This window comes from Myxocyprinus asiaticus, chromosome 19 (genome assembly GCF_019703515.2).
Source record: "Myxocyprinus asiaticus isolate MX2 ecotype Aquarium Trade chromosome 19, UBuf_Myxa_2, whole genome shotgun sequence".
Classification (NCBI taxonomy): domain Eukaryota; kingdom Metazoa; phylum Chordata; class Actinopteri; order Cypriniformes; family Catostomidae; genus Myxocyprinus; species Myxocyprinus asiaticus.
This window is the reverse complement of record NC_059362.1, coordinates 15,533,894-15,662,196: the sequence shown is the minus strand read 5'-3', so window position 1 is coordinate 15,662,196 and position 128,303 is coordinate 15,533,894. Positions and strand designations below refer to the sequence as shown.

The following is a 128,303-nucleotide window of genomic DNA, read 5'->3' as shown; positions in this document are numbered from 1 at the left end:
AAATACATCATTTATATGTAAAAAATTAATTGTTTCTATTATTTGTCTTTTTTATCTTATTTATGTATACATTTTGGATGGTTTATACATATTTTTTAATTTTTATATCATTTTTATTTATTTTATTTGTTTATTTTTTTCCTTCAACTGTACTTGTCTTTATGATTGTATTCATACATTGTTTGATCTTATTGAACATTTATATTGAAAAAAAACCCTCCAGTTTTACCACCATTTGTGGACATGTCAGACGGTCCCTTACTCACCGCAGGCAAATTTTCCAATTTATATTGGCGATCTGGAACGATTTCATTGTGACGCCATCTGACCAGCTTAAATACGGGACAAATCGCATATTGATTCAAATATCCTCTGAAATAATTATGTCCTATTTAGATGTTTACAGACCGACAAATGTACTTCAATGAGTAACAAGTAACATTTATTTATATGGCGCAGTAGTTGACGTGATGATACTTGTTATGAGCTTTCCCACATGTTGGGCACTTTCCACCCGGATTGATTTTACGGAAGGACAACGTTGAACGGATAGCGATTGGTCAGTGTGTGAGGGGGCGTGTCTAGATTGTGGCGTAAACGCTCGCTGATTGGTAAAAGTTTGGGTCGATGAATACGATTGGTTGTTGGCTTGACAAGCGTTGAAAAGTGGAAACAGTAAAACAAGTATGGCAGTACAGACTGGGAGAGCTGTGGTATTTGTGACCGGCAACGTGAAAAAATTGGAAGAGGTGAGAATATTGAGTGTTTCGATGTAATGCTCATTCTCAAATAGCAAAACGTTTGTTTGTCTTGGAGTGAGTGAATGAATTGCATTGTTCAAGTCTCTTTCCTCACTTGTAGTGCAGCACTGTAAATATGCGGAATATTTATTATAGGCAGCTTTAGAGATTCTGAAATACCTAAACATACTGTTTCAAGTCCAGTCATATATTAGTTGATTATATTTACGTTTTAGATGCAAGTCTACTAAATGCTCACATTGGAGATTTTTTTAAAATCATTTATCAGTGTAATTGTTTTGTGTTCAAACAGGTAGTTCAGATCCTTGGTGACAAATTTCCCTACAATCTCATTTCCAAGAAGATTGATTGTGAGTATGTGGCTACTCTTCTCATCTTTTACTTACTCCAGGCATGCTGTATTTGTAATATGGTTGGCTTCTCTTGCAGTGCCTGAATATCAGGGGGAACCAGATGAAATTTCCATACAGAAATGTCAAGAAGCAGCGAGGCAGGTTTGTAAAATGCACTCTCTTTTGTTCTGTAACCTTGACTGTTGTCTCACACGTTGTCTTTTGTGGTGTCTGTGTTCAGGTGGATGGGCCAGTGCTGGTAGAAGACACCTGTCTGTGTTTCAAGGCACTAGAAGGACTACCCGGACCTTACATGTGAGACTTTCTAGTTCCTTTTTGTGCTGTAGATCTAAAATAATTAAATACTTAAGGGATAGTTAATCCAAAATGAAAATTGTTATCATTTTTCACCCTCATGTTGTTCCAAACCTGTATGACTTTCTTTTGTGTGTGGAACACAAAAGGCACCATTTCTAGTCAGAGCCTCAGTCACCATTTAATTCCATTGTATGCAAATAAATTGCACTGAAAGTGAATGGTGACTGAGGCTGTCATTCTGCCTAACATCTCCTTTCATGTTCCTAGGAAGAAAAATCATACAAATTGATGAACTATCCCTTTAATAAATAAATTACGGATAAATGATGGAAGAGTTCACCCAAAAATGAAAATTCTCTCATCATTTACGCATTGTCATCTCATCCCAGATGTGTATGACCCTCTTTCTTCTGCACAACACAAACAAATATTTTTAGAAGTATATCTCTGCTTTGTAGGTCCATGCAAATGCATGGAGCTCTGAAAAGCACATAAAGGCAGCATAAAAGTAATCCGTATGACTCCAGTTTAATCCATGTCTTCAGAAGTGATATGATATGTGTGGGTGAGAAACAGATCAATATTTCAGTCCTTTTTTCCTATAAATTTTCCACTCTGCGCAGTAGGTGGCAATATGCACAAAGAAGGCGAATTGCAAAAAATAAAAGAAGTGAAAGAGATTCATAGTAAAAAAGGACTTAAATATTGATCTGTTTCTCACCCACACCTATTATATCGCTTCAGAAGACATAGATTTAACCACTGAAGTCATATCGATTACTTTTATGCTGCCTTTATGTGCTTTTTGGACCTTTAAAGTTTTGGTCACCATTCACTTGCATTGTATGGACCTACACAGCTGAGATATTCTTCTAAAAATCTTTGTGTTCAGTAGAAGAAAGAAAGTCATACACATCTGGGATGGCATGCGGGTGAGTAAATGATGAGAGAATTTTCATTTTTGGGTGAACTATCCCTTTAAAAATGATTAAATTTGAGTTAGTTTTTTTCTCTGCACAGAAAATGGTTCCTGGATAAACTGAAGCCAGAGGGTAAGACATTTTGACAAAAACTAAGGCTACATCCATTAAATCTAATAAAACATATGAGGACCTTCAGAGACCAAGATTAAAGCAGTCAAATTTATAAGCATTGAAACTGAACTGGGTTATCATTACTACTCTGCCTGCAGGACTGTATAAATTATTGGCAGGTTTTGAGGATAAATCAGCCTGGGCGCTGTGTACATTTGCATTCTGTGCTGGAAAAGAGGAGCCAGTTCAGCTGTTCAGAGGAATTACTGAGGTGAGGACACATATTGGACCATAATACATAATTCACTCTCCTGTGTAGCCGCTGTGTAGCAGTTAGCAGCACACGTTAAGTTCTGGTGTTCATGTAGGTAATGTAAGTCCAGCTTGCATCATTTCTTGGTCATGTTTCCCCACCTGTCTTGTCTCCAATATCACTATCAAGAGAAGTAGCAAAATGGATAATGAATCACTCTCCCTTCAAATACATTCCCTCATGACATACTATATTCAAGACTGTACAGTGAAGAACAGTACATGTATGAAATACTGCATCCATAATAAAGCGTATAAGCGCCGAAGATTCTTGTTTCACTGTGATCCCAACATAATGCAGGTTTTGATTCTTTCCTCCAACCATCCTGCTAATGTTTTTCAGGGCTGTATTGTTGAACCAAGGGGCCCAAGAGATTTTGGGTGGGATCCCTGTTTTCAGCCTGATGGTTATGAAAAAACGTGAGTGAAAACATCTTCAAAGAGGTGTTTCTCAGATTTACCAGTAGGTGACAGTATTGGTCAAATATTTCTGAATGAATCCTCTTATAGTTCAGGTGTTAACACTGTGTGAAGAAATTGTTGCAAAATGCCTTATAAAAATGGGTTCACCCCTCCTCAAAATGAACCCTTAGCTTTAAACATTGATGAGGAAATACAATAACTATGCCTTAAGTAAATCTGTGGCAAGTACGTTTTCAGTTGGGTTCACAATTTAAACCTGTTGCAGTAATTTTCTCATTCTATGCTGTGTTTCTGGGGGCAGGTATGCTGAGCTCCCTAAAGAAGTGAAAAACAGCATCTCCCATCGGTACCGCGCCTTGGCAGCCTTGTCAGAACACTTCTCCAAGCTTAACGAAGCACCAGAGACCAAGCGCACAAAACACGACTGAGTAGTTCTTTTTCCAAGCCGAATCGGCCAATCAGAATTCATTTGGGCTCTTCAACATGAAATAGTCCAATAAATGAATGATCAAAAATGTATAGTCCAATGGAGCTGTTCAGGTTGTAGTCCAAAAATCCAGAAGATAATTCGCCATGGGTTCCCTCTGGATTTTCCTGTGTGTTTTTATAATGGGGTTTTAAACTTATGAGTAAAATGAGATCTGTGGTAAACATTACTTGATGATACGTGGACGTAACTCTGTATAACAATAATATCATCCACTGTTTGTGTTTCTCATTATTAATGGTACGCAGTCAGTGTTTTCACTGCTGTTTCTCGCATTCTCTCTCTCATTCACTCCTTTTTCTCTTCCTGTCCCTATATCCCCAGTGACAAAGAAAACTTTTTTTTTTTTGCCATGTGCACATGGATGCATCTGATTTAGAAAGAAGTATTGCAACCACCCAACACTCCACTAAAAAAAGGTTAAAGGGTAAACTTATTTAGGAATAAAAAAAGGATCTTCTAATTCTAATGCTCATATTTGGGGTTAAGGATTTAAAAAAAAAAAAAAAGGTTAAACTTTGGTGTGTGACTCATTCTGCACAGTTTGTGCTATGGATGTGAATATTATACTTGTTGAGAGTGTTCTATTACTTTTCTAAGTGATCAGATGTACAATATTTGCCTGGCAGACAATACTGAAAAAAACAAGGACAAATCTCCCATTTCTTTACATCACCTAAGATCCAGAATTTCATAGAGACCTGGGGGTTGGCCCTATTGACTAAGCAAACAACCAAAACACCCTAGCAATGCTATAGCATTCACCTAGCACTGTGATAAAAGCACTGAGAATGCCCTAGAAACACCATGGCATTGTACTGGTGATTTCTGGTTGGACAAGAGCTACCAATATAAAACTCTACTTTAATTATTGCATCTGTATCGTGTACATGATCTTTACCAAATAACAGGATTTCCACATCTACATGGAATAAAGACATTAAAATATGTGTATTGCATGTAACAATAACAATATGCGTTACACACACCACTTTGCATATACTGTAACATTAATCTTTGTATAAGAATAGGAGCAATAAATTGCTTTGGTTTGCAGGACCTTTCTTATTGAAGCCAGTAGTAGAGGCCTGAAATCAATAGATGAGCTCTGATGATTTCAACATCTCTATATGAATCTGTTAGATGCATCAGAAATATAAATATAGTCACTAAGCTGCATTAGTTTATAGGGCTGTAAAGCAAACATATTAAAAGTTAATATCCTTTGCGGGATCATAAATATATGCTTGCTTAGCTCAAATTTCAGACTGAAGAATAGTTCTTTGAGTTTGGTTCATGGATTTTACTCTGTTGGTAAAAGCTTTGTGAAGGGAAACAGGTTTTATAAGGGATGATTGGAATGCAAACAACCGCTGAGAGCATGCGACAGAGCGCAGAGGCAAATTGCTAAGGAAAATATCTCCGGTATTCAGGAGCTTGTGCAAACTGTCTATGTCCAAACCACATCAAAACATGGGCTGTGTCAATGTCCCATTTTCTACTGGGCTTACGGGAGTGTGCTCATTAAGATCAAGGAGTGGCATGCATGGAAAAGAAAGAAAGAAAGAACAAGGCACTGTGATGACCCTCAATTATACACAACAACATTCCTCAACTCTTAATCGTGGGGAAATGTCTAATGCTTCAGAAATTCACAGTGTGTAAACATGTTGTTGAATGTCTGTCTGGTTGGTGAAAACAAGTGTTTAAGGTGAAGACACATCCTGTAAATATTAACAAGGATAAACGCTTTCAGACAACCAAAACTACAGTATTTGAGCTGTCTGGCTATTTGCACAAATCTTCAAGAAGCCGTTTAGGTATCGACATTATTATAGGCATTATCATAGGATACAAGTAGGTTGCAAACGTTTTGGTAAAAACTCTGAAGTACCTGTAACATCGCATGCATCTTGTTGAACGCTGATGGAGATGACTCAAAATTATAAAATATATGATGTAACATCCAACAATTCAATCAAACCTAAAGATAATAATAATTAAAAAAAAATACTTGTTGCAATCTCAATGCAGTAGTTCTCAACTACTGGACCTTTGTTCTGATCTGCAAATCACGGGCAGCAGAGGGAAAAATGCTAAATACATGCACTTATACTAAATACACTTACATGCTCAAGCTGACACCCCCGAGAAAGCCCCGAGCCAGGGAGTCGATTTGGTTGGAGAGAGGAGTGAAATTCGGCGAGAGATGTTGAACATGTCGGCAATGCTGACGAAGGTCGTTGCTGACTTGGAGGATCTTGCAGTAATATGTCGATCGATCACGGCCATGGAGGTGAAATTTACTGATGTGGTCACAAGAGTGGGGGATTTCGAGAAAGGGATCGATTATCTGGAGTCATCGGAGAGGGAATTATCTGCTAATCTGCTAGCGACCAAGGTGGATTTGGAGCATGTCTGGGAGAAGTTGGAGGACATAACGTCCGTATTGTCAGAATTCCTGAGACCAAAGAGGGTCAGGATATGGTGAAATTCCTGGACGGGCTCTTTCCGAATCTGCTTGACATAACAGGCCATAAGCTGCAAATCGAGTGAGTTCACAGGGTTCCGGCTCGGCGATCCGCTGAGGGAGACAGGCCCCGATCAATTCTGACCAAATTTCTGAGATCATCCAATAAAGATCTTGTGTTACGCAAGGTGAGGAGTAAAGCATTTTCTTGTTCCCAGACTTTGCAAATTCGACAAGAGAGAAACGTGATCGATTCAAGGAATGCAAGAAAATTTTACATCAACGGAAGGTCGCTTTTGCATTGATATTCCCGGCCAAATTGAGAATAGATGCTAAGGATGGCTGAAAAACATTCACATGCCCACAGCAAGCTATGTCCTTCATAAAGTCAGTGGAGTAAGTTATTTTGTGGTACTCACGTTGCAGCCGAGTGGACCGACTCACTGAACATTCACTTGAATGTTCGAGGAAACTGAGTGCCTTTTTTGTTTCTTTTTGTGCTAGTTCCGCGTAGCGGCTGGAGTTTGTTTTGTGGAGTAACACTCCTTCAGGACAGTTCTTATGCCTCCTATTGGCTGGAGTTTGTTTTGTGGAGTATTTCTTGCAAGACATTGGAGTGATTAGGCCATTTGTTGCATTCATGTAGCAGCCGAGTGGACCGACTCACTGAACATTCACTTGACTGTTCAAGGAAACAGAGCCTTTTTTGTTTCTTTTTGTCCTGGTTCCGCCTAGCGGCTAGAGTTTGTTTTGTGGAGTAACACTCCTTCGGGACAGATTTGTGGATGAATCTGTATGCTCTTTGTGTTTATTCTGCCTATTGGCTGGAGTTTGTTTTATAGATTATCTTTTGTTGTTTAATTCTGTCTCACGAAATTTGTATAGAAACACTGGACTTGAGCAATCCGATGGCAAAGTTGTCGCGGGGGCTCTCATAAGCATACATGGACTGTTTGAGTTTAGAGGGATGGATGCCAGTTGGCGCTGTCGTGTCAGCACGTTTTTCTTTTTTCTGTTTGTTTGGTTCTTGGGGAAGTCCAGGGTTTAATTGTTGCACTAATGTTGGAATGTGGTTTTTATAATTTTGTTTTTGACACACAATCTATTTTTTCTCATATGTCAAAGTGTCAAATGTTAATATGAGTGAATTGTCTCTCCATGTGGAATGTGAATGGGTTGTAGCACCCCATAAAAAGAAGGAAGGTTATTTCTCTTCTTAAGCATAAGAAATATAATATAGTGTTTCTTCAAGAAACGCATCTTTCCCCGCAGGAAGCTGAAAAATTTGGTAAGATATGGGGTGGACACATTTTCTTTAGTACTGGCTCAAGTAAGAGCAGGGGAGTCATTACACTGATAAGTAAACATCTACAATTCAAATGTTTCAAACAGATTAAAGATAAATTAGAAAGAGTCATTATTGTTTTAGCAAAAATTCAGGGACAATGTCTTATTTTGGCTAATATATACACACCTAATGCTGATGATCAGGGCTTTTTTATATGATATAATATTGGGAGGAGACTTTAATCTTTTGATGGACTCAGTCCTTGATCATAGTGAAGCAAAAGTGTGCAAGCCCCCTACAGCAACATTGACGCTTCACAGGATGTGTAAAATCTTGGTCTTACAGATATTTGGAGACTTTTGAACCCATCTGGTAGGGACTATACATTTTTTTCATCAGTCCATAAGATTTACTCTAGAACAGATTTTATATATATATATATATATTTTACTATTATTCTAAAATGTAAAAAAAATTATAATAAAGGAGTAAGTGTTTCAAAACTTTTGACCGGTAGTGTATATCTAAGTCCCTCATTTCATCTGTTGTTGATTGCTCAGTTGGAAACCTTTTAGTCTCAGATCACGCCCTGGTGTGTTTAGAGGTGTTGCCACATATGGAGAAAAGGAAATCATATCGTTGGTGCTATAATGTATCCCTTTTGCAAAATCCTGAATTTCAACAAATGTTAAAGGCTGAAATCAATGTTTATATGGAGACCAACTAGTCCTCAGTATCCTCTATGGGCGTGGCTTGGTAGGCACTTAAGGCGGTTCTTAGGGGTCGGATCATACATTATGCCTCATTCACCAAAAAATCCAAAGCACAAGAACTTGTGGAATTGGAAGGGAATATTAAAAGTGCCAAGGCAGAGCTGAAGCACCGAATGACGTCTAATGGCCTCAGAGAATATTTTGTCACGGAAGGTGGAGTTTTGGCTATTCAGGGCAAGATAGTCATACTTTGAGTCGGGGGACAAGGCAGGAAAATTTCTGGCTAGACATATAAAACAGAGAGAGTCTTTTTCTACCATTACCTCAGTGAAATCTGCTGGTGGTGAAATATTTACCTTAGCCATTGATATTAATAATGCTTTTAAAGAATTCTATCTTGATCTCTATAGTTCCGCGTCTTCGTCTGTTGATGAGGATATTAGAAACTTTGTGGAACCATTAGAACTTCCTAAACTGACATCTGAGCAAAAAATTCTCTTGATTCTGAGATAACCTTGGAGGAGCTTTACGAGGTAATTAAGGCCTTGCCTACAGGCAAGGCACCGGGGCCAGATGGCTTTGCCACTGAGTTTTTTTTTAGATCTTATGCTACAGAATTGGCTCCAATTTTGCTACAAGTTTATATGGAATCATTGAAGAATGGAAAGCTTCCGCCAACCATGACGCAAGCCCAGATCAGTCTGATTCTTAAAAAGGACAAGGATCCAATTGAGTGTAAGAGTTACCGTCCAATTTCCATGATCCAGCTAGACGTTAAAATATTGTCAAAAATTTTGGCTTACCGATTAAGTAAAGTTATGACATCTCTTATACATATAGATCAGGTGGGGTTTATTTGGGGCCATAGCTCTTCTGATAACATTAGGCGTTTCATCAATATCATGTGGTCAGTGGCGAATGATCAGACTCCGGTCGCTGCCATCTCACTTGATGCCGAAAAGGCGTTTGATATGGTAGAATGGGATTATCTTTTTAAGATTTTGGAAATGTACTGGTTTGGGAATAATTTTATTGGTTGGATTAAGTTACTTTATAGACACCCGGTAGTGTTGGTACGAACGAATGGATTAATTTCAGATTATTTTACTCTGGATAGAAGCACCCGGCAGAGTTGTCCTCTTTCCCCATTATTGTTCTGTCTTGCCCTGGAACCATTAGCAGCCGCGATAGGATTTTCCAGGGGTGGTAGCGGTAGGTGTGGCGCATAAGGTTTTGCTTTACGCAGATTATATTTTATTATTCGTCTCCGGCCCCACTAGATCCATGCCTTGGCTCCAGAGAATTATTCATTCCTTTTCTAAATTCTTGGGATACAGAGTGAATTGGTCTAAATCCGAAGCTTTGGCACTGACAGCGTACTGCCCAGTAACAGCTTTTCAGCCTTGTTCTAAGGGGATGGAAGTCGGCTGGTGTGCCTTAATTTCAAGAGTGGTGCACGGAGATGGGGAGGGTGGCGGCATACGAAGAAATGTCATGAAGAAGGCTGGGGAACTTTGATTCCTTTGATAGGAAATGCGGCAGCTATTTGGCCTTCTTGGAGGGCTCTCGGGGAGGGGCAGTGGAGAGAGAAGTATAGTTTTAAATGTGTGTGATTATTATTATATATATATATATATATATTTTTGTGTGTGTGTATACTCATGTGTGACCACGGGGATGTTTGTTGAGGGTCAGGGTGGGGTTGGGGATTAGGAGGGGTAATAGTGGGGGTTAAATGTTGATTCTGTGAATATATGTTTTGCTTTTTCTTTGTTAATTGTATGAATCAATAAAAATTGTTAATCAGAAAAAACAGTTTTCAGTTTCCTAACATCGTAGTTTTCAAAAATGGGGTAATAGAGAGTGCTTTCAAAAGTCTCTGTTTTCATTGGAGGAAAACAGCATTCTAAAAGAGCCATGATTGTACAGTAGCAAAATAATTTTCAAACAAAAATGGATTAGTGTGGACGTGGCAACAGTAATGCTATATACCAGTGGTGGGCTCTGCATTTGCAGTCTAGGCCTTCAGTGTGATTCATGCCATTAAGAAAACACAGTTTCACAATGAATAAGACACCCTATGCCTTTGGGCATCATACATTATGCCGCAGATAACTAATAATACCAATTGACATTTTAAAAACACGTCCACGCATGAAAGCCAGAACTTGAAATGACACTTAATGCTCAAGCAAGCTTAATTTTAACTGCAGCATGACTGTTTTGTGAAATTAACATCTCCCAAACAGACTAATTTTTCGTATGAATCTACCAAGGAGGTCTATAATACCTGGAAAATCTATCTAATAATATTTGCGATTTAAATGTTGCTTGCAATAAATTGTGTTTCGTCAGGGTACATGGTTATGCTGTGTTTCATTCAAGTTGGATTTGGGAGATTCCTACTTGATATCTCCGACCATAAATGCATTCCATTCCCTGATATTCGGAAGATGACATTTAAGGAAACAAAACTGCAATGCTCCCGTTAGCTTAGCAGGGGTTTGACTCTCATTAGAGATGTCTCCTAGCAACCCAACTGATAAACAATGCTGCAGCGCTAGCATTTGTGCTTCAGGTGTACGATTATCAAAAGAGATTATAATTTACCATGTTTTATACACCTGTTTCTGCAGGTGTTTGTTAAACAAGCTTTAATATCATGTAATGTGGAAACGAACTCATTTATTGATATTACTTAATAATGCAAATGTTTATTACTTACTTTGTATATCTCCCTGAGTGTCGACATATTTGTGTGACATCATGCCCCTGCATCTCGGCGAAATCGGAGTTGAACATTTGTGCACAAGCCTACAAGTTGTAATTCTGACTTCAAGATGCATTCCATTGCACGTTTCCTAGTAGGAAGTTGTCAAATCCGACTTTCTGTGTTGGATGGAACGCAGCACTACTTTTCAAAACTTGATCCGACACTGAATTCTCAAGCAGCCTAATTTACACTTAGAAAACTCCTGATGTTGCTATAACAATGCAAAAAGCAATTACCAATTTACTTGATGTGAAAATCAGTCCTGTTTAATTAATCAATCGAACGATCATGCAGAACATCTCAGGTTTTTAAATCCATAAGGATCTCTTTCTCAACGGCAGTAACAGCAGTGATGACAGCCGACTTGTCAGACAGATCTCACGCTCTTCGCTTTCAAATGACGTTACGTAGTGATTGCGTCACTCAAGGCCAGCTAGAAGGCCTAGACCAGGACATATCCTAAAGACCACATCCACCAAGAACAAATAAATCAATCTGATTGGCTGATGAATCAGACAATTTGACTTTAGATGCCTATTCACTTACACTGTTGAGGGATTCTGAAGAAATTCTGAAGGCCTGACGGGGTGGAGCTCAAACTCACGCGCTGCTTCGGGCTTCGGGCATGAGATTTGTGAAACAGTTGTCACAATTTGCTTGTAAGCATCAAGGAAAAATTCTGACTAGATAAACTTTTCGTTTTTCTCTATTTGTTTGTAGATTAATTAAGAGTGGAAAGCGATTAAAAATACATAGGCAAAAAGGTGATTGAGAATGAAAGGATGAAAAATATTTATTATTTGGCATGTTAGGCCAGCAGAGAAGGCTTTGCTGGCCCTGAGAAATCAAATCAAATCAAATCAAATCACTTTATTGTCACACAGCCATATACACAAGTGCAATGGTGTGTGAAATTCTTGGGTGCAGTTCCAATCAACATAGCAGTCGTGACAGTGATGAGACATATACCAATTTACAATAACATCAAATTAACACAACACAATTTAAACGCCTGATATACACATAATTACACTCAACAATATACAAATAATAACATACACTGTACAGTATACAATACGCTGTTTTTGTTTTTGCTTTTTGTTTTGTTTTTTACTACATAGATACACATTATTCAATAAAAATGAAAAATTAAAATATATATAAAAAAAAGTATATATAGAATGTACAGTATTGTACTGTATTGACATTCAGGCTGTCGGTTGATAGTCAGTTGTTAAGAGAGACATAATATAATAATAATAATATAATTTATGACAGTCCAGTGTGAGATAAAAGAGTAATAAAGTGCAGTGCTGATGTATTTTGATCGTGGGAGATCAAAAGTCTGATTGCTTGGGGGAAGAAGCTATCATGGAGTCGGCTGGTGCGGGTCCTGATGCTGCGATACCGCCTACCTGATGGTGGCAGTGAGGACAGCCCATGGCTCGGGTGGCTGGAGTCTCTGATGATCCTCCGAGCTTTTTTCACACACCGCCTTGTATATATTTCCTGGAGGGAGGGAAGCTCACCTCCGATGATGTGTTTGGCAGTTCGCACCACCCTTTGCAGTGCTTTGCGGTTGTGGGCGGTGCTATTGCCGTACCAGGCGGAGATACAGCCAGTCAGGATGCTCTCCACAGTGCAGGTGTAGAACCGTGTGAGGATGTGGCGGTTCATTCCAAACTTCCTCAGCCATCTCGGGAAGAAGAGGCGCTGATGAGCCTTCTTCACAACAACTTCAGTGTGGATGGACCATGTGAGTTCCTCAGTGATGTGGACACCCAGGAACTTGAAGCTGCTGACTCTCTCCACTGGTGCTCCATTGATGGTGATGGGACTGTGTTCTATGTCTTTTCTTCTGAAGTCCACCACAAGCTCCTATTCTAACCACCTGGCGTCTGCTTGACAGGAAGTCCAGGATCCAGCTGCACAGTGAGCTGTTTAAGCCCAGAGCCCGGAGTTTCTCATCTAGCTTGGAAGGCACTATGGTGTTGAATGCTGAGCTGTAGTCTACAAACAGCATTCTCAAATAAGTGTTCTTTTTTTCCAGGTGGGAGAGAGCAGTGTGTATTGTAGATGCAATGGTATCATCAGTGGAGCGGTTGTTGCGGTAAGCAAACTGCAGCGGGTCAAGATTGAGTGGCAAGACAGAGCAGATGTAATCTGTGATTAGTCTCTCAAAGCATTTGCTGATGATGGGGGTCAGAGCAACAGGACGCCAGTCATTTAAACAAGTTATAAATCACCACTGCTGTATACAGAATTTTCTGTTTACACTCTAAACCTGTTGTCCAGCCAAAACAGACCACGCCAGGTTTGTGCTCAAAAGACACATGCAAAATAAATATAATGAACTGTCTCCTTACATGGGAATTAGGTGCTAAAAATGTACATTTGACAAGTGCTTTTTTAGAGACACACAACCAGATTTTTTCACTTAGCAAAGCACTTTCCTTCCTCATGCAAAACATTGCTCAAGGTTGCCTGCTTTACAGATCATGCCTCCTGTAGCTCACGGGACACATTACAGGCCTGCTCATGAAACCATTTCTGCTTTCCTCTGAAGAGATGCATCACTCTGCACTATGTTTTCTTGTTCATGTGACAGGATGTTCAGAATTTATAGCTTCAAATGCTTCATGAATCTTCTCAAGTTCTTGGCTTTTATTTATTTATTTTAATGCTTGTTTAAACAGTTTCCAAACTCAGGGAATCTCATAAACTAAACTTTTTATAAAAAGTCTAGTCGGAGCCATAGTCTAGCAGGCTGCGCTCATATCATGTGGTGCTGATGCATCGCGGGTGACCCGAGTTTGAGTCCTGGCTCGTGAGTTCCTTTTCCAATCCCATTCCCACTCTTCTCCCTCCCATTTCTTGTCACATCTCTACTTTCCCTATCACATTAAAAAGGCCATAAAAAAATAATAATTTAAAATAACGTGTTTCAAATGCTTGAAATATTTCACACATTTTTGGAAACATGCTTGAAATGAGGAATATCAAGATATTTTAACCCCTGAAATCTGCAGTTTTTCACATACTGTGGACTAATTGCAACAACAACAAAAAATTGTCTACTTTTTGTAGAAAGATGCTATTGAACAGACTGACTTACTACAGGTGAAATGATTACAGTATGCCATATCATATGAGTCCAGTAATTAGTGTTGGGTTCGAGTCCACCTTAGTCGAGTCCGAGTCCAAAATGGGCCGAGTCGGACTCAAGACTGAGTCCGAGTCCAAATGAATCTGTTCATGAATCTTAATTAAAATTGTAACTATACAAGTCAATATAAATGTTACAAATACCCCTCTGTTGCCTTTATATACATATATATATATATATATATATATATATATATATATATATATATATTATGATTAGTATCCTGCTGAACAGACTTCAAATTGGTTTCAGAGTGAAAGCATATGCTTTAGGTGTATGAAGACAAAACTGTCCTTCAACACAATTCTTATTACGTTCTGTTGAGATTTCAATTATTTGTTGATTTCCCCCCTCAACATAGACTAAAGAAAGTGAAAGCTGTGTTAGTCATTACAACCAGAGTTATTATGTTTCGAATTTTAATTTAGTTTTTATTTCTACTTCATTTTCAATTTGTCATTTTTCACGATAGAACATTCAAGTTAATTGAATGAATGCTCAGACGCCCGTGACGTTTTAGTTCAGTGTGTGGAGTTTTCAGACGGTCCCTTAAACACTACAGGCGAATATCGAACTTGCAACCAACTTTACCTCGCTATCAGAATGAATGTCCCACCACATTAGTAATCACACTCAGTGCGTGACTGGGCAGCTACTGTGATGATGCTGCTGATGATTTGTCCACAGGAAACTGGATCAGTCCAGCTGTGTTGACTTCCGCTTTAGAGCTGAGAGAGACGTCAGGACACGTCAGTGTGATCAGGAACAGACACATTCAGCGGGATTAGAAACATACTGCCGCTTTTATTCATACACGGATCGATTCCATCGCTACAAACAACAGCATTCAGGTAGATTGTGTAGAGATGTGACCTTTGTGAGGCCTGTGCGTGTGTTTATGTGCGTTTTACTGATGCTAGCCAGAGGTGTTAGCTGTGATGTCATCTGTTTCCATCCACATCAGTGTATTCATCTTTTCACAAATCCCTTCTCTTACAAACACATTGTGTTTGATTCCTTGCTTGTTCGTTTCCCCATATATGTGACTAATAACTCGTCTTGGTTTGTTATTATCATATAGGGTCTGTTTGTTTACATGCTCGCGTGCTGACTAGCAAACAGCTCTGTCAAACAGGTTCTGTTCAGGATCACCGATTTTATGAGAAATCCACTAAATTATGTTGTCCTTTGTATGTTTGAATAAAATACTTGTAAGTTTAGGAGATGTTTGATTTTATACCCATAATAGAGAGCTATATAGACACTAAAGCACAGGTTGATAGGATTTAAGTCACTTTTTGATAATTGGTAAGTAAATGATGACATTACTGGTGATTTCATTGTCTTCTGTTCAGTGACTGTGTGGATAGACTCAGTTTATATGAACTTAAGCAGTCTCTGCTCTTCCATGTTTTTCGCTTGTGCGTCAGTTCTTGTGTCTCTCACGTGCCGCTGCCGACCGGAATCGATGCTTTATAGCTAAAAAAAAGTACTTAAATATTAATCTTTTCGCACCAAAAGTGATTATGTCGCTTTAGAAGACATTAGTAGCAGCTGGAGTCGAATGGATGACATTTACGCTGACTCAGATTTTTGGAGCTTCAAAAGTCACATCACCATTCGCTTGCATTTTAAGGACCTACTGATCTAAGATTGTGGGTGGGTAAAAAATGTTTTTTTCCGATTAATCGCGATCTTCATTTGAATGATCTCGATATCGATTATTAAATTCCAATATTCATTTTTCACTCAATGCGCAACCCTCCACTACAATGAGGAAATCACTCACATTTACAACCAAATTTCATGCTGTGCAACTAAAGTGAATATATTTGGTAACTAACTAGCTGGTAAATTATTACATTTCACTTACCAGTAATTGTGTAGTTAAGTTGTGAAGTGTTCAGCAGCGAGATCTTTTCACAGTGTGTTGAGAGTGAAAGTTGTTCTGTGTAATGTTTGTTCACAGACCTTTCTCTTTTAATTCCTTTTCTGTTCTTTACAGTCAGTTGTTGATCAAAAAACATTTAATTGTAATCATGCATCAGACAGGTGAGGTAAAGCCATTGGAGTCCTCTCTAGTTAACATGTGCCATCCATCCAATCACTGTTTTCATCCATCCATCCAATCACTGTTTTCATCCATCCATCCAATCACTATTTCCATCCATCCAGTCACTATTTTCATCCATCCATCCAGTCACCATTTCCATCCATCCAATCACTATTTTCATCCATCCATCCATCCAATCACTATTTTCATCCATCCATCCATCCATCCAATCACTTTTCATCCATCCATCCATCCATCCAGTCACGATTTTCATCCAGTCACTATTTTCATCCATCCACCCATCCAATCACTATTTCCATCCATCCATCCAATCACTATTTCCATCCATCCATCCAATCACTATTTTCATCCATCCAATCACTATTTCCATCCATCCATCCAATCACTATTTTCATACATCCAATCACTATTTTCATACATCCATCCATCCAATCACTATTTCCATCCATCCAATCACTATTTTCATACATCCAATCACTATTTTCATACATCCATCCATCCAATCACTATTTTCATACATCCATCCAATCACTATTTCCATCCATCCAATCACTATTTCCATACATCCATCCATCCAATCACTATTTCCATCCATCCATCCAATCACTATTTTCATCCATCCAATCACTATTTTTATCCATCCATCCATCCAGTCACTATTTCCGTCCATCCATGCAATCACTATTTCCGTCCATCCATCCAATCACTATTTCCGTCCATCCCTCCATCCATCCAATCACTCATCCAATCACTATTTCCATCCATCCATCCAGTCACTATTTCCATCCATCCATCCAGTCACTATTTCCATCCATCCATCCAATCACTATTTCCATCCATCCTTCCATCCATCCAATCACTATTTCCATCCATCCATCCAATCACCATTTTCATCCAATCACTCATCCAATCACTATTTCCATCCATCCATCCAATCACCATTTACATCCATCCAATCACTCATCCAATCACTATTTCCATCCATCCATCCAATCACCATTTCCATCCATCCAATCACTCATCCAATCGCTATTTCCATCCATCCATCCAATCACCATTTCCATCCATCCAATCACTCATCCAATCGCTATTTCCATCCATCCATCCAATCACCATTTCCATCCATCCAATCACTCATCCAATCACTATTTCCATCCATCCATCCAATCACTATTTCCATCCATCCAATCACCATTTTCATCCAGTCACTCATCCAATCACTATTTCCATCCATCCATCCAATCACCATTTCCATCCATCCAGTCACTCATCCAATCACTATTTCCATCCATCCATCCAATCACTCATCCAATCACTATTTCCATCCATCCATCCAATCACTATTTCCATCCATCCAGTCACTATTTCCATCCATCCCTCCATCCATCCAATCACTATTTCCATCCATCCATCCATCCGATCACTATTTCCATCCATCCACCCAATCACTATTTTCATCCATCCATCCATCCATCCATCCAATCGCTGTTACTGACCAACCGACCGTACAATGCTGCAAAAAATACACTTTTCACAGTTAGTTAATCACGGTGGCTGTAATTGTAATCTCTTTCGATTAATTGACCTAATTAATAGACCTATTCTTCTTTCTCTGAAATATTGAACTTAAATGTTAGTAAATATTAAAATATATGCATGGATGAATGTTAGATACTTTATCCTTTTCTTTCTGTCGCTTTGGTGTTATTTATTTAACTTTTCATGCTCTGCTGTCTCTCAACCTTCCCATCTCTCCTTCCCTATCCCCAGTCTCTCTTTCCCCTCCCCCTGCTCCTGTTTACTGGAATGCTCTGCTGTGCTCCTGGATAAAGGAGAAGCCATTTTCCATCATCTCTTCCAGCAAGAGAAGCAGTGAGCAGTCTTAAAGAGACGACAGTGGACTCAATGGTACCAGACATAAGAGTTTGGGTTGAGCATGTTGTCTAGAGGGTGGAAGAAGGAAGCAGATAATGTTTTATCTGTTAGAAGAAGAGAATAACCCCCATTTATCAAAAAATACTTTTGCCTGATACCCTCTAATTTCCTGAAACCTTTAAGAATATGATTTAGTTAGCATAGATTTAGTCTGGATGGATGGCATTGTTGATTATTATTATGGAAACTATTATTATTATTGTACGTAGTCTTACATAAATTCACACTTTACATATTCTTACAACTGACAATGGTGTTGGGTAGTAAAGTAGTGACACTACACTGCTATATGACATCTTTTTATAATCAGATTCATCAGGACATGACTGATCCCAGATCTACACTCTCTTATATTGAGTTTGAGAAACTGGTAGGGCCATCAGGGGTCCATATGAGAACCAGTCACTTATTTAGCATATACTTGAATTAAATAAGTCTGGTCGTTGTTTGATGAAAGCCTGCTGTGACATCAAAGCCATCGGCTACAAGTTTGTAAAAGAGAGGCTTTCACAAAGCCTGGAAATCCCTCTTTAACTGCTCTGTTTGATGTTTGTAAGCAGCACATTACAATTGATATGGCTAGATTTATGCCCATGATCAAAGTAGTTATATATAACTGGGTGGTCTCTCAAGGCTGGATTACAGCTGGATTTACTTTAAAGTAGCACAACTTTTATGGCTTAAAGTTCACTATAATAAACGGACTTACAGTGTTGTGCTCGGCTATTCTGTAAGTATAGGTGTGCTTTTTTCAGGTCACAGTGTGGTTAAAATTAGGGATTATAGAATGGATAGTTTCAGCTATAAAATCGTATTGTATGTGCCATGTTTGGATGCACACCTATGACCGTATTTATATGAATTTATTATTAGAGTAATTAAGTTCCTATGTTGCATGTCAATAGTTAGCCAACACTTTCACTTCAATCAGGTGTACATTATGCAAGTTTAAATAAATGATCTTTTGAAAAAAATTATATAAAATGTGTTGTGTTTCCTGTGTTTCCCTACAGAGGGAGTCAGAGAGGGAGGAGCAGCTTGATCCCAGCATGCCTCCCAAATTCAAACGGCATCTGAATGATGAAGAAGTCACTGGCTCTGTTCGCAGTGAGAGGGTAAGTCACGGCATCTCCAGAATGGGAGTTCTGGAAGATTCATCGCTAATAGTTCTTACCACATAGATGAATAATATTGCATTAGATAAATATGTCTTGACAGTAATCAGTCTTCAGGCATAGTTTACCCAGAAATGAAATTGCTGTCATTATTTACTCACCCTCATGTCATTCCAAACCTGTAAATCAAAAGTAGAAATTTTTAAAGAAATCTTACACAGCACTTTTCTATGCAATGACAGTTCATTGTAAACAGGGGCTGTCAAGCTCCATTAAGGGAGGGGAAAAAACCCGAAACAAAACATTTTTTAATTCTGGACCAAAACACGGGTAGATGGAAGCTTTGGGGGAATGTTAATATTATCATTTAATAACGACCCACATTTTAGTCTTCAGATGATGTGAAATAAAGCACACTGGTCATATGGACTACTTTATGATTCTTTCTATTTATTTTTTTGTGGTCTTTTGTTTGTTTTTTGTATTTTTGCTTCACAGACATGGTCACTATAAACTGTCAATTTATGGCAAGAGTTTTGTAAAGATTTGTAAAAAAATGATAATAACAGCAGTGTTTCCCACAGGATTTTGTGAGACTGTGGTGGGTGGACCTCAGGCCCTCTAGGGGGGTCCTGGGGCATGCTCCCCTGGAAGAAAATGTTGTAAATTTTTAAAGTTAAATGCATCTATCTGGTTGAGTGCAAAATTAAGAGGCTAGATCTAAGAAGAACTTTGTGCTCTTGTAAACAATTTTGTGCTCTAGTAGTAATTTAATCATAAACACATTGATTGTATAGATATGAGTGGTGATGACACGGCAAAAAAGTCACACCCACAAAGCATGGTAAACGAGATGGAGTTTTTCTTTTTTCTTTTTTTTTTTTTTTACCCAATTTGGAATGCCCAATTCCTAAGCGCTTTTAAGTCCTCATGGTCACTTAGTGATTCGCCTCAATCCGGGTGGCGGAGAATGAATCCCAATTGCCTCCGCGTCTGAGACCGTCAACCCACGCATCTTATCACGTGGCTTGTGGAGCGCGTTGTCACGGAGACATAGCGCGTATGGAGGCTTCACACCATCCACCGCGGCATCCACGCTCAACTCACCACGCGCCCCACTGAGAACGAGACACATTATAGTGACCACAAGGAGGTTACCCCATATGAATCTACCCTTCCTAGCAACCGGGCCAATTTGTTTGCTTAGGAGACCTGGCTGGAGTCATTCAGCACACCCTGGGATTCGAACTAGCGAACTCCAGGGGTGGTAGCCAGCGTCTTTACCACTGAGCTACCCAGGCCCATACAAACGAGATGGAGTTTAACGCAGTTCACAAATGGTAAAAACACAAATTCAACTAGAGCATACATTTGAGCCAAGGCTCGATATTAAGCATTGTCATGTGCTTGTCCTCCGGACAAGTCAATTGGTCATTCACTTGTCTGAGTAAAAAAGTTACATGCTCAAGTAACATGTCAAAGTTTATGTTGTATATTTTTGTAAAATTATGACCGATGCCCAAACTAATAGTGACCTATGCAATAAACTCAATTCTCTGCGACAGAAATGTAAACTGCACTGGGTAGGGGAGGAGGCTATTGTCATATGATAATTATTTATAGTCAAATTAAGAAAAGCCTCCATCTCCACCATTAACAGCAGGGATGCTCATAGTTCTATGGAATGAGATTTACTTTTTCATCATGTTATTGCAGCAAGATCTACCATGGAGTGAGAGATGCTTTGCCGAAGCAATGGCGCAAAACACAACGTTAAAAATCTTTTATGAAATTATGAGAAGTATACGAATATTTTCGGTTCATTATGCCACCGCAGTCTAGGTAATTAATGGTAAACACTGTAACAGGTTGTCCTATGAACAACTAGTCAGTAGTCAGTAATTACACCTATTACACTGGATAGTTTACCTTAAAAATAGATGTTAAACAAAATGTTCAAGACTGACAGCCTCAGTCCCCATTCATGTTCATACAGCTTTTTTCCATAAAATGAAAGTGAATTGTGACTGAGTCAAACATTCTGCCTAACATCTCCTTTTGTGTTCTACAGAATAAAGAAAGGTTTTGGTATAGATGCTGACTACCACACCTGGAGTCGCAAGTTTGAATCCAGGGCGTGCTGAGAGAATCCAGTCAGGCTTCCTAAGCAACCAATTGGCCCGGTTGCTAGGGTGGGTAGAGTCACGTTGGGTTAACCTCCTCATGGTCGCTATAATGTGGTTCTCGCTCTCGGTGGGGTGCGTGGTGAGTTGTGCGTGAAGCCTCCATACATGCTAGGTCTCCACGATAACGCGCTCAACAAGCCACATGATAAGATGCGTGGATTGACGGTCTCAGACGAGGAGGCAACTGAGATTCGTCCTCCGCCACCCGGATTGAGGCGAGGCACTACGCCACCACGAGGACTTAGAGCGCATTGGAAATTGGGCATGCCAAATTGGGGAGAAAAGGGGAGAAAATCCCCCCCCCCCCCCCCCCCGGCATTAGGGTAAGTAAATAATGACAGAATTTTTATTTTTGGCTGAACTATTCCTTTAAATGTACAGCAGGCGATGACAACCTGGAGATGAAAGGTTTAAAGATGCTCTTAGCTGACCAGAGCCAGGCCTGCATGTCTCTGCAATTTTAAATACCCCAGAAGACCCCTGTGCACTGTAATCTGCTTGTGTTGTTTACAGGAAGAATAAACAGCTCTCGCCTCATGTTCCTCATCGTCTTCACCTCAGGAGAACACAACAGCTCTTACATAACAAATTAATCTAAAACAGAAGTGTATATGTACTCTTTTATACTTTTGTGTTGTACAACACTTTAGAGAGCAATTTGCTCTCGACAACAAGCAGTTACCACATGTCTTGATAGCTCTGGACAAACTGAGGTGTAGGAGAAATAAAACAGATGGAGATAATAAAAGTCAGGGGGATATTAAAGACTAAAAGAGTGTGATTTTGCAAGGGTGAATGTTCAGAAATAATAATATATGTAAACTAGATTTGTATGTTTCTGAAGAAAATGCAAGTCACCACTCCAATGAAAATTCTGTCATAACGGCAGTGGATACTTTAAAGCTTAAATGACACAAAAGTATCATAAAAGTAGTCTGTGTCTCCATGTGTCATATTCAAAGTCTTTAGAAGAAAAAAGAAAGTCATAAGGGTTTGGAACAACATTGGGGTGAACAAATTATGACAAAATGTTAAGAGTATGCCGGAGTATAATGATAGCCTTGTTATGGTATTTCACTTGGATACAACTCCTGTCTGATGTATGATTGATTGAGAGAAACTTTTGGATGGTAAAAACATCAACACATCCAAAGAAAAGTCTCCTCCAGATTGTCACACGCAGAAATGAGTAGATGTAATAGAGCTACGAAGAATGTGGCTTTCCACGTGCTGGTTATGTAATTGCCATTGACTGTGACTGGTGAGAAGACTCCGTCCTTTTTTTTATTTTTTTTTATATATATATCCCGTAGGAAAGGTTTGACTATCTGGAAATGAGCAATTCCAGCACTACAGTTTTGCAGGCAAATGTAACTTTTAAGAGAAAGTGGTAATTACCAGTATATGGAATCATTTATATGTCTTTTCCTAAACCCCTGCAGACACAGTCTAGACATCAGAAAAGTATCAGTCTATTGAAGTTTTTTCCAGTTTAGATGGGGAAATTAATATGTGTTACAGACTTGACTATGGATATATTACTTTTAAGGAGACGATACTCTTTTTAGAATCCCTGTGAATTTAATTGCATAATTCAGAAACGATAATACCCACAGAATGGAGAAGGTTTGTCTCTATACAGAATGAGTAATTAAGGTTTTTAAAGCAATAAAAGGATGGTGTCTTAAGCAGCTGACAGCTTTCCAGCAATTAACAGAGAAACATGTCCAGTTGACTAGAATAATCTACATATCTACTACAACATTCTACTATGGAATGGGTTTTGTTCCTTTGGTAAGCACTTTATTTTTTCCATGGTAAGGTTGACATTTGCACGGAATTGCCCAGATGGATTTTTAGGGGAGTGTCACAGGACTGGATGCAGTTATAGAGTCTTACATAACATTAGTCACTGGGATGTTGAAATGATCTTGAATTCACTGGTGAGGTATTTGTTGAATGTGATCATTCATGGGCATTACAACAAAATTAATGGAAGACTAGACTAGATGCATCCTGATCTGTGATTCATTGCAGACAATAAATTCGATCAGATGGGGCAAATGTAGGCCATATGGATTTGGTCGGTTTTGATGACTTTAGATGGGTTTCTATCTCTTGAACTTTAGAAATGTCTCCATGTAAAAGTTCTGGGCGACTATGTCCTTGAATACTCCGTCATATATGTTGTTACCACATTGTGTTCTTTACAGTGTTCTGGTGTCAGTGATGGATTGCAGACACAAAAAGATCTTCTTGTATCTTAGATTGCTCACTGTCATGTCAAACACCTCAATTCTGATAAATACAATAAACCCACCCTCCACCAATTTTGACATCATGATCTTCTAAACTTCCAGAGAAACCTACTGGAGGAAGACTCTGATGAAGAGGAAGACTTTTTCCTGTAAGTCTTCTTTTCCTCTATGCTAGACCTCATGACATCATATGCAGAACATTGACATTAATTATTGTTTGCATACTGCATAGGGCTGGGCAATATGCAAGAAATATTTTCACGATATTTTTATATGCCCACACTGCCAAGGGATCTGAGATTGTTTTTGCATGCGCTACCCTTCCACCAGTTGATTTTGCTTTAAAAATAAAATTGATTTATTGAAACACGAAAAACTTAAAACAAAGATATTTCTAAAGTCAAAATGCACTTTTAAATGAAACAAAAAAGCAATTAATATATAACGAAGTGGTCAAAAAATTGTATATAACCACCTTCCCGAATCCAAATAATCTCCAACTTCTTTAAACGGCACCATTTGCCATCACGCAAGTGTTAGTCTATGACAACAGGTGGAAAATTACTAACATTAAGATCTAAAGACATGTAAACATAATAATAATAATAAAAATTATAATAATAATAATTGAAATATAAATAAACCATACACCTAGAAAGGTCAACACAACCTACATAATTTCTGCTTTCATATAATGGCTGCAACAGACCAGTTTGTTTACTACACTTGAATAATAAATGAATAGAAAAAAACAGTTTTCCTATTAAGTGTAAGCCTAATAAATAACTGTGTGTTCCCAAATTAATGCTGCCTAGTAATTTCCACTTTGTTCTTATTGAAATCAATACTGCCTAAATGAAAATGAAATAGAACCCAATTTTAGGTTCAAGGTGAACTTCATTTTGCATTATTTTATGTTTGAATCACTTAGCGTATTTGTTACAAGCCATGTCTGAGTCTAGAGAGTTGGTTATAATTGGAAAATTATTTCATGCTGTTCAGAGAACATGTCGGCATTGAAAATGGACACAACCGACCTCTCAACTGGCCTGTAATGCTTTTAATGTTTTTTATTTTGATTTGTATCTAAAAGCGTAAGTGGGCTACTATAGGGCTACTATTTAATATACAGTATTTGACGACTTTCTAGTTCCATGGTTTTGTCATTTCCCTGATATTGTCTATCATCGTCTGTAAATTACTGTTGCAACTGGCATCAGAATATTTGTCAGATATCATCGAAATTCGATAACATCGTTCTGTCGCCCAGCCCTAATACAGCCTTCTGGGCAATGCTCTGTTTATGGTTGTTGGTTTGGTTTATAACGTGGAATTTATGTTTTCTTTCAGGAGAGGACCGACAGGACCAAGATTTGGTGTTCAAAATGACAAAATTAGACAGTACGTATGTGTGTGTGTCTGTCTGGCAGTGTGTATAGCATTGCATGCATACATTTACATACCCCATTTCTGATAAACCTGTCAAGAAAATGTCTTGGTCAGATGTAACCTAAAATCAGTGAGGAAAAAATATATGACATTTTGGACCATTATTTTAAGGCACATTTTACCCCCCAATTCTCATTACTTTTTGCTATTCCCATTGTTTTCAATGATGATTGTCATTACCATACACTTAAAGAAATATTTAAGCCTATTTTTAAGATTTATGCATTTCAGTTTCATAACAAATTTCCATCCAATTTAATTATGTAAGTTAAAAAAAAACAACTAAATTAATTAAATTAATTTTTCACAGTATTATAGGAAAGACTATGCTGTTGTACAATTATTTTTAATTAAAAATGAAAGGCTGTACCAAGAGAGGAGTGCTATGATGTATTAATCCTTAACAGTTTAAACAATATGTCTTTTCTTTCACATTGCGGTAAAGAGAATTGGGAGTAAAATGTGTGTAACTGTCATGAAAGTAATGTCACAATGTAAAAATCATAATGGCCCTAAAAATAGGTTTAATTTTTTTCTGTGCAACATATAATATCTTATTAGTTTCCTTTGATTTTAGAGTAAAATAGGACCAGGACATTGCAGGTTTCATAAGAATCACCCTCACATAAGCCTTGCACAATCTATAAGATTTTTAAAATAAAAAAATAAGAGATATAATTTTTTTTTTTATTTAGCTATGCACTGAAGAAGCTGCATAACATTTAAGTATATTCCAGAAGACTAAATAATCATTTAAATGATTCCAATTATCCTGTTTAGTAATATACATACCCTTGATTCCTAATAGTATGTTGCCTTCTTGAGCAAAAATGAGTGGTTGTAGCTTTTTTTGATAGTTGTCAATTGTCCTGAGTGGCAAAGCTTCACCTCAACATCATATAATTACTGTGGATTAAAAACTATGCAGAGCATGTAAGTAAATTTGCAAGGAAACCATTTTTAAAAAAAATAATAAACATCTTGCAGATTCTGCAAGGTGTATGTAAAATCATGAATAGAACTGTATATCCCCCATTGAGGAAGGTAGGTGAAATGAACAGATGTCAGATGAATAGGACAAATGAAGAAGAGATTCAGGCAGCCGGAGCAAAGCTGAAATAGCTGGATGAGCTCAGGTGAGGAATTTAGACACGTCTAATAACGTCCATTGGCACAGTGTTGTGGACAGCACAATCGCTGACTGTTCCACCCAGTGTTGCCTATGTTGCTCTGTCTTTCAGAGTTTATGTAACTTCTTATAATGACCTCTGTGAAAACACCCGCTCACAAACACACCTCCATTCTGAAAAGAAGGGAGTCACTGTAACCATCTAGGTTTCTATAACACAACATAATATTTGCAGGCAAAAGTAAACAGCAACTGCTAGAATTTACAAATCTCCATCCTTGGGTGCTGACGTAGCTGTCATAGCCAGAGTGTGAACCTTTCTTTGTTTCGAGTTTTGGTACATACTCATATGCTTCAGTAATTCTCCCAAAGGAAACCCAGGAGAGTTTCGCCCAGTGTGAGCAGCCACGCCACATGCTGGTTTATGTAACCACACGTTGCATGGCCAGTTATTGGTGGAGTAACGCATAAAAGTTTTTTTTTTTTGCCTCTCCACAAACATCTCAGATTCTTGCAATTACCTCAGTCGTGTCTGTGGGTTGTTGACGTTCCGAAGGATAACTGGATAGGGTTATGCAAAACTTAAAAATTGACTTGTCAGGGTCAAATAATTGGTCGTAAGCAAGCCCTTTAATTAGGGTGGTTTCAGGTTTACCTGACTCCAATTGGACACATTTCTTAGGGGGTGTTTATAAAGTACTCTGCGTATGTTTGTGTGTTCAAAAACAGCTAGGCGGTGTGCAACAGAATGGAGCAAAATGCAGTAGTCTGGAGAAATTTTTTAATAGGGCTGTGAATCTATTCAAATTTTGTAACTAATTAATCACAGTTTTCTGTGATTATTGGCTGTTAGTCATGGTACATGGTACATTAAAACAAACATTAAAATATAATAATAAATATATTTATACGTTGTCTCGAACTTGCAAGAAATTGGTTAGTCATAATTTTTTACATTTTTACAGGTATAAATCTTTGATACAAGTAAATGTCTACATGCCATAAAATCAGTGGACATGCTGTAATTAAAAGTTGGGAAAAAAATTCAGCAGTTTTCCAGTGGACTTTTTTTAATAAGTGGATCAAATCGGCAGATTAAATTTATATCAAACTTTATTGGTGAGATAGACGTAAGTGTACATTGCCAATACATTATTAGACACTAAACATACAGATATAAAACTAATTGAATGCTGAAGTTTAATTTGCTGACATTTAAAATCTCAAAACTATTATTTTGTCTGGCTGCTGTTCAGTCTCTATTGCGCACATGATGGGGTCGCTCTCGTGCGTTTTCGTTTTTGACACTGGTTCAGATGACAGTTAGTGAGCGTTTTCGGGCAATGCAAAGTGATAAGGCAGCTTGCTCGTATCTCTCCTACTCCTGGCTCACCACTTGTGGGTGAAGTCTCCATTCTCTGTACAGTAAATGCACTCCCGTGTTTATTATGCCTGGGAATTCGAATGTAATATATAAGCATGCTCTGCTCCACAAAATCAGTTTCTGTGCTAGAATGTGCAGTCGAGTCGAGCATGTACCTCCTGGACATGTGTGTGTGTGTGTGTATATATATATATATATATGTATGTATATACACTGTGTAGCCACAGGAAGTGGGGAAAAACATTAGTGAAGTTTTAAAAAGTGAAGAAAAATAAATGGATACTGCATTAATTGCGTTAATTTTTTTTCTTTAATTTAATTTTTTTTAATGCGTTAAACAGTCAACTATTAATCCCAGAAATGAAGGTGTTAAATCTCAGACCTAATATAGAGTATATATAAATTCAGCAAAAAAAGAAACGTCCTCTCACTTTCAACTGCTTTTATTTTCAGCAAACTTAACATGTGTAAATATTTGTATGAACACAAAAAGATTCAACAACTAAGACATAAACTGAACAAGTTTAACAGACATGTGACTAACAGAAATGGAATAATGTGTCCCTGAACAAAGGGGGAGGTCTTTTTAAATTGCAATTAGTGTATGTGTATAAATAGTCAGTGAGTTTGTTAGCTCTCACATGGATGCACTGAGCAGGCTAGATACTGAGTCATGGGGAGCAGAAAAGAACTGTCAAAAGACCTGCGTAACAAGGTAATGGAACTTTATAAAGATGGAAAAGGATATAAAAAGATATCCAAAGCCTTGAAAATGCCAGTCAGTACTGTTCAGTCACTTATTAAGAAGTGGAAAATTCAGGGATCTCTTGATACCAAGCCAAGGTCAGGTAGACCAAGAAAGATTTCAGCCACAACTGCCAGAAGAATTGTTCAGGATACAAAGAAAAACCCACAGGTAACCTCAGGAGAAATACAGGCTGCTCTGGAAAAAGACGGTGTGGTTGTATCAAGGAGCACAATACGACGATACTTAAACAAAAATGAGCTGCATGGTCGAGTTGCCAGAAAGAAGCCAATGCCACAAAAAAACCCGGTTACAGTATGCCCGACAACACCTTGAAATGCCTCACAGCTTCTGGCACACTGTGATTTAGAGTGACGAGACCAAAATAGAGCTTTATGGTCACAACCGTAAGTGCTATGTTTGGAGAGGGGTCAACAAGTATTGTGCTCCTTGAAACAACCACACCGTCTTTTTCCAGAGTGTGTGTGTGTGTGTGTGTGTGTGTATATATATATATATATATATATATATATATAGCTGTCACTGTGGGAAGACGACAAACAGGTGGAGGGACTGTGATGCTCTGGGCAACGTTCTGCATGGAAACCCTGGGTCCGGCCATTCATATGGACGTCAATTTGAGACGTGCCACCTACCTAAACATTGTTGGAAACCAGGTAAACCCCTTCTTGTCAATGGTATTCCCTGATGGCAGTGGCTGCTTTCAGCAGGATAATGTACCCTGCCACACTGCACACATTGTTCGGGAATTGATTGAGGAACATGATGAAGAGTTCAAGGTGTTGCCCTGGCCTCTCAGTCCGAATGAGCATCTGTGGGATGTGTTGGACCAACAAGTCCGATCCACAGCAGCTCCACCTTGCAACTTACAGGACTTAAAGGATCTGCTGCTAATGTCTTGGCGCCAGATACCACAGGACACCTTCAGGTGTCTTGTAGAGTCCATGCCTTGGTGGGTCGGCGCTCTTTTGGCATCAGGCGGAGGACCAACAACATATTAGGCAGGTGGTCATAATGTTATGGCTCATCAGTGTATATATGTATTGCAATTAATTGCATTTATCAATACTTGCTGAAAAGGCCCCAAATAAACATAATTCAATTTATAATTATCAAAATAATTTTAAATATAATAATTCACATCAAAGCATTGATTAGAAGTCACTATATTGTCTGGTTAATTTCCATATCATTGAACATAAGCCTATCACTGGCCTACTGTGCACAGCCATCAATTTTGCAATTTAGTTCGACAATCTGTCCTTGGTAAACAGGCTGGTTTCCAGTGTTTGGTATGATCCAATTACAAAGTAATTAGTTACTGTAATCTAATTACCGTAAAAAAGTTGTGTAATACATTACATTTTAAATTTTTGTAATCATATTAGAGTTACTGGCTTTCAGTTAAATTACTTTTAAGTAAAATATAGTGTTATGCTTATTTCTAATATATTATTTATTATGAATTATGGCCCCGTAAACGAGTAATTGTGAAGGAGAAATGTGAGATGATGAGTGTATGACTTGTGTGTAACAATGAACAAAGAAATATAGACATTATTTTGAATTTGTTGAGCAGAAAAGTGTTTTAGAAAGTAACTTAAAAGTAAAGCAATTTGTAATGTGATTACTTTTTCAATGAAGTAATTAGTAATGTAATCTGATTACAATTTAAGAGAAATAATTAGTAATTTCTAGTGGATTACTGTTTTTAAGTAACATACTCAACACTGCTGGTTTCACAGGACACATTCTTGCATTCTGTCTGTATACATACATCAGACAAATGCTTTTGGAGCATCTGCCTGTTCTTGTCACATTTCCCTGGTTCTCAGCATCTCTATCCATAAATGGCTAAATGTTAAATGTAGTTTGAAACTTTAAAAAATGTGTCTCGAGACCCCTGCACTCTTCTCCGTCCAGCTGTCTTCGAACAGCTGTCGGTTTGTTGCCTGTACAGCTGGAGTTGTGCTTACTGCCTCCTGCTGACTGAGACTCGCAAAAATGTGGAGGTGGTTTTTCAAGCTTAAATTGTTCCTTCGGTAGGAAAATTCCTTATTACAAAATGTACACTTGGTCAGGGGGCATTTTTATATTGTTAATCATGCTGAATTAGCATGTTAAAGCGACTGCATTAATTCATATAGAAAAAAACTAGTTGACCTCACTAATTAGTTGATTATTTGACTATTATGACACATCCCTATTCAAAAGCATAGGCACACAAGGCAGTTACCCTGGATGATTGGGATTTTGGCGCTGATCATTGGACCGGGCAGTGGGTACTAGGCAGGTGTCCACGCACGGAAACGTTGAGAAAAACATGTTGTTTGCAGTTCATTCAAGGGTAACTTGTGTCTTCATGCCAACCCTCTTGCCAGGTATATGCGAGCAGCTAAATACCTCACAAGCTGTTTAGTGCATCTTTGTGTCACGTGTACGAAATCAAATATTTCAAACTATTTTATTGTGTCCAGGCCACATCTAGCAAACTGTTCTCACCTTCTCTCAACACTGCAGGGTCAACAGATCATAGTCATAATGATATCTTGTTTAATCTTGAGGTGTTTACATAAGAAGAATGGATTCTGCCTAAATTCTCTTCAAAATATTGGAGTCACGGACTAGAACATGTGCACCCAAGCTGTTAAAATGTTCTGTTGAATGAAATTGAAGAAACAGATTGTTCCCTCTCTCATGTTGTCTTCTCTGTCTTGGTGGCCATCAGAGTGCAGTCTCAGGTTGATGAAGTCATTGATGTCATGCAGGAGAACATCTCAAAAGTGATTGAGCGAGGAGAACGTCTGGAGGACCTGCAGGACAAATCTGGTGAGACATATGCAAACAGATCACTATGTAGAAAGTAGAGGCGGGAGTCTTTAGGCACCTCGTGATTCAAATGGAATTCAGGGAGTCGCAGTAGGATTCCAAATCATGCTCAATACATCTCAGTTTTTCAAAATCAGACTGGCTGTAGATCAACTTAGTGATTTGCTTAGCTCTTTCGGAAGTTTGCACTTGCTTGAGGGTTCTCTATTTTGAATTTACAGCAAAAAATGGGTGGAAATGTTGAGTTGAGTTTTGAATGTAAGCCATTTTCCTGCATTTTTAAATGTTACATTTGGCTTTTATCCAAAGTAACTTGCAGTACAGTACACTTATTACAGGGACAATACCCCCAGAGCAACCTAGTGTTAAGAGCCTTGCTCAAGGACACAATGGTGGTGGCTGTGGGGATCGAACCGGCAACATTCTGCTTATGCCTCCTACACACTACACAACTTTCAAAGACGTCGGATTGTGGTACCGTTCAAATTACACAACTGTCTGTCTTGTCATGGAAGTCATAGGGTTTTCAAATTACACGAGGAATCGGCGACAGGGGTGAACACATTACAAAACATTTCACTATTGACGAATCCCCGACGACTCTGCCTAGACTCCAAATTACGTTTCACAACAGAGTACACGTGAGAAGTGATACGAGATACGAAAATAAATGCATGATCATATGTTATGCATTTCAGAATATGATGTGTATGTTTTTAATCGCCTAAAGGCATCATATATTTTATTGGTTACAATATGAAAAAGTACCTCCTACTGAAAAATCGACCTATTTTCTTACCTGACTGTCTAAGAGAATTGGCAATTTCTCTCCAACTCTTCTCTTTCTCCACCCGGTTGTGGTACAGTTCAGAGGAAACATCAAATAGGCACTGGTGCTCCTGCCAATGTTCCACTAATGTTTCCTCCATTTCTTCGGTCCAATGAGACTTTCTTGATACTGCAGCCATGCTAGTTGATGTTCTGTTGCAGATACATCAGGACTCCTCCCACTGAAACTTCCCGTGCCCCGTTTCTTGCTCTCTCATTGGCTGTAGGTCAACGCTGCAGTTGTATTCAGTCAAAACACATTGCACGATTTGGAATCGCAGACAGGTCCAGATATTTAACATGCTAGATATATCGCTGACATTGTCGACGCATCGGCGCTTCTCTTAGATCGCGTCTTTGGTAATTCATACATTGCGTTCGTCGCTCACAGGAGCGAGCTCTGATTTGCCTATGATTTCGTGCTTTTGTTGGCGATCTCCACAAAACTGTCAGCGAGTGAAAATCGGGCCTAAAATAGTGTAGTGTAAACTCGGCATTACTCGTTCTGTGTTTTAGTCCACTACGCCACACCAAATTTAAATATAAAATTCAGATTTTTGTGCATTGCTGCTGAAACAGTTGAGATAGAATTGCAATGAATCTGTCAACCATAATTTCCCAGCACTATGAGGTAGTTAAATAGAAAGCCAGGTGTAAACAAGCTCAATTATCCCAACTGAGTCAAATTAAAAAGACTTAAGCAAACTTGATCTAGGTAACTGTGCTCTCTACTGGCAAAGTGTTTTGAATTCCCAGTTTCAAATGAGCAATCCTTTTTATTAGTTTTAAACATTTCTGCTCATATTTCATTGTACCTTAACCTCCAGTGAGTCATGTCCCATTGCTGTTATTCTGTTTGGGAACAGCCTGGAACACATAGCCAGGAGACATTTTTGGGTAAAATGTCCCATGTCTCAACAATAAAGTGGACTTTTCTAGTTTTAGACCTACATGTGAAAAATAAACTACCAGTGTGTGAAAGATGTGCCAATCTAAACATAGTTACTAGTCTTACAACATTAAAGGAATCAACAAAAAGTTTTATCATCATACTCACTCTCATAATAATTTTTTTACACAATGGTTTTGGCTGCTTTTTTCCATACAACTGAAGTGAATGGGGAAGGATGCTTTTTAGCTCCAAAAATGAACATAACATCATAAAAGTAACAAACAAACAAAAGACACCATAAAAGTTGTCCAAACACATAGTTTGCTATATTTCATTATATATCATTTCAAGACATTTCAGGCTAGGTTTGATGTTGTCATTGGTTCCATGACAGATCGTCATTGATATCAAACATGTCTTGATGCACCGTTTTTGAATGTATGCAAATGTGAATGAGAGAAGCAGTGAGATCCAAAAACCATTGATGTTTGATGTTACTGATGTCCAGCCTGCGCGGTAGTCACCGTATTTAATTTGGGTGCTGCATACGTAACTCATCAATGATTTGATTTGAGACTGAATTATATCTTTCAGTCTACTTTTACTATAGTTTTATGGTGTTTTATGTCCTTTTTTGGAGCTTGAAATTAGGGATGTGCACAAGTAATCGATTAATTGAGCACTCGTTCAGCTTTAAATATACAACTAGTAAAAACACTAATATTGCAATTTGATTTTCCTCTGTGCCTTTGCCTGCCGTAGGCAACATTGAAACTGCTTCTCTCACCTAAATCTTGCCATTAGTTCGCCCAAAAAGAACGTTTTGGCTTTATTTAAAATGACTGTATCGCTTCAGAAGACTTTGAATGTATGTTTCAATGTGTGAGTGCAAATGTTTTTTTTTTCTTCTTCATTTTTTAACCTAGATCTTGTTGTTTATGCATAGTGCTTAAAACTTAAAATTTCAAGTAATCAATTAATTACTTGATTAATTGTTAGAGTACCCGACATCAAAACTATTCAAAATGCCAATCCCTACTTGAAAGTCCAGGGTCAGTTTTCACTTCGATTAATGGCAGCATTCTGAAATGTCATGTAAACATGAAGGCCTTAAGAGAAAGCGGTAAACAGAAACGGCGCTTTCGAGTCTTATGCAGCTTTCTTGCAATAAACGGCTTTCTGGTGATCATGTAAACGAGCTCACTATTTCTTTAGTTTGTATAACAAGGCTTCCCCTCTCTTTGCTTGCAAATGAAGAACAAGTAGCTTTATACAGCAACATCTGGAAGACATTGTCACTTGCAAAAGAGAACGTTTGCCTTGTGTTGTCTACAATGCTTCCTGCAGTGCATGCATAATGACAGACATATGATTAAATGAACAATATTGTTTAGGTTTCAATGTTAAGTTCCCTTTACCCTAATGGTGAAAAATAGATTTAATCTAAGGACTGTTATGTAATAATCATCCTTCCTAGAATTTTTTTTTTTTTTTTTAGGCTAATCACAAAGAAACAGTGTGATGCTGGTGTAATCAGTCTACATTAGTAAGACGTCTCTGTTCTCTGTATCTTTCTAGCAGTACACACAGTCAGTCTCTGTGGTATTGTTGAATTGTGGCAACTGAGTATGATTTAAACCATAGAAGACTTTTGTATGTACTCTTGTTCAGTGCACTAATAAACCACTGTGTTTCAGGACCAATCACACATGTTGCAAAGCGGTGACATCTCAATGCAGCTTTATGAAAGTCAACAAGCTTCTCCTTGAGATAATTAGTAATCACACAGTCTGAGATGAATTTTGAGTTGATGTAATTATATAATGTTACACAGGGCCTTGAAGGAAGTGGAACAACACTTGATTTCCTTCACAAGGATCTTGATGTTGCAATCATACATGGAAACCAACATTAGTTCTCATGTTCATCCTCTTTTATGTCGTATGACTTTCAGAAAGCCTATCAGACAATGCGTCGGCATTCAGTAGTAGAGCCAAGCAGATCCACAGAAGGATGTGGTGGAGAGACAAGAAGGTAAGGCCTCCACTCTAGATGATCTACCACTTCTGAAGTGCTTTTGTTCAGGTTTAAGTGTAAAATCACACCTTTGAGGTTCGCATGTTAAACCTTTAAGCTCTGAGGGTGTTTCCTGTTTCAGTGGCACACCAAAAATTAAAGGCTTATAACTCGGAAAAAGGAGGGTCATGTGTTTGGTATCATTGTAAAAAAAAAAACTAGGCCTAACCCTTATTTTTATTTATTTTTTATGATATAGATTATGATAAATTCTAAGACTTTTTTTGTGAAAAATCACCAAAAAACTTGAGACAAAAATTCATTTTTTTCCATTTTTGTCTGATTTGACATTATATACCTAAGGGTGTAAATAAGGTGGCTCCGAAAACTGCTTTTGTTTTGTTTCGAATCATGTCAACTATAACTGTTAACTAAAGCAATTAAAAGATATAGCATTACAAAAATAATTTATTCTTGTGTCCAAAAGCCTCTCCAAACAAATCGAACATATTAATTGCACAAAAGAACTAATTCCACATGCAAACACAACAATAACTAAAGGTTTGCATAGCATGCAAACATGATTTTATTATTGAGATTTTACAAAATAAGTTCCATTCTGTGCCATTTGAGTCATCATTGAGTCTGTGTCATGTACTTGTCGCCATCTCCTGGTGGCCATATGTAAGTCACCAATCACATGTCTCTCTGCCCAAATATGGATGACTTTTTGCACCGATCTGAACCCAATCCGATTGGTTTAGCGTTCCATGACACAGCATAATTTCTTACGACGTCATCTGATCCAGGAAAGCTAACGTGTTTTCAGCCAGATGCTGTCTGCACATTGTGCTTCGTGTGGGTTATCTAATGATCTATGCAAATGATTACCTTTTGTGTAACCTCGTTTGAAACATAATCCCCTCCTCTAAGTAATGGTGTGTGATATTTTATGTTCTGTTTATTTTTCGTGAAGTTATAAGCAAAAACACGGCATATGAGCTACAACTGTTCACATGAAACATAAATATTAAAGACATATACTAAGCTATTACTCACTGTACTCTTATCTGTGAATAAAACAAATAGGCTGATTGTATTCTACTCTTTGAGAGCTCTCCAACAACATATGACACATGGCTAGTTGATGAGATTGATGTTTTTACTGATTACAATAATATGTACAGTGCATTTTTTTAAATTTTTTTTTTATAAATGATCAAAACAGAACACTTCTGATTTGTCTGCAAATTTCATAGCACTTGTTCAGTTTTGGTCATAATGCCTACGTGCATTGTAAACTACAGCTTCTAAGCTTTCAAACGATACCTATTTTGTATTGGTCAAGACTGTACTTATTAATATTTTGATAATAATTTGTAACTATCGGGCCTATCCGAGCTTAAAGGGCTTAAAAGTTTGATTGGTTGCAGAAATCATTACACTTGCGACAGCAAATATGCATTACTTAGTGGTGTTTGCTAAGGCAAGCATCACTATTACTATTTATCATTCTTGGGGTTAGGGTATTTAAGAAACCTGTAACCCTAAACTTTGACACATAACTCGATTTCACCTGATGTATGATAAAACGGGCAAAAAAATCCATTGAAGGAGGGACATGTATCATCTAGGGACCTAGCTAGAGGTCAACCGATAGTGGATTTTACCGATACCGATAACTAAGTTGGGCAGTACCTGCCGATAACTGATTAATCAACTGATAGTTTTTAAAATTGATACTGTATGAAAAATTAGCACTCGAAGTAAAATACTTTTTTATGAGCTTTTCTTTTTTTTTTATAAAGCTAAACTTTATTTAAAAAAAAAACAGTACTGACTGAACCATGAAAATGTAGTTTACTTTTTTTTTTTTAATAAAATAAATATATATATGAACTAATATTCACATTTTAAAGTCAGCTAATTTTTAAATTGACGTTGTTTCCAGGGGGGCCTGGGTAGCTCAGTGGTCAAATACGCTGGCTACCACCCCTCGCTAGTTCGAATCCCAGGGCGTGCTGAGTGACTCCAGCTAGGTCTCCTAAGCAACCAAATTGGCCGGTTGCTAGGGAGGGTAGAGTCACATGGGGTAACCTCCTCGTGGTCGCTATAATATGGTTCATTCTCAGTGGGGCGCGTGGTGAGTTGAGCATGGTTGCTGCGGTGGATGCCGTGAAGCCTCCACACGCGCTATGTCTCCGTGACAACGTGCTCAACAAGCCACGTGATAAGATGCACGGGTTGAAGGTCTCAGACGCGGAGGCAACTGGGATTCATCCTTCGCCACCCGGAGTGAGGCGAATCACTACACGACCACAAGGACTTTAAAGCACCTGCGTGAAGTTGGCCCCCCACCCAACGCAAAACGTTGGCAAAATAGTCTCAATCATTTGTGCTTGTTTGTGCTGCTTGGGTTTTTTAGATATTAAAATAATATTTATAGGTCATTCTGAGGTCACTTAGCCCCCTCACATGCTCCAAATTCACCCCAAATAATCTCGTTTGTTTGTGCTTCATTTATGCTGGTTTGTGCCGGTAAAATTTTCGTTTGTGCTGCTTGGGTTTTTTAGATATTAAAATAATATTTATAGGTCATTCTGAGGTCACTTAGCCCCCCTACATGCTCCAAATTCACCCAAAATAATCTCGTTTGTTTGTGCTTCATTTATGCTGGTTTGTGCCGGTAAAAGTTTCGTTTGTGCTGCTTTGGTTTTTAAAGTATTAGACATTGAATTATAGACAATGACGTCACCAGCCCCCCCCCCACATGCTCCAAATTCACCCAAAATAAGCTCAATCGTTTGTGCTTCGTTTGTGCTGGTTTGTGCCAGTAAAAGTTTCATTTTTGCGACTGTCTTTTTTTTTAACATTACAGTTGAAGTAACAAGGTAAGATCCAAATGGCAAACCAAATCACATAAATAGTCGCATTCACTTAACTGTTACCTATCCCCTGTGCGTTTTCAACTTTTAACGGACACAGCGGATCACAGGATGTGTGGAATGTAACAAACTCCAAGGTAAGTGTTTTTACTTGTTACTGTATGTAGTTATGTGAATAACAGTAGTAATATTAACATTGTCATAAATACAGGCACAATAATCTGTTTGCTGTAGCTCTGTGTTTATACATACATAGGCTGTGTGTGTGTGTGTGTGTGTGTGTGTGTGTGTGTGTGTGTGTGAGTGAGTGAGTGTGTGAAGGCCTATACAGTACAGGTCAAAAGATTGGAAACATTAAGATTTTTAAATGTTTTTGAAAGAAGTCTCTTAATCTCACCAAGGCTGTATTTATTTGATAAAAAAACACAGTAAAAACAGTAATATTGTGAAATTATTTTAAATTATTTAAAATAGCTGTTTTCTGTTTTAATATAATTTAAAATGTAATTTTATTTCTGTGATGTCAAAGCTGAATTTTCAGCATCATTACTCCAGTCTTCAATGGTTTGTTTTTAATTTTGTTTTTCTTTATTTTACTTGTATTATTTTATAGATTATACTGTATATTCTTTTTTTCTATTTGTAGTCTATATATGCTCTATATTTTTTACTATGTGTTGGAATGACTATTGTCATGTTCATTGTTTGTAATTTGACTGGCATAATAAAAAAAATAAAAATAAAAATAACTCCAGTGTTCAATGTTACATGATCCTTCAGAAATCATAGTAAAATGTTGATTTTGTGCTCAACTATTATCAACTATTATTGGTGCTCAATTATTAAGAATGGTTCTTATTTTTTATCAATGATGAAAACCATTTTTGCATGCTTAATATTTTTGTGGAAACCATGATACATTTTTGTGTGGATTCTTTGATGAATAGAAAGGTAAATAGAACAGCATTTATTTGAAATAGAAATCTTTTTAACAATATAAATGTCTTTACTGTCTCTTTTGATCAATTTAATGCATCCTTGCTGAATAAAAGTATTATATATATATATATATATATATATACACTATATTGCCAAAAGTATTCGCTCATCTGCCTTTAGACGCATATGAACTTAAGTGACATCCCATTCTTAATCCATAGGGTTTAATATGACGTCGGCCCACCCTTTGCAGCTATAACAGCTTCAACTCTTCTGGGAAGGCTTTCCACAAGGTTTAGGAGTGTGTTTATGGGAATTTTTGACCATTCTTCCAGAAGCGCATTTGTGAGGTCAGACACTGATGTTGGACGAGAAGGCCTGGCTCGCAGTCTTCGCTCTAATTCATCCCAAAGGTGCTCTATCGGGTTGAGGTCAGGACTCTGTGCAGGCCAGTCAAGTTCTTCCACACCAAACTCACTCATCCATGTCTTTATGGACCTTGCTTTGTGCACTGGTGCGCAGTCATGTTGGAACAGGAAGGGGCCATCCCCAAACTGTTCCCACAAAGTTGGGAGCATGGAATTGTCCAAAATCTCTTGGTACGCTGAAGCATTCAGAGTTCCTTTCACTGGAACTAAGGGGCCAAGCCCAGCTCCTGAAAAACAACCCCACACCATAATCCCCCTCCACCAAACTTCACAGTTGGCACAATGCAGTCAGACAAGTACCGTTCTCCTGGCAACCGCCAAACCCAGACTCGTCCATCAGATTGCCAGATGGAGAAGCGTGATTCATCACTCCAGAGAACACGTCTCCACTGCTCTAGAGTCCAGTGGCGGCGTGCTTTACACCACTGCATCCGACGCTTTGCATTGCACTTGGTGATGTATGGCTTGGATGCAGCTGCTCGGCCATGGAAACCCATTCCATGAAGCTCTCTACACACTGTTCTTGAGCTAATCTGAAGGCCACATGAACTTTGGAGGTTTGTAGTGATTGACTCAGCAGAAAGTTGGCGACCTCTGCGCACTATGCGCCTCAGCATCCGCTGACCCCGCTCTGTCATTTTACGTGGCCTTGGAGTTGCTGTCATTCCCAATCGCTTCCACTTTGTTATAATACCACTGACATTTGACTGTGGAATATTTAGTAGCGAGGAAATTTCACGACTGGACTTGTTGCACAGGTGGCATCCTATCACAGTACCACGCTGGAATTCACTGAGCTCCTGAGAGCAGCCCATTCTTTCACAAATGTTTGTAGAAGCAGTCTGCATGCCTAGGTGCTTCATTTTATACACCTGAATTCAATTATTTGGATGGGTGAGCGAATACTTTTGGCAATATAGTGTGTATATATATATATATATATAAGCACAACTGTTTTCAACTGATAATAATAATGAATGTTTCTTGAGTAGCAAATCAGCATATTAGAATGATTTCTGAAGGATCGTGTGACACTGAAGACTGAAGTAATGATGCTGAAAATTCAGCTTTGATCACAGGAGTAAATTACAGTTTACTATATATTCAGATAGAAAACAACTGTTTTACATTGGAATAATATTTCACAATATTACTGTTTTACCGTATTTTTGATCAAATAAATGCAGCCTTGGTGAGCAGAAGAGACTTCTTTCAGAAACATTAAAAAATCTTAATGTTTTCAAACTTTTGACTAGTGCTGTGTGTGTGTGTGTGTGTGTGTGTGTGTGTGTGTGTGGAAACTCATGATTCAATGAATTAAGAATTAAGCCAAAATGATTTTACTTTTGAAATTTAATTACTGTGTACTATCGAACATCCATTAACACAATTAATGGACCTTTAAAAACTTAAACTTAAAAACATGTGATGATTTATCACGTGTCCAGATGCCAGGCTTAAAATTGTGTATTCCTTTTTTGTGTTTTAGAGAACTTGTTGTTGTATTTATCCATTTCAGGCATGAATTCAATCCATTTCTGAAATGGAACTTCAAGATCAAAAGTCCAGCAATCTTTTGGTCTGGGTGAAAGGGAACCTGGCTCAAAATCAGTGTCATCACTGCTGCCATTTGTTTCATGATCACATTCATGAGTAAACCCTAAAGCAGTCCAGATGTTGTGTCTATTTAATTTAACAAAAGTGTATAGAGCCTTTGCAGTGATCTTGTTTTCTAGCTGCTTACTAAGCTCTGTCCAGATGCTCTGATTAGGAGTAGCTATGTTGCCATTTTGGACTATGGCCTCTTTTGATGAACACAGGACTGAAAATTGAATCTCTGTCGACTGCTGGTTTCTTGGGCATCTGGCATAAGCAAAACATAATTACCAACTTAAATAATCCTGACTCAAAAAATGTAATGTTCAGTATAAACTTGTTTTCATGTATTACTGTATTGGTCCGAATATAAGGATAATATAATATAGTAATAATATATAAGGATAATATATCTTATATTAGGACCAATATGGTAATGTTGATCCCTAGATGCACAATGTATTCAAAAAACTAACATGGGTCACATGTGCAACTGTAATTAGCATATAGTAGTATTAGCAATGAGTTTTCTGTTCAGTAAACATTGACAATCTTAGCTCTCTTGAATGTTGTACCATTATTCTTGAAGTTAACAAATAATATTGTAACTGACAGTGTTAAAACATTGTACTTACATTGGCCAGAAATTTGATTTAGTAACGACTTTTGTAGTTTGCTTTATATCGACTTTTTCTCTACTAACTCTACACTAATTTCCACGAGAGCATCTTGAACAGAAGTGTCACTTGCGCCTAGTGATAGCAGTGAAGTGTAGCAGATGATACTCCATGTAAATAAATAAAAAGTTAAATCAGGAAAGACCAGTGAAGGAAGTAAAGATAATTGTTTATTGAACAAATGATGTGATGATTAGTCTTGACAGAAAGTCTTCAGCAATTCGACTCTAAAAGTGTGTTCACATCAAGGAGATTTGCGCTTTTGTTCTCGTGCCCAGAGCTGAGCGAAAGTGAGTGACAGAAAAAGAGTCCGACAGACACCAGATGAATATTGAGCTGCTGCTGTCTGAACACCAATACGTTTTTAATAAACACCATAGCGACTACAAAAACATTGATAAGAAGGAGTTGTTGTTGTATTAAAACATCTTCATCCAAAATTATGGTAAGAGATTGAAATGATAAACACAAAATAAAATGCTCACTGCTCATAAATCGTACTGACTACACACAAAACAAGATAGACCTATTTTAGAAATATATAAAATAGTAGCCGAATATATAGTAATCAGAATGGCCGAGACTGCTACTAACCTATATTTGATTTTTGTGACCATTAAGTGATCTATTTTATTCTGTCAGTATTGTATTCAGTAAATATCAGCATTTATAATTCGCCTGTAATTCAGTGTCTAATATTTAAAAAACCGAAGCAGCACAAACAAAACTTTTACCGGCACAAACGAAGCACAAACAAACGAGACTATTTGGGGTGAATTTGGAGCATGTGGGGGGGCTGAGTGACCTCAGAATGACCTATAAATATTCTTTTAATATCTAAAAACCTGAAGCAGCACAAACGGAAATTTTACCGGCACAAACGAAGCACAAACGATTGAGCTTATTTTGGGTGAATTTGGAGCATGTGGGGGGGCTAGTGACGTCATCGCCTATAATTCAATGTCTAATACTTTAAAATCCGAAGCAGCACAAACGAAACTTTTACTGGCACAAAACAGCACAAACGAAGCACAAACAAACGAGACTATTTGGGGTGTATTTGGAGCATGTGGGGGGGCTGAGTGACCTCAGAATGACCTATAAATATTATTTTAATATCTAATAAACCGAAGCAGCACAAACGAAAATTTTTACAGCACAAACGGAGCACAAACGATTGAGACTATTTTGCCGACGTTTTGCATTGGGTGGGGGGCCAACTTCACGCAGGTCTTAAAAGCACATTGGGAATTGGGCATTCCAAATTGGGAGAAAAAAGTAAAATAAAATTGACATTGTTTCCTTAGTCCACAAGAGGGCACAATAAAGACATGAACTATTCAGCACTGTTATATTATTGCACAGAACATTCCTATCCTGGCTGTGAAAAAAGAGCATTTCATTTTCAACTAATGTGCATAAAATAAATAAATAAAAAGTTTTAGTCGGACCATATTCTCAAATGTTAAGTCAAATGTAAAATGAGGGGGGTAAACGCTTCAGTAGGCAGTTCACATGGTGTTACACTTGCACTGATTCCTACTACTCCACACTCAAGCTTCATAATAACAGCGAAATACCACATTTGTATGTAAAGTAGCAATATTCACAGATAGCAGTGGTATTCGGCTGAACTTGGTGGTGAAGCGGCTCAGACTATGAGCCCAGGCCAGGGGCTGTTCAAAAATTACGGAACACAACAGACTGGAACCAGATGCAAGGATCTCGAAACACACATTTCCAAGTTGAACATCTTTCCTGACAATGCATTTAAACAACTCATTGCTTAATCTGAGAAACGCTTATAAGAGAGCAAGACGCAACAGCCAAAGACCTCCACCTACTGTTAGGGGCTGTTCACACCGAACGCTTTTGCAACCATCCATTTGTTTTTCTATGTAAACTCGCGCTAGATGAACATCTTTATTTCCCTTTGTTTTTGTTTATTCAGTGTCTCATGCAGGAGCGCTGTTTTTTAGATGATGTGTCTAATTAAAAAGAACTTTAAAAGCATCTTGAGATGCATGCTTTCTGTTAGACTATTTGTTGCACTGTGTCTAGCCTTTTTTTTTTTGCACAAGAATGTGATCGATCTGAAGTCATCGTATTACAGTGAAGAAATATTTTTTTAAATTGAAATCAGATGCGTTTCTGATTTGTTTATACATTTCTCTCAGCTGCATGAAGATATTAATTTGCTTTCACACGTCATTAGCTTTAAATATGCAACTTAGCTGGTTAACGAATGCATAAGCGTGACCAGCTGGATATAAACTAATGCAAATAGATGGTAATAATCTTGACATTTAAACATTTGGGTAGGACTTGCATGTATTTTTGTCTTATTGTTCTAACCGCTTGAGGTTAGCTTTAATGTTAGCGTCCTCTCAGCCTTATCGGAAAACATACCGCTGTCCTCTACTAATGCAGCATCTAGTCAACAAATTAATTACTTTATAATGAGATGACAACGTGTACTGTAGTGTACTGTATACAGTTGAAGTCAGAAGTTTACATACACTTAGGTTGAAGTCATGAAAACTCATTTTTTTAACCACTCCACAGATTTCATATTAGCAAACTATAGTTTTGGCAAGTCGTTTAGGACATCTACTTTGTGCATGACATGAGTAATTTTTCCAACAATTGTTTACAGACAGATTGTTTCACTTTTAATTGATAATATCACAATTCCAGAAGTTTACATACACTAAGTTAACTGTGCCTTTAAGGAGCTTGGAAAATTCCAGAAAATTATGTCAGGCCTTTAGGCAGTTAGCCAATTAGCTTCTGATAGGCTAATTGGAGTCAATTGGAGGTGTACCTGTGGATGTGTTTTAAGGCCTACCTTCAAACTCAGTGCCTCTTTGCTTGAAATCATGGGGAAAATAGAAAGAAATTAGCCAAGACCTCAGCAAAAAATTGTGGACCTCCACAAGTCTGGTTCATACTTGGGAGCAATTTCCAAATGCCTGAAGTTAACACATTTATCTGTACAAACAATACAAACAATAGTACACAAGTATAAACACCACGCAGCCATCATACCGCTCAGGAAGAATACGCATTCTGTCTCCAGAGATGAACGTAGTTTGGTGCAAAAAGTGCAAATCAATCCCAGAACAACAGCAAATGACCTTGTGAAGATGCTGGAGGAAACAGGTAGACAAGTATCTATATCCACAGTAAAACGAGTCCTATATCGACATAACCTGAAAGGCTGCTCAGCAAGGAAAATGCCACTGCTCCAAAACTGCCATAAACAATCCAGAATACAGTTTGCAAGTGCACATGGGGACAAAGATCTTACTTTTTGGAGAAATTTCCTCTGGTCTGATGAAACAAAAATTGAACTGTTTGGCCATAATGACCATCGTTATGTTTGGAGGAAAAAGGGTGAGGCTTGCAAGCCGAAGAACACCATCTGAACCGTGAAGCATGGGGCATCATGTTGTGGGGTGCTTTGTTGCAGGAGGGACTGGTGCACTACACAAAATAGATGGCATCATGAGGAAGGAAAATGATGTGGATAAATTGAAGCAACATCTCAAGACATCACCCAGGAAGTTAAAGCTCGGTCGCAAATGGATCTTCCAAATGGACAATGACCCCAAGCATACCTCCAAAGTTGTGGCAAAATGGCTTAAGGATAACAAAGGTATTGGAGTGGCCATCACAAAACCCTGACCTCAATCCGATAGAAAATTTGTGGGCAGAACTGAAAAAGCATGTGCGAGCAAGGAGGCCAACAAACCTGACACAGTTACACCAGTTCTGTCTGGAGGAATGGGCCAGAATTCCAGCAACTTATTGTGAGAAGTTTGTGGAAGGCTACCCAAAACATTTTATCCAAGTTAAACAATTTAAATGCAATGCTACCAAATACTAACAAAGTGTATGTAAACTTCTGACCAACTGGAAATGTGATGAAAGAAATAAAAGCTGAAATAAATCATTCTCTCTACTATTATTCTGACATTTCACATTCTTAAAATAAAGTAGTGATCATAACTGACCTAAGACAGGGAATTTCTAAGATAAAATGTCAGGAATTGTGAAAAACTGAGTTTAAATGTATTTGGCTAAGGTGTATGTAAACTTCTGACTTCAACTGTACATACCTTTTCATTGTTAATGTTTTAAATCCGCATCTAAAGTGTTTGGCTCCATGCAGATTGTAGTCTCACGTGCCAAAACAAATGCCACAAGGCATCAGTAAAGTGATTGAGTTTTTATTTCGCCTCTAGAGGCTGCGCTCATACTGTATACCCTTCCCAGCTGCTCCAGCATTGGACGCAACAGGGAAAACAATCGGTGTGGATTTTTGCCAATAACCATTAGTTCCAGAAATCTGTTATCGGTGCCGATTAATCTGCAAAACCGATATATTGGTCGACCTCTAGACCTAGCAACTACCCAGGGCACCCTAGCAACTGCAAAGCGATGCAGTAAAAAACTCGGAACACCTAAGAAATTGTAAATCAACTCTCTGGAAACTACCCACAATCATGGCATCGTGGTGGCAAGTTTTGCATGGGCAAGCACCTCTCACATTTTCTTCTAAAAGTTTACTTATGTGCAATGGCTCATTTGAAATGTTGACACTTTAATTCAGATTATACCGTAACTGTAATTTTCTATTTAAATATATATATATATATATATATATATATATATATATATATATATATATATATATATATATATATATATATAATATATATTATTTTTTTTTTATTTTTTTTTTTTGTCCACAGATGAAAATGATTGTGGCTATTGTGGTGGTCATCCTCCTACTTATCATAATCAGTGAGTACACACATTTTTGCATGCATACTTGTACAAGAAAATAACCTTATAAAATGGGAAATTTAGAACTGTCAGTAGACAGGTCAATGACGTGATGCTCATTTTTTGTTATAACTTTTCTCTAAGGTGCAACTCACACAAAACAATTACTTGAATACACCTTTTATGATGAACGTTTTCCATTTCTAAGTTCAAAGTCATTTTTATATTTCTTTTTCTGGGGATTGAAGTAAAAAATGTGTAACCATGCTGTGACAGTAAAAATAAATAAATAAATAAAAGTCTCATTAAAAGACGAAAGTCTTGAAAACCAAATCTAAGTCAGGTGGTGTAACCAACATGCAGATAGCCATTTTGTTGTCATGTGACAAGAAAACCATAAAAAAAGAGAAGACCCCTTTAGACCATCATGACTGTGTGTGTAAAGTTTTAAAAAAAAATTTACATTTTTATAAAAAGACACATTTTGTTCAGGTGAAATGGGGTAAACACTGAGAAAATGTCTTGGTATAAAACTTTTTTTAAATGATGATAAAGTTCTGTACACTTACAGTACATGTATTTAAAGTGAAAGGAAACAATATTTATACCTTTTATTTGATGGTTACACCACTTTACATTTTTTAAGGTAATAAATTCGCTTTAAATGCTTTAGATGTTATTCAGAAATGTATGACTCTAACACAAACATTATATTTTTACGAACATGATATGTGTCTTTTAAACTAGATTTTTATTAGATTTTGAATTATCATCTCAGACACATGCATAATGTCAGTGCATCTTCTTTTGTGCTTGGAATATCTATTTGGCTTCAAGCTGTTTTTTTCTCGTTTTATATTACTCGTCATCTTTTCCTTCTCTTTTTCACAGTACCTGTGATCATGCGGTATCGCTAGTGTCTGGCGGGGAGGTTAGAGACATGGTGTACTCTTCCTCCCTCCTCTTCCTCATCTTTCTGCTGTATTTCCTGCGTACCAGAGGGGGCGCTGCACAGAGTTGGGCTGCCCACTGTGTTTGCCATGGTTTGGCAGGGTCTGGAAACATAACAAACAGGGGCAGAGTTAATTTGTGTGGGCGTGTGTGTGTGTGTGTGTGCGTGCGTGTGTGCGCGCGTGCATGTATGTATAACTACACAACATATAAGTTATTCACAACGATGGCATAACACTGGTGCAGACCTGTCTCTTGTATGGGCACAAACACAAGCCTGTACCATATTCAAAAGAAAACACAGTGGTTATTTTATTTTATATGCAGTCAATAAGACAAAAGGCAAATATTTAAGGAAACTTTACACAATAAAACATGGGTACAAACTTTTAGCCCTGCATTCTATTGGTTTTTCAATGTCTTTTTTATAGTTTGAAGCTTACACCATGACGCATACATTCACACACTGTTAGAATTATACAGGATTTACTTCCAACATAGATAGGTCTATGGAATAAGGTTTTCTCAGAAGGGTGGGGCCAAACAGTAAATGAAACATAATGAGTCACTCTGCACCATGGATGTGATCTCATCGCCTGCATCTATATCTAACTGTAACTTCTGTGTGTTTTAAAATAGATAAAACATTAGGTATAACTAAAGCTACTCTGAAAGGCAACAAGTAATGTTACTTAATGTTTACTGCTATTACCAGTTTCTCAAAGTATTTTTTCCCTCATATTTGGCAACTATACAAACTTAAATTAATCATGGTTTATAATTAAGTTATTTTGAAAAAAGGGAAGTGCTTTTTTCACAGATTATCATGCTTGTAAAAATGGTTTATGTAAAGATTGTGGTTATCTTCACTGGTGTCATTATAACAGCTTGTTGATTGGTCTGTAATGTGATTGTGAAGATAACCTAAACACACCTGTGAACTTGGTTCAGCCCATATTATTTTACTAACTGTTGTATGTGTAATTTTTTCTTTTATTTATTTGTAAATATCCATTCCCTTAATTAGTCAACATTGGCTTTACATTGGGAGATTGTGAATTACTCTTGAATCTTGAAATAAAGTGATTTTTAAAGATCATCTGATCTGATTCATTGTAGACAGAGGCAAAGAAGAAGAAAAGAAAACTGAATATGCAGAACAATATTCTCTTGAATTTTGATAGTTTCATCGTGGTTTGCACAAACCACATTTATCGTCTCTGATATGACTCTTCTCCTAAATATTTTTAGAAGAATATCTCTGCTCTGTAGGTCAATTCAATGCAAGTGAATGGGTGCCAAAATTTTGAGGCTCCGAAAAGCACATAAATGCACCATAAAGTAATCCATAAGACTCCAGTGGTTAAATCCATGTCTTTTGAAGTTATATTATAGGTGTGAGTGAGAAACAGATAAATATTTAAGTCCTTTTTTGCTATAAATTCTCCTCCCTGCCCAGTAGGTGACGATATACAAGAAGAATGCGAATCACCAAAAACAAAAGAAGAATCGTGAAAGTGGAGATTTATAGTAAAAAAAAGGACATAAATATTGATCTGTTTCTCACCCACACTTATCATACCACTTCTGAAGATACAGATTTAACCACTGGAGTCATATGGATTACCTTTATGTGCTTTGGGAGCTTCAAAGTTCAGGACACCATTCACTTGCATTGTATGGACCAACAGAGCTGAAATATTCTTCTAAAAATCTTTGTGTTCCATCCCCTGAGGATGGCTTTTCTACTCTGACTCTGGATGAGTAGTCTCTACATGACTCTGGCTAGGACCCAACTTTTTAAATATCTGTCCCCAATATTAACAGCTGTCCCATCACCCAGGATACAGAGTCTGGGGCAAAATGAAAATTCACTGTCCAATACCTCACACGTAAAGTTCTGAACCCTCAACCAAAATTCTTGGATCTTTTTTTTTTTTGTGTGTGTGTGTGTGTGTTTTTTTTTGGATATCTGGTCATATATTTTATTAGTGATTAACATTTTTATTAATTTTCAAAACAAAGAAAAACAAAACATATATATATAATGATTCAACATTAACTCCCACTACTTCCCCTCCCCAATCAAGAACCCCACCCGACCCCAAACGAACATCCCAGTGGTCTTCCATCAGTACACACATTTACAGAGAATAAAATAATAAATATATATATATATATATATATATATATATATACACACATACATATATACATACACACATACATATATATAAACACACACACACACACACATATATATATATATATATATATATATATATATAGTATATACATACATACACACATACACCTATAATAAACATACAACTCTAAACTATACCTCTCCACAGACCCACTGCGAAAGCCCCCCAAAAACATCAAATATCTACCCCATTTCCCAATAAAAGATCCCATATCCCCAGCCTTCTACATGTTACCTCCGTGAAGGCTGCCACCCTTCCCATCTCCTCGCACCACTCCCGAATTGAGGGTGCTCCCACCGACTTCCAACCCCTTAAAACAATCTGCCTGCCTATCATCGCACTGGTGAGGACCCAATTTTTTATGTATATATCACCTACGTCGATGACTGCCCCATCACCCAAAACACAGAGTCTGGGGCAAAACGAAATCTGAATACCCAACACGTCACACAGAACACTCTGTACCTTCAACCAAAATTCCTGAATCTCAGCGCACCACCAAAAAAATTATTGGATCTTAACACATCCCCAAAAAACATGTGTTGTGTCCCCGTCTTCTGATTGGCACCGCCAGCAGGTGGGTGTCTTTAAGACCCAACCTATACAATCTAGAGGGGGTCAAGTAGAATCGATGCAAAATCTTAAATTGCATAAGGCACATCCTCGCATCTCTAGATGTAGACTTGATGCTTTTTAGAATCCTAGCACACACTCCCTCCTCCAATACCAAATTGAAATCTTTCTCCCATAATCTCTTGAGAGAAGACGAAGCTCCATCCCCCAGACACTGAATTAGCAAGGAGTAATACACCGATGCCTCATGACCTTTTCCAAAAATAGTAATCACCACTTCCAGAGTATCTGCCGCTTTAGGGGGGTGTATGCTACTCCCAAAAATAGTACAGAGCATGTGGCGTAGTTGTAAATACCTAAAGAATTGAGATCTAGGAATCTTAAAATGTTGAACCAAATTTTCAAAAGATCTCAACACTCCACTCTCATATAGGTCACCGAGTGTATTAACCTCCCTCACAATCCACTCTGACCAACAGAAAGGGGACTTATTAATACGTAATTTAGGGTTCAGCCATATTCTTGAGGCAACATTTAAATAAATGTCAGAATTAAACACACTGGAAACTTTTGTCCAAACCACATGCAAATGTGAAATAACAGGGTGTGACATAACTTGTCCGGTTAGTTTGATAGACTTTGCAATGGCGAAATAGGGGCAAGAACTTCCTGTTCAATACAAAACCAGGGAGGGGCTCTCTCAGGCGGAAGCGACCAATGAGCCAAATGTCTGAGACCGAATGCATAATAATAAAACAAAATCTTGGGTAGGTCTAGCCTACCTTTGTCAATCGGCCTATGCAGTTTACTGAAGTTTAATCTGTGACGTTTACCATTCCAAATGAAGGAATTTGCTATGCTATCAAATTGCTTGAAATAAGAGAGGGGGACATCTACAGGGAGAGACTGTAGCAGGTAGTTGAATATTGGAATACAATTCATTTTAATAACATTAACCTTCCCAATCATTGATAAATGTAATGAAGCCCACCTACTCACGTCACTCGAAAAATGTTTTATTAAAGGGTCGAAAATTAACTAAATCACACAAATTAGCTAGGAATAAAATGCCCAAATACTTAATGCCCTGTTTGGGCCACTGGAAGGCACCCAGTTGAAAAGCCATTACTGGGTAGTATGCTATCAGAGCCAAAGCTTTGGATTTAGACCAACTGAATCTGTAACCTGAGAATTTAGAGAAGGAATTAATAATCCTGTGGAGGCAAGGCATAGATCTAATGGGGTCAGAGACAAATAATAAAATATCATCTGCATAAAGCAAAAGCTTATGCAGCCATACCTCCCGCCACCACCCCTGGAAAATCATCTTCCCTTCTTATCGCAGCAGCTTGGTTCCAGGGCAAGACAGAACAATGATGGGGAAAGAGGGCACCACTGCCGGGTGCCCCTATCCAGAGTAAAATAATCTGAAATTAATCCATTTGTTTGCACCACCGCTACTGGGTGTCTATAAAGTAACTTAATCCATCCAATAAAAGTATTCCCGAACCCGTATATTTCCAAAATCTTAAAAAGATAATCACATTATACCATATCAAACACCTTTTCTGCGTCGAGTGAGATGGCAGTGACCAGAGTCTGATCATTCTCCACTGACCACATGATATTGATGAATTGGGTCAATTCTCTGAGGCCATCAGATGACATTCGGCACTTCAGCTCTGTCTCTGTATTTTTTATATTCTCTTCCAACTCCACGAGTTCCCTTGCTTTGGATTTTTTGGTGAATGAGGCATACTGTGTTATCTGACCCCTAAGAATTGCCTTAAGTGCCTCCCAAGCCACGCCCACAGAGGATACTGAGGACCAGTTGGTCTCCATATACACATTGATTTCAGTCTTTAACATTTGTTGGAAATCAGGATTTTGCAAAAGGGACACATTAAGGTGCCAACTATATGATTTCTTTTTCTCTGTATATGGCAACACCTCTAAACACCAGGGCATGATCTGAGATTAAGATATTTCCAATTGAGCAATCAACAACAGATGAAATGAGGGATTTGTATATAAAAAAAAAAAAATCTATTCTAGAATAAATCTTATGGACTGATGAAAAAAATGTATAGTCCCTACCAGATGGGTTCAAAAGTCTCCAAATATCTGTAAGACCAAGATTTTTACACATCTTGTGAAGTGTCAATGATGCTCTAGTGGGCTTACACACTTTTGCTTCACTGTGATCAAGGACTGAATCCATCAAAAGATTAAAGCCTCCTCCCAATATTATATCATGAGGGGTGACAGCAGTCTGCAACATCCCTTCAAGATCTATAAAAAAGCCCTGATCATCAGCGTTAGGTGCGTAAATATTAGCCAAAATATGACTTTGCCCCTGAATTTTTCCTAAACAACAATGACTCTTCCTAATTTATCTTTACTCTGTTTAAGACATTTGAATTGTAAATGTTTATTTATCAGTATAATGACTCCCCTACTCTTACTTGAGCCAGCACTAAAGAAAACATGTCCACCCATATCTTCCCAAATTTTTCAGCTTCCTGCGAGGAAAGATGTGTTTCTTGAAGAAACACTATATCATATTTCTTACGTTTAAGAAAAGTAATAACCTTCCTTCTTTTTATGGGGTGCCCCAACCCATTTACATTCCATGTGGAGAGAGATAGTATACTCATATTAACATTTGACATTTTGATATAGTAGAAAAAATAAATTGTGTCAAAAACAAAATTATACAGACCATCAATCCCTCTAAACTCAAAAGGTCCATGAACACCCACGAGCCCCCACAACAACTTTGCCATCGGTTTGCTCAATTTTGCCTCACAAATTTGTGATCCCGGTTCCCCAGATGGTCGAGTCAATTCACTCGGAGGCCGCATAAAAGTATATACCATGACTTACACAATCCGTCAACTTTATAAAAGACATCTATTGTGTGAGCATGTAGATATTTTGCGGTCATCCAAAGTGTCCTCTCTCAAACTGGCCGGGAACTTCAATGCAAAAGTAATCTTTCGTCAATGCAAAAGTTTTTTTAAGGAAAAGTGTTATTCACAAAACAAGCTCCAGCTGCTCGGAGGAGCCAACGCAAAAAGAAAAAAGAAACCAAAATGATGCCCAGCTTCCTCAAAAGCCAGAGTAAGTACAGCGAGTTGACCCACTCACATGAGAAACACTCAATGGTTTACTCATCCACTGAGTCTATAAAAGACATTGCCTGATTGGGACATGTAAATACTTTGCGACCGTCCTTCTTTCTATTCTCAGTTTGGCCGGAAACATCAGAGCAAAAGTGATCTTTCACTGATGTAAGAATTTCTTACATTCCTTTAACCGATCGTGTTTCTCTCTTGTCGAACTCGCAAAGTCCGGGAACAAGAAAATTATGGTTCTTCCAAGAAAGCTTCCCTTTGCTCCTCGCCTGGCGCAACACAAGATCTTTATCGGATGATCTCAGAAATCTGGCCAGGATCAATTGGGGCCTGTCTCCCTCAGCAAATTCTGTGAGCTGGGCCTCTGTGAGCTCGCTCGATTTCCAGCTTGTGGCCTGTTATGTCGAGCAGACTCGGGAAAAACTCGTCTAGGAATTTCATAATATCTCTGCCCTCCTCATGCTCAGGAATTCCAAAAATTTGAACGTTATTCCTGCGGCTTCTATTCTCAAGATCTTCAAGCTTTTCAAGGAGATGTTCCAAATTAAGCATTAATTCCTTCTCCAAAGATTCCAAAAAATCGATTCGTCTCTCAACATCAGTCACTCTTGTAACTAGCTCAGAGAATTTTATTTCCATCGCCGTAATCGATCGACGTATTACAGCGAGAACCTCCAAGTAAGCAAGAATCTTCATCAACATCACCGACATGTTGGACAACTGACACTGGATCTCCTCTCCCGCCACGCCATCCAAAACGAGTCCCTGGTCTGTAGGCCTGTCGGGGCTTTCATCCTGAACACGTAAGTGTCTTTTAATGTCTCCAGAGCCCGAGGATTATTAAGCAAATGTGTAACTGGATGTATCAAATTTCACCAGATTATAAAATTATGAAAATGTATTATGAAAATAATTCAAAATTTAGCAAAGTGCGCAGAGCTCGTTGCTCACACGTCTGCTTCTTGCATGGCGTCACGTGACTCCCATAGAGAACCACTGTATTAACATACATGCACCAAGGAAAATGGCCCTCCCTTACAAATAGTTTTCATTTGGCTCGGTCACTCCTCCTATATGGTTTATTATTAGTTCTTTTTAAAGCACTTTGTATTAAATTTCTCGTTAACATTAAAAATCAACTCTCTGGTTGGCGCTCAAAGGTTGGATTCAAACAACAGCTCTTGACTTTTGCTCCTGTAGATCTGTTTTCATCCCATTCTCGTCTTATTACATTCCTCACACTGAATTATTTTGCTTGCAGTCTTTTATCCCTTTTCCAGCATTTTTACGCCTCTCTCTGTTCTTCTCATCTCAGTCATGTGCTCTGGTTCCCATGTGTTGACGGAAAACAGCTTTGCCAATGTATTGACCAAATGCTGGACAGACAGAGCTCAAAGATTGGCTAAAATCAGTCCATTTAGACTGATGTACTTTTCAAATGTCTTAGATGGAATATCGATGAGTGTCCTGTAGCCAAGGCTCTGAATTCCTTGTCATTTTGCATCATTTTCCATCGCATGCAGCTCATCACTTCCAGTCAAGTCTGAATCTATCAGACAGGAATAATCTAGTAAAAGTTGTATTTAGATTTTCTGAAGAAAATATGATTAAAGCGTGCTTGTACAAAACTTAACATTATGATGCTAGGATGTTTTCGGTGATTGCTAAGGTGTATTTAGCACATTGCTATGCGGTTGCTAGAAATTAGATCTTATTTATCAATTATACTCTGTTCATTATACACTGATGAGCCAAAACATCATGACCACCTGCCTAATATGCTGTTGGTCCTTCGCGTACTACCAAAACAGCACCGACCCACCAAGGTATGGACTCTACAAGGCCCCTGAAGGTGTCCTGTGGTATCTAGCACCAAGATATTAGCAGCAGATCCTTCAAGTACTGTATTTTGCGGAATACCATTGCCATGAAAGGGTGTATCTGGTCTGCAATGATGTTTAGGTAGGTGGCACGTGTCAAATTGACATTCACATGAATGGCCGGACCCAGGGTTTCCCAGCAGAACATTGCCCAGAACATTACACTCCCTCCACCGGCTTGTTGTCTTCCCACAGCGCATCCTGGTGCCATCACTTTTCCAGGTAAACGGCACACAGGTGCACGGCCGTCCATGTGATGTAAAAGAAAACAGGGCTCATCGGACCAGGCGACACTCGCTTGCCCATTGTAGGTGCTTTCAACGGTGGACAGGGGTCATCATTGGCACTCTGATTGGTCTGTGGCTATGCAGCCCCATACGCAGCAGGGTGTGATGCAGTGTGTGTTGTGACACATTCCTCCTGTATCCATCATTAAAATTTTCTGTGACTTGTGCCACAGTAAACCTTCTGTCGGTTCGGACCAGACGGGATAGCCTTCGTTGCCCTCATGCATCGATGAGCCTTGGGCGCACAACAACGGTCGCCGGTTTTTGATTTGTCCCTCCTCGGACCACTGTTGGTAGGTACTCACTACTGCTGACCAGGAGCACCCCACAAGCCTTGCCATTTCAGAGATGCTCTGACCCAGTCGTCTGGCCATAACAGTTTGGTCCTTGTCAAAGTCACTCAGGACTTTACATCTGCCCATTTCTCCTGCATTCAACACGTTGATTACGAGAACTGATTGTTCGCTTACCATCTAATCTACCCAGACCTTGACATGTGGCCTTGTTATGATATGATCAACGTTATTCCCTTCAACTGTGATAATGTTTTGGCTCATCGGTGTATATGGCTCAGTTCCTTCTTCAATGAAAGTCTAGGGGATTTCTGTAGAGATCGACCGATATTGATTTTCAGTGTTGGGCAAGCTACTCAAAACATTTAGCAAGCTAAGCTACATACAAACCACTCAACAGAAAAATTAGTTAAGCTAAGCTAAAAGCTACACTTCAGAAAAAGTAGCAAGTTACACTATAAGCTACACGCCAAAAGTAGCTTGCTACATGCAAGGAGAATACCGTCATATACAAAGCATCTAAAAGACGTATTCACATGACGTTTATCAAAGCCATGGTACAGTATATTACAGTTTAGTGCAATACAGTACACAAGTATACAGTATGATGCAATATGTACCAGTATGTGCATGTAAAAAAAAACTAAACATGTAAATTCATTTTTAGACACATTTCATTTTTCATATTTATACTGCTACCTCTACAAACACATTCAATATGAAAAATCACTATTTTGACATTTTATTTTTTATATTTATACTACTACCTCTACAAACCCATACACATTTAAACATAATTTCATTTTCACGTTCCTGTATAAAAACTCTGCGTACATACAGTATACTATTCATCTATACAATACAGAAATACAGCAGCAAGACACAGAATTACAAGATATTAGGCCAAATTTCTTGTGTGTGTGTGTGTGTGTTAGAGCACATCTGGGCAATAACAATGTGATTTCTGATGGTATCCGATGGTAATATCATGGTACTTTGATATACAATTACCATATTTATGTACCAATATGTATTTGTATGGTTCTTCAAAGCATTTCAAAGAATACCATGTTACAACCCTGTTAAAATGATATATGATTACCATATTCACATACAATTTTATTTACATGGTGCTTCAAGGTAATTAAAAAAAAAAGACCATGGTACTTCGCTATATGATTACCATATTCATATGACCTACCATTGTATTAACGTAGTGCATCCAGGTAATGGTACATGTCCAAAAAACATGGTAATGCCATTTTTTTTTTTTATGTCTTTTTGTGTAGGCTAATACGTGTTTTGATATTCTTTTGGTTGGAAAATATATTTACCTACGGAAGTCGTTAACAACTTGCAAATGTGTTGAACTTTAATATAAAGACCTTCTTCATCACTGGCAAATGACAGGACGCTTTTGCAGGTTTGATTTCCATTGATTGTAAATCCACTGCAACAAACGTAATTTTTATTTTCCATGTTATACAATACTCCATGAGTGTGTTGCCAATTGTGATTGGACATCTTTAGTTCTGATTCAAAACTGGCGATAGTAAACACCGGTATGATGTATGATGTAGCGGTGTAGCTTTTCTCAACGCTACACCGCTACCTAGTAAAAAATATGTCTTCACTACTGAAAAGATACTTGATTTAAAAACTAGCGAAGCTACCACCTCGCTGCTCAGAAATGTAATTAAGCCAATAGCTTTGCTGTTGATTTTTAATGACTCATATGATACTGGTTATTTTTGTGTTTAAGTGTCCAATAACGGATATGCTTAACCAATTTATAATTCTTTATTTATTTCTGCTTACAGGCACATCAACAACTTAATCATTTATCACTAACTACTGGTAAATTGCTTTAGAAAACAAATATTGTGCTCAGTCTACAAAGAATTAATTTGACTAGTTTTAACTGCAATATACACTTGTTAAAAGCACCTCACTTAATATTGAAAAATATAAAGTCTTTTATGTCCAACTTTATCGGTAAACACGATATAAAAGAACCGATTAAGTGGAAAGTGTAAATATCGGTTAAAAATATCGGTCAAACCGATTATCGGTCTATCTCTGGATTTTTGTGCCTATTTAATTGTCCATTGGGCGAAAATCCTAAGTCTCTTAGAAAAGTAACAGCACACATTTCATCAACAAGTCACATGATTTGACATATCGTGTCCATTGCACAAATGGTGAAGGATTGGGTTTAATACTTAGGTCAAGGGTTTTGACATTTCCAGTTTATAGATGGAAGTTTTTGGAACAGCTTTTGACATTTTCAGACTCTAAACAGCAAGTTGCTTGAGGGCCATAGTGTTGCATAATCAAATTCCCCAACCAGTCTTTAATCACTGACACAATGAAAGCCGTCTTTCCTTAGTTACATAACTAAAGATGTCTTATTTGCGTATTTGTGTGTCTCCCATTCAAAACAGGATCAGATCCTTTACATAAAACTTGTCAAGTCTGTTCAAAGTCATGTTGTCTCAGACCTTTGCAAGACAGGTACATGTACTTGAATAGAGAGAGCAGAGTCAATAAAAGCAAAACATTTTTGCTAAGAATTTGCAATTCTGAACTTGCTGAAAATACATCTCATACACTATATGTTTGTTCTTATTTGTGACAGATATAATGAAATATAAGTTCAGAGAATCCTTTCTGTAAAAGACATTCAAGAGTTCAGCCTAAACAAATGTGTTTTATTAATAGAATAGACGTTTAAGGATTACACTGATTGAAAGAAGCTAAGCTTTTATTCTATATCTTTTATACATCTTTCACTGTCTACAGACCAAATGATGTATAAGCCACCATTTTGTCACATCCAGACTTCCTTTTGCAAGCATGGTCTTGTAATTAAATAGTGTGTGTTTTAAAAGGGTTTGTGAAAGGTAATTATTCAAACGTATATATTCAGTCAGTAACACTTTACTTGAATGTTCCCTTTATTAAGGGATTATAAAGGGCATTATTAATCACTAATATGTCAATTACAAATGCATTATAAATCATTGATATGTGGTTATAACAGCATGCATAAACTGGATGACCTTCATGCAATATCTTCCAAATAGTGAGATATTTTACCTGACATGTTATAAATGCTTAATAAAGCTTATTCAATATTAGTAATCTATGTGAATTTACCTCAATGTAAAGTGAGCAGCTTTGAAGCATTTATTAAGGAGTTGCCAACATTAGAAAACAGTACAAAGAGTTCTGTATGGTTTCATGATCACCAGATTTTATTATATAATATATGTTGTGAATGAGCATGAAGACCTGAAAAGTGTTTTTTCAGAGGACTTTAAAAGGATAGTTCACCCAGAAATGTAAATTCTCATATACTCACCCTCATGCCATCCCAGATGTGTGACTTTCTTTCTTCTGCTGAACACAAACAAAGATTTTTAGAAGAATATCTCAGCTCTGTAGGTCCATACAATGATTAATGGTGGCCAGAACTTTGAAGAACCAAAAAGCATATACATGCAGCATAAAAGTAATCCATATGACTCAGTAGTTAAATCTATATAATCAGAAACAATATAATAGGTGTGGGTAAAAAACATATATATTTAAGTTCTTTTTTACTATAAATCTTCATTCTCACTTTCACATTCTTCATTTCACCATGATTTCACCATTTACACCTTTATAGTAAAAAAAAAAAAAAAGGACTTAAATATTGATCTGTTTGTCACCCACACCTATCATATAGATTCTGAAGATATGGATTACTTATACTACTGGAGTCATATGGATTACTTTTATGCTGCCTTGAAAGTAACTTCAAAGTTTTGGTCACCATTCACTTGCATTGTATGGATCTACAGATGTTCTTCTTAAAATCATAATTCGTGTTCAGCAGAAGAAAGATATACACATCTGGGATGGCATGAGGGTGAGTAAATGATGAGAGAATTTTTGAGTGAACTGTCCCTTTAAGTAAGTTGTGACAGCACTCAGAGAAGCAACATTTATTTGACCTCAACGTGACGAGACAGGAAACAAAGCAAGTGTGTCAAGACATTACAATAATTAGTATAAACACAAAGCAGAGTGTGGCAAAATGACATAATCCCTCTTTTTACTCTCACTACAAAAGCCTATTTTTGCTACATAGTGACATAATTCATGTATTAGGGCATTTTATGTTTTTGATTATAATAAAGTATTAATAAGTGTATTTATTAAGCATTAATAACATGCAAGTTAAAATGCTCACTATTTGGCAGGTATTGGATGAAAGTTGCCCTTTTTATGCATGTTACTATAACTGCATATAAATGATTTAGAATTAATGAACTTATATAAACCCTCAACATAGGGAGCATCAATGTAAAGTGTTACAATCCAGCATTTATCAGTTCACCTTCACACACACTAATAAAAGCAAGACAAACAGGGAAAGAAGTGGTTCAGAGAGAGCTGAGGGTGATTTTTAAGCAAGTAAGTTCATAACAACTGTGAGAGGCCAGGAAGAGTATGTACCAAAAAGGTGTTTGTATTACAAGAGCAAAGCATTGTCTGACATCATTGTTCATTATGATTACTTGGTTAACAAAGTTGAACCTTATTGTTAAGAGACTTGGAAAGCTGATATAAATTTCACAAGAGATTTAGCGAGCTGGGCAAGAAATTCAGACTTCCCGTGCAAACACAAACAAAACAAATGGCCTCCATGAAGGGTTAGAAATATTCCAGTGCTTAAGTCCAGAGCCATCTGGGCCATATTGAAGATAAAAGAGTGTATAAGCATCCTGAGCCAATGTTTACAGTGCAAACTGAAAAAACAAAAAATGAAAGATCAGAGATTAGAAAGTGAGAGTTAAAGACTGGAGGTGTGAAAAAGAAGGTAGAGTGTTCTCTAAATAGAGAGTAATTGTGAAGGTAACAGAATAAGAAACAAGAAATGGGCAAGGGAGCATTCTAATACCTCATATTGATGCTGTAATTCATGTTATATTAAATTCTATATTAAATTAAAAAATATATTAAATTACAAATGCTATCCATCTTCACTATCCGTAACATCCGAAACACGTATTGATCTCTGGTCCTGTTTGCATCACATTATGAATAAACAATAGCTTACCAAAGGGTATGAAAACTTGATTTACATTCACTCATGGCCGCATTTAATTTCTAGTAATGAAGCAAGGAAGAAATTATAACTGCCCAATTGAACGCGCAAATAGAGCTTGCAATAAATAAAAAATAGACCAGGAATCCTGTTCCATTTAGGCACATGGATGTTGTCAGCGTCACCTCATTTATTATGAATGTTATCCAGAACTTTCCCAATGCCTTGACTCAAGAGATCTGACCATTTGGAAATGTTTAGTCAGATGTTTGCAAATGAACTTTCCCTAAACTCCACACGTAAGACGACACTGTGAAACCCCCATCCAGGGCTGTCCAGCAGTGGTAACTCTATGCAAATTGACCCCCCTCTTAGTAACCTGTGTCTTGGGTACCCTACAGTGGGATCCCCTGGCTGTGAATCTTAAGCAGCAAACTGATAGCACTACATACACTTCAACACCCAAATTAGAAGGCAGCAGAGAGGTATGCACTTTCTCTTTGGTTACATTCTAAAGCACACACACAGGTTTACCTAGCTATATAAATGAGGACATACTATACAATTATTTTGCTTTTTATATAAAGCTAATTATCATTTTTACTGATAACCCCAACCCAAAAGTTGTACAAGCATGAGCATTAGATAAGTCATTACTGCAATACACCGCAGGAAGATACCTGAGCCTTTAAAGCATTAAATAGCACATCTTGGGTATAAACAAACTCTTTGTTCACCTGTGCTCTTCACGGCCTTTCTGCACACATAGCCAAACAAATGGCACATAAACCATCCCACACATGCTCCCATATGCCCTTCCATGAGGTGAAGGAACTCTCTGAAAGGGAAAGCTCTGGAATGGTCTTTTTGTTTGGGGGCAATCCCTAAAGCACACAGCATCCCGCCTCTACCTCCGTCTAACCCTCCCTCCCTCTCCTCCCTGACTGTATAAATAAGTCCCAGCATAGCATTTCCAGACTCAGAGAAACTGACTCCCAACCTGAAGATACAAACTAAGGTGGAATCACAGAGATCCATCACCAATCAAAGCAAGAGGATCTGCTACCAGCCCCTAATAGACACATTTTGTACAGCCAAGAACGAGAAGACAAGAGCAAAAGACTGAAAAGAGTTAGGTGAGAGGTCATTGGTGGAACATCTGAGAACTGAGCAACTCTCTGGTTATGCTTGTAAGATAAAAGGGAAAGAACTGATTAGTGCCGGTTCTCAAGAGGAAAGGATAGACGAGTGATCAGCAGCAACAAGGAGGGACAAGAAGGTATCCTAGAGGAAGAGAATCTGATATAGACAAGAAAGAAGTTTCCAGATCTTTGTGGTCCACCTCAAAATGTTGTTTTTGACAATTTTGTGTGTTTCCTGCCTGTTGTTGGGCACTCAGACTCAGAGCAGCGCTAGTTTTCACCGGGCGAATGATCGCAACGGCCGTTGTCAGTACAGCTTTATGGTGGACAGTCCCACAGAGGTGAGCTGTCCATCACCAGGTTCAAGCTCCGAGGTGGAGGCCCTGAAGTCTCGTCTGGGGCTGCTGGAGGCGCTGGTCACCCGACTGGTAGGAGGAGATGCCATGCCTGAGTTATCACAGGGCTCTGGACCTCAGTCAGGCCTCCAGGAGGCTTACAACCAGATGATGGGGGAGAATGCTCAACTCCAGAGAGAGAAGCAAAGACTGGACAGACAGGTCCAGGACCTTCAGGAGAGGATGGAGGAGCTCCGTCAAGAGGCTGAGAGGCTAAGGAGCAGACCCTGCATGCAGCAACCTCCTCCCAGAGTGCCGCAAAATGACAAAAGCTTCAGACCAGGATCAGGTGAGTACTGACCAACCCATGCAAAAATCATATTGCGATATATGAATATATATATATATATATAAATTTAGAGTTCATATACTTGGGCATATATACTCACCAAGCACTTTATTAGGAACATTATGGTCTATTATGGATTGGCTGATTAGATAATCGCATGAATAAGTAAGTGTACAGGTGTTCCTAATAAAGTGCTAAGTGAGTTAATAGGAAACACAATTTCGGTTTGTGAGCGTCTTTTTGCTGCCCTCCAAACCCCACTGCCGCCAAGCTTATTACTTTATCCACCAGGTTCCACTAAATGTAAAAATACTTTTGTATAATTTCTTGCTTGTACCTGTTGTCTTGTTTGCATAACACTTAAATGTCAGTCAGTGGAATCTAAGGTTATCTGTGAAAAGTTTACAGTTCAAAGCATCTTGTGTCAGTTTTAGTGTGGCATGACTTGTAAATAGGTGTGATGTCTGGGAAAGCAGAGGGTGTGAGCACATGGGTCTTCTGTGAATGACTGACACAGTGGAACAGACACTTAATGTCTCTGTGTGTATTTCCAGAATTCAACCTGCCTGGTAGTTAAATGAATCATACTTACAGTAGAGCAGTGCATATGACTAACAGGTAAGCAGGTATGACTGATCACGTTCTTAAAGCAGCAGGGAACCATATAGATAGATTCAAGTTTAATTAGGAGACATTCTCCTGTCTGTCATGTTGTATAAGGGCAGGAAAAACATGACAAATGGAGCAAGAGATGAAAGAGGTATTGAGGTTGACCCACAGAAGAAGTAAAACATTAGTACTGCTCTAACACTTGGCAGTAAAGTCTCTCTGACAGCTCCCAGCAGACCACTGACTAATACTGCATGAGGAGGAGTGGAGGTCAGGGGTAACTGATCCCTGCTGGGGTTGTAAGTGCTGGTTAAATTCAAGTATTGGTAAGTAAAAACATGTAGTGTTTAAGCATTACTGAAGTTTAAAAATGGTCAAAAATAACCCATTCCCCCCAATTCTGTCATATGCCGTTAACAAAATACATTTGTTACCTGAAGAGACAAACCATAGGAGCATCATAAAATAAATAAATCAGCACTGCTTCTGCACTAAAATATGTAATAAAATAGTTCTGGTCCTGGATGCTGATTGGTCAGTGCAGCATTCCAGTCATGCTACAATACATGTATAGCAACAGCTATGACGCATAATACATTTTCACCTTGCTACTGTGTATATCACCGTGCAGCACCATAGGGGCCAACTATTAAGCTTTGCCTTACATGTCAGGGACTATATCCTCTAGTGCTGTGTTCCTCAACCGGTGGTCTATAGCGTATTTGCAGGGGGACCTCAAAAATAAAAATAAGTCTTGTTCACGTACTACTATCTGTTCTACTTCTAACGCTGACGCCTGTGCTCAGCACCACAGCTCCTCACATCTGCACCATACATGTAGAAAAAACAGGATGAAACCTAAAGATGGAGTTTAAGAAGGCCAAGGAGGCAACGGACTGTGGAAACCCTCCTTGCGAGAGGAAGACGGGCTCTGGGTCTTTAATGGTCTTTAAGATTGACAAGAAAAACAGAACATCTGTCTTGCACGTCTTCACCCTCTTGAATCCAGCGTGGTAGTGTTTTGCTTTGGGATTTACAGTCCCTTAGAACCCAAAACATACTATCATGGAAATGAACACTGGCTCAAAAGGGGCTGAATAAACAATAACTTACCAAAGGGTATGAAAACTTGATTTACATTCACTTATGGCCACAATTAATTTCTAGTAATGAAGCAAGGAAGAAATTAAAGCTGCCCAATTGAACGTGCACACAGAGCTTGCAATAAATAAAATAAAAAATAGACCAGGAATCCTGTTCCATTTAGGCATATGGATGTTGACAGCGTCACCTCATTTATTATGAATGTTATCCAGAACATTCCCAATGCCTTGACTCAAGAGATCTGACCATTTGGAAATGTTTAGTCAAATGTTTGCAAATGAATTAGAATTTTAAGAAGAGTTGGCATCTGCTCCAGAACCTAGTGTTGCAAAACTCAAAACATTTAAACAGTAAAACAAAGACTCCAAAGTATTCAAGAAGTAGGGTCTGAAGACTTGTGAAAAAATAAGCCTGGGACATGCTACGAGCTGTTATAGAGAGTTCTGCCTTATCCATATGATCCATTAGACATGGTATACAGATTCCAACACATGCAAACAAACCATGCTTTAGTTACATTTTAGTGACTGATAGACCTGTCCATGAGCATGTGTAAATAATACGGATAAAGTACGCTGAACTTCAGACCCTCCCTCTGTAGGTCTGAGCGAGCAATCATCATCAGCTCCCCTTTCTAACCCTCGTCAAAGCAACCAATCAAAGTCAGCTTCCAGATGTTCACATCTCAGTGTGTAATCTGGTCCATTATAAAAACCTGTAAACATGTTAACACATGATCATCCATTAATGATAATGTGGCAGCATTGCTTTGTCATAAGCACTAAGAGATGCAATTTAGTCATTGGGCAATAAAATGAGACAGTCTGACAAACAAAGACAGGGAGCGTGGATAATGAGTGAGTCTTTGTATGTGCATGTAGATTTGTTCAGGTTAAAGCTGCACTGTGTAATTTCGATAGCCATTTGTGGAACCAAATAGAATTGCAAAAATTATTGTTTCCAAACAACATAATCACACAGGAAATCGACACGTTGCTTCCGAATGTTCATGTACCCTGAAATCAACCCCATACTGCTGAATTACACAGCAAACACAGACAAGCGCCATCCCCAATGAAACATTTTTGAATAATTCAATCAACCATAGCTGCTTTTCTTTAACATTACTGATAACACATTGCTCAAAAAGCCTCCGAGACAAGGGTTCTGGTCCCATGGGAACCAAGAAGTAATCAGATTCACATTAACAATGGTAAGCATGAATCAGAGGTAGCATTTTTGGTCTAAAATTTTACTCCACTGAAGGTTAGGTTAAGGGTTAGGGTTAATGAAATATGCATTCCTGTTGACTGTATTACATAATTTACAACTAAAAATACAACTCGCTTTTGGCGCCACTCTGTGGACATTTACCCGGAAACTGAAGCCCACAAGTGCCTATACTTTCAACAACACTTCCGGTTTTGGACACTGCGGGGCAGTGATTTGAATTTCATTAAGCACAAACGGAGTTCAGCAGCAGAACCTTCGACCTACTGTCACCAAATTCACATAAGTCTGTGACCACTCTGCTATTGTTTGAAAATCAAGAAGTCCCGCTCCAAAATCACACCATTGGTTGAGCCAGAAGTGGAGCTACACTGTTTACATTTTTCAGGAATTCCTACCTACGCCTTACTAATGCACACTAAGCTGGAAAGGAGAAAGTATTTTAACATCAGTAAATTGACACACATCAGCTTTAAATATGATTTGCTTTGGTTTTATTTGAGATTGTTAACCAGCGTATGTGCACCCTGCTGGAGTGCACGTCTGTGTTTGGGATATGTAATGGGATGTCTGGAGTCTGGCAAGCTCCGGGACAGCTGGGAATCTACTCTGAGCTGTTTATTTCCTTCTGTTAGATTCCTGACTGTCAGTAGAGCTGCCAGTCCCACCCCCAAAACCATGCACCTGACAAACATGCCACTCTCAGGGAAGTGAAGATCAATACCAGGAGGAGAGAACTCAGCACCACTTAACTAGTTTAGACTTCTGTCATGGTACTCTGGGTTATCATTGAGGTCCTCTAACCATTCAGCAGCATTACCGAATTATTATAGTGCCCTTTGGATAGATGTGGTATTATTGCTGCTTCCATGGTCTGTCACGCCTGAGGTGTTTCCCATAGTGAGATACCTCACTTTATCAGAGAACCAGGATTACGCAAGTAACCTAACGTGCTGGTGGTTTTGGTCTATTTTATAAGCAGTCCCAGATCATATCAGTGAGTTGACCATGTGTCCTTGCCTTTTAGGATCTGCCCTCTCTCACCTGGTATCCAGACCTGGGAATACTCAAGGAGACACAAGCAGTTTAACAGGTAACATGTAACACCCTACATATAACCCTACAGTTGCTCATATATGGAACAAACTGAATCCAGATAATCAATGAATTCAGACATCTTTACAAGTGGAGTCTTCCATTTCTGTGCTTATAAGACTAATTTGGAAAACCAGGAATTCTTTGATATCCTTGTTGCTATGTCATGATTCCTGGCTACCTTTAGGATAATGAAGGGTTGATAAGCGTAGACATCAACACCTTCACATACACATCTCAAATTCAGTAGACAATCGTGAATTTCTGTCCTCTTACTCTCTTGCTTTTCCAGATCCTGCATGGCATAATGAGTCTCCGGGATATCAGGAGCTGACAGCCGTGGTAACTGAAGTTTCTGCCCCAAATCTAGATGGTCCAGCAGACATCACAGGTGAGTGCTTCACACCCTAACCTTGACCTTTTACAAAGAGATACAAAGTAGTTGATGTCTTTTTGCCTTCTAAAATATCTCAAATTATCAGTTGGACTGTCAAGTTTGATTTATTTAACAGCCATGCCACACCATCTGACCATCTCAGGTCCCTGAAAAAATGATACTGAGCATGTCATTAATTCCTACTGACAGGACTAACACAAATACAGCTATTTTTACCAATACATTTGTGGCTAAAATAATCTGGTTTATTAAAGGAGTCATATATGTTTAGTGAGGCATCAAAATGGTAATGCGATCACTTGATAGGACCATGTTACTAAACCAAGACAGTTGAGTTTTGGGTTTTTCCAGACAAGGCTTTCAAATTCTGCCAAGTATTCCCTACCCCTGCTACTCCAACACTTCTCCCTTACAGGGTATTTTAGGAAAGGATAAGTTTGCCTCTAACCATTTACACTAACTGGAATGCTAGGACAAGATGTTCTTTCTTCCACCTTTAGCCATATATAGCAGATTTTGGTTTGGTTAAGTCTTATTTCAACCTGTCAAACATTCAACTAATTGAGTCCTTGTGCAATCTGATGTTCAAATTCATGTTTCCTCAAAAATTTTCATAAATGGTCTCCATCAAGTGTCCTATCTCTTGTTTTTTTTAAGGCTGTGGTGACCTGGTGTGGGTAGGAGAACCTAAGATGCACCGTAAGGCTGATAGTATTTCTGGTAAGTACGGTGTCTGGATGCAGGACCCAGAAGCCACGGAACCTTACGGTCCAGAGATGTTATGGCGTATCGACGCCGTGGGATCTGAAGTGCGTCAACTCTTCGGGTATGAAAACATGGACCAGCTGACACGTGGCTTCCCCACCAAAGTCCTCCTCCTGCCAGAAGCTGTGGAGAGCACTGGCGCCACCATGTACCAGGGCTCCTTGTACTACCAGCGAAGGCTCAGCCGCACACTTCTAAGATATGATCTACTATCCGAGAGCATTGCCGCCCGTCGTGATCTTCCACATGCTGGCTTCCATGGTCAGTTCCCCTACTCCTGGGGTGGCTACACAGATATTGACCTGGCAGTAGATGAGAATGGTCTCTGGGCCATCTACAGCACCAACAAAGCCAAGGGCGTCATTGTGATCTCCCAGCTGGACCCTCACAGCTTGGAGGTGAGGGGCACCTGGGAGACTAAAATTCGCAAGACAGCAGTGGCTAATGCTTTTATGATCTGCGGCAAGTTGTACACGGTCGCTAGTTACACCTTGCCGAACACCACCATAAATTACATGTATGACACTGTGACCAGCCAGGGTAAAGCAATCTCAGTGCCCTTCAAAAACCGCTATCGCTACAACAGCATGGTAGACTACAACCCGATGCAGAGAAAGCTATTTGCTTGGGATAACCATTACATCATATCTTATAACGTGAGGCTAGGCAAGCAGGAGTAAAGCGATCAGTGTAAATTCCAAATTATTAAGTGTTTTGTGATGTTTTATCATGTTTTACCAGCCATTGAAATGTAGTTGCATTTACTGATATGCATAGATAATGACAGACTCTCAGTTGGACAAGTATCAATGTTCTATAATCATTCATGATGCTGATGCAATGTTAATACCAAAACAGCAGTGACTATATTGCACATCTTTACATCTTCATCTGAGATGCTCGAGGTATGTTCAAAGACATTCTTTTGACCAACACATTACAAAATGTAAATTCTAAAGCGTCATATTACATATCTAGTCATGTATCATGATAAAATGTTTTTGAGGTCATGTTTTCTTTCTCACTGGATTTGTCTACTCATGTTAGAGAAAATATTTTTCTACCTTTGTAAGTGGTCTCATTTTTTTATGTTTACAGTACTGAATACAGGTTCAAAGAAGGGGAAAAATTATAAATGGCATACAATTATTTAGTTAGCCTGCCACTGAATTGATCTAGTACAAAAAGATGGACAACTTCAAAAACAACAATAAAATCTTGACCTTTTGTGTACACATTCAAATCCCTACATTCTCTTCATACTGTCCTAGCTTTGTATATGATGAACATTTCCCTTCTCTATGAATTTGCCTTTCAAGACAATCACATGCTGCTTGAGATGTTAAGATCTGGGATCTTATGGCTACTTCTCAGAACTGTACTAACTTATGTGCAAATACATATTAAAAAAAAAATAAGACTAAAAAAGTGTGTGGTGTTTTATTGGATTTAAGGATTGAATTGTAGTGTCTCATGCTTGCATTAAAATATTTTTAAAGTTGGACAGATTATGGACTAGAGCTGACCAATGGTTTCAGTACCTAACATCTCCAAAAATGGCACTGCAAAATTTATACACACAAACGCTTGAATGTATTGGGACAGTGGGACAATTCATTTTTGGTGGACACACTCGATGTCATTATTTAATCCATTACACAGCAAACAACCACAGTTCATTTTTAACAGCATATTATTTTATTAGTTTCTTTAACCAAACCAGGATAATGTAAATAAGACCTTACATATTTTAATACAGCGATTTAACCCCTGTACAAGTAAAAAAAAAAAAAAAAAAAAAAAAAATCAATTCCCTCTCCTCCCCTTCTGTTTGTAGCTTCTTATTCCTACTACACAAACAAGAAATGGGGGGCCTTACTGAAACCCTTGTACATTTGCAGTCCCCTTCTTTGTACTAGCAACCAAAGAGGAGTGGTTTGGAGAAAGACCTTGTAAACTCAGGCCTGTGATCACCATAACCAGGAGTCCTTTTTGCTCAAACATTTGAGGGCCTCTGTTCCAAGACTTTCATCACTCCTGCCCCCAACCCCCCACCGAGTCTGGCTGCCTTGCGCTCAACGTTCGTCTTCTAAATTGGCAGCTACGTTCTTTACTATTGAACCTAAATTGCTTGACCACTCGCCCCAACCCAAACCTCGCCCCTCCTCTGCAGTGATTGGTCAGGAGAGTCAGAGCTGTTCAGCAGCATGGTTGGGAGCTTTGTGGAGAGGCTTGAAGGTGAAAGACTGGAGCTAGTTTGAGAAGTGGGCGTGTCTACATCTGTCCTCACATTCACAAAATAAGGGGAGGGTCTTAATCTTAGGACACATCAAACATAAGCCTGGACTGGAGGAACCGTTTACCAAAAAAAAACAAAAAAAAAAACAAAAAGGTAATTCTACTATCTGTTGACCAAGTGGAGCTCACTGTTTTCCAAAATCATATATATTCATCTAAAATGATTCAGGTCTCTCGATGCCTAACATTTGGCTAAAGATTCAAGGGTCTTTTGCGCACACGCAAACACACAATCTTCAATTCTTGCAGGCATAGACTACTGAGAAGGCAGGAGGGAAGGCTCACAGTGTAGACTGTGATCGATGAATTTAATCAAATACATCCGTAACCAATTCCTAATCTGCTGAAATTATGTTCTTTGTATTGTTAAGGCCAATACATGTGGTTGAGGTGAAACTATGAAGAGAAGGTAATTGTAAGTGCAGCCAATGCAGAGATGTACGCGCACACACAGTAGTGATATGCATGTGTGTGTACACAATTATCACATCACTATTGCCACAACTTACAGAGTTGGTTGAGATAGTTAAAGAACCAAAAAACAAAGTTGGGATAAACATCTTCAATCAAAAAATGAAAAATCTGCCTGCTTAAAACATGTTTCTACATGGGGGGGAGGGGGGAATTAAATCATATTGCTATAAAAATGGCATTCTCAGCAGCCAGTGTAATTCGTGTTGATCTCAACCTTCATTGTTCACTGGGGATGTACAGTTCTCTTTTTGGACACACACAATGAAGGGGTAGTTTCACCTCAATGCAAACCACAGCGGAAGAGAGAATGGAGGACTGATAAAAGGATGAGGAAGATGGGCACAGTACATGTGAGAGAAATGCACAGAACCTCATAATAAACCTCTATCACTCTAGATCCCTATACTTCCTTAAACCGCTTTCAGGTGCTGTAGTACATTGCCCTTTTTGCATCAGGCCCCTCCGTCCATCCTTCTATCCATTTTTCCTTTCTGAAGCAGTTCTCACTATTTACTCTCTTCTGGTTTGATGGCCTGTGGTTTGATTGGACCCGTTCGGATGGGTTTGGTTGTTGCTAGAGGTGTAGGTTTGTTAGACTCTTGGCGGTCGGATGGCGCCCCCTGGTGATTTGAAGTGACACTGTCGGTGGGTTTGCCTGTTCCTTCCACGCGGGTGGACTTGCTGACTGGAGCCTTCAGCTGCTGTTGCTCAGAGAAGAACTTGTGGGTAGACTGCAAAACCTCAGCTCTCTGTTTAGCCTGAGAGAGAAAGGTGAATATTTAGACTGAAAGAGAAAACAATAAGTTTTGAGTTCTGTAGATAATGCTTCTTTGGCAGCATTATCTGCTTACTCATTTTCAGAGATTTCACAGATCCCAGGTACCCAGCAGAAGATGTAAACATTTTGAGCTTCAAGGGATGACAATTAGATTAAAATCTTAAATCGTCATTTTTTCAGTCATTTTAGGGTTTGATGACATTACATCATCATAACTTTACACAGAAAAGGTTAGTAACGATTTTATCACACTAAAATCATGTTAACACGCATATTGTTTATGTCTTGAAGCAATACTTCTGAAACGGAGTATTTTAATGTTTACGGATTGGCCACATTAAAAGGAATATTCCGGCTTCAGTACAAGTTAAGCTCAATCGACATCATTTGTGGCATAATTTTGATCACCACATAAATTAATTTAGACTCGGTCCTTTTCTTAAAAAAAAAAAAAAAAAAAAAAAGCAAATATCTGTGTTACAGTGAGGCACTTACACTGGTAGTGAATGGGGCCAATCCGTGAACATTCAAATACTTACTATTTCAAAAGACATAGACAATGTGTGTTAACATTATTTCAGTGTGATAAAATCACTTACTAACCTTTTCTGTGTAACGTTATATCCAGTTTTACAACTTCGTTGCCATGACGATGTAACAAGGGATGTCCCTAAAAACCCTAAAACGACTGTAAAAATGGTTTAAACAACTTTACAGCTCAAATAATACAGGAATTTTAACAGAAGAATTCATGCAAGTGCTTTTTTTTTGTGGTAATCAACATTATGCCACAAATGCTGTTGATTGAGCTTAACCTGTATTGAACCTGGAATATTCCTTTAAAGTTGGTTTCACATATAGTCGGTTTTAAATTAACCAAACACAGTTCAGTTAAAGTGGACCAAAAAGGGAACCAGCTGCAAATGACCTCAGTGCTTTTTGTGTTTACAATGCAAGTGGACTTAAGACCCAGTTTCTTTTTTGGCCCTTTTTGTGTTGATGTGATCTCAGACCCCTTGTTGTTCACACCACAGCTCCTTAAGAACTAAGACCCCATGGCAGTCACAATTATGACAATTATGACATTTGGCATAAATTGTCATACTTAAGGTGTATGTATGTGCTTAATTCACAAACACCTTTAGTAATTTATTAATATTTAACTTGAAATCATAAAATAGGGCAATATTTTCCTATAAGGCTTTAAAAATTAATATTGCACAGGGACAGAATGACATGAAAAATAATATTTTAAATGTTAAAATATTTCCAAATACTTAAAAGTATCCTGTGGTGGTCTGAGTATGGTTTGCTTTCGGGACCTTTTAGGGGGGGTCTGAGAACATTTGGGTTGTTCACATATACACGTTATATCGCTCTGAGACCGTTTGGAGTGCTCAAACGAACTAGGTGAAAAAATGCCCAAAGTGAACTCTCAATTAAAGTGATCTTATAACATTTCACATGATCCAATGCTCACCTTAAGGTCCTGTTCTGCTTTCAAGGAAGCCTGTGTGCCACGGGGTGCTAAAGGAGGACCAGAGGGTCCACGTGGAGGGTGTTGGGGTCTAGGGTGAGGCATCAGACCTCCGCTCAGGTTAGGAGACATGGGTTGACCCATAGCCGAACGTTGCATCCCTCCAGGAAAGGAGTTTGCATGGGGTGGACGTACCAGCGGAGACACCATGTTGGCCTGAGACAACATCTGTATGCATGACAGACATGTAAAACTGTTAATGGCAAAGTTTCAAAAAACAAAACATACACGTGCACACTTAGCAGTTGTTAAATGGCCCAAGTCAAGTTTTCCCCAGAAGTGTAGTTTGATTAGGCACTGGTATCAGAATCAGACAACTACCTACAGATTAAGATTTGAAAGGCACCAGGATAGGGCTGGGCGATAAATTAAATCTCGATTTTTATCAAATTTATGGACGATTCAAATTGTTTGTTCTTTATTAGAATGCAAGGCAACCTGGTTAGAGAAATCCAAGTTCTTTTCATTATAGGAAGCAAAGTGTGCAAGAAAAAATGTACAAATGCATCATAGGGGTATGTAAAATAAATTAAAATCTAATAAACACAGATGTTCAGAAATAATAGAATAATAAAACTTATTAAAAATAAGCTGCAAAATTATTCTTAGCCAATGTAGGTATTCATTTTATCTAAACCAAGTCTATCTAGAAAGTTTTCTAGGAATAAATATCTATAAATTATCAAGTATATCCAGAAAGTACTCATTGTATATCAAACATGTGTGTATATTCATAACCCCTGCAGATAGAGACGCGTCCTTTAGCAGTTCACGCTGAGCAGCGCAGCAATATGAAATAACTTTACAATTCAACTCGCAAAGAGTTTCAAAATGATCGCTTGCCGAATGTTGGCTATAGATGCAGTACACTTGAAACATGTCACAGAACAAAGCAATAATTCTTATTTAGCAATAAATTTATCTGAATCATCATGGCAAAAGGAGCGACGGATGTTTGATTCTCCCATTTATAGCCTCTCCATGATTTGAAATGAAGTGCCTACAACGGTCACTAACTAACACATCTTTTATGGGTAAAAAGAAAAGAAGACCGTTCTTCAACATGTGCAAGCCGAGGCCAGTTATGGGCTTAAGCCGGTGTATATCTGCATGATGGATGAAGCTGAGCTACAATCACACTGTGTACAACTGGGAATATTACCGCTGTGTTTTATAGCAGTCTCCGTGTTGTAAACATGGCACGTTCATTTGGAGCGCCACACACGTGCAGCTGATCACATTGGGAGTGGGATTCTTTTACTCTTCCTTACTCAGACTTTGGTGGATTTGCAACGTATCTAACTTTAGTGTTTGCAATATCTCGATAAAAATAAAAATAAAAAATAAAAAACATTTAAAAAAAAAAACGTGTCAAAACAGAAAAACCGCCCAACCCTACACCAGGACTGGTGTTTTATGTGTGTTCAGGATCTGACCTGTGGGTTGAACTGTCCTGGGAAGTGCTGGGCAATGCGCATTCCTGCAGATGCAGACTGGAACTGTTTGGGATACAGCATACTGTTCATCTTGCTAGACTGACTACTGGGACTCGTGGAACTTGCCCTGAGAACACAAACAAGCAAGACGTCAGTAAAAAAATTCCACACATTTCAATAAAAGAATAAGAATTATGTATCAAGTGAACATAATCCATAAGCTTTGTATTAGTGGAATACCAATATATTGGCCATTTTGAGATGTTATCGGCAATGATAACATGTCTGCTTGGCCAATTAAATGTGTTAACACTACCTTGTGTCAGTTTCAAACATCTATCAACAGCCTTCTCAATGGATATTGCAAATTTTGTTTCCATGCGAGTCATGATTAAAAAATTCCATATGAAGGTGGTATAAATGTCATCTGCTATGATTAAACTGTATTATTCGTAATATATTGCCATTATATCAGCCACCCTGCTCACTATCGTCATCAAACACTGAAAGAATATTGGTCAACCACTACTTGTATGCATGCACCTATACACACCTATAAGGGCTAGAAGTGGGGGTAGTGCTTCTTGCACTGACAGGTGGTGTTCCAGGCTTCATATCCATTCCACCACTGAAGAGCTTCAGATCCATCTCACACATCTATAACAGATAAAGCATGTTCTTTAATAAACATATTGCTGCTTTATATTTTAAAACGGCAAAATATAAATGAATTAAAATACTTAATATTAATTTATATTAAATATAAATATGAATCAAAGCAGCAAAATATAATTCTACACTGCTGCTTTATATTTTGAAGCAGCAATGTGTCCAGAGAACAATCTGGGCTCTGTTAAACTACCGTGCTAACTACAGCCATTACCTTGATCATTGTCAGTAAACTGAACAACAAAGATGGACTGCAATGTTTGCAATTAAAAATTAAATGGAAAATGGAAATCTCAGGCAATGAGTGAATGAGAGTTTTTGTACACAAACCTTATTGGATGGCTGCATCATGCTGTGTGTATTCTGTCCAATAAGGCTGCGGTAGGGCGGATTGTTGGGGGGCTGACGGTTGAGACTGGGAGGTGGAGCTTGGGGAGGGGTTGGAGGCAAAGCCAAGAGCGGCTGACCGCCACCAGAACCGAAGTTGGGCAAAGACAACTGTGAACCTGGCACAGGAACGGTCACCTGCTGTAGGGCAGAACTGGGACTCTGTGTTGAGCTGTAGTAACTGGTCTGCTGCTGGACCTGACCAGAGTACAGGTTTGAGTGCTGACTCATTCCCTGACGCTGTAAAACAACACAGATCATACAATAAACACTTTAAAACAAGGTCATGGCAGGTTAAACAAGGGAAAAGATTAAAATTCAGCTGCTATAACATATTCAAAAACACGTATTTCCAAAGCTAAAAATTAGTTGCTATATGTAACAAACAGAACATAATACCATTCTAAATAATCTTTTCTAAATGATCCATGCACTTGAATAGAGGCTACACAAAGAAAGCCTGAGCAACAGGTGGTTATTTCTCACCTGCAATAAGTGTGTGTCTATCAGTTGTGATCCTCCGATGCCAGAGGGCTGGTTCAGCTGGGGCTCAAACAGGATGGGGATGTGCTGGGTGTTTGATGTTTGCTGGAAGGCCAGGTTAGATTGGGGCTTGCCCAGTTCTGGCGGCTGAACCCCAGGGTAACTGTGCAGCGGTGTGCCAGACAGCATCATGGGAGACGCCTGGGAGAGGCTGCTTTGCATAAACGCCTGCTGAGACCTGTGAAGAGAGAAGTGAAACAAATAGAAAAAGAGTGCACAATTTATAAGCTAACTCACTTTCTAATCAACTAGTAATGGCAAAGATGAGGACTTAGAAAACAGCTATTGATGCAAAATAACTACATGAAGAAAGTTTCATTTTCCAGAAGAGGACCACCAGCTTTTTATGTTCTGCTCAGTTCTGAACATAAAACAATGGCTGGTAAGACAAGCAGCAGTAAGGGCCAATTCAAACCAAGTCCAGATTTTAGGCAAGAAAACCTGGCATCTCTATGTACAGCTTCATAATTAGTATGAAATACTATAGCGAGATGATTTAAAAAAATAAATAAAGGCTGATTTATTTAACTTTTTGGACGTCAAAAGAGGCATTCTTATGTATTTTTTTCAGAGAATGTCAGAAAATTGACAGAGCAAACTGTTTTTTTTTTTTATTTTATTTTTTTACATATTTTACTTTCTCATGTTTCTTGTTGTTAAAGCATTCAGTACATCAGGCAATGGGCTGAATGCTGCAGAAGAGCTCTGAAATTAACAGATGCTCCAGTACCTGTAGGGCTGCATGGATGAGCTGAAGAGGTCTTGAGGTTGAGACACAGGAGGTCCAGTGCTGAGGCCCAGCTGGGCCTGGTGCTGGTGCTGGTGCTGCCCCTGCAGAGGAGCGTAGATGGGAATGGGGATCTGCTGCACTGCCGTAGGCTACAGGAAAACAATCACAACCCATTAATAAGCTTTTCAATCAACCTATAATTAAGCCCTATTTGGATGGGATAAGTTTTCTGGACATATGTTTGTAATTACTGCGGATGTCTGTAACGTTTACCATAGTTTCGCACAGGCTAAGCAAAGTCTGTAGAAATCTCAGAGCTGGGTGTGTCTACTGCATATACACACTGCCGTCAAACATAACCGATCCATCAGAAAATGTATAGCTTTGCACATTCATTATTCAGGAAATATTAATGTCAATATCAATATTTAAGTCCTTTTTTTACTATATATCTCCACTTTCACTTTTTTCTTTTGTTTTTGGTGATTCGCATTGTGCATATTGCCAGCTACTGGGCAGGGAGGAGAATTTATAGTAAAAGAGGATTTAAATATTGATCCGTTTCTAACTCACACCTATCATACCCTTCTGAAGACATATTTAACCACTGGAGTCGTCTGGATTACTTTCATGCTGCCTTTATGTGCTTTTTGGAGCATTAAAGTTTTGGTTATCATACACTTGCATTGTGTGGACCTTAAGAGCTGAGATATTCTCCTAAAAATCTTAATTTCTGTTTAGCAGAAGAAAGTCTTACATTTCTGGAATGGCATAAGGGTGAGTTAGTGATGAGAGAATTGTAATTTTTGGTTGAACAATCCCTTTAAGTCTCTGTATCATCCTGTGCAAGATAATGATTTAATAGGTTGATCCTGGTGGTTGAAGAAGGAACACTGCAGAGAACTTTATACCTGTGAGAGTCCAGGCTGAAATCCTTGTTGCTGGGCTATAGAGGGAGGAGCCAGGCGAGGGTGAGGCGTACCGAACAAGTGGCTGGTATCCATGTAGAAGGCTGGGATTTGGGCTGCAGAACCTACAAAATTAGAAACAAAAGAACTTGACATGTTGTTCAAACGACAAACACAGACACAAAAAATAAGAACTAGAAGTTTGTTAGAAAAAACATCAATGCTTTTTAAAAAGGCATTAAAAAGGTATTGGATTAGCTGCATTCAAAACCATTGAAAAATTGTCCAAGGGGGTAAAAAAAATAAAATGTAATGCCTAAAAACACCACTTAACCATTATGAAATAACTGCAATGCAGGACTCTAATGGCTAATTGCTTTAAACTACATTGAGAGAGAAAAAAAAGCAACCACAAAAAGACTGATTTACTGAGAGCTGCGTGAGAGTGAGATGTACTTTAAACTATTTACCTGCTGCAGACTGGGATACGAACACCTGTGGGGTCTGTTGCTGCTGCTGTAGTAAGAGAGAGGGCACACAACCCAGCTGGGAGAAGTTACTGCTGGACATTCCCGAACTCTGCAACTGCTGGGGCTTTACCTTGCAGATGTTGGGGGGGTCAGATGCCGATGTACTCTTTGTGCTGAGAGAGGACGTTGTGTAGGTCGCAGATCCTTTAGAAAAAAAGCTCAACTTTGAAACTCTACCCATCCATGTCTAGTGCTGGTATGTAAGAGTGTAAAGCTCCAGTCCAGGAGGGTCACTATCATTTAGCTCCAACCATACTCAAACACACCTGAACTAGCTAATCAAGGCAGTTGTGTTTGATCAGGGTTGCAGCTAAACACTGCAGGACAGTGGCTCTTCAGGACCAGAGTTAAATAGCCAAGGGGTAAAGCATGTACTCCTACCGGACAAGGAGGTACTGGGGGTGACGGAGGCCACAGGTATCTGAGGCACTGAAGCACTGGAGAAGGAATTGAAGGAGGCACCGCCGGCTCCTCCTCCACTGGTGATGGGGGAGGCAGAAGAAGTGACAGGCGAGCTCTTCTCTCCAAGGCTGGGGGAGTTCTCCCATGCCTTACGTGCAGACTCCATCTGCAGAACACAGTGAGGAGCATAGATTAAAATATGTTTTTCGATGTAGTGGAAATAAATGATGAACCCTGATTAGGGTTGGGAACCGAGAACCAGTTCTTGTTCAGAACTGGTTCCATTCTTTACAAAATACTGAAATCAGATGATCTTTGTGACTTTCGGTTCCGTTAACGGTTCCCTTGCGTGAATTTTCTGCAGATGCAGCAGGAACACCATACTGAAATACTCAATGTTAAAAATGACTGTTTCCAGCAGCGCATTTCTGCAGCAGCGCTGCCCTCTACTGGGTCAAAAGCGTAAAACAAAAACAAATGACTCTTGATGAGCCAGCTCTGTTGAATCTACAGCACGAAACAGACAGCGCTTCCAGATTGGTCCAATTCCCGAAAGAACAATTTAGATGAGCCGGTTCTTTTGAATCTACAATGCGAAACATACAGCGCTTCCGGAACAGTACGATTCCCGAAAGGATGACTCATATGAGCCTATTCTTTTGAATCTAAAGTGTGAAACATATAGTGTTTCCGGTCTAGTCTGGTATAGTATTAATCTTACACTGATATGCAAGTTATGAATGTCCAACTCGAAATTAAAAAAAAGGAACTGTTGAAGTCTTACAAGCTTGAAGTAAATCGTTAGACAACAGAACACAGTCTAAACTGTCTCTGGAACTGTTACTGTTATGTCATGTGACTTTAGACCTGTGAGACTTTAATCAAGCAGTGCCGTTACTAACTGGTTTTTCATATGACAATGTTTAATAAAAAAATACACAAGTTTTGTAATACAAGGAATTTATATATAAAAATGAATGAATGAAATATGCCATCAAATTTCTTGTTTGTCTAGATACAGTCCAGATATAGCCCAGTTAGGATCAATTATTGCATTGGACATACAGTACTGTGCAAAAGTTTTAGGCACTTGTGAAAAATGTTGCATAGTGAGGATGTCTTTAAAAATAATGCCATAAATAGTATTCATTTATCAGTTAACATCATACAAAGTCCAGCAAACATAAAAAAGTTAAAATCAATATTCGGCGTGGCCACCTTTGCCTTTAAAAAAGCCCCAATTCTCCTAGGTACACCTGGACACAGTTTTTCTTGGTTGTTGGCAGACAGGATGTACAAAGCTTCTTGGAGAATTCGCCACAGTACTTCTATTTAGGCTGTCTCAATTGCTTCTGTCTCTTCATGTAATCCCAGACTGACTCGATGTTCAGTAGGGGGTTTGTGGGGGCCATGCTATCTGTTGCAGAGCGCCCTGTTCTTCTATTCTAATCTTTTCTATTTGCAAAAGTAAAGTTTGGGAGGCTAAAATGTATTTTTCCTATTGACACTAAAGCTGAAGATATAAATAACCATCTTAAGACAAATGCTTTTGTGAAACGTCTTAAGTGCCTACTTTCGCACAGTACTGTATGTCTCTAAAAAGTCAGAAAACACACCTTTTACAATAACTATTAAATTTATTTCTGATTTGTTATAGCTGCTCTGTAGAAATCGTAAAGGTTCTCATCATTTGGCAACAGACTGCAGAGGAGAGTAAAACCAATAAGAATTGCATTTCTCATTTCAAAAAATTCTTCCTCAAAAGTACTAAAAGAACTACTGGAATCGTTAAGGAACCAGAATCGGAACTGGAATTGTTAAGTTCCTAACGATTCTCATCCCTAACCCTGATATGGGTAATAAAGTGTCAAGCAAATTACTGTAATGATGCACAGACAACTACATCTCACGTACACAGCATGGATATCTTAAAGGGGCCATACCACAGAAAACAGGATTTTTTCTTGTTCTTTCAAAACAAAAGTTTGCTGTATTACGCAGACTTACTCTTAACTAAAGATGGGCATTTTAGTCATTTTGTTTACTCGAGAAATCAAGAGTATTTGGGGTGGGTCTATATTGTTGGTATATGTACATATACAGTACTGTGCAAAAATCTTAGGAACTTGTGAAAAATGTTGCATAGTCAGGATGTCTTCAAAAATAATTATATATAAATAAATAGTTTTCATTTATTAATTAATGTCATACAATGTCCATAAACATTAAAAAAAAGCTAAATCAATATTTGGTGTGCCCACCTTTGCCTTTAAAACAGCCCCAATTCTGCAAGGTACACCTGGACACAGTTTTTCTGGATTGTTGGCAGATAGGATGTTCCAAGTTTCTTGGAGAATATCTGTTTAGGCTGTTTCAATTGCTTCTGTCTCTTCATGTAATCCCAGACTGACTCTATGTTCAGTGGGGGGCTCTGTGGGGGTCATGCCATCTGTTGCAGCACTCCCTGTTCTTTTCTATTACAATTGCAAAAGGCATGTTTGGGAGTCTAAAATTTATATTTCCTATTAACTAAAGCTAAAAATATAAACAACCATCTCAAGAATTTTTTTTTTCCTGAAACATCTTTTGCCTAAAACTTTTGCACAGTACTGAATATCAGGTGGATGCCCTTGACCACTGCATTGCAACTCCTTGATGCTTCAGTGTCTTGCATATTCATTATTATAGGGTGTTATGAAGTAGTCAGTATAAAAAAAAAAAATAATAATAATAATAATAAAAAAAAACAGCATAATCAAAATATAAAGCATCATATATTATCACAATGATTCGCTGGCAAACTCAAAAGAATAATCAGAAAGCACGTCTCTTTCTTCGTAAGATGCCATAATCGTTGCATTTTTAATATGCCATGTCAAATTGAAACTATGCTGAAAACCTTGCGTTCTATCCTTAAAGAATAAATAACTGGCCTTGTGTGCGTGCATCTCTGTGTGTTGAGCGCTGGCTTTTGAATTTCGAATGTTGTGAAAAGTCAAGTCACGCATGATCATTACGATCATTATTTTCACGATCAACCGTTGGCGTCACTTCAGAGTAGGGCTGCAACTAACGATTATTTTGATAATCTACTAATCTAACGATTATTAGAACGATAAATCGACTATTCGGGTGATTATTGCATTGATTAATCATTAGCTCTTAACCAACTATTCAGCTTGTGCACTTAAAAGGTGTATTAAAATGTGCTTTCTAACAATAGAGGAAAAAATCATCTTTTAAAAATACCTCTAAAAAGGACATTCACTGAATAAGATTTGTTTTATTTTTATTAAGTTTTAATTAATTTAAAAAAATGAAAATCCTATTGTTGCTATCAAGTGTTTCTTGTTTTCTATTTGAAATGATCCAAAAATCCTTAAGATACATTTACTTGAGAAGCAACATAAGATATTTAGACTTGCTTTTATTTAATGTATCTTGAACAGAAGTGTATTTTTCACATGATCATACTTCCAGTGCAGTAGACAAAATATTCTTATATTCAATATATATTCCCTGAAAGCAAGTCTAAATATCTTATATGTTGCTTCTCAGATAAATGCATAGTTGAGGATTTTTAGATATTTTAAAATATTAAAAAATATTCAATATAATATTCAATATTCTCTGATAAAAAAATAAATTCTTCTGCAGTATAGCTGGGGAAGAGATGGCAGCAGGATGCACCATGTGTATATATATTATTGATTCACTACGTCGTGAGCCAACATGTTATAATCTAGCTGCAGCGAGCGAGCGCATGTGAGCGACAAGAGTCTCTGCGTGAGAGCATTTATCAGCTGGGAGAATTTTAAACTCTCCTGCGCTGTTTTTCACGTGAATCATATACGCGACTCAAACCGCACAGTGAAATGCTCAGTTTCGGAGTTTGTGCTTATTTACACAACCCATTTCCTTATTATTTGAACTTTAATAAAGGATGCATTAAAGATATAACGCTGGGGTGTTTCATTTTTAGACACTCTAACAAGAAAGTTTTGCTTAAGAAGCGTGAGGTACGGCTCCGCTTTAATTCACGTTAGAACGACACTGCTTCTGTATTTACTTCTGTATTTTTGTATTATAATTCCCTCATTGTCATCTATATCACCTTAAGCTGTTTAGAAAGTTTGGAGTGTGTCTGGACTGTGGAGTTGTTTCTTCATCCTCTCCTCAATCAGGCACGAGCTGAAGTACTGCTCTCAGGCATCATCATGAGCGTTTCAAATGATCTCATGTTGTGTTATGAGATCAAACGTCTATTCTTTGACTTAATTTTTTGCCGTTGGCGCTGTCAATAACGCTGACTAATCGTTTAAGCCCTACTTCAGAGTACTCATGCCCATCCCAACTCTTAACTTTCACAATGCAAAGCTGGTCCTTTATGGAACCAAATGGCTTGTTCAGAAATCTTTATGGTTGTGACATCAGTACTAAATTATAATGTACGAAAACCTTAATTTAAAAAGTTTAGGAAAAAATAAATAAACGCTAGAGTTGTAGAATGTCCCCTTTAAGTTGTATTTGACACCGTTTGAATTAGGGGTGTGCAGCCAAGTCATTTTCTGTATCTGTTCACATGACAAAATTATCTGTATCCGTCTCTGTATTCGGATAGAACTGGGTGTGGGCAGGGCTTAAACTGGAAGTGCGTCAAACTAAATGAAACGGCCATTTCTAAGCATTACTCTTAAATTTATAGTTTCTATTAATAAAATATGCCTTGTAAATGCCTTTTCATAATAATAGCCTAATAATAATAATTATTATTATTATTATACAAAATTATAAAAAAAAAAGAAAAAAAGGAATATTCCTAACAGATGAATACTCTATGGAGCATTTAAACTTTTTTTTTTTTTTGGAATGAAAGTCTTAACCAGATAATTTTCTTAATCACTGATGTGGATATACAGTTGAAGTCAGAAGTTTACATACACCTTAGCCAAATACATTTAAACTCAGTTTTTCACAATTCCTGACATTTAACTGTAGAAAACATTCCCCGTCTTAGGTCAGTTAGGATCACTATTTTAAGAATGTGAAATGTCAGAATAATAGTAGAGAGAATTCATTATTTCAGCTTTTATATCTTTCATCACATTCCCAGTGGGTCAGAAGTTTACATACACTTTGTTAGTATTTGGTAGCATTGCATTTAAATTGTTTAACTTGGGTCAAATGTTTGGGTAGCCTTCCACAAGCTTCTCACAATAAGTTGCTGGAATTTTGGCCCATTCCTCTAGACAGAACTGGTGTAACTGAGTCAGGATTGTAGGCCTCCTTGCTCACACACGCTTTTCCAGTTCTGCCCACAAATTTTCTATCGGATTGAGGTCAGGACTTTGTGATGGCCACTCCAATACCTTTGTTGTCCTTAAGCCATTTTGCTACAACTTTGGAGGTATGCTTGGGGTCACTGTCCATTTGAAAGACCCATTTGTGACCAAGCTTTAACTTCCTGGCTGATGTCTTGAGATGTTGCTTCAATATATCCACATAATTTTCCTTCCTCATGATGCCATCTATTTTGTGAAGTGCACCAGTCCCTCCTGCAGCAAAGTACCCCCACAACATGATGCTGCCTCACCATGCTTCACGGTTGGGATGGTGTTCTTCGGCTTGCAAGCCTCACCCTTTTTCCTCCAAACATAACTATGGTCATTATGGCCAAACAGTTCAATTTTTGTTTCATCAGACCAGATGACATTTCTCTAAAAAATAAGATCTTTGTCCCCATGTGCACTTGCAAACTGTAGTCTGGCTTTTTTTATGGCAGTTTTGGAGCAGTGGTTTCTTTCTTGCTGAACAGCCTTTCAGGTTATGTCAATATAGGACTCGTTTTAATGTGGATATAGATAGTTGTCTACCTGTTTCCTCCAGCATCTTCACAAGGTCCTTTGTTGTTGTTCTGGGATTGATTTGCACTTTTCGGACCAAACTACGTTCATCTCTAGGAGGCAGAATGCATCTCCTTCCAGAGTGGTATGATGGCTGCGTGGTCGCATGGTGTTTATACTTGCATACTATTGTTTGTACAGATGAAAGTGGTACCTTCAGGCATTTGGAAATTGCTCCCAAGGATGAAGCAGACTTTAGGAGGTCCACAATTTTTTTTTCTGAGGTCTTGGCAGATTTCTTTGGACTTTCCCATGATGTCAAGCAAAGAGGCACTGAGTTTGAAGGTAGGTCTTAAAATACATCCACAGGTACACCTCCAATTCAGTACACCTCCTATCAGAAGCTAACTGGCTAATTGTCTAAAAGGCTTCATTTTCTGGAATTTTCCAAGCTGCTTAAAGGCACAGTTAACTTAGTGTATGTAAACTTCTGAATGGAATTGTAATAGTCAATTAAAAGTGAAACAATCTGTCTGTAAACAATTGTTGGAAAAATTACTCATGACATGCACAAAGTAGATGTCCTAAACGACTTGCCAAAACTATAGTTTGCTAATATGAAATCTGTGGAGTAGTTGAAAAAAATGAGTTTTAATGACTTCAACCTATATGTAAACTTCTGACTTCAACTGTACAAGTGGTCAAATTTAAGAGATGGATGGACGAGCTCCGACGTGAAATCATCACTTCAAGTCAGGAATTTAATGCGCTTTATAGGCTATAAATACATACATACATGGGAATCACGTGTGAATCATGTGATACATTAACAGACATTTCAAGAAGTGGAAAGTGTATATGATGTCGTATCTTAGTTAATATTACACTTGACAAGCTCCAGACACACACAATGTACAGAGACCAAAAACAGAGTTAAGACTGCGCCCATACAATCTGAAATTGTGCGCATATTCATTCACAAGGTTTACATTTTAGAAATATTGGCTGCACAGATTCATAAATTCGCTGTAATTTTGGATATGTTTATTTAAAATGTTGCTTTATCCTTGGGCTTTTTGGATAATCAGACATACAAATATTTGTTATATTATTCAGATGAATCTGTTATTCATTTTGAAGTCATTATTCGTGCCTTTACGAATAAGGTATTCAGCTTCGGGCACATCCCTAGAGTGAATAAAAGCTGTGTGCATTTCTTACTTTGAGTGTGAGGTCAACAGTAGCGAGGCTGGAGCTCTGCTGGAGGGTTTCTCTTCGTGGAAGAGGCAATGTGTGAGGGAGGACCTGAACCAATACAAACAAGAGAGTGATCAGCACACACACACACACACACACACACACACACACACACACACACACACACACACACAAGCACTTACAGGTGTCACAAGGCTTTCATCCATCTTGGTCCCTGCAGTGGGGACATTGTCAGTCAAGGAGGACGACGGGATTGTGTAGTCAGTCACGGATTCCTGCACAACATACATACGAACAAACAATGCTGTCAGAACTACTCCAACAACAACAACAAACCTATCACTGACACTAGGGATGGGCTTTATTAATTAATTTTGTAGTACTCTAACCCACACTAAAAAAAAAGCAATCAATTACTTGTAAATTAAAATGCAAGTAAAAAAAAAAAAAAAAAAAAAAAAAGTAGAGAAAGCTGGCTCTTTAGAAAATGCCAAAGAGATTTGGGACAAATGGAGGGAAAGGACAGTATAATCAGCGTTGCCTACGGCAGGCAAAAGCGAAAAAGAAAATCAATTTGCAATATTGGAGTACTTTTTTTAATAGTCAACTAGATGGTACATAAACAAGTACTAGATTAGTCACTTACCTGTACATATCCCTAATAGACACTAAACATGAACTGGACATGGACCGATAATTAATTTTTATTCTGTTCCTATACGAACGCTTTGTTTAAAAACAACATGAAATCAAAACAGACCCCATTTACATAAATGTTGCTGGTCTTAATGTTCAGTACTGTGATTGCATCATCAGCACACATAATTCTATAGAAATATTAGTTCTTATAATCATTTATAATGGATTAGCTTGATTAGCCTCTGAAACATTTCTGCTGATGTAACTGCACAAGGCAGGAAAAATACTATTAATCATCAACATCATCGCCAAACATGTTCCACTTTTCACAATCAAATAAAATCCTGATGGATAACTTCAAGTTACAACAATAATTCCCAATGGATATTCTGTTGTCTTCTGGAAAATGGTACATTATAGAAGTTCAGTGTGTTGGAAATGGGGTTTGATGTTATTTAAAAGATCCACAAAATATTAATATGACATCTAAGAATTGTGCTAGGGAAACAGTGTTGTTCACCTTCGAGCTGCTGGAGTACTCTGCTGATGGAGCGGTGATCATGCCCTCAATATCTCCACCCAGGTCAGGAACTTTGTCTTTAGTGGGTGAGCTGGAGTCTCTGTCTCTGTTGCTTCCAGTTACACCTTTATCCAGGTCCTCTCCATCAGACTGACGCACATCTTTGGCAGCCTTACGGTTCTTGAGTGAACGCTCTTTACCGATGGGACCGGGTTTATATTCCTTGGGCTCTGGCGGAGGGATGTCAGGCAACTGTGGTGGAGAAACGATTGAAAGAGCGAGTTATACGTTTTGAAAGGGATTAAAAAACAATAATAAAAAAACAAAACGAAAACAATTAATCACTGTCATCATTTACTCAACCTCATGTTGTTCCAAACACGTATGACCAACTTTCTTCTGTGGAATACAACTTTCTTCTGAGGGATGTTAGGTAGTATGTTAGCCTCCTAACCATTCATTTTCATTGTACGGAAAAAAGATGCAATGAAAGTGCAAAAGTGGTGACCGAGACATTCTCCTCAACATCTCCTTTCATGTTTCACAGGAATCAATCGGGGTATGGTACAGCATAACAGTGTGTAAATGACAGAAACAAGACAAAGACAGTCTATGTAACAGTCTAAAAGTAATACCTTCTGAGGTTTGACAGGTCCAGCGCGGGGCTGTTTCTGTCTCTGCTCTTTGGGTTCGGGTAGTTTATTGTCAGAGGTTTTCTCCAGCAGGACGGGCACTCCGTCACTGTCAGTGCTGCCTGCTGAAGAGGGGGCACCAAACTGGATGTTGTCCATGCCCAGCTCAACCCCACTTTCTGTGCCCACTTTCACACCCTGAAAAAAACATATATGATGAAACTTTTTCACTTGTCAGTTAAGGTAATTTAATTAATTCAATTTTTCCTTCCTACCTCAGGTGTCATGGTCCCTGTAAATGAAGTGAGAGGTTTATTCCAGGCACTGACAGAGGGAGGCTGGGGAGGGCTGATAGGTCCAACTATGAAAGACAAACTCCATTAAACAAAGATGGGGTAGCCTTGGAAACCTTGCCACAGTTTACTCAATCAGAAAGAAAGACAGTAGGACAGAAAGACTTACGTTTCTTGACATCAGGGAGAACAGTGGAACCAGCCACCTTGTTCTCCCACAGTTCTGTACCAAGAGTGTTGTGCATCTGGCTCTTGGGAGGGAAGTCTACGGGTGCAGGGGGTAAAGGTGCTACAGCGCCCTCGAGAGGCTGGGGTGAACTGGTGCTCTGGTTAGAGGCAGGCAGGCTGTGCTGAGACACAGAGATGGCTGGCTGTGGTTGAGGCTGCTGGGGGACAGACTGGCTCTGTGGAGCCGAAGGCTGCTGCTGTCCTGCTGCCATTCCTTGCTGCTGTTGTTGCTTTTTGGCAAACCGTGGGGGCAGTTTTGAGCCGCCACCTCTGCCTTTTTCTCCAGAACCCTTCTTAGACCAGTTCTGCATTACACATGGACAGATGTAAAAGATATCAGATGAGATATTGAATCACCTACAAACCACCAATGTACATGCATCACATTGAATGAGAAGCTATGATTCAAAACCTAGTGAGCTGGCTCACTGCCTACATAGACAGACGCCTTCTAAGTCAGCATTCATGGAAACAAATGACTGATTTACAACGCTTTACATAGGCAGCAATTCTGAGCACCCCACAAACAGCTCTCCACATGGGAGACTTTTTGATGTATATTGCATATCTAATGTCACTATTTTTTAAGCTCCAATAATATGTGAATGATCTAATAATAAAAATATTTCATTCATATAATTCAACACTTCTCTCACTTCGTCCACTATTTTGGATTTATTTTTTGGCTGAGCTAATCTCAATGCTTTCTGGGATTGTTTTCTCCATGAAGAATGCTTGCTATGCTGCCTTTGTATGTGGCTAAAACGAGGTATCTTGGGAGGCAGCATAATTAAGATGTCTACCTTTTAAGACAGCCTCTGCATCAGCAGCAAACCTATGTTGACTTAAAATGCTGCCTCCATAGGCAACTCAATAGGTTTTGGAACAGCTACTGAGTGAGTTTTCTTTCTTCCCCCACCTGTGAAGTCTGCTCTTCTTTCTTCCTTCTTTCCTCATCCTGCAGACGTTTCTGTTGTTTCCTTGAAACAACCTCAGTGAACCCATCATCGTTTAAGTTTGACTGAGAGTCCTCAAGTGTTGTGACTTCTGGGTGGTCATCAATTATCACCACACCTGGAGTAAGGATGAAAGCAGATTAATGAACTTCATGCATGGCATTAATCTTTAAAATTCTGACTTGAGACTTCAGCCACTGGAATACCAGTGCAACGTGAAACTGTAAACTAATACAATGATTAAACAAAAGACAAAACAAATAAACAAAAAACTATAAAGATAAAACAGCAAACTCTTGAACACTCACTGGCATAGTTGTTGAGATCAAACTGAGACAGAGCGTTTTCCTTCTCTTTGGGTTTTTTAACAGCTTGTTTTGCCTCCTCTTTCCGGCGGCTGGGTGGTGGCTCTTTACCCATCTTTTGACCTGTCCCGGGCTGAGCAGTCTCTGCATTCTGCAAAGGAGCACTGCAGGGAGTACAGATGAAATATTAGCGCAACAGTAAAATAGACATGAAAGCAAGCCTGAATCAAATAGTGCTTTAATAAAGCAGTAAGCAATGCAAAACATAATTTACCACGTTTAAGGGGTGTGTTAACAAAAAAACAAATCTAACAAATAAATAAAATGAATAATATAAAAAAAAAAAAAAAAAAAAACCACTGTAAACCATAGCTTTGAAGGGCTTATTGCTTTAAAATAGTGGTAAACGCAACATAAAACCAGTGCTGAATAATTCGATGTGGAGATGTCAAAAGTACCAGTAATTCAGTACCAAGTCGATACTAAAATAAAAAAAGATGTCACGATACCAGTGTTTATACAGTACCGGTAGTACAGAGCAACAATGACTAAATTCGATACGCATGCGCTGTCTGACCGACACAAGACTGCTTTCTGATATTCACACACAGATTTGACATTTAAAAAAAAAAAAAAATTAAAGTGCACAATTAATCCAATTAAAATTGTAATAGGTCCGAGTGTGACTATTAAACCGCAAAATGATGCAAATTAAAATAAATATTCTGTCTGCATGTGCTGTGCACTTTAGGGAATGTGTAAAGCCCCTCAAATGCTAAAGTCACTGCATTAAGAGCATCAGGCACACTGTGCGTGTTGCTGTAGACTGTTTTTATAATTAAATCACAGCAATTTGTGCTTTAATAAACACACAAGTTGTCCCTGTATGTACAGGAAGGGAAGGCAGGCAATTGCGCTGCCACTGAGAAAAGCTACCGTACCCTCACCCTGGAATTGAAAGTACAAATTGCTGCCTACCGCCCAGGATGTCGGGTCGCAATTAGTGGTCAACCGATGTGGGGTTTGTAATGGCCGATGCCGATACATCACACAATTTAATATAGTAAATAACAAACATAAAACTGCTAAAAAAAAAAAAAAAACAAACAAAAAAAAAAGACTTATTTAGCACTATATTCAATTGCACACAAAACTAAAAATGTTTGTATTTTAAACAGTAGATAGCAGTTTATTCAGATTTCTGTTTAGTCATCAATTTTTTTTTGAAGAAACTGCTAATATATTAGGAAGAAAGAAATAACAGTACACACATTAGTCCAGCAACCATGGATGGGATGTCCACGTTATCAAATCGCATTTACTCATGCAAGCAGGTGATTTTTGGTGCCCTCAAGAAAAAAAAAATCATCCAAAAGGGGAAATTTATCGGCCAATTTATCAGCCTCTGCGATATATCGGTCAACCACCGATGTCTCTATGAGGGCTGATGGCGCACCCACTGTTTGCTTACCCAGTCATTTAGGATTAATTGCAGGTCCATTTTTTTAATAAATCACTTTTAAAGGTTTAAAGTAATCCTGAACTGTGATCTAAATCAAAGTTTAAAGTAATGAAGCAACAAGATTGAAGTTGATCTAGATTTGTGTTATATTTAAAACAGGACCAAAATTTTGGTTTAAATGCAACCCTGATCATTTTTAAATAATGTTTAAAGTATGGTGCACCCGAATTATCAGATAAACCTTGATTTAAACTAAATTTAAACTTAATCCTTATTGGTGTAACCCATCCCAAGTCTCTAAACTTTCTGGAATAAGACTCACCCTCTGCGCCCTGATTTGGCTCCAGATCCTCCCCTTCTCTCGCCCTTGCCTCCAGCATAACCCCGCCCTGCTTTAGGACCGCTATTTCCCCGGCGATTCTGTCGATCCACAGGCCGCTGGCTGGAGAAGCTCCTCTTGGCTGCCAAGGCTGACTCTCGTTTCAGGATTGCTACACCTTCTGTGGGTGACTTGCTCTGTACCCTTGAGATATGTGGAGGCGCAGAAGAGGAAACTGTTGCTGTCACAGCTGCGTCAATTTGCTTCTTGTCCTCTCGCTCTCTCCGTTCGTTGAAGTCACTACTCTCAGAGGCCGTCTCCCACTCTTCGTTGGCCTGGTCAGAGGAGTTCTGATTGGACAAGTCAGGTGATTTGCTGCCAGCAGCAACTACTGTGATGGCTCCCATTTCAGGAAGAACTGCCTCTGTAACAGGAAGTTCAGGGGAAGTCACATCAGAAATGAGAGGTGGTGCTGCACTGGCCTTAGCAGCACCCTCAGGCAAAGTGACAAGAGTTCCAGGGGCTTTAGACAGCATTGGGGAGACAGATGTAGGATGTAGATCTTCCCCAGTGTTCCCCACAGCCTCCTGCTCTTTAAGCCTCCGAAATCGTGGGGGCTTGTCCTGTCTGGGAGGGCGGGCTGGCCGTGGTCTACGAGGTCTCTCCCTAATGCTTTGTCCACCTTCTCCAAAGTTCTTGTTTTCATATTTGGTGTACCGTCGTTCGGAGGGTGTGCCATCAGTGCGAGAAAATTCTGCTTCCTCTGGCCGGAAGGTCTCCATGGGCTTTGAGGGCCACTGTGAGCCCTCCTTGCCAGCAGCCCGACGGAAAGGAGCAGACCTGTGGCTGCCCCTCTCCCTGCCACCTCCTCTCGTGCTGTGCAAGCCTCCCCTACCCCGGCGTGCCGCCTCACCCTTTAACAGAAAACCTGGTTTTGGCCTACCATCCTCATCCCTGGACCCAGATTTTTCTGAAAAATGTCCAGCCGAAAATCCTGAGGCCAATTTAGAAGAGCGAGATTCTGGCAGCTCACGACGGAGCGGTCTGCTTGGTTTGGTGCTAGGCTCACGATCCGATGCTCCAGTGTCACTGGCAGATTCTCTGCCTTCACTTTCAGAGTCTGTGTCTGAGCCTCGCCTGCGTCTGCGCTTGGGTAAGACTTCAAAGTCTGAGCTCTCACTACGTGTTTCACTCTCTTCCCGACAGCGAAAAACAGCTGTCCCTGGAGCATTAAATGGCAGGTCAGAGCGTGACCGTGGCTCTCTGTATGTGTACTCCCCTCTACTCCGGCCACGACTACCTCTGCCCCTCCCACCATAGCTGCCTCTGTAACTCCGGCCACGGGAATAGTACTCTCCCCGACCACGGCCTTTAAAATTGGCATCAGAAGGCCAGTCTCTCTCCCTTTCGGTGTCTCTGTTTCTCTCTCTGTCCCGATCTCTGTCTCGCTCTCTCTCCTCTCTCCGGTAAGCTCTTGGAGGGAGGTTGGAGTCTTTGCGAGATGGTAGTTTGGGTTCAGGACGTTTGTCACTTGGTGCAGGCTTGTCTGGCTTTTCATTCACAACAGATGCAGCTGCAGAACCTGCTGCTGCCTGTAGATCTCTGGATTTCACTACAGCAGCGGCTGCTCCAACTTCAGGTTCAACTATTCCTTTCTTCCCATCTCCAGAGGGCTTCTGCCCATCAGATGACACTACAGCAGCTGAAGAAGCACATTTCGAAGCAGCACCCTCTTTTTTCGATCGATCCCCTCGTTCATGTTTCTCTTCTTTCTCTTTTCTCTGTTCCCGCTCTTCCTTCATGTCCCGCAAAACAGGTTTCTTAATAGGTCCAGACCTCCTGATTGGCCGCTCTCCTCCGGGTCCTTCTCTCCTCCCTGCTCCGGACCCACGGGATCCCCAGCGCATCTCTGACTTCTGCTTGCTGGGTGCAGGTAAGAGTGGTTTGTCTGTTTTGTGCATACCATCATTGGCTACAGGAGGGGTAGCACGGTTGTTGATCACAGGCCCCTGACCAAATGAATCCTTTCTGGACTTGTCCTCTGGTCTTTCCCCAGCATCAGCAAAGTCAAGGGGCTTCTGCGCTAAGGTAAGTTCTTCAAATCTTGGCTCTTCCAGTTTCAGAGAGTTACTGGAACCTTGAGAGATGCTCCTTTTCAGTACAGCCTGTCCAATGGCTTCAACCTCCTCTAAAGCTGAGAGGTTGGCCTCCTCGGGCTCAAAGGAAGAGATGACTGGTGCTCTATCAGTCTGCAGGAGACTTGGTACCTCTTCCGAAACACGACTAAAGGCAGACAAGGGCTCAGATGAATCCCTGAAGAAGTCACTCTTGCCCCGAGGCTCAAGAGAGCTATGGTCTTGAGGGTAGACACCTGAAAGACCTCTGTCCAGCTCCAAACCAGTGTCCAGTCTAACATAAGACACATGCACACACACAAAAAAAACATTTTAGGATGTCTGATCAACTAGCAATTTTTTTCACTGTTAAATGTAAATAACTAAAAAAGTTATTTTATTAAACCTCCAAAATACTGTAGCCTCCCACCTTGGCTCCTTGCTATCATCTCGCACTTTAGTAGTCACAGAGGAGGTCAAGCCCTCCGTTTGGGGATAAGGGTCAGAACCCCAGACCATTCGAGACTCACTGGGAACTCCGTGTTCTCTAATTGGACGGGTCAGATGATCAAACGAGTCTGAACCAGAGCTGCTGTTGTCCGTGGGGTCTCGCCGAACCAGTTGCTTTGGAGGCATTCTCCCTGCTAATGAAAAACATTTAAAATGACCTCACATGTGAGAACTGCTGAAATTCTTAAATGTAATGTTTTTAAAGGTCTTATACAATGGAGATGCATTTTTCAAATATTTATTACATAAAGTTTGGATTTGAAAAACAAAATCAATGTGAGATATACCAGGGTGCATAGGAGGCATGTCTATTGGTGGCCGTCCAGACATTATTCGGGGGTCCATATAGGATTGCATCATTATCCATCGTGGGTCAAAACCCATAGAGGCAAGATGTTGATGGTGGGGGCCAAGAGGTTGGTAGAGGGATCTGTGCTGAGGGGGAACAGAACCCCTTGAGGGAGAGACTGGACCTCCTCCACCCTGTTGCTGCTGCTGCTGTTGTTGCTGCTGCTGCTGCCACTGTTGTTGTTTAAGCTGTTCCTGGAGAATTAAAAAAAATTAAGCAGGTATTACAAATATAAAGAAAGGCAGTTCAGAAAAGCAACTCTATATGACAGGTAATCACTAGCTGGGTTTCCATCCAAATGCTTCACATTTTAAGCACATTTCTAATCATTCATAAATCATTGCGTTTCCATCCATTCAGGGCTCTACAGTGAGGGTGAAAATTACTGCGTGCGTATGTGGAAAATTATTTGGGCGCACCAGTGTGTGACATCTGACAACTGAACTTATATTGAACAATACCAAAGGAATCAAAACTCCATTATGCATCTAAACTCTTTTGCACAATTCTTTTAAAATTTTTATACATTTTTGCACTTATTAAAAGTGCCATTTTCTCATTTTCACATGGCTGAGTGTTCTCTCTCTTTCTATCTCTCCCGCACACAGAGACCGAGAGTGAAACCACATAGGTTTACATACCAAGTAAAGATGGTTTAAGTGGAGTTTTTTTTTTTGCTTTGATGGATAATTCAAAATGATGTCCTTCATTTTGACTTATACAAAACAAGTTTTCAAAATCGTGTCAATGACGGATGTCTTAAAACATATGGCGCTCACGTGTAAGACGCTAAGAAAATCAGTTGGATCTGTCTAGCCCATTTACAGTTGAAGTCAGAAGTTTACATACACCTTAGCCAAATACATTTAAACTCAGTTTTTCACAATTCCTGACATTTAATCGTAGAAAACATTCCCTGTCTTAGGTCAGTTAGGATTACTACTTTAAGAATGTAAAATGTCAGAATAGTAGAGAGAATGATTTCAGCTTTTATTTCTTTCATCACATTCCCAGTGGGTCAGAAGTTTACATGCACTTTGTTAGTATTTGGTAGCATTGCCTTTAAATTGTTTAACTTGGGTCAAATGTTTTGGGTTGCCTTCCACAAGCTTCTCACAATAAGTTGCTGGAATTTTGGCCCATTCCTCCAGACAGAACTGGTGTAACTGTGTCAGGTTTGAAGGCCTCCTTGCTCGCACATGCTTTTTCAGTTCTGCCCACAAATTTTCTATCAGATTGAGGTCAGAGATTTGTGATGGTCACTCCAATACCTTGACTTTGTTGTCCTTAAGCCATTTTGCCACAACTTTGTAGGTATGCTTGGGGTCATTGTCCATTTGGAAGACCCATTTGCGACCGGGCTTTAACTTCCTGGCTGATGTCTTGAGATGTTGCAACAATATCCACATAATTTTCCTTCCTCATGATGCCATCTATTTTGTGATATGCACCAGTCCCTCCTGCAACAAAGCTGAAAGTCTGGCTTTTTTATGGCGGTTTTGGAGCAGTGGCTTCTTCCTTGCTGAGCAGCCTTTCAGGTTATGTCAATACAGGACTTGTTTTACTGTGGATATAGATACTTGTCTACCCGTTTCCTCCAGCATCTTCACAAGGTCCTTTGCTGCTGTTCTGGGATTGATTTGCACTTTTGGTCCCATGGTGTTTATACGTATAATATAATGATGGTACCTTCAGGCATTTGGAAATTGCTCCCAAGGATGAACCAAACTTGTGGAGATCCACAATTGTTTTTTTCTGAGGTCTTGGCTTATTTCTTTTGATTTTCCCATGATGTCAAGCAAAGAGGCACTGAGTTTGAAGGTAGGCCTTAAAATACATCCACTGGTACACCTTCAATTCAGTACGTCTCCTATCAGAAGGTAATTAGCTAATTGTCAAAAGTCTTGACATCATTTTCTGGAATTTTCCAAGCTGCTTAAAGGCACAGTTAAATTAGTGTATGTAAACTTCTGACCCACTGGAATTGTGATATAGTCAATTAAATGTGAAACAATCTGTCTGGAAACAATTTTTGGCAAAATTACTTGTCATGCACAAAGTAGATGTCCTAAATGACTTGCCAAAACTATAGTTTGCTAATATGAAATCTTTGGAGTGGTTAAAAAATTAGTTTTAATGACTTCAACCTAAGTGTATGTAAACTTCTGACTTCAACTGCAGACGGACACAAAATGGACAAAAAAAAAAAAAAAAAAAAAAAAAAAAAAAAAGTGAGGAAGTTTAGGTGTACATCTTAGAAAATATATTGTTAACACTTTATAACTCATGAATAACATTAACAAGCACTACTGCCTGTAGTCCCCTGGACTATATTCCATTAATATTTAAGCTGAAACTTAAAATAAAATACATTAAAATAGTTTTGAATGTCATGAAAGTTTGATTTATATATCTTCATAGTTATTTTAATGCTTATGAAATAATCTGTCCAAATGTATATAATGTTTGTTAATGGCTAATGAAAGTATAAAGTGTTATTTCTTTTTATCAGATGCTCATAATGATGATCAGTCAGGACTTATGTTGTTTGGTACTTTGTAATGTATGAAGTATCTTTTGATTCTGAATTCTGTAGTATTTATTAATGCCAGCTTGTGCATATGCATGTTGTATTGTGACACATTAACAGACAGTCTTTAAAAAACGGAATTCCGACTGTGCCACTAACATTTTTTACTTAGGGGCACAAGTGCTCCTAAACAAAAATGTTAACATAGCCATGATGGAGCAGATGAATGACCTCCATGCTTCGGGGTAAGTTGCTTTTCAGGTATTGGAGCAATTGTACATAATTTTACTTAAATGCTGCCAGGAGATGAAGCAGAATGTAATATCTCATATAATGAGAGCTGAAATGGCTCTCTGCTCGATGTTAAAAATATCAGCAGTACCGGGCTCTGACTCAGTTCGGTACCCAGGGTTGCTACAGAGTTTTTAAAAACAAATTTAAGACTTAAGAAATTTTTCAAGACCTGAACAGATAAAATTTATGCTGTATCCCCATACCAAAACAAACCCACTAAAATCACAATCTAAAAAAAATTTAAAATACTCTTTCCACATATACATCACATTAAAATTGGTTTATGTACCATTATATAAATACAAATTAGAGGTAGACCAATATTGGATGTGTTGAAAGGCAATTAATCTGCCAATAGTTTTTAAAATTGGTAGCTTATATTAAATGTTCTTAGTTTGTCCTTCCTATGATGGGCCAGGCAGAGGCTACAAGACTCCAAACGGAGATGCACCATAAACTTAGATGCAGTTTATGGTGCAACCAAAATACCAATAACCAGAAAAAAAAAATAAAAAAAATAAAAATAATATATATATATATATATATATATATATATATATATATATATATATATATATATATATATATATATATATATATATATATATATAATAAAAAATAAAAAAGATCTGACTCAGTGCAGAATTTTTAAGTTTAAAAGCTGAAATACACCAGGGATTTTGAAATGTTTGCGCTTCACTTCTTCCAGCTCCTCATTCAAACAAATAAGGGAGCTGGGAGGGACACGTGACGCCATGCAAGCAGCAGACGTGCGAGCGACTAGCTCTGCGCACTTTGCTAGTGTTTTGGTTGTCTTCACGTTGTAATCCAGTGAGATTCGATACACCCAGTTACATATTTGCTCTGAGGTAAACATGGCAAAGAAGTCAAAATCCTCAGACTCTGGAGACATTAAGACACTTACGTGTTCAAGCTGAGGCCTCTGACGGGACTGTGAGCCGGGGACTCGATTTGGAAAGCACGTCAGGAGAAGAAATTCAGTGTCAACTGTCCGACACCTTGGTGATGCTGACGAAGGTTGTTGCTGACTTGGTGGATCTCGCTGTACTATGTTGATCGATTACGGCGATGGAAACAAAATTCTCCGAGTTGGTCACGAGTGTCAGATGTTGAGAAACGGATCGATTATCTGGACTCATCGGAAGGGGAATTATCTGCTAATCCGCCCGCGTTCAAAACAGACTTGGAACACATTTTGAAAAAACTTGAATATTTCGAAAATATGAGCCGAAGGAATAACATACAGATTGTTGGAATTCCTGAACATGAAGAGGGCTGAGATATGGTGAAAATCCTTGACGAGCTCTTCCCGAGTCAGCTCGACATGACAGGCCATAAGCTCACAGAGCTCACAAAGTCCCGGCTCGCGGATCTGCTTGGGCAGACAGACCACGATCAATTCTGGCCAAATTTCTGAGATCATCCGATAAAGATCTTGTGTTGCGCCAGGCGAGGAGCAAAGTAAAGCTTTCTTGGAGGAGTCACAATATTTTCTTGTTCCCGGACTTTGCAAGTTCGACAAGAGAGAAATGCGATCGGTTCAAGGAATGAAAGACACTCTTACATCAACGAAAGATCGCTTTTGCACTGATGTTTCTGGCCAAACTGAGAATAGACACCAGGGACGGCAGCAAAGTATTTACACATCCCAAACAGGCACTCTCCTTTATAAATACAGTGCATCTGGAAAGTACTCACAGCACTTCACTTTTTCCACATTTTATGTTACAGCCTTATTCCAAAATGGATTAAATTCATTATTTTCCTCAAAATTCTACAAACAATACCCCATAATGACAACGTGAAAGAAGTTTGTTTGAAATCTTTGCAAATTCAAAAAAAACAAAAAAAACAAATGTACATAAGTATTCACAGCCTTTGCTCAATACTTTGTTGAAGCACCTTTGGCACCAATTACAGCCTCAAGTCTTTTTGAGTATGATGCTACAAGCTTGGCAGACCTATTTTTGGGCAGTTTCTCCCATTCTTCTTTGCAGGACCTCTCAAGCTCCATCAGGTTGGATGGGGAGCCATTTTCAGATCTCTCCAGAGATGTTCAATCGGGTTCAAGTCTGGGCTCTGGCTGGGCCACTCAAGGACATTCACTGAGTTGTCCCATAGCAACTCCTTTGTTATCTTGGCTGCGTGCTTAGGGTCATTGTCCTGTTGGAAGATGAACCTTCGCCCCAGTCTGAGGTCCAGAGCGCTCTGGAGCAGGTTTTCATCAAGGATGTCTCTGTACATTGCTGCATTCATCTTTCCTTCAATCCTGACTAGTCTCCCAGTTCCTGCTGCTGAAAAATATCCCCACAGCATGATGCTGCCACCACCATGCTTCACTGTAGGGATGGTATTGGCCAGGTGATGAGCAGTGCCTGGTTTCCTCCAGATATGATGCTTGCTATTCAGGCCAAATAGTTCAATCTTCATTTCATCAGACCAGAGAATTTTGTTTCTCATGGTCCGAGAGTCCTTCAGGTGCCTTTTGGCAAACTCCAGGCGGGCTGTCATGTGCCTTTTTCTGAGGAGTAGCTTCAATCTGGCCACTCTACCATACAGGTCTGATTGATGGAGTGCTGCAGAGATGGTTGTTCTTCTGGAAGGTTCTCCTCTCTCCTCAGAGAAATCATGTATCATGGCTGACCCTGCACTCTGACCCCAGCCTAGCTGGGATATGTGAAAAAGAAGAATTTCACTGTATATGTGCAAATGTATAATGTGTGATAAATAAAGAAAATTATAATTATAATTATAATTAAATGCTGGAGCTCTGTCAGAGTGACCATCGGGTTCTTGGTCACCTCCCTGACTAAGGCCCTTCTCCCCCGATTGCTCAGTTTGGCTGGGCGGCCAGCTCTAGGAAGAGTCCTGGTGATTCCAAACTTCTTCCATTTACAGATGGAGGCCACTGTGCTCATCGGGACCTTCAATGTACCCTTCCCCAGATCTGTGCCTCGATACAATCCTGTCTCGGAGGTCTACAGACAATTCCTTGGACTTCATGGCTTGGTTTGTGCTCTGACATGCACTGTTAACTGTGGGACCTTATATAGACAGGTGTGTGTGCGCCTTTCCAAATCATGTCCAATCAAATGAATTTACCACAGGTGGACTCCAATCAACTTGTAGAAACATCTCAAGGATGATCAGTGGAAACAGGATGCACCTGAGCTCAATTTAGAGTGTCTTGGCAAAGGCTGTGAATACTTATATACATGTGATTTGTTTTCGTTTTTTATTTTTAATAAATTTGCAAAGATTTCAAACAAACTTCTTTCACGTTGTCATTATGGGGTATTGTTTGTAGAATTTTGAGGAAAATAATGAATTTAATCCATTTTGGAATAAGGCTGTAACATAAAATGTGGAAAAAGTGAAGCGCTGTGAATATTTTCCGGATGCACTGTACGCTGGAGTAAGCAATTTTATGTTTCTTATATTAGTGGACTGACTCGCTGTTCAGTGACTCGATTGTCTGAGGAAGCTGGGTGCAATTTTTGTTTCTTTTTGCATTGGCTCTGCCTAGCGGCTGGAGTTTGTTTGGTGGCATGACTCCTTCATGAAACTTTTGCTTTGACGCAAGATTGCTTTTACACTGAAGTTCCCGGCCAGATTGAGAATAGACACTATGGATAACCACAAAATATCTACATGCTCACATAATGGATGTCTTTTATAAAGTGGACGGGCTGAGTAATCATGATGTATTTTTTTTTTTTTAATGAGGCCTCCGAGTGAGTTTGGCTCTTGATCATCCGAGGAACTGGGATGCCTGTTTTGTTTCTTTTCATGATGGTTCCGCCTAGCGGCTGGAGTTTGTTTTTGTGAAGTATTTTCAAGAGACATTGGAATGATTTCATCATCTGCTGCACTCATAACGTCCGGCTCACTGAACAATTGTCTGTCTGTCCGAGGAAACTGAACGGCTTTATATCAGCTGGAATTTGTTTTGTGGAGGAACACAACTTCGAGACAGTTCTGTTAATGAATCTACATGTTCTTTGTGTTTATTCTGCCTGTTGGCTGGGGTCTGTTTTACAAAGTATTTTCTGTTATGTAATCTTGCCTCACAAAATTTGTACAGAAGCACCGGATTTGAGCAATCCGATGGCAAGTTTGTCGCAGGGACTCTCGTAGGCGTACATGGACCTTTTGAGTTTAGAGGGATGGACGCCGGTTGGCGCTGTCGTGCGCGGGGTTTATGCGCATGTTTTTCTTTTTTCTGTTTGTTTTGTTCAGGGGGAAGTTCGGGGTTTTATTGCTGCTCTAATGGGGAATGTGGTCTTCATAATCTTGTTTTTGACAATTTATTTTTTTCTATTATATCAATATGTCAAATATTAATATGAGTGGGTTATCTCTCTCCACATGGAATGTGAATGGGTTGGGGCACCCCATAAAAAGGAAGGCTATTTATTTTCTTAAGCGTAAAAAATATGATAGTATTTCTTCAAGAAACGCATCTTTCTCCACTGGAAGCTGAAAACGTTGGGAAGATATGGGGTGGGCATGTTTTCTTTAGTGCTGGCTCAAGTAAGAGTAGGGGAGTCATTATATTGATAAATAAACATCTGCAATTCAAATGTCTCAAACAGAGTAAATATGAATTAGGAAGAGTCATTATTGTTTAAAGGAGAAATTCAGGGGCAAAAGTTGATTTTGGCTAATATTTACGCACCTAACGCTGATGATCAGGGCTTTTTTATAGATCTTGAAGGAATGCTGAAAGCTGCTGGCACCCCTCATTGCACCAATATTGGGAGGAGACTTTAATCTTTTGATGGATTCAGTCCTTGATCATAGTGAAGCAAAAGTGTGCAAGCCCCCTAGAGCAACACTGAAGCTTCACATGATGTGTAAAAATCTTGGTCTTACAGATATTTGGAGACTTTTGAACCCATCTGGTAGGGACTAAATTTTTTTCCATCAGTCCATAAGATTTATTCTATAATAGATTTTTTTTTTTTTTTTTTATATCGAAGACCCTCATTTGATCTGTTGTGGATTGCTCAATTGGAAATATCTTGGTCTCAGATCAAGCCCTAATGAGTTTAGAGGTGTTACCACATACAGAGAAAAAGAAATCATACAGTTGCTGCCTTAATGTATCCCTTTTGCAAAATCCTGATTTCCAACAAATGTTAAAGATTGAAATCAATGTTTATATGGAGACCAACTGGTCCTCAGTATCCTCTGTGAGCATGGCTTGGGAGGCACTTAAGGCGGTTCTTAGGGGTATACAGTATGCCGCATTCTCCAAAAAATCCAAAGCACGAGAACTCATAGAGTTGTAAGGGAATATTAAAAGTGCAGAGGCAGAGCTGAAGCGCCAAATGTCGTCTGATGGCCTCAGAGAATTGACCCGTTTGAAATAGAGATATAATACAATTTTGTTGCGGAAAGTGGAGTTTTGGTTATTCAGGGCAAGACAGTCATATTTTGAGTCAGGGGACAAAGCAGGGAAGCTTTTGGCTAGATATATAAAGCAGAGAGAGTCTGCTGGTGGTGAAATATTTACCTCGGCCACTGATATTAATAATGCTTTTAAAGAATTCTATCTTGATCTTTATAGTTCCACGTCTTCGTCTACCGATGAAGATATTAGAAATTTTGTGGAAGCATTAGAACTCCCTAAACTGACGACTGAGCAAAAGAATTCTCTTGATTCTGAGATAACCTTGGGAGGAGCTTGGCGAGGTAATTAAGGCCCTGCCTACTGGCAAGACTCCATCAGATGGCTTTGCAGCTGAATTATTTTTTACATCTTATGCTACAGAACTGGCTCAACTTTTGTTAGAAGTTTATACAGAATCATAAAATAATGAATAAATGTAAATGATAAAAGAATGGAAAGCTTCCGCCAACCATGACACAAGCCCGGATCAGTCTGATTCTAAAAAAGGACAAGGATACAAGTGAGTGTAAGAGTTAACGTCCAATTTCCCTGATCCAGCTAGATGTAAAAATTTAGGGAAAAATTCTGGCTAACTGATTAAGTTATGACATCTCTTAAACATATAGATCAGGTGGGGTTTATTAGGGGCCACAGCTCTTCTGACAACATTAGGCGTTTCATCAATATTATGTGGTCAGTAGCGAATGATCAGACTCCGGTCGCTGCCATCTCACTTGACGCCGAAAAGGCGTTGAATATGGTAGAAAGGGATAATCTTTAAGATTTTGGAAATATATGGGTTCGGAAATACTTTTTTGGATGGATTAAGTTACTTTATAGACACCCTGTAGCGGCGGTACAAACAAATTGTTTAATTTCTGATTATTTTACTCTGGATAGGGGCACTCGGCAGGGTTGCCCTCTTTCCCCATTATTGTTCTGTCTTGCACTGGAACCTTTAGCAGCCGCGATGAGAAAGGAGGATGATTTTCCAGGGGTGACGGCGGGAAGTGTGGCGCATAAGCTTTTACTTTACGCAGATGATATTTTGTTATTCGTTTCCGACCCCACTAGATCTATGCCTAGCCTCCACAGAATTATCAATCCCTTTTCTACATTTTCGGGATACAGAGTTAATTGGTCTAAATCCTAAGCTTTAGCTCTGACTGCGTACTGCCCAGTAACTGCTTCTTAACCGTGTGCCTTCCTGTGGCCCATACAGGGCATTAAGTATTTGGGCATTTTATTCCCAGCAAATTTATGTGATTTAGCTAGTTAATTTTGATCCTTTAATATAAAGGTTTTCAAGCGATATGGGTAGGTGGGCTTCATTATATTTATCAATGATTGGGAAGGTTAATGTTATTAAAATGAATTGTATTCCAAAATTCAACTACTTACTACAGTCTCTCCCTGTAGATGTCCCCCTCTCACTTCAAGCAATTTGATAGCATAGCTAAGTCCTTCATTTGGAATGGAAAGCATCCCAGGATACATTTCAACAATGTTACATAGGCCGACTGACAAAGGTGGGCAAGGCCTACCTAAGATTTTGTTTTATTATTATGCATTCGGTCTCAGACATTTGGCTCATTGGTCGCTTCCACCTGAGAGAGCACCTCCCTGGTTCTGTATTGAAAAGGAAGTTCTTGACCCTCTCTCGCCACTGCAAAGCCCTTCTATCAAACTAATTGGAGAAGTTAAGTCACACCCCGTTATCTCGCATTTACACTCGATATGGACGAAAGTGTCCAGAGTGTTTAACTCGAACAACGTAGCCTTGAGCATATGGCTGAACCCTAAACTATGTATTAATAAGTCCCCTTTCTGTTGGTCAGATTGGATTGTGAGGGGGGTTAATACACTTTGTGACCTATATGAGAGTGAAGTATTGAGACCTTTTGAAAATTTTATTCAACATTTTGGGATTCCCAGATCTCAATTTTATAAGTATTTACAGCTGCGCCACCTGCTCTGCACTGTTTTTGGGAGTAGCACGCACCCCCCCCCCCCCCAGAGCGGCAGATACTCTGGGAGTGGTGATTGTTGATTTTGGGAAGGGTCATGATGCATCAGTGTATTACTCCCTGCTAATTCAGAGTCTGGGGGACGAAGCTTTAAATTCTCTCAACAGATTATGGGAGGAAGATTTACATTTGTTATTGGAGGAGGGAGTGTGGGCTAAGATTCTTAAAAAACGTCAAGTCTGCATCTAGAGACACCTTATGCAATTTAAGATTTTACATAGATTTTATTGGACCCATTCTAAATTGTATAGGCTTGGTCTTAAGGACACACCCATCTGCTGGCGATGCCATTCAGAAGATGGAGACACCACCTTTTTTTGGGGGGTGTCGTAAGATCCAAGAATTTTGGCTGAAGGTGCAAAGTTTTGTGTGTGATGTGTTGGGCACTCAGGTCTTGTTCTGCTCCAGACTCTGTATTTTGGGAGATGGGGAGGTCAAGTACATGAAGGATTGGGTTTTGACCAGTGTGATGACTGGTAGGCAGGTTATTTTGAGGAGTTGGAAGTCGGATGGAGCACCCTCATTCCCGGAGTGGTGCGCGGAGATGGGGAGGGTGGCTACCTTCGAGGAGGTGTCAAGCAGAATGATGGGAGTTAGGGATTTTTACAATAAGAAATGGGGCAATTACTTAGCATTTTTGGGGGAATCTCGAGGAGGGAGTCATTTAGAATGTAGTTTTATATACAATTATACTTGATTATTGTATTTTCTTTTTTTTTTTTTTTCTTCACGTTTTGTGTTTTTTTTTTTTTTTGTGTCTATATTCTATTGACCACAGGGGTGTTCGTGGGGGGGTTAGGGTGGGGTGGGAGTTTGGTAGGGGGAGGGTATATAGTGGGGGTTTAATGTTTAAAGTGACTGATTCAATATATTTGTTGTTTTTTCTTTGTGTTAATTTATGAATCAATAAAAATGTTAACAAAAAATAAGGGAAATAAAATGTGCACTCCTACAATAATCTACAACGTATTACAATATAATCAATTAAAAGTATACACTGTCATATTTCATCAACACTACATCAACAGTTGATCATTAGTGATAGCTTGTCATAAATTTCAGATATGGCTTAATGATTGCGAACTGCTCTGCAAAAGCTGAAAGCACTCACAAGCCGTCACGTGCTTGGAGAAAATACAACAGTGCCACGTTTTCACTTTGAAGAACACAGCGCATACATTTAAATCGTATTCTTTTGAAGTTTGATAATCACATTAAGTCAAATCATGATTCCTATCTTTCTGACCCCAAATTTAAGACCTCTTTAAATGATAATGAAGACTTTTGTTGTATCATTTAAGACATTAAGACTTTAAGGATCTGCGGGAACCCTGGTACCCGTGCGCTGTTAGACAACTGCCAGATGCTTTCAAATGCTCACGTGTGCATCTGCGCCTGCTCTATAGAGCGTTCGTGTCTCGTGGAGAATACAGCTGTGCGTGTGAACAGCCAAATGTGCTTCTTGGTCAAAATGCTCCTCTTGACACGATATTAATCAGGCATGTGATCAGCCAAGGAGGAAAAAAAAGGAGGAAGGCCGCAACCCCAATAATTAATTTCAGCAATAATTTGCACACGTAAAAACTTAATACTGTGGGCTCAGGAGAGCTCCACACACAGCCGCAAGATGGCGCCTATAACTCATTCAGTGCTGTCGGCATTAATCCGCATGTAATAATAGTATTTAAAAACGCAGCATTTTGCAGTTTTAATACATTTAAGTAGACCCTTTATTCCAGCGTGACTTAGAAACGAGGAGTAATTCAAGCATTTGTATTGTTGTAAGCCATTAAATCGTGGAATGGCCTTAAAATTGTTTAAAGCCATTTCACGATTTCAGCCTATATATAGTCTATAATGTTGCTTTAATGGATATCACAGACAAGAATTCCAAAATGTTAAGGTTTTACAGCGTTTTGTAACTTATACTGTCATGTCCGTTGCAGTTTCCCACCAAAGTGAAAATGACACTACATGTTTTTGAGTACCAATCCATCTGTTTGTTGTCTATTTTTCACAGACTCTGATTCATTAAGATAAAGATGACTTACTTGAATTACGTCAGATTTACGCAATTTACAGGGGTCATCCCATCAAGGTCAGAAAATACGGAAATCCGTATTTATACGGAAAAATCACATCCCTGATTAATGTAAACGGTCATTAATGTATTATAAGTGTAAGCAGACAGGACAAAAATCACAATATTTCCGATCTGTGTGATGTGTAATAGCCTAAAACACCTTAATATTAATTAAACATCAATACTGACAAGAAAATGAGAAAAGAACTCACTGTCCTTGGCTGGATACCTTTAGTAGCTGTAAGACCAAAACATTTTAATGACAGGTCTGCTTCTCAGTCAAACTCTGACTGCATGGAATCAGTTTACTGAATTTCTAATAAATGACAAATAGTATGTCAATGATTAAAGTAGCTTTATTTTGCATTAGATTACTTTGTTTTTATATTACAATTGTATTTTTTTTTTATGTTTAATTGCTGCCGTTTCTGAAAAACCAAAAGCACTATTTACTCTGTTCTTTTTTTTTATTACTGGCTCTTGAATAATTACTTTAAAAGCTTAAACATTTGAAGGCTACATGGTTTTTAATTTGTTAATATTAATCTTTGTAAATAAAGGAGTGTTTTCAATAACATATTAGACACACTATAAAGGAGTACTGTAGTTTTAAAAAGTTTGCCACTGCTCTAGAATTCACTTCCGACTAACACAAACTTTTGAAGCTTATGCACATACCAAGCATTTCCATTCAGGATAAGCTCAAATTTAAAATCTGCATAAAAATTGTTGGATGGAAACCCAGCAATAAATGGTTTAAGCTATATGTAAGATTGACAACAAGCGTTTGAAATGGGTACTGCAGTCGAAATTCAAATTATTGGAGAGTTGTCTGCCCCACCCCAGACTCGAAGCTCATACGGGTTGCCAGAATGTTGACATGCAAATTAGCCAGCTCAGCATCTGTTTTAAAGGATTTCTGGGCTTTAAGCTGTCTCCATCTTCCAAAGGCATCTCCAGTATTTATCCATGTTTTACTACGCCTCTGGTCATGGTGGTTTTTAGACGGATGGTGAGGCTTTTTAGGTCGGGTGGAATCTGTTATTTCTGATCCAGTTCGTTTGCTGGCTTTCATGGCTGCAGCACGCAGTATTGTTTGCCTGCAAACTTGTTCAAATCTGGCAAACCGGCAGTGTCGAAATACTATTGTGAGCGGGCCTTGGGCGGGATCACACAGGCCAAAACAAAGTAAACTTCAACGTAGAATATACTGGCTGTATATTATGGTCATTTTATGATTTAGTACAGTAAAAATAGTACACATAGCACCTTTAAAAGAAGCAGGCAACATTCAAGAATAAGACTGTCTGGGAGCACCTGTTGTCTGAGGAATCTGGGTGGCAAAGACTTCTGGAACTGTTTTGAGTATCCAGAGGTGACTGAAGGGCGAATAGCAGCCCCTGTCTCGCCCTCATTTTCCAGTTGTTGAAGAGGTGCATCTTCACTAACAGAGTGATCCAGTCTGGACAGACACAACTGAGGCTCCTCAACTAAATGTAAACAAAAATGAAACCATGTTAATATCAAATACCAACGTCATCTCATTATTAATTTTAGGGATGCTCCGATCAGGATTTTTACAGCCGATACCGATCTTCTTGTCACCTGATTGGCCGATACTGATCCCGATCATTTCACCTTTTGTCAGGATCTCTGTCATAACTGGCTATATGTAAGCTTTCTGCACACTGTCACTATTAATTGGATTTTCCTCTTCCCAGTAATATAATTGTACCTAGTTTTTTCTGAAAAAAAAGTTTAAAAGGCTTATTAAAAATGCTTTTTTAATAAGACTTAAGTATAGGCTAACAAAATATTCTCTATATTAAGATAAATAACCCTATAAAAAAAATGAAGCTTAGAGTCAAACTGAAGACAAACTGATAACCCATAGGTGCAATTAAACTTGTGACATTTTTGGTTATTGATTCATTGTCATTTCAAATAATTATTATTGCTCATTTTATTTCCATTTTATTTTTGCATTGTATTTAATACATTTTATTATGGTATCTTAATATTGTATAAAGAATTATTATATTTATAAATTCCTTCCCTGCCTTTTCATTTAGTTGAGTGATTGTATTAAGTTTATGTTTTCACTTGTTGCTGCTACAACTTTAATGAGGTGAACACGTGCTCTAATGAGGGCAAGAGATGAAAGTGGAGGAAGAGCGCATGTTTCTGGACTCTACGGGTGCTACTATTGTTAATGGCGTTTAATCTGAAGATATTTAATAAAGATGTTTGAATTACACCACATTTTGTAACTCACAATATTACTGAGATGCCTATGCCCGGCGGAGACTGAGAAGCTGCCGCCATGAACGATAATAAGAACCGTTTCACAGCTCGTGCTGTTTTCCCTTTGCTTGTCACGTGTGAAACGTCACATTAACAGTACACAAACTTTTCATATTCGCCATACCTCTCCCACTGCATCGTTCCTAACTGCTGAATCAAGTTTGTTGTCTTACGACTCTATGCCAGTGTTCCCCACACTCCGTGATGCCATAACAGTGCTGCTAATGTCTTAAAGTAGCCACGCGTCTTTTGCGACACGAGCAATCGGCCAAATTTCTGTGAATAGAACGTGAATATCGGTCGATGCAGATCAATCGGAGTATCCCTAATTAAATATGAGGTTAATTCACCCCAAAATTAAAGTTATGTTGTTGTTTACTCATGCTCATGTCATTCCAAACCTGTATGACTTTCTTCTGTGTAACACAAGGAGGAATTTTGAATAATGTTTTTTTTTTTTTTTTTTATGCTGCAAGTACCTCTTATCTCCTTTTATGTTCCAAGAAAGAAAGAAAGTCAAATGGGTTTGGAACAGGAGGGTGAATAAATGGCAATTTTCATTTTTGGGTAAACTATCCCTTTCAGATGTTTTTTTTCCATCCATACACCTTTACCTCGGGACTCCTCTGCACTAAAGTAGTCTCTCATTGGTTGTCTCTCCACCTGTCTATGGACCTCCTCAGTTACAGCAGTATCAACTTTGCTTTGGGGTTCAGGAGCAGCCCTGAGGACAGGAGGGCTAGGTTGTCGGGTAACGAATTGTGGAACCTCCTCCACAGTGGGCTCTGTCCTTTCGTGGGTTGGCATGGGAGGGCAGGGCTGCTGTACAATGGGAGGTGGAGGCTGAGGGGGAGGAGTTTCAGCAGGTAGTTTAGGCACAGTTTCAGTCACTTCCTGGAGATCACTGTGAGTTTGTGTAGTTGGTTTAGTAGTTTCTATAGTCGTGGAAGGTCGCCGTTTCTCCTCTAGCTGTTTGAGTTTCTCTTTGCAGGCAGCAAGTCTCTGTTCTTCCATGCGCCGTTCCTCCTCCTCACGCCTTCGACGTGCACGTTCCACTGCCTCAGAGAGCTCTGACTGCTTCTTCCGTTTCTGTCGCCATGCTTCTGTTTCCTCCTCGGCAGCAGGAGGTGCTGTAGTGGGCGGTTTTGCAACACGGGGCCCGCCACTTCCCATAGAACGTCCAACTTGTTGGCCCTGGACAATTTATAACATGGTTTTTAACATATTTATCAATTTCTTCAAGAGAAACTGATATTTTTTTCAATTACTGAAAAGGGTAGTTGACATTTCAAGCTGTTCCAGGAGCATCCTGTGGTGTGACATGATATAATTAATCTATACATCTTTACATGGAAATATTTAGCAAATTATTTGTCCCACCGCTGGATGGTTAAATGTAGTAGTAAAGGCAATCAACTAATGAAGCTGATTCAATATGCCAAAAACACTACATGAAATGTTGACCACTGATTAAGATATACTTTAGCCTAAAATCTTGATTTAGGTATAAGTTTAACTTTAGCCATCTTCATGACAAAAGAGGGCACTCTGCACTTCTAAGTGAATCGAGAAGACTATTGCCCCCGTGCATGCCATACCTGTTGCTCTTGCAAAGGTGCTGTCTTGCTATAATGGCCAATATTGCCAGGGGAGGGAGCTCTGGGGTCTCCACTCTCTGCCCATGAGCTCTTGCCGTCACTCCTCTCCTCTGCTCTTCCTTTCCATCCCTCCTGGGCATCAGTCTTTCTTGGCCGCATACGGTCCACTTTAGTCATCCACTCCCTGTGTATCAGCAAGAAAGAGTTTAAAGGACACAGGCTAACTTTTTGCCAAGTATCAAAACAGTGCATTATGCTCATAAATGTGTTACATATGAAATAAAAACTCTGCATCAAAAAGTCAATAAGTGCTCACCAGTTATCTCCTTTCTCTTTAGCTGAATGGTTCTCCTCATCATCACTAAAATTCAGTTTCTCAGAATAGTCAACTTCCATCTGGGCACCTAAATAAAACAGATTTTGTAAACAAGCCTTGTGGCTGGCCACAGAAAATTACATGACAACCAAATGCCAAACCATAAACGTAAACATCCAGCTGCCTCTCTCACCTGCCCAGCCCTCATCTGCATCAGTGTCCAGATTGTCTAGCTCTTTTAATTCAGTGGCACTAACGATTGATGGCCTGTCTGGATCCTGCAGCCATGCCTGAGATGGAGGGTGGAAGGGTCTTCCAACAGGCCGTGGACCCCTGGGGGATGAGAGAGAGAAAAAGAGAACACTGAGGAAAAAGTGGATTTACTTAATCTAATACAAATGTCCCAATGTCCTGGAAATATCCATAAATACAGTATTGTCTAATAGGGATTCATTTTCAACTCATGCATAACCTTTACTTTGGTCATGTTTAGGATGCCAATGCCGCTTAAGTGAGTTACCGCTATAACCTCAACTTTAGAACAATATAATTGTCTAATAGAACTACTGCAAAATTAGTTTCAAAACAATCATTAAATGACTAACTCATTCATAAAATACCACTGCGACAAAAGGGAAAGTGACACTGTCTATAAGTCTTAGCTCCTGCATGTTAAGCTAATTAAAATCTGCTTCTAGATCTTTTGAGATCACTCACTTTGATATTTCCTGTTGTCCAGGGTATCTAATGTTGCCTTGCGCAGGAGGAAAGGGCCCTCGAGGGTATGCATTAAACATCTGAAAAGACAAATCAGATTACATTGGTTATGGGACATACATGATAATCTGCACAAACGGCATTCATCAGTACAAAATGATACAGCAGCATGCCACATTCAGACTAGAGGTGCTCATCAACAAAACAATTTCAAAGGAAGTAATAGCACAGGAATGATGAAGCGTGTTTATGTTTAAATACTATCCCAGTTTAATATGCGGAGACAACTATAAGTAAGCCATTGGCAAGTTGATATCCCCGAAAAGTGTGAACACTGTGGCAACATTAAAAACTGGTCTGTTTGATCATCCTGCACATCCTGGCCAACGACATGAGTTTGGGGCGGGACTATCTGTTTGCTGACCAATGACAGATGAGGGAACTGTTTTGGAAAACTGACGTTATTTGTTATACAATTTCAAGTGCTGCTAGTGGCTCAGAAATTCTACACTTTATCTTGAACCAACCAGATCATACACAGTAATGATAAAGAGTGGCTGAATTCTGTCATCACTTACATATGGTGGCATCATGCTCCTGAACTGGGCATTGAACTGAGATGACGATATGCCTCCTGGTGGCTGCTGCCCACCGTTGAGTTTATGCTGAGGGCCTGTACTTGGGAGTTTGTCTCTCTGTTCTCTGCCCTCAACAGCAGAGGGTTTCCCTGTCTCATCAGAATCACCGGAGGGAGAAGGTGTGCCTCGACCCACCCCTGCCTCCTCAGGAGGCTTACTTTCGGTCTCAGAGGGGCTGGGAGCAACATTTAGGTTCCTACCTCCACCTTCTCGCCAGCTACCCACATCTGAGCAAAGGTTGGCATGACATAAAAGACAAGAGTGAGATAAAGATAGAACATGTAGAATGCAGACTTTATTCTAGTTAGAATAGACTGTATTATAAATACAGCTTCATAAAATATATATTGATGGACCTTTTTCATAGAAGCCGCCAATTTAATTTGAGAAAAATAAATAAATAAATATTAAAAACAGGATTGAGAGGGATAGAAGTACTGCTCATTGAGCATGCCCTAATTTCTTAAGTGTGTCCTACTATACCATTCCAGACTTGTTTTCATTTGTTTCAAATTAAGCAGGACATCTTTTCTGACAGGTCTATTCACAACATTATTACAAAAATACTACTAAGCATTTATGATGTTTCCATAGAACCTACTTAAGTAAACATCAAGCCCCAAGGGGAGTGAAAAAACAAAACAAAACTTATGCATCCAAGATATTACATAAGGACTGAAGAATGATGCGCTTACTCTGAGGCCTGAGGCTGGGGCCCGGTCCATAGGGCTCATCTTCCTGATCACCTGATTTCTCCACCTCACCTGCTGCCTGCAGACTCGGAAACTCCTGATGGAACTGACTGCTCATGCGAGGAGCTCCTGCACCTGCAGCACCATTAAGGTCATGAGTACTTCACTTGAGCAGTTGAAAGGTATGACAATTTAGATAATTCATCTTAAATTAGGGCTGCACGTTATGGAGTAAAAATGCGTTTTGTCGGATATTGCCATATGCTATAATCCTATGATGATGTCATTGGAATGTGCAGATCATCGGTACCCCAACTGCCAAAATACACTGAAGTCTACTGGAAAAACAAAGGACTGTCCAGGGCTCTACAGTGAGAGTGAAAATTACCACATGCGAATGTGGAAAATTACTTGGGTGTACTGGTCCAAGTGACAGCTGATCTAATAACGGAATTTCTGAATTTATACTGTAGCCTACAATCAGAATAAAAACTCCCTAATGCATCTAACCTCATATGCAAAGTACTATTAAGAGTGGCGAGTTAGAGCGCCGTTTACTCACACTCACATGGCTGTGATTGCTCCTCTCTCTCTCACACACACACACACACACACACACACACACACACAGAGACAGATAGTGATGCCGCACAGGCAGAAATACCATGTAAAGATGGTTTATGTGGAATTTCTTGTCAAAATGACAGACAGTGTCTGAATTATGACAGATGTCTTAAAAACATGCCGTTCAGGTGCAAGACCACCACCCAGCTCAGGTTTCCACAGAAAAACAATTTAAAAACAGCATATACAGACGCAGAAAATTCTTCAATAAAATTGTTCGGTAGTTTGTGTGTCACTGAAAATATATTAACATTTTATAACTTTCATGAATAATATTAAATCTCATTGCATTATACAACGCTTAACAGCGATAGTTACAACTGAAAATACATTTTTTTTTTTTTAAATCTATGAATGTAATGAAAGTCTGATTTTATATATTTGAGTTGAACTACTAATTTGTTAAAAAAAAATACAATATAATTTTTGTTACTGGTAATTGGGAAGTATAAAGTGTCTTCAATATATTTTTAGTTTATTAGATGCTCATAAAGGTGATCAGTCAGGACTGATGTTGTTTGGTGTTGCCTGTAAAATTACCTTAAAATAAACTTTTTTCAGGTTATCAGAGAAGGTGTCCATTGTTATGCATCAAGCTGAGGTGGGCGATATGACCAAAATATTGCATCATGATATGAATAATTTATTTCACGATTACAATATATAACATGATATAGTAATTTTGTTTTTATATGGGATTTATTATATTTTAACTAAACTTTTTGTAATGTACAGTACTGTGCAAAAGTGTTAGGCACATAAGATGTTTCACAAAAACATTTGTCTTAAGATGGTTATTTATATCTTCAGCTGTAGTGTGTCAATAGGAAATAAATTTTAGACTCACAAACATTACTTTTGCAAATATAAAAGAACAAAAAAAGAAGAACAGGGAATCCTGCAACAGATGGCATGACCCCAACAGAGCCCCCCATTGAACATCGTGTCAGTCTGGGATTACATGGAGATGGAAGAAATGGAGACAGCCTAAATAGATAGAAGAACTGTGGCGAATTCTCCAAGATGCTTAGAACATCCTATCTGCCAACGACCAAGGTACAACTGTGTCCAGGTGTACCTATGATAATTGGTGCTGTTTTGAAGGCAAAGGTGGTCACACTGAATATTGATTTAGATTGTTTTAGGTTTACTGCACCTTATCCAGTCAGTGAACAAAAAAAACAAAAAAATACTGTATGAAAAGTACTTCCTCTTATTTTCTCTTTATATGGAACCTGACAAACATTTTCAAAGGAATTTTTTTTTTTTTTTTTACTTGGTTTTAACTGAACTAGGGATGGGCACAAGGACTCAAAAGTGACAGCAATGATTGACCATGAATACGATGATCGAAAATGAAAATGCTTGACGTGACTTTTCAATGAATTCGAAATTCAGCGTTTTCTGGTAGAGAGCAGAATTCATGTTTCCCTCAATTATTGCAAGTCGCCCTGGCCCTGAAGCAGCAAAGCATCCCCACACCATCACACTACCACAGCCATGCTTTTTGTGGAATTCTGTGTTTGATTTATGCCAGATGTAACTGGACCCCTGTCTTCCAAACAGTTCCACTTTCGACTCATCAGTCCACAGAACATTCTCGCAAAAGGTTTGAAGATCATCAAGGTGTGTTTTGGCAAAATTCAGACGAGCCTTAATGTTCTTGTGGGTTAGCAGTGGTTTTCACCTCACCACACTTCCACGGATGGCATTTTTGGCCAGTGTCTTTCTGATAGTGGAGTCATGAACAGTGACCTTTGATGCGAGAGAAGCCTGCAGTTCCTTGAATATTGTCCTTGGCTTTTTTGTGACTTCCAGCATGAGTCGTCACTGTGCTCTTGGAGGAATTCTGGAAGGTCAGCCACTTCTGGGAAGGTTCACTACTGTGCCAAGTTTTCTCCATTTGGAGATAATGGCACTCACTGTGGTTCTTTTGAGTTGCAGAGCCTTTAAAATAGCTTTGTAACCCTTCCCAGACTGATGTATTTCAATCACCTTTTTCCTCATCATTTCTGGAATTTATTTTGACCTTGGCATAGTGTGCTACTGGTTGAGACCTTTTAGCTAACTCCAAGCTGCTAAAAAAGTTCTATTTAGGTGTTTATTTGAATGAACAGGGCTGGCAGTAATCAGGTCTGGGTGTGTCTAGTCCAGCTGATCCCCATTTTGAATGCAGTTTCATAGATTTGTGGATTTAGTAACTAAGGAGCAAATCATTTCACACAGGCCCAGTTGGTTATGGATAACTTTTTTTGCTTTAATAACATTATCATTTAAAAACGATATTTTGTTTTTACTCAGATTGCCTTTGTTTTATTTTGTTTGAATTTTTGAAACAACTTGGTATGAGATATAGAGCACTCACGGGATCTGTGTCTATGCACACTGCATGCACACACACACCAAAGCCCTGATTTACTAAAGGTTTGCGTGTATAAAACGATGTGCAAACTTGATAGCACGCTAAAAAAAGGTCAGCGCTGATATACTAACGTAGTCTTTTAAAGACTGCGTCTTTCAGATGCGCAAAATAGCACGTCTTGGCAATTTTTGCGTGTTTCCCTGAAATGAATATGCAATTTAGATGCGTGCCTCCAAATGCGCATGATAAAGGGCGGTCTAGATGCAAATGAATCAAACTGTACCCGCAAAGAGATTTATCAAGCCTGAAAGTAATTTCAGAATCCGAAACTATAAAAGAGCAAATTAATATAAATGAAAGGCATATATTAATCTGATTTGCACTGTGCATCATGCTGTCATTGTGACAAAAAGGAAACTCTGAGAACAGATAACACCATTTATTGACACATTAATGTGAAATTAGTTTTATTCGATATCATAACTGATAACATCATAAGCCTACTAACAATTTGTGCCCAAATTGTCATAATTTGATGTTTTAAACATTGTTTTTAACTGCTGAAATATTAAGTGGCGGTTCTTTCCAGTATGCACCTCTATGCCGAACAGGTTTCGTCTTGATCCCGTGAAATGCAAAGGAGCGCAAGTTCTGTACCATGCAGCTTCTCTCAGCAGTCTCTCTCATGCACAGCTAACTTTGCCATGGTCAAGATAATAGCGGTTTGAAATTCAGATTTCATTTAAGTATACATCAGTGGTGAGACAGCTTAACATGTACATAATATTGTATTTTCTTTGTGAATTATTAACATTTCAAGTGAAGTGTCATGTCAGTTACTCTCATACTTGTTAAATAGCAGGGATTTTCTTATGATATCAAACAATCCTATAAATAAACATATAAATGTCATATTGAATAGATGTATTGGTATTTAGTGAGAGCTTTACTGTAATTGCATTTGGTGCAAGTACCACACGCAAAAGCCTCCTTTTGGAGGGTGTGTCCACCATATTTGCACGTGTCGTTATTTGCGCAATTTTTCTTAGTAAATCACCAGCTAAACGCCCACAATGCACACACAATTTCATTGATTGCACATGCAAATTAGCACCAGTTATTTGAGATCTTAGTAAATCGGGGCCCAAGTGACAATCAAGCACCCAGTCTATTCTCTGCTATCTGCTTCAGCATAAACGTTACTTTAAGTATTAAAATCATTGCGTTCTTGCGAAATGTACGTTTGCGATATATTGATAAATGCGATATATCATGTAGGCCTAGCTTAAAGGTGCTTTAAAGAGCCCATATTATGCTCATTTACAGGTTCATAATTTTATTTTGGGGGTCTACTACAATAGGTGTACATGCTTTAATATTCAAAAAACACATTTTTCTCATACTGTACATTGCTGCAGCACCTCTTTTCACCCTCTGTCTGAAACGCTCTGTTTTAGCTCCTGTCTCTTTAAAGCCTCCCTTTCCGAAAAGCCCAGTTTGCTCTGACTGGTCAGCTGGCCCAGTCTGTTGTGATTGGTCACACTGAATTTCAAAACCACTTTGAGCGTGTATCGGAAATGTAACGCCCCTTACCATACCCGAGTTTCAGCTTAAAGTAGCCCTTAGGCGGGCATTATGCAAATGTGTTACATAGTGACATAGCTAAGTCATGGAAGTAATGGCTGGACAGCAAACCAGGCATTTCATGCATTTCAGGAGCAGTGTTTTCTGTGGGAGAGAGCAACTCCCTTTGGCATGGACTTTGTGCTTTGTAACTTTGCAGACCTTTTACATGCACAAACAGCTATATTACACACTAAAGAAAGCTAAAATCCCAAAAAGCATAATAGTTTTTAAGAGATTTTTTTCATGGAAAGGTATGCAAACAATTTTACTACTCCTTGAAAGATATTTATGAAATAAGTGTCCTAAGATCTCTCACCGGTATCTGTGACAGCTCTAGACTCTGTAAACAGCAAGCAAAGATGTTTTTGCATTCAGTGGTCAATGATGCTTTCTGCCTATCAATCATTTCGCATGTTCTTATAGTATTGTAGTTGCAGTGAATTGAGGCAATGTTGCTCCTAACAGTTGTCAGTTGATTGCGCAATTTTGCTGCTGTTGTTGTTTTTGACAACCGTTTCTGCTCGTGTCAGTCTCAATAAAGCTCTTTTGGTATCTTTGGAGTGCAGGTTTGGAAAAAGGGGGTGTGGCTAATCCAACAGCTCACTTTGTGGAAATTATAGAATGGCTAAAATCACTTACAGCACCTTAAAATCCATTAAAGTTATAGGCTACAGCTCACTGTGTACTGCACATTCTCTGTGAACTTTAAGAACTATGAGGTGGTTTAGAGAAGAATAAGCGTACCGTCCAGCTGCCCAGACTGTTTGCTGTTGGCCCAGGAGCGGCTGCCTCCCAGAGGAGCATCAGTGGTTTGGGGCACAGATGGCTTGGGCTGCGGTGGAGGGGTCTCTTGCTGCCTACAATCATAGAGAGAGAGGTGCTAGTTGTACAGCAGTATTTAAAAAGTCAATAAAAACATGTTGAAGAGGTATGAAGGAGTATGTCTGTAATAAGTGTCAGTAATACCTCACAAACCTGGCTCTCATGACAGGCACTATAACTCTGAACCATACAAACTAGGATGCTTCACCAAAAGTGGCAACAATTAACTAAAATAAATGTACTAATTAAAATGTTTTTATTAAATTAATCCAAAATGGAGCAGCAACAATGAAGATACTGGTATATTTGTTAAAACTAAATACGAGAAATGTGGAAATAAGAGACCTGTTTATTCTTATGATAAGCAGTCGATCAAGTTTAGAACAGGTGGTTGCAGATGGTTGTCTGACAGTCAAAAGGAGGGTTCACCAACTTACCACATCGTTTCAATGAATATCCATGACTTTTCTAGTCTTAGGTGATTACTAGATTAAATATTTTAGAGCAGAGAATAACTAGGAAAAACGTATATTCACTATAGACATTTCTATGATGACTTAAAATTCTCATGAATTTTTCAGTCCTGGAAAAATAAAATAAAAAATAAAATTGGGAACACTGCAAGAGGATTATGCTTTACCGTTCGTCTCCTGGCTGATCCTGTCTGGAGGCCCAGCCACTGCCGTCTTTGGGTACAATGCTAACGTTGGGGTCGTTGCCTTTGTTCTCAGCTTTTAGGCTAGGCAGGTTGGCCGGAGGGGGCATGCGTCGACTGACAGCAACTTTGCCCAGACTTTGGAGCCCATGTCTGGAAGCAACTGGATGGAGGAAAAAAAAAATTTATGTTTCTGCCAAAATTGTCAATGTACTTTAAAAAAGCACACACTCAAAAGAGTAGCAGTGATGTTATAACAAACGTGTATGTGCTCGCTCTCATAAAACTCATAGGAAAGGCATAGTGGTGACCGAGGAGACAAAGGCTGCTTATTTGATCCAGCAAGGATACTTGTTGGGGCTCAATGAAACAACTCTAGTTCATCAGTTGACACTGTCCTCTAATGAACAATTCTTGTTTTAAAAGGACTGTCAGTGGGTGCAAAAATAGGCTTAATTTTCTTTATGAAAAATATCATTTATTTCTTATGATTTTGGGGTGAAACATGACCTGGACATGTTCTTGGCAGGTCTAAAGAGATTCATTTAAAAGTAACAAAATCATCAAGCTCATACTTAAAAAAAAAAAAAAAAAAACTAAGCAAGTAACCTCATCAAGATCCATTAAAAATCTTTTTGTTTTTTTTTTTGGTAAGGAGTGTCTCACCTGCAGTTTTCTGGGTCTCCAGAGACTTGCCCTTGTAAGTGTTGAATAGGCTAAGGGTTGCATACTTTGTCTTGCCATCCTTTGCCTTTGTGCTCTGCCCTGACTTCTCTGACATTTCGCTGGAAACTCATTGAGTCTGGTCCTGCGGCCACACCCCTCAGAACCAGCCCCTTAGGAAAAAGACAGAAATTAAAAGATTGAGTGAGCAAACCCAGACCCATATTCTACAATAAACATGCAAGTCTTCAGTCAGTAACTTTACATGTACATTTATAATCAAGAACCGCAGGTCTGATCTGCCACAAATCGATGATGCATTGCATATGATGTTGCCTTGCCGACATCAGTGGAGATGGTGGAATTACAGCAAGTGGGGGGACATTAATCTACTTTAAACCACATGGGGCTCCATCCATAATTAATGTGGTGTCAGGGCTAATGCCAAGACAGCACAGTAGAAGCAACAGAGTCACCTCAACATGTCCATGTAGGCCTACATAATTACACTCACTATACTGCATAATACAAGACCTGTGCTCACACTCAAATGTAATATGAAAAATATTACACTATATTCGCATAACTTTACTGAAGAATGTAACTGCTGCACCACTAGCATCACCAAACGGAACTGATCTTTAATCCCACCCCTTCAAGAACCTGTCATGTACGCAAACCTGGCACAAAGGTGAAGGTGTATTTTCGGCTGTTTCCCTCCCAAAACTTCCTTAGTTACGGGCCCGCTGGTTATAATTTCTATATTTCAAAAAGAGGAATAAAAGCAAATTTGCGGTTGTGTTCAAGGCATTTCACACCTGAATGCATTTGAGGTATCATGGGATGTACAGCATGAGTACGTGTTCTTTATTCTTTATATTTAGTGTATTGTGATTAAAACATTGAAATATTGTGATCTTTAAAGGCCCCGATATACTTCCGGAGAAGTTCTTCATCGTTCAGGGGTAAAAAGAAGTTCTATACAGCCGAGCAACAGTATACTGCTTGGGAACTTTCAGACACCCACCACACCGCTGTGGGAAGCGTTTAGAGCAGTGGTGTTCAACCTTTTTTGGATGAACGCCCCTACTTGATTCCCTTAAACAATTCAAATAGTTTCCGAATATCGTGTTGTGCTTCCACTGGTTCTCGCAGCGCTGTAATGATAAACGGTGAGTGTTTAAAAACACCCCTGCTTTGTTCTGTATACTGAGCTGTATCCAACTACAGAGCCATACAAGTGCATGAGCAAAGGTTGTGACTCCACCTGTCTATTTGATGCTGCTAAACCAGATATTTCAGATGCGTCGCTAAACTTCAGAATCAGATGAACCACGGTACAAATGCGCACCAACCCGTATAATGGAGAACTGGTATTATCCAAGTCTAGAAAAACATTTTTATACAAAGAGGAACTTGACGATCAATTTGATTTATATGACTGATAAACGCCCCCCATTTGTAACCTAATGCCCCTCTCTACTAACTTGCTCTCAGCGCCCCCTGGCATCGTTTGAACACCCCCGTTGAGAACCCCTGGTTTAGAGGTACATTTAAATATGAGGGCATTCAGTAAAACCTTAACTAATGTGACATTAAAATGCGTTTTAAATGGTCTTGGAAAAATGTCTCTACATGAACGATCGTACAGATGCAGGTTATCTTGCACCGGCTGGCTAATAAATCTATACGCCAGTGTGTTAATGTTGACTGATTTTGACGGAATGAACAAGAAAAACAGAATTAGCTGTCTGCCTCAAAGTAGGTGGAGCTTCAGACCACACCTACCGATGATGTGGAAAATTGGCAGTACGAAGGTGTTTAGCAGCCGGTTAGAATTTTTCCTAAAAGTTCACCCAGGCGAGCTGTTACGAACCACCGAAACGAACGCAAAAACACCTTTTTGGACAGATTTTTTTCTAAATGACGTCACACCCATTCGTTCTTCGATTTTGTGTTAAGTATATCAGGGCCTTGCTTGTTTCTCACTGAGTGCATTATCATGCACTTTTAAAGATCGATTTTTGTTGGATTAAAGCAATAAATGCAAAATGTCATGCAAACGCATTAGTCCGACTGAAATCGTACCGGTTCGATTTTTGCTAAAGCAAATGAACAGACCTAGTTAATGCGATTGTGGTTTGGCTCCATCCAGCATGCATACACGTGAGTTGGACCGCAATAGCCCTCTGCGTTATGCTCATGCTCCGAGAAATAGAGGTGCTGCGTGATGTGTATTTAACCCGGAAGCTGAACGCAACAATGCAGAGAAGAGCAACAACAAAAAATGTGCGCATTTCATTCAGAAGTAGACTTTACCATCCATTGTGAGAGCTTTGGAGAGCTGAAAGGTGTGGGGCTCAAAATTTGTTTAGTTGAAACTCACCTTTTAAGTCATTTTTATTGGAAATTCTGTTTGAAGTGATCTTACAGCATGGCTACCATGATTGCTCTCCTTTATCCCTCCCTTCACCTTTGCAGTAGTATCAAATGTTTTTCTTTATAAAAAAAAAATATATACATACATATAAATTTTTTCCTGATCTTGCGTGGACTATTTTCACAAATTCCATCGTAAAATACAATAAAAGAGGGTAACAGGTGCCTACTTTGGCCAAGGTTAGCACACTAGCATAAGCGTCATGAATGCAGTATGTAAACATTTCAAATTACACATTATCTACTGCATATATCTTTCAACTATCAAATGTGCATGACCATTTATGTTTTCATGTCAAAAGCAGAGAATAACCCAATGATCTAAAGGCTTATGTCAACACGGTTTTTACCTGTTGTTAGATTTTTGGTAGCTATTGGGCGTATTGTGTGCAGATAAACGGGCTCAAAGGACATAAAGCCAGATCAAAACATGCACCTCCAACATGTACAGTACTTAAAATATAATCCAAAACCAAACCTAAACTCTATTTAAATATAATGGCTCTCACCATGAACTTAATGAAAATCACATGACAGGAGATATAATGAAAGTGAAAGCTGTCCTCTGTTTTGACAGAATGGGGTTTTCTGCCATTAATAAAACATGTCAATTAGTTAAAAAAAAGAAAAAAAGAAAATGGTGCAGCTTCACGTGGCCATTGCAAAACTAAAGAGTCAACTTCTCTGCCCCCAAACCATAAGAGCCATCATCAATACAGCTGTCTGGACTGTGGTATCTAAGGATGCAAGTGGAAAAGAGTGGTGTAAAGAGGAAGGACAGGCAGCTGAACTCAAACAGTGGGACAACAATGATCAAACACTGGCCAGGACATCCTTTAATTCGCTCCATTTCAGGACAGGGGAGGGGAAGAGACAGACAGACGCAATCGACAAATCCCTTAAGGAGTCATTCTCTGGCTGTTTGTTAGTCCAAAGGTTTGAGACCAAAATGGTTAAGGCTGGAAAAAGTGGCTTTTCCCCACAAATAGGCCTGTTGCGATTATTAAATAATTATCTGATCATGACTATTTGATCTAATCGCAATTACTGAGCACTTTAAATTTCAATCATTTTTAAGATCCAAATAAGGGTATTTTAAGCGAATATAGAAATGCCATAAACGGCGAGTTTGTGCTTCTAAACTCCAGCAAAAATATAAGCAAGGATTTTGATGGTGAATGCAAAGCGCTACAGTTTCACTTCAACTTTTACGTAACATCAAATCTTCATGGTCATTGCAGGTTGATACAAGTGATAAAGGAATGAAATATTCTCATCATTTACTCAACCTCATTCGATCCAAGATGATTGAACAAGTTTTTAAAGCCTTAAAGGAAATCATACATCCCCATTTTATTATATAATTCCAAGTTAAATATGAAATGTCATACTTCTTAAGGTGTGTGTTTCATACACCTTAAAGGGATAGTTCACCCAAAAATGAAAATTCTCTCATCATTTACTCACCCTCATGCCATCCCAGATGTGTATGACTTTCTTCTGCAGATTTGAAATAAAATAGAACAAAATCTTTGCTCTGTAGGTCCTTAAAATGCAAATGGATGGTGATCCAACCTTTGAGTCTCCAAAAAGAACAGACAGTCAGCATAAACGTCATCCACACCACTGCACTGGTTAATGTCTTCTAAAGTGAAAACATCAGTTTTGGTGCAAAAAAAGATCAATATTTAAGTACTTTTTAACTATAAACCATCACTCCCAATCAGCAGCAGTACGAGCGTGTAACGTAATCACGTTGGCATGTTCACACGAGAACAGACGCACGTGCCACACACCAGGAAGAGCAGTGCTGTTTACAACTGAGTAGGAGGAACGCTGTACAGAAGCTTAGTTGGTTTTGCTTTAGATCTGTATGGGGCATTTGTGTGCTCATCCTGGATGACTCAATCGAGAGAAAAATGTGAGATTACATCCGTAACATGCCACCGCGAATACGTCACACGAGAGACCACGTGAACTCATACGGTTGCTGACCGGAAGTGATGATTTATAGTTAATATAAAAAGTACTTACATATTGATCTTTTTCACACCAAAAGCAAACATTTTGCTTTAGAAGACATTAATTTAACCAGTGGTATGGATGACGTTTATGCTGTCTGTGATTTTTGGAGCTTCAAAGGTCTGATCACCATTTACTTACTAATTAAGGACCTACTGAGCTAAGATATTTTTCCATTTTTCTTCAAATATGTTCTGATGAATAAAGAAAGTAATACAAATCTGGGATGTCGTGAGGGAGAGTAAATGATGAGAGAATTTTCATTTTTGGGTAAACTATCCCTTAAGAATGACAATTTGTATGCCAACTGGTCATAATAATTGTGAAGGCCCTAAAATAGGCAATTATTCATCATAATTGCAATTTTTTGTTTGACAAATAATCGTCAGCCACATTTCATAATTGTGACAGCCCAACCTACAAATGACTGATTCTAGGCTTCCTAGATATTTCCCTTAAATTATACACACAACAGGGACCCCATCATACAGTAGACCTTTATTCCACTGTATGCTTTGATTTTCAGCTATTAACTGATGAACCAAAACTGGGTCTGATATAGAGAGATAAAATGGAGATTTCAATCACATCAATTTCTGGACTGCTCTGCTCCAACTCCTCCACCCCAAGCTCTGATATCCCATCATCCCCCTATCACCTGGCCATCTGCCTCCCAAACATACAAGACAATCACCGTGCAAGCTCTCATCTGATTTTCCCAAGTGAGCATCCAACCAATCACTCTTGCATTGAGCTGCAGTCCCTGAGGGATGAGGAAAATCAATAATTTTTAAACAGACTGGTCAGGGGTGTTCTTAAAAATATGAGAAATGCACTGTTATAGGAAAAACCTCACAGGGTTTCAGCTCCAGTTGATCTTTAGTTACCAGCAAGCCTCAAAATATTTGCTTGATCTCCTGTTCCAGTATCGCCATGCTTTATTCTTATTCTCTTTTAAAGGTTTGTCATGTTTCAAGAAAGTGTCCTTGGTGACATTTCCTCTTATCGATATGTACAGCTCTTTATTAAGTGCAGGAAGTTAAATGATTTAGTCCTCCTCCCACTGAGGCATACAAGAGCTCCCCAGTGAGATCCTGATGAATCAAATCTGACTTGTTCCTGCTTCTGTTAAAAGACTCTGTTGTGCTTTCACCCTAAACGCCTCAGACTCTCTCGATTTAATGTTGAATTCAAGTCTCATGGATCAACGGTTACCAAGAAGCATCTTATATCATCATATCCCACTGAGGCAATCTGCAGATGATGTGGCACTGCAATCACAGTGTGGCACAAAAGGATGAAAAATCTGTTTGATCTATTAGCTTAGAAGGACACTATGAGGAACAGCTGTACACTTGCCATGGGAAGAGCGAGTGTGGTGACTGAACAAATCCATGCACTGATTTTAATGATTTGTATAGTGTACTTGGACCACTTGAGCCTTCACCTTTGGCTAACCTACTAAGAATTGGACGCTGGACAACTAGTGCCAACGTGAAGCCCTTCCTCATGACTGTAAACTTGCCGTTTCAGTCTTAAATTACAACAATAGAACTATCGGTTTGAGGTCCTGCGGGCCCAGCAAGCATGTAAACGAACAAACCGAACAACTTTCCATATAATAATAGTAATATTTTATTGAGAAAGTGAGGCGTTTCTTGAGATGTGCTGGTCAGATGGGCCCGATGAGGTGGCCTGCAAATCCCCATTCTTCTCCTAAAACCACCCTCCGGCTAATAATCTATCTTCTATCGCCCCTTAAGGCACTAAATGTGGTGATATTAATATTGCCGTGTGTAAAAGATTATGAAAGCAGGCTTTTGATTGAGTGATTTCAATTTGATTTGTCGTATGACTGGCTCATGGCAGGGCTAACACTAGCAGGACTGAGTTTTTTCTCCTCAAATTAAGCAGCACGCTGACTAGCCGTTTAACATACCTGTCTCCGCCGGTCCCGTCTCTCTCTTCAGGTATATCGTTAATTCCGTCCAATGGATCTGTGTCCTGGTGCGCTTTGTGTTGTGCGTGTGTGTTTGAGGCCGGCTGTGGATTACAAAAGCTTGTGCTATGCTAGTCCCACACCGCTGCAGTTAGCCGAACAGCTAGCGAGCCACACAACCTCCTCTACAAACGAGAGAGGCGCTTCTGTAACCTCTGTCTTTATCTTTCTGTGTGTCTCTCTCCGTTCGCGTCGGTGTGAAGTGAGCAGAATCGGGCAGTTGGCGGTTTCTCGTGGTCTCGTGCTGAGACTGGGGTCTGATGCGCTCGAGAGAGGGCCCCGCTCGCGCCGCGGCTTGTCACACAATCAAAGATGGCAGAGCGCCAATCCACGAGAGTCTGACGTCACCGCGTACAGGCGCCGCGCAGCGTCAACGAGCGAAGAAGCGCTTTTAACATTAATCACACAGCAGATGGCGACCTTTTTCACCTTTTACCTCAGCAATTCAAAGGTTTTCTTGGCTATATCTAAAAATTGTACCACTTTTTTTTGTGTGTGTGTGTGTGATTATGAGTTTTGGAAATTCTGATACTAAATTTGGATGTGATGGATGATATGTTAAAAGTGACAATTGCGAGGTTACTGTTTCAAAACCTAACTTTAGGCTTTTTTTGTACTGATTTCAAATTATTTTTTGACTCCATGTGCTCTACTTTAAACAAGAAAGCGATCAAAACATCTCTTTTATTGTAAAAAAAAAAAAAAATTGACTTAACTGTTCAAGAGTGCATTTCAAAAAAATAATTGTAATAATAATTATAAAAGTTGTTTTATTCTACATGGTAAGGGTCCACACATGGGGGCTGCCATGTTAGAATCACATGACCAGCCGAATACTGTTAGCTTATTCTCAGTAATCATCCTGTTATTTGACACTTTCACTCATTGATTAAAGTAATCATGGCTGACTGTGAATACTAAATTTCTACAATGGCATCTGAAACTGAAAACGTCACGTTTACATACGTAACCTCGGTTCCCTGAGACGAAGGGAATGAGACAATGCGTGCTAACATATATGGGGAGTTGTCCTTCCACATGACCTAGTTGAAACCTCTCTACAATAACACCAATATTCTAATATTGGCTATTCCTCAGAATTTTCTGACTGAGGGACAGTCACCTCAGAAGAACTCTGAGTCTTGTAGTGCGGCCAGCGTTCTCAATGTATCACAACCAAGACATTCCCTTACGACTCAGTACACTTGAAATTGCATGCTAACGCATATGGGGAACAGAATCCCATCGCACCGCACTATACGACATAACCTTCCAGAGAGGAAACATGATGCCGCAGCCCCACGGGATGGCGAACGACATGAGTATGCCACAAGTGAGTGACCCTTGGCCTTGGCAGTTTATATATGCCACCACTGTCATGTTGTCTGAGCGAATCAGAACATGATAGTTCACTATTTCTGATTGAAAAGACTTCAAGGCTAGGAATACAGCTAATAGCTCTAGGCCATTGATGTGCCACGCCCTCCTCGCACCTGTCCAGGTGCCGGAAGCCAGAAGCTGGATGTCCATCGTACACCGCCCCCCCCCTCCTGAGGTGTGCATGCCTGCTCACGGAGTCGAGGTGAGCTACCAAAAAGGAGACTTGTTGGCTGGGGGAGAGCCGCGCTGATACGGCTGCTTCCGTACGGCTTGCGTGGCCTCACCGGTGGATGAGACAGCTGGCATGGGGCTTTTGGCCGGGTGCTGGCTGAAAACAGAGCTGGAGCGAGCCGGCTGTGAAACTTTACTCTGTTTCGGCATAAAATGTCTCATAGCCTGTGATTGTTGCTGAGTCATGACATAACACTCAGCAAACTTATCCGCAGAGCCACTGAAAAGGCTGGCTGGAGACACTGGTGCATCCAACAGAGCAGCTTTTTCTTTGTCACGTATGTCTGTGAGGTTCAGCCAGATGTGATGATCCAGAACTACCAGGTTGCCCATTGACTTGCCAATGTCCTGCGCAGTGACTTTCGTGACGCGCAGTGTTAAATCCGTACCGGTGCGGAGCTCTTTAAATGTCTCTGGATCGTAGCCTTGCTCGTCCAATTGCTTGAGGAGCTTGGCTTGAAAGACCTAGAGCACCGCCATCGCGTGGGGTGCTGAACAAGCTGCTGAGTATGCTGAATAGGGTGCGTGCCAGGATTTTGATTGTTTGTTATGAACTTCAGGGAAGAACGGGGCAGATCTTCGTGATGCAGTTGCTTGACGGCATCCGGACTGCAGGAACCATTCATCAAGGCGAGATTGTGTAGGTTCCTCTGGAGGGGACCACTCAATATCGAGCTCTTCGACCGCCCTTGAAAGGACACGAAGCATCTCCTTATCAGTGGTGCATACACACTTCTCGCCCTCGCTAAGGGGAGGGGCGGTAGCATCATCCACTGACCACTCGCCTGATGCAGCGAGAGACATCATCATCATACCCAGCATCAGAACAGGCGAACGAGACGAGGCTGTGCCGTCACACACATAATGTATTGGCATAGACGTGTTGCATGGAAATTGAGAGGCTCGCGGGGCATGTGCTGGCACGAGATCCTCCTCAAATTCATCCTGCTTGACCTCGCGGCCCCGCCGTGCATCCTTGTGTGACCCCTATAACAGAAGAGGTGAGTGGGAGGGCGCGAGAGGCTGAATCTCATGCTCTCTCTGGTCTGACAGCGAGATGTGTCTCTCACACAAGGAAC

At 39.1% G+C, this 128,303-nt stretch overlaps 4 protein-coding genes across 5 annotated transcripts; 3 read left to right on the top strand and 1 right to left on the bottom strand.

Annotated features, from left to right (window-relative positions):
- Window positions 1-607: 607 nt before the first annotated feature.
- LOC127410411 (inosine triphosphate pyrophosphatase) lies at window positions 608-4,723 on the top strand. The gene is made up of 8 exons (XM_051645668.1): window positions 608-749; window positions 1,054-1,111; window positions 1,191-1,255; window positions 1,335-1,408; window positions 2,432-2,463; window positions 2,604-2,716; window positions 3,101-3,177; window positions 3,482-4,723. The coding sequence occupies exons 1-8, from the start codon at window positions 687-689 to the stop codon at window positions 3,606-3,608; spliced, it is 609 nt and encodes a 202-aa protein (XP_051501628.1). The 5' UTR covers window positions 608-686; the 3' UTR covers window positions 3,609-4,723.
- Window positions 4,724-14,642: 9,919 nt separating this feature from the next.
- On the top strand, window positions 14,643-48,304 carry LOC127410417 (vesicle-associated membrane protein 4-like). Of its 2 annotated transcripts, XM_051645674.1 has the most exons (9): window positions 14,643-14,928; window positions 17,922-18,059; window positions 19,100-19,201; window positions 23,748-23,794; window positions 24,996-25,046; window positions 31,102-31,202; window positions 34,877-34,956; window positions 46,221-46,272; window positions 47,146-48,304. In XM_051645674.1, exons 2-9 carry the CDS (start codon window positions 18,057-18,059, stop codon window positions 47,169-47,171), a joined length of 462 nt encoding a protein of 153 aa, XP_051501634.1. In that variant the 5' UTR covers window positions 14,643-14,928; window positions 17,922-18,056; the 3' UTR covers window positions 47,172-48,304. The 2 variants fall into 2 exon arrangements, with proteins under 2 accessions (XP_051501634.1, XP_051501635.1); XM_051645675.1 differs by lacking the exon at window positions 17,922-18,059 and having other exon boundaries at window positions 14,646-14,928.
- Window positions 48,305-61,649: 13,345 nt separating this feature from the next.
- Window positions 61,650-69,126, top strand: LOC127410389 (myocilin-like). The gene is made up of 4 exons (XM_051645635.1): window positions 61,650-62,506; window positions 66,477-66,542; window positions 66,837-66,935; window positions 67,599-69,126. The coding sequence occupies exons 1-4, from the start codon at window positions 62,029-62,031 to the stop codon at window positions 68,384-68,386; spliced, it is 1,431 nt and encodes a 476-aa protein (XP_051501595.1). The 5' UTR covers window positions 61,650-62,028; the 3' UTR covers window positions 68,387-69,126.
- Window positions 69,127-69,168: 42 nt separating this feature from the next.
- On the bottom strand, window positions 69,169-125,905 carry LOC127410369 (protein PRRC2C-like). The gene is made up of 33 exons (XM_051645588.1): window positions 125,554-125,905; window positions 119,157-119,326; window positions 118,476-118,653; window positions 117,758-117,870; window positions 112,405-112,536; window positions 111,650-111,936; window positions 111,072-111,151; window positions 110,548-110,687; window positions 110,355-110,442; window positions 110,039-110,222; window positions 109,055-109,634; window positions 107,454-107,626; window positions 93,725-93,980; window positions 93,358-93,571; window positions 90,817-93,222; window positions 89,036-89,196; window positions 88,691-88,845; window positions 87,713-88,076; window positions 87,526-87,611; window positions 87,254-87,448; window positions 86,619-86,870; window positions 85,642-85,734; window positions 85,463-85,546; window positions 78,378-78,564; window positions 77,937-78,140; window positions 77,470-77,591; window positions 76,559-76,707; window positions 75,772-76,006; window positions 75,229-75,525; window positions 74,783-74,886; window positions 74,230-74,356; window positions 72,737-72,961; window positions 69,169-71,236 (listed from the first exon to the last, which is right to left on the bottom strand). Exons 2-33 carry the CDS (start codon window positions 119,269-119,271, stop codon window positions 70,985-70,987), a joined length of 8,238 nt encoding a protein of 2,745 aa, XP_051501548.1. The 5' UTR covers window positions 119,272-119,326; window positions 125,554-125,905; the 3' UTR covers window positions 69,169-70,984.
- Window positions 125,906-128,303: the final 2,398 nt, after the last annotated feature.

Bases quoted from the DNA above. Each gene is read 5' to 3' on its own strand.
- LOC127410411 (XM_051645668.1), top strand. From the start codon at position 687: ATGGCAGTACAGACTGGGAGAGCTGTGGTATTTGTGACCGGCAACGTG. The intron at 1,112-1,190 runs GTGAGTATGTGG...CTTCTCTTGCAG, and splicing joins CATTTCCAAGAAGATTGATT to TGCCTGAATATCAGGGGGAA. The intron at 1,256-1,334 runs GTTTGTAAAATG...GTCTGTGTTCAG, and splicing joins GTCAAGAAGCAGCGAGGCAG to GTGGATGGGCCAGTGCTGGT.
- LOC127410417 (XM_051645674.1), top strand. The intron at 23,795-24,995 runs GTAAGTCTTCTT...GTTTTCTTTCAG, and splicing joins GAAGAGGAAGACTTTTTCCT to GAGAGGACCGACAGGACCAA. The intron at 46,273-47,145 runs GTGAGTACACAC...TCTTTTTCACAG, and splicing joins CCTCCTACTTATCATAATCA to TACCTGTGATCATGCGGTAT.
- LOC127410389 (XM_051645635.1), top strand. From the start codon at position 62,029: ATGTTGTTTTTGACAATTTTGTGTGTTTCCTGCCTGTTGTTGGGCACT. The intron at 62,507-66,476 runs GTGAGTACTGAC...CTTGCCTTTTAG, and splicing joins AAGCTTCAGACCAGGATCAG to GATCTGCCCTCTCTCACCTG. The intron at 66,543-66,836 runs GTAACATGTAAC...TTGCTTTTCCAG, and splicing joins AGACACAAGCAGTTTAACAG to ATCCTGCATGGCATAATGAG.
- LOC127410369 (XM_051645588.1), bottom strand. From the start codon at position 119,271: ATGTCAGAGAAGTCAGGGCAGAGCACAAAGGCAAAGGATGGCAAGACA. The intron at 74,887-75,228 runs GTTTGTGTACAA...TATCTGTTATAG, and splicing joins TGATGCAGCCATCCAATAAG to ATGTGTGAGATGGATCTGAA. The intron at 74,357-74,782 runs GTGTGTATAGGT...TTGTGTTCTCAG, and splicing joins CCCACTTCTAGCCCTTATAG to GGCAAGTTCCACGAGTCCCA.